Source organism: Glycine soja, chromosome 1 (genome assembly GCF_004193775.1).
Source record: "Glycine soja cultivar W05 chromosome 1, ASM419377v2, whole genome shotgun sequence".
In the NCBI taxonomy this organism is placed as follows: domain Eukaryota; kingdom Viridiplantae; phylum Streptophyta; class Magnoliopsida; order Fabales; family Fabaceae; genus Glycine; species Glycine soja.
The window spans coordinates 48846994-48983934 of record NC_041002.1 but is presented as its reverse complement, the minus strand read 5'-3'; the positions used below and the strand labels follow the sequence as shown (position 1 = coordinate 48983934).

At 34.2% G+C, this 136941-nt stretch overlaps 6 protein-coding genes and 1 long non-coding RNA gene across 8 annotated transcripts; 3 read left to right on the top strand and 4 right to left on the bottom strand.

The window, feature by feature from the left end:
* The first annotated feature begins 589 nt into the window (after nucleotides 1-589).
* On the top strand, nucleotides 590-1498 carry LOC114391248. The gene has a single exon (XM_028352344.1). The coding sequence runs from the start codon at nucleotides 590-592 to the stop codon at nucleotides 1496-1498; it is 909 nt and encodes a 302-aa protein (XP_028208145.1).
* A 27512-nt stretch (nucleotides 1499-29010) lies between these two features.
* On the bottom strand, nucleotides 29011-30176 carry LOC114418117 (ethylene-responsive transcription factor TINY-like). The gene has a single exon (XM_028383303.1). It carries the CDS (start codon nucleotides 29900-29902, stop codon nucleotides 29201-29203), a length of 702 nt encoding a protein of 233 aa, XP_028239104.1. The 5' UTR covers nucleotides 29903-30176; the 3' UTR covers nucleotides 29011-29200.
* Nucleotides 30177-52321: 22145 nt separating this feature from the next.
* LOC114405485 lies at nucleotides 52322-54547 on the bottom strand. Its single transcript, XR_003665244.1, has 2 exons — nucleotides 54228-54547; nucleotides 52322-52831 (listed from the first exon to the last, which is right to left on the bottom strand). It is a non-coding gene; the product is annotated as an uncharacterized LOC114405485 (long non-coding RNA).
* Nucleotides 54548-64838: 10291 nt separating this feature from the next.
* On the bottom strand, nucleotides 64839-68192 carry LOC114418106 (probable glycosyltransferase At3g07620). Of its 2 annotated transcripts, XM_028383283.1 has the most exons (5): nucleotides 68118-68192; nucleotides 67293-67984; nucleotides 67073-67203; nucleotides 66380-66713; nucleotides 64839-65842 (listed from the first exon to the last, which is right to left on the bottom strand). In XM_028383283.1, the coding sequence occupies exons 2-5, from the start codon at nucleotides 67947-67949 to the stop codon at nucleotides 65174-65176; spliced, it is 1791 nt and encodes a 596-aa protein (XP_028239084.1). In that variant the 5' UTR covers nucleotides 67950-67984; nucleotides 68118-68192; the 3' UTR covers nucleotides 64839-65173. The 2 variants fall into 2 exon arrangements, with proteins under 2 accessions (XP_028239084.1, XP_028239093.1); XM_028383292.1 differs by lacking the exon at nucleotides 68118-68192 and having other exon boundaries at nucleotides 67293-68111.
* An 863-nt stretch (nucleotides 68193-69055) lies between these two features.
* Nucleotides 69056-72611, top strand: LOC114418098 (CRS2-associated factor 1, chloroplastic-like). The gene is made up of 5 exons (XM_028383270.1): nucleotides 69056-69868; nucleotides 70746-70873; nucleotides 71023-71248; nucleotides 71339-71466; nucleotides 71585-72611. Exons 1-5 carry the CDS (start codon nucleotides 69088-69090, stop codon nucleotides 72437-72439), a joined length of 2118 nt encoding a protein of 705 aa, XP_028239071.1. The 5' UTR covers nucleotides 69056-69087; the 3' UTR covers nucleotides 72440-72611.
* Nucleotides 72612-73780: 1169 nt separating this feature from the next.
* Nucleotides 73781-77874, bottom strand: LOC114405472 (histone-lysine N-methyltransferase, H3 lysine-9 specific SUVH4-like). Its single transcript, XM_028367990.1, has 8 exons — nucleotides 77801-77874; nucleotides 77194-77237; nucleotides 77001-77089; nucleotides 76522-76684; nucleotides 75857-75962; nucleotides 75579-75761; nucleotides 74795-75031; nucleotides 73781-74215 (listed from the first exon to the last, which is right to left on the bottom strand). The coding sequence occupies exons 1-8, from the start codon at nucleotides 77858-77860 to the stop codon at nucleotides 74102-74104; spliced, it is 996 nt and encodes a 331-aa protein (XP_028223791.1). The 5' UTR covers nucleotides 77861-77874; the 3' UTR covers nucleotides 73781-74101.
* Nucleotides 77875-99480: 21606 nt separating this feature from the next.
* LOC114418089 (eEF1A lysine and N-terminal methyltransferase-like) lies at nucleotides 99481-102920 on the top strand. Its single transcript, XM_028383258.1, has 2 exons — nucleotides 99481-101231; nucleotides 102060-102920. The coding sequence occupies exon 1, from the start codon at nucleotides 99592-99594 to the stop codon at nucleotides 101002-101004; it is 1413 nt and encodes a 470-aa protein (XP_028239059.1). The 5' UTR covers nucleotides 99481-99591; the 3' UTR covers nucleotides 101005-101231; nucleotides 102060-102920.
* The last annotated feature ends 34021 nt before the right edge of the window (nucleotides 102921-136941 follow it).

Sequence of the window (136941 nt, the reverse complement as noted above, 5' to 3'; positions counted from 1 at the left end):
TTGCCCGTGCCACCCATCATGAGCAACAATTTTTTATGCACACTACATTTTTGTCATCAAGTTTAGCAGAGTCACAAAGCTATCAAAAGCAAATAATGGCTACTTATATCCTTGCTTAAAACTGTTAAGATATATGTGAATATATTTAGTTTGTTAAGCATATAATTTGTTTCCTAAATATATGCTTACCTAAATAACAATAACAACATATATTCACATATATCTTAGTTTCTGAGTTTCTTGTATTATTATTAGTTTCCTAATTTCCTGAGATTACGCCTTGTACATTGTATATATTCCAAGTCAGTGAATGAAATCGTTGATGAAAATATTCTTTTATGGTATCAGAGCCTGGTTGAGGGAATAAGGAAAAATCGTCCCTCACTGGGGACCGAAGGTCCCCGGTGAGCCCTTTTGCTCGCTGCCTCTCTCTCTCTTAAATCCCTTCCCTTCCCTTCATATCTCTCTCTCTCTCTCAAATCCCTTTCTTTCTCTTCCCTTCCCTTCATCTCTTTCTCTCTCTCTCTCAAATCCTTTCCCTTCCCTTACCTTCCCTTCATCTCTCTTATTTCTTCTTCTTCTCACCGCCATGACGGACAAAAAGAATTCTTTCCATCCGACTCTTACGGTTTCTAATATACGGAACCATATCTCCATCACTCTTGAAATGGAGAATGTCCAATACTCTACATGGGCGGAGCTTTTTAAAATTACCGCACATTCTCATAAGGTCCTTCATCACATTATTCCTCTTGCCAACGGCAAAGAGAATGTACTTGTGACTGAGGATGAAAAGGAATTATGGTCGACTCTTGATGCTACGGTTCTTTCCTGGCTTTATGCAACCATCTCCAATGACTTGTTGCATACAATTATTGAACCCAATGCCACGACCATGGATGCTTGGAATAGGTTGAGAGATATTTTCCAAGACAACAAACATTCCCGTGTGGTAACTCTTGAGGACGAATTCTCCAATACTAAGATGGAGATTTTTCCAAATGCTTCGGCATATTGTCAACGTCTCAAGTCCCTTGTTGATCAGTTGAAAAATGTTGGAGTACCGGTGTCGGAGAGCCGCCTCGTCATTCAACTTGTTTCGGGTCTCACAAGTGGATATCAAGGTGTAGGGACGTTAATTCGACAGAGTGATCCTCTACCTCCGTTTTATCAGGCTCGGTCGATGCTCACACTTGAGAAAGTCGGATTGGCAAAGGAGGTTGCCACGGGTTCGGAGTCGGCAATGGTGGTTGCCTCACAATCCGTTTATGACTCAAATTCCTCACATTCGGACCAGCAGCACCGTGGGAAGCTGTTTCGATTTTGCAAGAATTCTGAAAAAAAAAAATCCGGTGGCGGTGGTCGTGGGTCTGACGGTGGAAAATCTGGCCGTTGTTTGATGAATTTAGGGACAGTCTCAGTGTCTGTCGTCCTCCTGCTTCGACTGTGGGGGTGTTTTAAGATATATGTGAATATATTTAGTTTGTTAAGCATATAATTATTTTCCTAAATATATGCTTACCTAAATTACAATAAAAATATATTCACATATATCTTAGTTTCCGAATTTCCTGTATTATTATTAGTTTCCTAGTTTCCTGAGATTACGCCTTGTACATTGTATATATTCCAAATCAGTGAATGAAATCGTTGAGGAAAATATTCTTTTAAAAACTTAAGTAGAACATTTCATCCAATTTTAACACACTCAGTTAGCCAAAACAAGTCAAACAAAGTGTCATTCACTCATTAGGAAAATCTAAATGGGGTAAAGAGTAAAGATGCACAAAACTTCAACCACATGGCAAACACTTAATAATTGATGAGCCCAAATTGAACAGCCCAACCTTAAAATTTGAAAGCGCACACTCAACCTTTTTCTCACTGATAATAATTTTTTTTCTCCAAAACTCTTAAAATGCCTCCTTAAATTTTAGAGTAAATAGTATATCTAGTGACACTATCATCCAATTATATTGATTTATGATATTGCATATAAGTCAAACTCTAAATTTAGTAAGCAAAGTCCACAACAGGGATGACAATAGGATGGGTCGAGGGCGAGTTTGTCTATTTCCACCCTTGTCCTTGCAAAAGGCGGGATGGGTTTGTGTTCAGATTTACCAAAGGCGCGGGTGAAAAAATGGAATCCAACCCCATTCCCATTAGATTTTATCGGGTTTGGAAAACTCGTGGGGTACCTATCTCACATTTAAAAAAATATATTTATTCATAGATTAAGTTGTTAATTACATTTTAATTCAATCAAATATATATATATATATATATATATATATATATATATATATATATATATATAATTTAATAAATAATAAATAATGTAAACATATTTAAGAATTAAATTATATTTTTTGTTAAATATAATTTTAAATTTTATTATAATTAGTATTATAATTATAATATGATTTATTAACTATTAAAATAATTATTCTATATTTTAATAATTATAAAAATAAAATATAAAATAATTAAATAATTAATTATTACATATAATATATAATAATATAATTATATATAAATATATAACTATATTATTAATAATTATAAAATTATATGTAGCATGGGTGGGTACGAGAATGAGGAGTGACATACTCGATCTCGTTCTTGCTTTCCTAATTCAGGAAAAATCGAAACTCGACTTTGGTCAAAGTGAATTTTCCCCATCAAACTTGGGATGGGATCGGACAAGTACCTAGGAGTTCTGTTTTTATTGCCTTGCCTAGCCCAAAAGAGTTCAAACCTAATATGGAGAAATTCTAAGCAGTGCTCTTCTAATTCTGGTATCATTCTACTCTAAAATCCTGATCTGCACTCTCACCAACTCTCCTAAATCCCATTGCACAATGGATCCGTGATGAACAGACAATAATGGTTGTGATTGCTGGTATGTGATGGGTGTGGTTGCAAAATGGTAGTTTTGGGGAAAAAATAATAAAGGAGGTATACTTAACAAACATTGGAGGTACATTTAACAATTTCTCAGTTTCAATTGCGTTATTTAAAAGCTATTGGGCCTACTGACCCTTAAGTAGCTATTGAGATTTTGTTCCTTTGTGGACCAAATACAATTACTGTACACCTAGCACAACAATAATGTAATTTCAATTTTGTCATTTTCTAAAGTTGATACAGATTGATCAATTCTAAGTGGCCCAAATAATTTAAAAAATATATATATTTTATGAATTAATTTAAAATTAATAAACCATACAAGAATTAAACCTGACTTATTTTTAAAGCTGAGCCTGACTTATTGCTTACAGAAAATAAAAGTAAGAAGGATAGGCTTCAAATCCTTTGTAAGTTGCTGAACGTTTAAAAACTCCCATTTGTTGTGTAAAACTAGTATATCCCTGTGCCAAATTAAATTTCATGGCACTTGTCATGCCGACGTATAAAGTTGTAAACTAAATTAATAGCAATAATTCATGATTTTAATGATGATGCATTAATTTTATACTGATATCTAATCACCAATCAAAATTAATTTAATTTTTAAGATAATTTTATAAAAATTAATAAATTTATCATAAATAATAATTTATAATTTGATGATAATGTAAATTTATTTTAGGATAACCTTTTATCTCATAATTCATTATTCAATTTTAATTTGGATGAGTGAAATGGAATTATTTTATCTCACTAAAAGTCTCACACCACGTGGTCAAGTTGTTGCTGCTTATATGAGAATATTTGAGAGACCTTAGGTCCTACATCAAGAAAATCAAGGCATTCAATCCATTCTAAACTCCAATAAAAATACAATCAATATCATTGTATGAAATACACTTTCATTTCAGAATATTACTCTTAACAAAATGTTTACTAGAGTGAAAATGTCTTTTACGGGCATTCTACCTTTTTGCTTAAGCATTGCAGAGTGCAGACACAACAGAAGCTCTGCCGAAATCAAAGAGTTCAGACAAAGCCAATTATTACTTGGGTCTAGTTAACAACTAGTAATGATGTGTATTTTGACTTTTATTGAGATTAATTTTCCATGATCAAGGGTTAATTGATCAATGTACTTATAAATATTGAGGAAATCTTTCAGTGTAATCGAATACTGGCACACATAATGAGTGCTTCAAGAGGGGAATCTAAAATGAATATAAGAAGAAGAAAATAACTATTTTATAAATATGAGGCAATGGCATGCACAACGTGGTCTTTCTTCGAATTTTTGTCCAAATTCAATAAAGAAACAAAGAAAAAAGATAAGCACTCGCGCACGTGGTGTATACAGAGATAGATAACCCAAAAAGGTTGAGAAAGAAAAGGGAAAATTGACCCTTTACTCTTCCTCTACCGACACCGCCCCATTATTTGCTGCCACCTGTTTCCAAATCTTCTTTGCTAGTAATAGATTTGCTAATGAGTGTCTTAAGATACTACTTGTTCATGAATTAAACAAAAAAAGATACTCATTCCCTTCCATATTGTATCACATTTCAAAATATATGACGTTTTATAAAATTAATAGTACATCAAATACGTTTCAAAAAAGATACTTAATGTTTTCTTTAAAAATTAATAAATTAATTATATTTTCCAATAATTACTTCATAACCTTAAATGTCATATAATTTGGAATGGAGAAAGTATATGATATGATAAAAGGTATACCATTTTAACATATTACTGTATTTCTTCGCTTCATTGGAGGCACAAAGGCCACAAATTGAAATACTTAATATAAAAGATAATAACACAGTTATCACTTAAATTTTCAAAATATAGGTGACTTTCAATTCAACATGAGAATGACATGAAGGAATAGTTTCCATCGTTTCAAGAATCTGTCGAGAATTTTTCAATAATGAAAACTCCTGTAACAATATGATGATAGTTCTGAATTTTGTGTAGCTGCTACTCCTGGTACAAAGGCTACGATGGCTGCTAACACTCCACAACAAACATGACATTGAGAGGCCACCGGTATCAGTACGTTTTGCTCTTTTGTCGACCTAACTGAATTATTTATTATAAGGTGGCTAATTTGGCATCTGATTATAATCATCAATTTCTTGCTATACCAGATTAAGTTTCTTTTTTCCCTTTTTTCACAAAATCTTTGGATACGTTATGAGCCAAGTAAATGATATATGTGGAGTAAAGGAGTTTGATTTCAAATTGCACTTCTCCATCATTCCATTCTTCTCTTCCGTCTCCATTGATTTTTCTTCTTCTTAATTTTGAATAAATGGTAAACTATTCACCGTCATCTAATTTTAAATTATTATGTATGATAAATTTATGATTTTTATAATATATAATTATTTTAAAAGTCTTCATAACAAAAATCAGCTTTTATTGTTTGATAATACAAAAACTTACTTATAATACTTGCTCGTTAAACTGGCTTTTTTACCAGCCCTTTCCCTTGAAATCTTGATAAAACGTCACAAGGTTTAGCTCTAGGTTGGGACCAGAGACAGCTAGGAAAAAATTAGATAAATAATTTTTAAATCATGGTAATAACTATTTGATGCATTAAAACAAATAGTTTATTAATAATAAAAGCTTATTATTTTTTTGTTATTAATTTATGCACCGCTATTTTTTTATAAGTTGCTTATTAATTATTAATGTTTTTGTTTATATATATCATGAGAGAACTTATATATATTTACAGGAATCAATTATTGTTTTTTGTTATTAAATTATGCAGTACTATTTTTTTAAAAAAAAAATTAGTAAAATTATGTATGAGTTGTCTTTCTTTCCTATTTATTTATAAGGTACAAAGGTTAGACGTCATCTGGGGTCAAGATACACATGAGGATGGGCTCTATCAAGTGATTTAATCTCGGGCTATGTTAGGCCTAGTTTTTTCTGCTAAATTGTTTTGAAAAAAAGAAGATAATTAAGAAAGTGATATGAGGGTTTGCGCACTTAGCTTGAAGTAGTTAGTGGTGGCATGGGCTTATTAATAATGTGGTGCTTTGGGGAAGGGAGAGAAGACCACCAATAACGTGTCAAGTTGATGTAATTGAAATTGTTTTAAAGTGGTCTCTTATACCATCATTGTCAAGCTCAAATTGGAAAAACATTACAATATGACTACGACCAAATCAAGAATATGAAAACAATAGAGGTGCATAACAAGACGAAACATTAAAGATCCCACAACCCGTATAACGAAAAGAAAACGAAGATGATAAGGAACCAAGCATGAAGCAACCATCTATTTCAAAATCCGAATTGACAATTCAGAAAAAAAAAGTACTATTCAGGGGATGGAAACTTAGCTTTTTAAGCCATAATTTCCTCTTATTTTCTGATGTATGTGTGCAGAAAAGGTTTTGGACTTTGGTTTCGTCCATGTCGTATCGATCTTTCATTCTCTCTATAAGGATAGGAATTGAATTGCTTAATAATATCATAAACGCGTTATCTTAGATGATGTCGACTTTAGAAAACGATAAGGTTCCTTAGGTGACACCCACTTTCCAATTAATTCCCACCTACGACGCACCATTTTTTGTCGTCGCCTATCAATCTTCAGAAGATCGATTTGGTCTAATTTGCCGTTCTTACAGTTTGTTCTCATTCGTTCAATTATTCTTAGGCTCCCTATCACTTTGGGCTATTCGGCCTTTTGTATTCCATGAACCATATGATTAAGCCTATAATACACTACCCCACTCTGTTGAGTCTCATCTTTTTCTTTGCTTCATTGTTTCAATCATTTTACATGTTGTGTGTGCTTGAATAAAAGTCATACATTGTTAGCTTAAAAGCAAGGATATTGGCGAATCTATGAAAAAAAAAAAGTTTGCCTATTATGCAAATGTCATATTTATGGTAGGAAAATAATAAATGTCCCCTCCATTTTAAGTAGATTAAGCAAGAAGGAAAAAAAATAGAAGAAAAAAGTCATAAATATGATAAGTAATGTGATGAAAAAAGAAAGAGATACGAAGAAAATAATGTAAAATGAAATGAAAGAGAAAATAGATATGTTTATAAAAGTATTTTCAACACAATAATTCAAATTGAGTTTTTTTTTATTGTTTATATTTGGTCCCTTCTTAGCAGATTTAAGATTACTCACTGGTTTTTACTTCAATGGTAGAAGTACTCAACTTAAATTCTTAATAAGAATTCTTATTTTAACTTAAAAATTATCTTTTTAATAATTAACCGACCTTAGTTGCAGTTTCTCATATAAGCAACTTACAAGAACTTTATAAAAATGTATTTTCTCAAATAGTTTTTTTCAGTTGCTTAACTTTAAGAACCAACACAAACAAAATCTTGTGTAAGAGGTGTAGACTGTTCCAACAATACGGTGCTAACTACTTTTTTCTTTAATTGAAATCCTCAAGTTTTGGAAGAGAGTGGGAATAGATACATCTATAATTTATTTTGACATGCAAAGTTAGTGTGTAGCAAGAGTGAAAGATTATAAAGAACCACAACAATGTTGTGACAACATAGAGTGAATCATGGTTTAAACTTGGTTAAGAAAGGTGTATATATGTAGTCTCTAATCGCATCTTAAACAAAATATTATTTCTGAGAAAAAAAAATAACGAACAAAATATACTTTTCTTTAGGAATGTCTTCTCCCTTGTGTTCAATTCAATAAACGCTTATAAAGGAGTTGAAGATTATGGAAGTTGAAAAAATAATGAATTAACAATCAAATAACATGTCAAAGAGAATGATCATTAACTTATCAAGTCAGCATTTAGATAAAACATTTTCAATATATTTGACAAATTCAATGATTGAAAGAGAAGTTTCATTAAGTTAACTTGAAAAATTAGGTAGTCAATAGAACATTGAAAGCTAGTCATGTTATTATTTATAAATTAATTAAGAAAAAGGCATATATCATTGAGAAGTTATCTTAATGACTGCATGTTATAAGATTACAAATTTTTTGGAAACTAGTTTCCACCCTTTTAAAAAGAAACTATAGAAGTATTTTTTTTAATGTTTCAAAAAAAATTTAAAGTAATTTTAAGGATAGACTGATACTAATTGGTTTCAAAGTTTTCCATACCCGCACTTAAGTACAAAACTAGTTTGTCGGCTAGTAAAAACTTATAAGTCAAAAACTCAAAGGTTATTTAATATTTTCATTTTATATATGGTTAAATATGGTATAACCTTTGTTTGAGTAAGTGGAGAAATGTGAGGAGAAACGACAAATGGGGAGAAAGAACAGTACCCGTAGCATGCGTAGGAGTAAGAAAACAAAAGAGGTGTCAAGCAGAGTATATATATATATATATATATATATATATATATATATATATATATATATATATATATATATATATATATATTAATAATAGGTACAGTTCGTAGAATTAGTGCGAGATAGGTACAGATAGTGAACTGTTATGCTGTAATGAAGAAGAAGTGTTGATCGTTGACCACCGGAAAAGCAGAAAATCAACGTCGTAACTACGCTACTAAGATTTTATTAATATATACTATCAATTAATATAATGCATTGTATATAGTCTTAAATATACTAATAATTTATTTTCTATTATATAAATATTATATAATAAATGTAATGTAAGCACACCTATCTTTTCTTTCTGTTTGTTTGTGTATCACATTTTTTAAGTGTATAAAGCACATAATGCCTGTGTACTTCTTGAAGGACTCTGTTAAAACAAAATCATGAAGAACTCTGGAAAAGAAATTGATTATTATTTTATTATTTCAAATAAAACATGCATTAGATGGTAATATGTCATTCTAGAGTAACTTAATTTATTTTAATACATTAAATCCTAAAGAATGTATTTAAAACAATAATCTAAGAATGCATTATTTTACACATTAACTTTGATGTTGACGAAAAGATTTTGTATTGAAAATTATTGTGAAAATGTATTGATTTTTTATTTGTCAATTTAATATATACCACTTATAATATACTGTGTTAATATTGTCCATAACTTTATTAGCATTTTGTTTTCTCTTTATATAGAAGTGAGGGAAGAAGAAAGAGATGGTGGTCGAGTATGTGTTCATGGCCGACCTATTAAGCAAATGAGGGTGAGAGCACGTGCTGTGACGCTTACAATGCCGACAGCCACTGTTTGATTGGTCATAGTCACCATTGCCATAGCCTCATCTCATCACCTTTCTGCTCAACTATATATTTCTATTTAATTTTAATTATTATTCACACATCACGCAAACCTACAAATTCAGAAACTATATTTTTATTTATTTAATTTTAATTTCGACTGTAACACATAAACCTACACGGTTCCACCGCCGACGCCGTGGTCTTTCCCTCACGAGGTTAAAACCCCAATGTCAATGACACGTGGTCTTGCATTGCTTCGCATGCACATGTTTCTCTCTCTCTCTCCGTTTATCTTAATTACTCTATTTTTCTTCTCTCTCTCTCTTTTTTTTCTTTCGAAAGAAGTAGGGTACCATTCGCGTCGGATTTCCTTTTGATCATTCAATCCAACACAAAATCTTTTGTATTTTGTGTTTGAGGCTAGAGAACTTTGTATCCTTTGGATCAACCCCATTTAACATATACTTAGTTTTTTTGTATTTTGTATTTGAAGTTTGAGGACTGTACATCTTTAATTTGGATCTTACTTTGATCCAACCATCCTCTAGATCCTAGTTTCTGATCATCCCACATAATGTGTATTATAAGCACGCTATAAGATTGATATGGAAATATATAATCACATGCTGAAATACTCGGAATATGAAGTAAAATTTTGACAAAAGACCCTCATTTGATCCTAGCTAGAATTGACAGATTAAACATTCACTTGAACGTTTTGGACTACATCATCATTATGATGGAGGAAACCTATGCCGGAACAGGTAGCTAGACAAGTTTGGAGACAAATAAATGTTTCGTCTTAAAGAAATATTTCTAATATTCATTTAATGAGTAATGAATGAATATATGATGTTTTGTCGAAGAAAAGGGAGGTGGGCGGTGTGTTGAGCAGCAGAACATAGACGAACGTACATGCATGGTGGCGGTGTTAGTGTGGTTGTGTTTTTTTATGTTGTTTTGTCTGTTTTTGGTTGCCTTGTTTCACAAATTTGCCATTCTTCCGACCCAAAAGAAAAAAAGGTTAATTTCCTTTTCTATCTAACTTTTTGGTGTATCTAATGAACGTTGAAGACGCGTGGGGTGGGATCATAATCTGATAATCATATGCAATATATACAGTCTTGGCTTCTTGTAAAACTTTGCTACGAATAATTTGAAGTTTGTAAACACGTACAATAAACTTAATAAAAACATTAAATGTTTATATATATGGAATGGTATCTTTAAACCAATGTCGAAAGGTGGAATTGGAGCTAAGGTTTTAATAAGAATTTTAAGAGTAATTATATACGAACAGTCGAAAGTTATCAATATGATTTAAAATGATTTATTTCTTTCTATAAAATCATTATATATATATATATATATATATATATATATATATATTCTCTATTTTCTCTCTCAAGATGTCATATAATATGGATGTGTCTAAACATCTTTATCCAATTATTTAATATAGAAGGATGCATATGATTACAAAGGATTTTTATTATTATAAAAAAGTTTTGTGATATTCAATCAAAAATTTTAAATAATATAAATAATTCTTATGATATTTAATTAGGACTATTAGATTTTTTTAAGGAAGATAACAACTGGTATTCAATGAAGATTTTTTATAACTTATAAAAACTCTCTTGATATTAAAAATATATAAATTTTGAAAAATTATTTTTAGGATAGATCTTAATGGATTTCATGTAACTTTTAAGTAAGATGTATAAGTACAATACCCATTCAACAATCTCAAGTACCTAAACCCTTGAGATTTTTGGATAATCAACACTCTCTCAAACAAAATTACTCACACCTATAAAGGATAATACACACAAATATTATATCGTAGAAAAAATAATAATAAATTCAAAAATTTAACGTGATTCGACAATTCTGCCTACGTTTCATAAGTATTTTTCTATCACAAAAATGATTACAAGAATATAATTCATCCTAAATAGTATATTACTCTACAAATCCGAATACTTTACTCAATGGTTACAAAAAATGATAACACTCTCACACAAAAACACTTTTCTGTCAACAAAGTGATTTTATTTCACAATCTCTCTTCTCACACACTCTCTCTTCATGTGTTTCTTCTCCACTAATTTTCTTTTCCATTTATAGGGAAGATTGCCACTAATTATAATAAATAAAATCTCGTAGAAGTTAAAACAAAAACAATTTCCAATGCATCTATTCCAATAAATTTCATTTAGTAAAATATAATCTTTCACTTTACATTTAAGTCATTTAAGCCTTAATAATAAAAATTCAATTCTTACTATGTATTAAACCTTAATAATAAAAATTCAATTCTCACTATATATTAATTATATATTAAGTATATCTTATTTTTTAACTTGCAACTTTACATGATTATCCTAACCCTTCTCATTCTTTAATTTTTTTCAGTCAGTTATCTTAATGAATTTTAATTCTTTCTCCCATCATACATAATTTATTCTCTTGTCGTTGAAGGCAATACAAATATTTATGTACAATGCTTCATAGCTTTGCTTGTTAAAAATTCTTGTTAAGATGAATTTCGAATTGCACCGGTCAACTCCTGAAGATAGTAACACATGACATCCATGTTTTGAATTAGTTATTCTTGAAGCTTATTTTGTTACATTCAATCAACTATAAGAACTGTAATAGGCTAAAAATATTTTTGGTTCCTTATATTCTTACTAAAATTTATTTCAGTTCTTTATTTTTAAAAGATTTATTTTGGTTCTAAAAATATTTGCCCTCCTGAAACAGTGACAATTTATTTATTTATTTTAAGACATAATTTTTAATTATTTTTTGATTGATTTAAAATATGAGACTTATTCTATTAAATTTATCAAACTTGATAAGTTCACGTGAAAAGTGAATCCAAGAAAACATTAAAATTAGATTTTTAAATTTTTTGATGGCTCATGAAATTTACTTTCTCCATGTTTGCGACTTTTTATTTTAAGCATTAGTTGAGTTCTGTTTAAGAAAATGAGTATGGTATAGCAAGAGTGTTAGTAATGTATTCTTTCTAACATATATTTTATTACTGATTAAATTTTAATGAAAAACAGTTATAAAATTAGAAGGGAAATTCATCAAATGGAAAGTGAAACTTACACAAAATTGCAATTTAAAAAAAAAAAAATCATTTAGGACATACAACTGTGCTTCTAGGCCCTATATGTAAGGTCAAATGAGGTCTTGTACTTTCATATTTATGAATTTGATTTTCAAACTTTAAAAAATACATGGTTTTTCCTTTTTATTTTTGAAACAGTGTAAACACTAACTATGCATTATAACCACGAGGGAAAGTTACCGAATGTACATCAGCCTTGAGATACAAGGCTATAAAATCAGGAACAAAGCCAAAATTAAATTCTATCAGGCCCCTATAGATGAAGACCAAACTTAGATAATTTATCCGCTTCTTGATTTGCCTTGCGGAAATTGTGTTAATTTCCAGTACAAACAGACCTCCCTGTTGAGAAAAATAATTTTTCCTTCTAATTTAGTCTCTCTTAACCTTAAAAACATGATGGATTCTAAGAGACGAGGAGCTAATAAATTTGCATATTTTGAAAGTGTGTGAATCAAATTCATCTGACGTAAAAGTATATGCACCTTGACCATATTTGATCAAAAGTATAATAACTAAAAGTACATTCTTTTTCTTTTATTTATTTATTTTAGAACGTGTTTTAAAAATCTTTATAAAAAAAGAATGTGTGTTAAAATGATTAATATATTCAAAAGAATGATTAAACAGTAGCTTTTCTAGCTCATAATATAAAGCTGTCAATGAACACAATTAGAGGTACACCTTATTCCTATGTTTTATCTAAGATTCTTGTTAACTAGGTTTTTGAAGTCTCCCACTTGCATATATATGATCACCACCCTCTTGTCGCACGAATTCTTGAGAGATGGCAGAGGATCACCCTATCACCTGAACCAACTGTACGCTATTTCTTATATCTTGAGTTAGTGCTAAATAATTATATTAACGGAAAAATTATACAAAATTATGTTTTTATATCAAAATTAGATTCTCGATGAAGAAGCTAAATACGGACGTTTATATAATCAAAATTCTACTATCATGCATATGTTGACGGGAAGATGTGAGAGTGGAGCATGAAGGGTACGAAAGCATTATTCTAACTTGTCATCTTCCCTATAATATGAAATAAAACGTCAAAAAACATATCAAAAGTTACAGAAAGTAAAGAAAAGTAAATATAAACTGTCATTTAAAACCAAATCTTTTTTAGACTCTTCTTGACTTTAAATCTCATTAATGCAGAATAACTAAATAAGACCCACTTTACTCTTTGGCCCACTTACATAAAAGGACAAAACACGGTGCAACATCTAACTCTCTGTTGCCAAAATTGATATGGAAATGTAATCATACTGCTTTGTTGTAAACCATGAGATAAACCACTGTTTGTTCATCGTTTTTCATGGGAAATATGAAATATCTACTAGGTTGTCATCATAACTGTCCCCAGTAGGATTGGTAAAATTCTTTTTGTATCTGTTTCACACTTTCACTTTTCACCCCGTCCGAACTTAATTATATTTAAAATTCAATGTATAAGTATTAATTATGAATTTATTTTTATTCATCATTTTTTACGAAGTGAAAAATACCGAGTGTCAATTTTTTAAAAGTATCATTTAAAGTTCTTATTTTAGTTCATTTTACATTCTAATTTCACATGCTGAGAAAATTTAACCTTCTTGTTAAGTCCTTAAAATTATGCTTCCAATCAGGAGCTTCTCGATGAACTTTTCAATTTGACTTCTTTTTATCAAATTAGTTGGTGATTATATATCAAATTAGATGGTTTTGGAAATTATTTAATAAAGAAGGATAACCTTGACTTTTGGTATTGGTTACAATTATAATTGACGTAGAAAAGTGATTTTTTAATATTAATTTTAGTTATAACATAGGTAGAAAATGGATTTTTAAATCAATTATAACTAAAATTGATATCAAAATTATTTATCTTTAATAAATAATTTTCAAAATCACTTAATTTGATATATAATCTTACAAAATTATCTAGTTTAGTAAAAAAAAAAGTCTTTCAATTCCCATGCATGTTCTCTGTCTTGCATTAAGCATCAGCCAGATTGCGCTGACTTTGAACTCTTTTACATAGCCACTCAAATGCAGCACTCAAGAGTATATATAACGGGTAAAAATTATTTTGGCAGCTATCTTCCTCCTCGAAGTTTCCTTCACCAAGTAATAATATAAGAGAGTGGTCCCCCCCCTCCCTTAATTTTAATCTCGGTCAATCCCAGTATGTAGCAACTTGTTGACAATTCAATATGCTCAAATGATTGAAAACATAAAGTAAAAATAATTCATTTGCTTTTGGTTACTTTTGTGCATGAATAGTTCTTAGATAAAGTACGCGTAGTATGTTAAATATTCTTCTACTGTTTTCAATCAATATTAGAATTTACTTCAATAATTCACATAATGAAAGTTGATATTAAATTATCATTTTTGGTGTTAATTATCAAGATGAAAGTTCAATTTTAATTAAAATAGTAATAATAATTATTAAAACACTTACACCATGTTTGGTTCAAATGAAAAGAGAGGAGAAAAGAGATTTAGTTATATGAGGGGACTGTGGGGAAGCAATTTTACTTGGCCTTGTATCTTATATTATGTGTTGGAGAGTTATGGCGAGAATGGTTAGTCTTTGGCTACCTTTCTATATGTAACTCATTTGCCTCTATGTAACCGGTGTGTGAGCAGGATGTGCAAAAATTAGTTCAATAAAAAAATTAATCTGAATAGATTAGATTTAAATTATTTTAATCGGTTTGATTTTATATATAAATAATCAAATTGATTTAGAATCTGATTCAAAATCGAATTGATTATAAAAAATTAATTTAAAATTGAACTGATTTGAACCAGTTTGATTAACTAAATTAGTTTTGTAGAAAAATTCGATTAATCAAATTGGTTTTATGAAACAGTGCACTTATTTTTTTTGAATTAGTTTGAAAAAAAATAATTCAATTTAGGTTTTGTTATAATTTAATTTAATCTGAACCAATTTTTTTACACACCCCTATGTGTGGGTACTTTTGTACTTGCATTTTTTCTTTATTAATATACATTCCTTTGTTTGGCCCAGAAAAAAAATAGAAGAAAAATAAAATGAAACTGTTGTTGGTCTGACTGAAGCAAAGGGGAGGAAATAGAAAATAATAGAGGATGTATTAGGTGAAGTGTGTTGCTAGTACTCTTCATCAAATAAGTACATAAAAGAGTATATAATTATAGTGTTGGAAGAATTTATTTATCACACTTAAATGCGGTGAGTCTATTGCTGAAATTCTATTTGTCAAAAGTATTCTTTATATATTTATTAGACTCATATCCAAGACTAATGAGTCTTGTAGATAAAAAAAAATAGATAATAAAAAAGACTATTAATGACGATCAACCTAATTTTTTTTATAGAACCCTAAATCAATTATCGACAAAGTTAATAATATTTCATAGATTATGATTAAAAAAATCAAAGGACTTTTATGTATTTTTTAGAATTTCCCTTAAACATGTATTATACATAGTTTGGACGAATCTGTGTGGCTGTACTGAAGAAAAAAATTAAGAGTAGTAAGTAACATATTAATTTTTTTCTGTGAAAAAAAAAAACTAATACATTACGTCCGGAAAGCACTCATGGAGTTTGGAGGATAAAACTGGGTAGGATAACGTAAAGCACCAAATTTTCTTCTTGAGGCTTCAAATCAGAAACATTTTCAAATAGCCATAATAGAATTTCCCAAGTAAAAAGAAAAATAAATAAAATGGCAGCCAACTTCATCTATTATTTTTCTAACAGCTTATTATTATTATTACAAAAACAGCTGAAGTTGTGAAATTTCAACTGTCCCAGACATGTTAACATATCTATTTTAGCTTAATTTCGAAAGAAATAGTTAATTATTTTAAAAAAGTTCATCACTTAAACCTAAAAAATTCAGAACAAAATGAAAGAATGATGCAATTTAACGTTGAGCTTGGTTTACAATTTTGTTGGTAAGTTAATGATGTCATCATCATTTTACTTACATTTACATGTTCTGTCGTGGTCTTTCCAAATTAATTAAAAATGCACTTTGACTCTGCCCAGCACTTAAGTGACAGGAGTTATTTTCATGTTGTTATCCTCATTCATTCAGATGATAAAAATGTGACTATTCTTTTGGAAAAATGTAAATTATATTAAACCCAAAATGATACAATAATAAACGGGACATATCCCGTAGTTAAAGAAAATCAAAAACCTCCCTAATATAAGAAGACCTATATCAAGATGTTAAAATAAATGCAACAGGTGCGTTTGTCTATACATAAGAAACTTAATCTTGCTAATAACCTCTATTACAGAAAATTGATAATCTTCAAAAATCAGTTTGTTCCTAGACAGCCAGATGCAGTAGGCTGTAATTGCTATAGTCAGACAACGTAATTTTCCTTGCACACCTGATGTGGATCTACCCCTAATTATAGAGTCAGTAATGCGCTGTAAAAAAGTGAAACGCCCGCGGAAAGGAGTCAAATCACGAATGTGAACCAAAACTTGGAGAGATTTCCTGCAAGAAAAGAACAAATGAGCATTTGACTCAGCCTCATTTGAACATAAAGGGCAGAGGGAACCCTTGTTCAAAAAAGCAACTTTGTCAAGAGTAAACAGTCGATTCCTTTTAGGAAGCCACAGAATGAAAGACATCTTAGGGGAGATTGTTGGGTTCCATATAACAGAACACCAACTAACAGAAAATTGATAATCTTGCTAATAACCTCTATTACAGAAAATTGATAATCTTCAAAAATCAGCTTGTTCCTAGACAGTCAGATGCAGTAGACTGTAATTGCTATAGTTAGACAACGTAATTTTCCTTGAACACCTGATGTGAATCTGCCCCTAATTAAAGAGTCAGTAATGCGCTGTAAAGAAGTGAAACGCCCGCGGAAAGGAGCCAAATCACGAATGTGAGCCCAAACTTGGAGAGATTTTTTGCAAGAAAAGAACAAATGAGCATTTGACTCAGCCTCATTTGAACATAAAGGGCAGAGGGAACCCTTGTTCAAAAAAGCAACTTTGTCAAGAGTAAGCAATCGATTCCTTTTAGGAAGCCACAGAATGAAAGACATCTTAGGGGGGATTGCTGGGTTCCATATAACAGAACACCAACTAACAGTAGGCTTGACACCTCTAATGTATTCATAGACTTTGCCAACAAGCAATTGTTCATTGGTGCTCAAAGATTGAATCCTCTTTTTGGCCTCTTCCGTACTTAGCTCTTTGGAGATAATAAAGTCCCTTATTTGAATGATTTTCTTTATCAAAACTGAATCTGATGAAGAAGTATTGTAATTCCACACATTGCTCCCTCTGAAATAGTAATGGTGAACCCACCGAACCCATAGAGAATCTTTCTTACAATGAAAGTCCCATAGGATACGGGAAAGAAGCGCAAGGTTCCAGTCCTTGAGATTAAAAAGGCCTAAACCCCCTTCTTTTTTCGGAGAACAAACTACTGACCAAGCAACCAAGGACTTGTTTTTGCCAATATCCGCTTTGCCCCACAGAAAATTACGGCACAAAGCGTTGATCCGGTCCAAAACAGATTGCGGCAAAGGAAAAATCCCCATCTAGAAATTCACAATTCCTTGAACAACTGCTTTGATCAACTCTAACTTGCCTGCATAAGATAAAGACTTCTTGCTCCATCCCTGAATCAGGCCAGTTTTCTTGGAAAGCAAGGGAGCATAATGACATACATTTAATTTAGATGATAAAAGTGGAACACCCAAGTATCTAAAAGGAAAGTCACCCAAGCTAAATCCTGTAAGCTGCTAAATATGAGAAAGCTCATGAGGCCTAATACCGGCTGAGTATATGACAAATTTATAGAACTAATGAAAAGTCCTGAAACCCTACAGAAGTGCTGAAGCTTGGCAAACATAGTTGACACAGAAAGGATATCTCTTCTAGATAGAAGCATAATATCATCTGCAAAAGCCAAATGAGATAGCTGAATATCTACACAGTTAAGATGAAATTTAAAATTGACATCATTCTTGAGGCTGCTCATATCTTTAAAAAAATACTCCAAACAGAACACAGACAGATAAAGGGAGAGAAGATAAAATATGACTATTATTATTATTAAGACAAAGGTGTTGCACATCTTTTTAAGCTTACGGATTCCCTGCAAGTGGTTGATTTTAGGTCAGGCAGACGTTAGAGACCGTAAAAGTTTGTCTCTAATTACTGTTTCTTGAAAAATTACAGATAAGTTAAAAAAAACTCGACCAGTTGTTTTTTTTTTCTTTTTTCACCTCTATGCCCCTTTACACATACAACCATCAGTCATAAAATAGTGTTTTAATTAAGAGAAGAGGAATATTCAGAATAAAAAGTTTTACATAATTAACTCAAATAATTTATCATATATATATATATATATAATAAATTTATTAATTTTTAAAATAACTCAAATAATATTTTGTAATTGAATAATATTATCTTTCCCAGATTATCAACATTAAATTCTTCTAATAAATAAATAAAATTTAATTACAAAAATAAACAAAATACGGTGATTTTTTACAGTGCACGTTCGCACCATTTTCTCACGCACGTCGGCCGACACCAACCCATCTTCTTCAATCTCCATCACCCACCTTCACAATCTTTGTTTCTTCTATTTCTTGTGCATTTGATGTTATAATGTTAAATTCTCAGAGTAACCAGCCAAACCAACTGAAAACGAAAATTAAATTTCTTACTTCTTAGCCTCCTTGAATTCACGGTTTGTTAAAGTAAACAAGAAGGGGTAGTGTAATTATTTTTATTGGGTTAATCTTTCTTTAAATCAAGCATAAGAAATTGAAATAACTTTGGTCTACGTGAGGGGAGCATGGTTGAACGAAGCCAAAGATACAAAGTCGCAAAGTGGCAACTCCAATGACAGAAGCGCCGGCGTGAGTGAGAAAAGGGTGCGAACATGCACTGTACGTAAAAAAACACGTATTTTGTTTACTTTCTTTAATTAAAGCATTATTTTATGATGTGACATATGATTGGCTGTCTAAAAGAGTTTTAGACTGATAGTTTATGAAAATTTAGTGTTTACAGAACTTTTCCCCCTTTTTGGATGGAGGGGGTCGTAGTTTACATATATACCACCTTGTATGATAAAAGTCAAACAATTTTTCTCTCAGTATATAAGGTGTACAAAGTTCAAAGCAAAAAAGAACATAAATGATTTTTTTTAATTAATGAATTTTTATTATTGATATCATAAATCTTTTTATTAAAAGTTCATTTTTTGCTCTTAACCTATACACATAAATCGTAGGATAAAAAAAAAGAATGTGAATATAGTATGTTGTAAGGTTATGAGACTTTGATTATTTTAACGCACTTGGATCACTTTAATCAATTAGATCAATCTAATGGTAAGATTGACCTGGTTACACAAAGACTTAAGTTTAATTTTTATTATCATAATTGTAAAAAAAAGAAAAAATTATGAGACAATAGTGTTTTCGTCTTGAATTTCTAACTTGTAGTTGATGTAAAAATTGTCCATAACTTATACTATAATTAGATAAAAGAAAAAAAAAAGTAGAGGATAAGAAGGATATATATTAACCCAATGATGTAAAATATTTTTCTTTATACTTTCTCTTGAATTCTATTATTTTTCTTTCTTTTTAACCAAACATATTCCGTGTTTTAGAGAACAGAACCTAGAAGAAAAGACACAAAGAATGATATATTTTTATTCAATTTATTGAAAATAAAAAGAAAAAACAAAAAATTAAGAATAGAAATGAAAAATACATTTTTTTTCTTCTTATCTGCCTTGTATAATTTTTTTTTACTAATTCCTGATGATTCATTGTGCAGGGTCATTAATTTTTGAAGACTTTCCTAGCCCACCTTTTTTCTTAATTTTATTTATTTTAAAATAAACAGAAGTGATTAACTAAAATTAATTTTAAACGACTTAGTGTAATTTAAATATACTTTGAATTAATTTAATTAAACATTTTATATTATAATATGTGTTCCAGGAAGAAGAATTCATTTCTTTGTTTGATCATTCTCAAACACACGGATTTTATGATTTGTCCGTGTCTCAAGTCCCCCGCGCACAATCACAAGGATTTTCTGCTTTGTGAACTACGATTTGCTACTCGACTTTCTAGTTCCAAATACATTCAGACAAAATACAATCATATCCTAACACAGACACCAACACAATCACTATTGTCGTGTTTTGGAGAAATCAAATAAACATAAAAGTTTAGAATTAGCATAGAAGAGAAAATAGAAAAAAAAATATTTTTTCTATGTTTTCTTTTCCCTCCATGTTTCTTTAAATATACAAGAGAGAACGTATTTACCACAACTTTTGCCAAATGATATAAGAATTTTCATCATCTTATGACGAGTAAAAAACAAATGATCATGACAAACAAGTCATAGGTGTGACGGATTTTATCTTCAATTTTTTTAAGTAAGACCTGTTCAAGTTTTATAAATACAAAAAAAGTGATTAAAAGAAAAGATCTTATTAAAAATTATTAGTCGAATTTTTTGATACAAATTAATTATCAGCAAAATTGATTCATACTTTAAACCAATGTCCAAAAAAAAACATAATTACCTTAAGAAGAAAATGTTGTAATTTTCATTAAATTTAATTAATAGATCATAAATCTAATTATAGCTGTATATGTTTGATATAAAATATATCTTTCTCTCTCTAACACAATCTTATTGTGTTACAAAATAACATGATTGAAAGAATACAAAATTCATAATTATAATTGGTATATATGGAAACAGGTATTTCTGAGTTTGTGCCCGGAAGCTTTCTTTTCTTAAATACTTCATGGTTTTGTGATTGAAGCTGGAGTACTGCTGCAAACAAAGGTTAGTTCTTCTCCTTTAAGCTATTGACTCCTGTATATAGGAGTGTTTTGCTAACATGCATTTACCTCCAATTAATGACACCTAATTATGTTTTTTTTCTTCTCTAAAAATAAAGTTTTAGAACAAAAAGACACATCTAATAGTACTAGTAGGTGTCAATGAAATGTTAAAACTATTGGCAGAAACATATGTGGAGAATTATTGCACAAATTTTAATTTCTCCTGATACCACTTTCTTTGTTTGGTGGTACTTGCAAAATGATTTATCTATGCTGATTATGCCAAAAAGGAATTGAGTCAAGCGGAAAAATTAATCTTTAATATAATGACAAACTAAGATTTGAATTTTTTTTTGGAGAAATACTTATATTTAATATCTAATAATGCATTAAAGAAGATTATCTATGGAAAAAAATACCTAAAATAATTATAAAAAAACTGTTGGGGATGAAATCTATTAAGAGAAGTGTTCAAATTAAGAAAAGCAAATAAAATTGAACAACTCATCAATTGGTCTCGACGCATTACGCAAGCCAATAGCTTTCTGTCCCCATCTGATTAGTATCCATCAACTTCCTGCATAAAAGACACCCATTCATTAATTACTCTTGCATTATTATATTACAAATTATTGCCTATTGGAGCCCAACTAGCCTTATTTGTAGAAAAAAGGCTTCAATTTTATACCGTTATTAAATTAAACTACCATAGAAACAAACAGAGAAAGGTCTTGCACAATTACAGGGCATTCAAGCAAGGTTATTATGTAATAATTACCTGTTACCAATTGCAATAATGATATGCATGCAACTTATTAGTTTATATTATTTTTATGTTTTTTTTCTTGTCAATTGTCATATCACATAGTTTATACTATCATTTTTTACACTTTAAAAATAAAGTACGAATAAAGTGCAAGTTGGAAATATTAAGATGCAGGTTTTAATATAAATTTAACGAATGAAAATAAGAATAAAAATCCTAAATTGTTGATAAAATTATTTTTATTTCAAAAATACTTTGCAGTGCAAATCCAAACATGTACAAAATTATTCTCCCATTTATCACTTTGACGCATGGCAGCTCAGAAGGATTGAAAACTACAATTTTCTCAAATTATTGTTTAAAATTCACTATGGTCCTTAATCCTTTGAAATTGACTAGTTATGCTGGTAGCGGACGAGACAAGAGCTTTGAATGAGCCCCATTTTAAGAGCTGGAAACCAGATACATATATATTATGGACCACGTTGAAACAGAGATGAAACAGGGACTTTTTTCTTGTTAACACTTGCTTTCAAGCAAAGGAAGCAGCTGAAAAAATTAAAGGCCGTTGGGGAACGAGAATCTATCAATGGTCTTGCATTAATTTGATTCTTTCATTTTTGTGGTTACCTATTTAATTAATTTCAACTAATACAATGCCCCATTTATTTTGACAAATAAATCAAACTCCTATGTGTCAGCTAGTAAGAACATTTATCATGCTATTATTACTACATTTCAATATATATACTATGAAGAGAATAAACCTTAGTATTATTCATTGATTAAAATTAGAACCTTGAGGCTTTATTCATTACCTTGAGGCTTAAATGAAATGATATATATAGATAAAGATATGGCCAACCTTGTTTATACATAAAATAATATTTTGTCAAGTAGAAACCAGGCCACAAGAGAATCTTCAGATTCATACAATTATCATCTGACACTGAAAAACAATAGAAATTTCCATCAAAATCCAGAATTATCACTTAGCACTGTTGTCTCATTGTCTTATTGTGATATGATGTCCCAAAATCGGATTCGCTCGTTGGGGTACAAGACTTGTCCTATGGGAATAAGATTGCATACCCTTCTTAACAGACAACATTTTTTGTGAGACATGGTTCCCGGCCCTCTCTAGGGACTCCCCATTGCCATCAAATCACCCCCAACCACCTTTTAGGGGTTCACTAGAGCTGCAAAATGCAGACCATGTGTGTTTTTTTAGAGACGGAAAAAGTATCTTGGAAATAATTTTGTTCGAGCACTGTAGAATTACTTGTGAACGACAAAACTCTTATTTTGAGTATTGAAAACAATTCATAATCAAGACTTCAACTTTAAATCATTGATTAAGCTGAAGCAAAGTTGTCAGTTGATCTATGCACTCTTTTATTGTAGACCATTTGTGTGTGTCTCTCTATAATATAAAATTGGCAAAAGTAGTTCAACATTGAAATATCTTTAGTGTTTTCGTGTCCTATTGTGTATTCGTGACACTTCTTTTTTTTACTTGTCTAAGATTTCTAGAGATCAGATATGGTGTTGCAGACTAGTAGTGCCAAATATTTACCACTCCTAGTATATATAGTACTTATTTAGGCAAAGGCATTATAAGCTTCATGCTTAATTATTATAATTAGAATCTAATACTATAAAAATAAAAAATTATCCAGTGATAATGTAAAGGGGGGAAATATTTATTTTGTTTTTTCTTTTCATTGGAGTTTGGAAGCAAACACTTTCATCAGATTCTATGCTGAGATACGATTTATCAGCTAACTTTAAGTTAAAAATTAGTAAGGACGACTAATATGTTAATACTTTGAGCCAGTCTGTTCTGTGTTGCATCAAATAATGATTCATGGTTGTTTTGTTGGTAATTGAAGCAAACCACTGACTTGGCCATTTGAAGCACTTGCAACGATATGCAGAGGCATGTGACCATGGAATTCAAGTGACTCACTCCTTAACCTTATTCACAGTGACTAGTCTTTTCCTTCTGAAATAAATTAAACATTGGTCTTAAATGTAAATCATCACATGATTTGGAACTAATGCTAAACAATGATTTGGTGAGCTATTGAATGTACGTAGGATAGGTGTCAATAGATTTGATGGTATTTTGTACTTTGTCTTGATCTAAGATTAGAGAATTTCATGGTACTAATCACGTCATCAGAATCCCTCTCCCAAAAACAAACGTGAAGCTGCAACAATTAAAAAGGACCTGATCTTTAATTATATGGGAAAACTGTGATACCCTTTCACATCTCATGTGCTAAACACTAGGTCAACTCATAAGATGATGCTAGTTTCATAATAATTTTCCTTAATCATGTTATAAATGCGAAATAAATATTAATTAATTTTATTGATGATTAATTTGTTAAAAAACTTAGCAGCTAACCTTTAATAAAGTCTTCCTTATTTCACAATAGGCTAAGCATGGTATCAATCATAAACAGAAAATATTTTGAGATATTTTATTGAGAAAAAAAAATGATTTTCTAGTATGGCACGCAAACCAGTCGTAGTCTTAACTATGTTGTAATTCCCAAATAATTCCGTTATTAATTAGAGTCAACTTTCGGATCAAAGGGCACGTGTGAAACGAAAAAGAATAGCATCATATCAATAAAATACTATGTGCTTATTATAAATCTAATTGGGTCAAAATGCATCAACGATTAGTGTTTGATAGTGCAACAACAGAGTTCCGAACACCTTACAAAAAAAAAAAAGGTAGCACAAGATGTACCTATAACTCCTATGTTTACACGTACGGATGCGCATGAATGGCCCTTAAACCAAAGTTTCATAATGTTTTGATTGGACGGTTAATTATTCTTAGATAAGCTAAGAAAAGCCATGAGGAAGATAAAATAATCACGAAAAGAATATCCATCCACAAGCTTGTTACATACTACAACTAATTTTCTTGATAAGTGGTCCATTAAGTAATATTTCATTCAAATAAAACTCTTTTGTTTAGTTTAATCAAACAAGATCTTCTCCCATTGCCAACCCCATAAGAAAAGAAACTCAAATCTTGTACTAGCTAGAAGCCAAGGATGGTATGCAAAGCAATGGGTCCTTTTTGCTTCACATCTTACAGCTATGTAATGGGGTCATGAAGTTAGACTTATTCAATACTAACCGATACTAGATATTTAGAAATTAGAATTGAGTTCCTTTGTTGGTGGGGAAAGCAATCGCGCGAAGTTCAAAACAGGTGTAAGAAATGGTTTAAGGCTACAGCTCAATTATTGAAACAAAAGTCACTATTTGTAATTGAGTCCACCTACCATTGGTTTTCCTCCCAATAATGTCGTGTTAGAGGTGAGAGCACGAACAAAATTTATATAACCCACTAAGACACACCTTTTGGCAGGTATGTTTAATAATTTGTCCAAATATGAAATTCAATCAGAATTTTCATAAAATTTTATAATTAGACAACTTTTTCTCTTTAGTTATTTCGATTTTATCTTATTTCACATTTCTCTCTTGCATGTATGAATTGTTTGCATATATTTATTGTATGAACATAATTTCTCTCTCTTTTTTATTTTTTTATAAAGGTGTACAATTAATGTGCACCTTTAAAATTGAAGTTTCAAAAATAAACACCTAAGACTGAATACTTTTCATCAATTCATAGTTTGAACTTCCAGGGGTTACCAAAACATGCCATACTCAAAATATTCATTGCCACAAAGATTCTACCACACAACATATTACAATTATATTTAATGTGGTGAATGGTAGATGAAAATTGATCAAGGTATCACCAAAAAAAGTAAAACTGCTATTTACTTTTTTGCAGTATGATTGCGTGGATTTTTTTTTTTTTTTTTACAATTCAGAGAAACACAAGTTTTTTTAGGGTAAGAAAGACAAGTTATTTATGTTAAAATTTGAACATTTTTATTATTATGCACTAGAGTATTCCCCAGCTGGTCCATAGTTAGACTAATCACTTGAGATTACCCAAATGAATTTTGTCATTATTAATAAAGTGTTTTTATTTACATGATAAAAAAAAACATAAGATTTCCGTCACTGTGTTGAAGATCCCAAATATTATCTGACATGTATTGAGCTTTATTGGCATAACAATTGAACATATGATCATCGTGTTCTTAACCATCCACAAGTAACATGCACATGCTTGTCTAACACTAAACCAATTTCTTACAGCCTAGCTAATTAACTTTGCACAATAAATTAGACTGGTGTGAACACAGAATTTTCAGCATTTAGCATTTTTTGTATATATTGAAATCACTTGCTCCACATCGTGGGGTTGAAGAAAACTAGGAGGAGATTCTTCTATTAGTTTGGGCTGTCTAAGCTTTACCGTTACTTGTTTACTAGTAGTATTTTCTTTTCTCTCGTTGATAACACTGCTTGATAATATTTGCAATCAAAAGTACTTCTGCAGTGGCAATTATGAAAAGCTGCAACTCTTATATATGGTGTTTCAATTCTATCTTCTGTGCTTTAGGTTGGGATACTTATCATTCCTAACCATAAATTCAGACCCTATAACAATGACTATCTAAAATAAATTTAGATTCGCGACCCAAGGTGACCTATATGTCCATTGGGGGTCTACAGTTACATATATGATGTGTATGGGTCTGTTTATATGCCTCTTAGATAACCAACCTAAATTTTCAGTGGCCACCAGAGGTCATAAAATTTCTGGGTATCTTATAATGAGAAAAAGAAGTTGCATTTGTATAATAAATGTGCATTTTTTTTCCAGAAAGAGATATAGAAAGAGAAGAGAAAGAGATTAATAGGTGAAGTAATAAAAAAAAGAAAAGAAAAATAAATAAATAATAGTAATATATTTTCTATCATTTTTTAACATATTATTGACTAAAATTTGTGAAAAGTCAAAAAAAAATTATGCAGGTTTGGCTTATAATAATAAATTTTACTTATTATTTCATTGTTTTCTATAAAATTTGAAAATAGAAGTGTGTTAGTACTCTTATAAAAATATTAGAACATATTTTTTTATGACAAATAAGATCTAATTGAATCATGTGTAATGGTTATAATTTATCTAATAATTTTTTAACACAGATTTACTAGGTGGTTCGAGATCATCATGATCTCTATTAATATATATGTACATGGTTGATTGATATTATATTTTTTATAAATTGAAAATTTTAAAATGTGTTACTAAATTGATTAATATGTGATGATTCTGGACATTTTAATAATTTATCTTTTAATAAGTTTTTAAATTTTTTTATTATTAATTAAAATTAATTAAAAATTTTAATATTTATGTGAGTTTTTAAATTTAACAAGCATCTCACATAATTACATAGTTTTTTAAAAAAAATCTAATGAATAGTACAATGTATTAAAAAAATGTGTTAAAAATAGATTACTAGCACACCTCAATCTCTACGAATTATATCTTTTCAAGAAACATTATAGTTACACTGACCTTTGAACAGACATTACTCTGGCTCATTGAGAGCCATACAGGTAACGAAGAAAAAAAAAGAAAAATGAAAACAAAAACGAAAGAAAATAAAGAGTGGTGATCCACCAATGAGATATACGTACTACACCTTTTGATTGCAGCTATCAGTGTTCTATTATCATTCAAGGTTAAATTTGTGAGTGTTTGACCATATTGTAAAGTCTAGACAGCATAAGCATACATACACACGCGTCACAACAACGGCATAAAAATAAACTGTCACTAGAAAGAGCCATTAGAACCCCACAAGGCCACTAAGGTCAGGTGTATATATTAATGAAGTAGAAAAGGGGAAAAAAGTACCAGTTTTTACTTTTTCCTAAAGATTTTTTGGCATGATTTGTTTTGTGAGAGTAGATATAAAATTAATAAAGTATGATACCATTTCTTAATGTATAACAAAAAAAAAATGGAATATACGTTAGGCCTAATAGTTCCACATAATAATAATGCAACATTTTTAATCAAATAGCGATACCTATATTAATTAAATTCCTGGCACCGTCTCTCTCTCCTCTATATGCGATGTATATATGTATCTTTCTTGCAAACTATCACATTAAATATGAGATAGCCTAACATGGGATGGAATAAAAAGTTAACTAATTTTCTCACCAATTTTTTTTTTTTTTAAATTCCGGACTTTACCAAAATTTGTAGAACATGCTAAGCTTGCACTATGTATTTGAATATAAGAATGTTAGTCCTGTATTGTATTATTTTCACACCTCCATCTTATAGATATTTCCTTAATATAAAAAACTAAAAAGACAGGAAAAATCACTTTCTCTCTTCTAGCTTTTACATTTTTTATAGAAAGAAAATGTAAGAAATAATGATTAGGAGTAACATTTGAATTTTGAGTTCCTCCAAATGCAATAAGGAAAATGAAAACATGAACTTTCGTGTTTGCGTGTATAGAAGACTATATCACTTATTGCTAATGCTAGCTGTATGTACCATGAGTCGAATTTCTATTCGAAGCTTCATCCCCCTTTGACAGTATAATATAAAATCAAAGGGTGCACAGTGCATTAAATCATTAGTTGTTTCATTCAATAATATTACGATGTAGGACTTGTAATTTTCCTACCGTCAAGACGGTCTTTTCTCTTCTTAAAACAGAGAAACCAAAAACAATAAAAAGAGGAAGAATGAGCTGTAAAAAATAGAAATAAAACTCCAATGGAGAATCTTCCTTTAGCCTTTATTCTTGTCCTCTAAAAGCAGAACTATATAATGTAAGCTTAGAACCACTTTCTACACGTATCTTTCACTTCATTTGCATCATCATCATCATAAAACAACCACACCAGTTCCGCTACTAGCATTGTATGTAGCTCATTACAAACGACGAGGATGACAAACAAAAAATACAAAAAGAAAGAGAGAGAAAGAAGAGCAAGCAAATTAAGTAATCACAAATTACAAACAAACACAACGTAGTTCCACTTGAGAAACAAGAAAAATTATATATATTATGACCCTTGTAAAGAAAAGTTGGAAAAGGGCCCATATGGAAAGGTTAAGTAATAAATACTATGCAATTCAGAAAAAAAAAAGGAGAAAATATATATTAAAAAAAATACTGATTGCAGAAAATTGAGTCGATAATGAGAGACTAATTTCTCAATGTATTGATGTTCATTCAAGAGATTGATATCGGCAAATAAATGTTATTTCATATATACGGACATGAAAATCCAATCCCTAATCGCATACTTAAGAACAGAAACATGATTATCTGTCTCACGCAAAAAAAAAAAAAAAGAACCAAAATATAACCATACTGCAATGAGTAGCATTGGCTTAACTTCAAGGCCACAGGGAAAGAACCATGCTCTCTGACTCTTGCATCGAAACCATGTTGTTCATGTCGCTAATGAAGTACCCACCATCATAAATGCTGTGGTACCACGGGTGAGAATAGGGCCACCCGTCGTCCATGTCCAGGAACACAAACTCGGAACTCCGGTCGGGCGAGTCGAAACTCGTTCCGAGCGGCGGCAGCTCCACGATCTCGCCGAGGTCATCCTCCGGCGTGGCGGCCGGCGACGGAGGGGTCCGCGGCGGCGCCTCCATGGACGCCGCCTTGGCTGCCGCGGCCTGCACGTCGCGGGGCGAGTTGGAGGCCGGCCGGGGCAGGGAGGCGGCGAGTTCGGGGAAGTTAAGGATGGCGGATGAGCCTTTTATCGTCAGCGCCGCCACGTCGTGGGCACGCGCCGCCATCTCGGCGGTGGCGAAGGTGCCGAGCCAGATTCGGTTCTTCTTTCGCGGCTCGCGGATTTCCGACACCCATTTGCCCCACGTGCGCATTCGGACACCTCTATACACAGAATGCTTGTTGCTGTTGTTTCTACTATTGTTGTTGTCTCTCGCTCGCTTTTTAGAGCTTGATGATGACGGTGATGGCGACGGAGATAACGACGATGAGGAAGAGGGTGAAGGGGTGTTGGTGTTGGTGTTTCGTGTTGAGTCTGATAATTCTGAGCTTGCTGCTACTGCAGGCTCGACCATGGTTTAAGGAATAGAAAGTTCTTGTTGGTTTGATGTGTGAAGGTGAAAATGTATGTATGTCCCTATGACAGTGACAGAGAATGATGAAAATGAGGTGAAGATGGTGTGAGGGGGAAGAGGGGTTTTAGTAGAGAGGGAGAGAGGAAGGGACGAAAATGAGAAAATAAAGCGTGGGGGTTATCTTAAGGACCCCCCAGAGTCCCACACGAATGGCTCTGCTTTCAAAACCGCATCATGGGGGGGTTAGTGTACACTGTAGATCCATATATATGGTACTTGCATAAATACGGCTACTACTATACTACAATCTTTTTTATTTTATGGAAGGCGAAGGATGGAGGAAGGTGACAAGGGTCATGAATAGGTCACCAACAGCCTGGCACAGGTTTTGAGTCCTCTCTCTCGAGATTTTTCATGGGAGCATGGAATGGGCTAATAATTATATTAATATATAATTTGTCTATTCTTATTTCTACACTCTCCTTATACTGTTTATATCTTGGCAGAAAAGAGGGAATAACAAAAGAATGGAAATAATAAAAAGAAAAAAATGCTTAAGTCAAACCCAATTTGTTATTTGACACGCAGAGAAAGAGAAAAAGAAATATAGATATAAGATTTATTACACAAAAGAATGAAAAAGAGAAATTAAAGATGTTAAAGAGGTGTTAAAAAAAGAAGTTATTTATTAATCTTGTAAAAAGTTTTACACAGAAATTTGGTTGCAACTCATCAGATAAGATAAGTTTGTGAACTTTTAAAATAATTAATTATCTTAAAGTAATTCAAATAACGATTTATAATTGGATAACATTTGCAAAACTGTTTTATATTGATAATGTATAGACATTAAGCTATAATGAAATATTTGTGTATCAGTACTCTTATAAAAATAACAGGTGGTGTGATAAAAAGATAACTAAAATGAATTACCGAAGTATATTAGGATTGAATAATTGAAACTTAGCTAAATAGAATATAATTTAGCTAGTTCGGACACGATTCTAAAATTTGAATGTTTGAATCAAGCAATTTGCTCGTCAAGACGAAAAATCTACCTCTTGATCTTATGTGGGTTCTCAAGTTACAAAATAAAGTACTTGATTAGAGGTAAATCTAACAAGAATTCAAATAAACAACAAAAACAAAATATAAATTTGAAAAATAACAAAATCCGCAAGAATAAAAATTGAAAAATAATTTCATTGATTGATTTTTTTTATTGAAGGTCTCTAGGGATGCTTAGGGATACTGGTCACCCGCAAATTCGAATTGACCCAAATTAATCCGAACAGTTGGGTTGGGTCATGGGTTTAGATTTATAGATCCGATCAAAATCAAACCAAAAAAACCGATTAAAATTTTTAGAATTGTTTGTTTTGACTTTAAATACGACTAATATTGAGACTTAAGTGTTGGAACTGTAAGTGTTGAAACTATTAGTATTAGAACCACCAGTGTTAAAACTTTTAAAGTATTACTTTTAGGTACATTATTATTTGTTTCACTTTCTTTTCATATTTATTTTATTCTGTCATGTCTATAATATTAATAGATCATATTTTTGTTTATTTGTTTCAGCAAATCATGTTGCAACAAAACTTATTGTAAAAATTAATTTGTAAGAAATAATTATGATTTAGAGTATTATAGTAAATTTTATTGAAAAATATTTTATTTTAATTTATATTAGTCTATTTTAGAATATTATGTTAATGGTATTAAATGAATCAATTTTACTATTTTCAAATATTTAATAATAATATTGTGTTAATTGTATTGGATATTTAGATGAATCATGATATAAAATAATAATTCTAAGAAAAAAAGATCAAATTTAAATGGGTAATCCATTAACCTAAATCGAATTAAACCGTTCATAAATAAGTTAAGTTGGATTGAATTTAAAAAGAAAATTATAAAAACTGAACCTAACCAAACCAATTAATTTTGATTGGATTGAATCCTAAATTTGATTAAAATCGATCCAACCGATTCGCAAACACCTCTTAAGGTCTCTACAAACGGAACCAAATCTTGTTTCTATCAAGTTTGGCCACTATTAACTTATCTTGAAGTGTTTTGGCAACTTTATACTTATTTCGGCTAAGTCAAGAGATCAACACATATCCCACGTTCCTATTTTTTAGAAATTGCTCTTAGATCATGGGCTAGCTCTTCACATTTTATCTGCTCTTATACCTCATTTTGTGGCGCTAGCTTCAATTCCAATCACGTTTGCGACATTTAATCAATTTTTTTTGGTTAATTTTCAAACTAATTGACTAAATTATGTATCTAATGTTCATATCTAATCATTTATCCGAAATAATAACCAACTTCTTTCGGCTATGATCCCATTCTTATTTATTCGGCTAAATATTTTGAATCGCAACAAATGCCTTGCTAATACCCTTTGTTTTAGAAAATGTGTTACTGCATTCCTCTAGCTAGGTTAAATATAAATATTGATTAATTGTTCTTTAATGTTTGGCCTATCGCCTTTGTGGTGGCGCATGATTTGGGCACTAGGGATACTGTTATTGTCCCATCCTCTATTTTTTCTTTTTCTTTTGGCTATGGCAGGATCAAAACACTATGAACATGACTCATCTGCCCTCCATGGATTGTACTTCGTTCGACACAATACACACATGATTATATGCGAAAACGTTCGTATGAAGTCTCTTTTTATGTCCCCACTTCCAAAGAAAGGAAGAAAATATTTTGTATTATTAGTGTCGCGGTAAAATTAGAATAAAGCACATAATTTTGATAGAGGTAATTTTGATTAAATTATGAAATTAACATAATATGATAAACTATGTCGGTGACACTACTATTCATTATTCAGGCTTTGTAGCAAAAGGGGGGAAATTTTAAGAACTGCTGTCTTGTATAAAACACACGGAGTTTTAATGTATTATTTCTCTGGTTTAGGGTTCATTATGTTTTTGTTGTCGATCGCAGAGATAGAACCCGTAAGCAGTTAAAGAACAAGCTTCATAACTTGAAATTATTAAAGTTTGGAGTTTTGTTGATTTATTCATATATTCCCCTTTTGTACATTTTGGTCATGGTTTGGGGCTCGATTAACAATTTTTCTTCGATAAAAAAAATATGATATTTTTTAGTAAAAGAAAAGATGATAGTACAGGCGCAATATTTACAAATATTTTCAATCCACTCATTCACTTGTAGCATTATTATTATTTTACATCTAATTACTAATAGTATCATATATTAATTCAAAATTGTGAGTATTAATTTTACTTCGACTTGATTTAGATGAAAAAAATAACTGGGTTTTTTTTGTTAGTTTATACAAAGAGGAGCAAGATGAATTTGGAAATGTAATTATATGCTCTGGCTCTAGTCTTGCGCCCAGTCATAAAAGAAAAGTGGTAGCAACACATTATTAATTTAGTTGTGTTATGAAAATTATACTGAACTGGTCAGTCGGACCTAACAACTGGTGAACTAATCACCTAACCAGTTCAAATAAACTACAAAATGGTCCTAAAGAAAACCAATCAAAAAAATTGAAAATCAGACAAAAAAGTTTGTAGCAAGTCAATGAGAAAAATTTGTAATGCAACGTCATTTTGATTTCTTTTAAGAAAATGAAAATCAAATTAAGTTATTTTTCATTTTTTATTGTAAATATAAACTTTTTAGTACTAATAAATGTTTATGTGTATTGTTGAAACATCAACTTACTTAGTTTAGTATATTTTATATTTGAATATTTGTATGTAATTTAAATATTAAGAACCTATAAAATTATATTTTATTTTTGTGTTAAATTATGGCATTATGCTACTTTAATATTATTTTATGAATTTTTTAAATACTATCATTATTTTATTAATACCTGTTCAATTCCATTCAATCATTAAATCTTGAGCTAGTACATTAATCGATTCAATGACTGGTCATGATTTTAAAAATATTGCTCTTTAAATATACTTTTTGTTATTGGAAATTTTTTTATTGAAACTTATAAAATTTTATAGGTTTTTTTTTTATTTAACAAGATTTACTCATAATTTTATGGTTTTAAATAAAATTTAATTAATAATATAGAATGTATCTAAAAGAGCATGCTAAAAAATTGTGTTACTGGTACTCCTTTTCAAGAAATTACATAGACACACATGTATACATGTATGAATAGTTAAAATTTTAATTATCCTCACATCCTTTTTTCTATGATTATTGGAAAATGATTTACTTCTTAAGTTTCTTTTTTAATATACATGTATATATTATTTTAATTATAATGTACTTGATGTATAATTTATTTCACAAATAGATAAGTAAATTAAATTAGAAAAAAAAACTAGAGTTCTTTATTTATTTTCCCAACTCTAACAAAAAAGACGGTCTTATTTTAAATTTTTTATTCTCCCTTTTACATTTGATCTTGAAACCATTACATTCTTGATGAGGGTGGGGGCTGAGAGATAGAAATCCGCCTCTCACCTATCCCGTAAACACGCCTATAATTCAAAGGTAAAAGCACAACTAATTATAAGCAGAAACTATAACTACGAAATTAAATTTCATGGCTAGAAACTTGATTTGAATAATTGAGAACTATGAAAACTAAATAAAAGTTATTAATTAACATTAAGATGATTAAAACTGCACAAAAGTTAAAGTATGGGAACTAAGCGTAATTATAAGCAGAAAGTATAATTTTGTAAAAGAAAAATATGTTTTTGTCTATTAAAATTAAGTTTATTTCACTAAAAGTTATTTAATAAATATATATATATATATATATATATATATATATATAATTTCATAATAAACTTATTTGTAAGATAAAGTTTTTAAACATAAATTATTTTACTACAATATTATTTTTAAAAATATTCTATAAAATAAAAAATTTTAAAATAAAAGTATTCTATAAAATAAAAAATATTCCAAAAACAATTTTGACTTCTAAATACTCAGAATATATAATTTTCTTAAAATAAAGTTGGACAGAGATATTTATACTTGTATGTGTGAATATTAATGGCCCCAGCAATAATAGTCCTCTCAGAAATTTAATTTTATAGTAGCTAAAATCCAAAATAATTTATTTATTGGTTACGAGAGAGGACACATACTATCATTATTTTTTTTTTAAATCAATAAACTACAAGTCTCCTCAACAAGAGAAACGTTTCCTTTATACTCAGAGAGAGAGAGAGAATGAGAGACGTGTACTATTTTAGGTACACATAATTTTGTATTGCAGCATAGAAAATGGAATGGGTAAAAAAAATAATTTAAGAGCGAGTGAATATTTTCTTAGCCAACTTGCATGCATCTCAACTAATTTACCGTTTCACAAAATAAAAAACTAACTTACCGTTATTGAATTTTATGGTGCTCCCAATCCTACCGAAGAGCCAGTTAATATCATGTTAAGAAGCAGAATTCAACTTAAGAAAAATACTACTTTTTTTATAAGATAAAACATTCATCACATTGTGAGATTTACAAAGAAGTTTTTAACAGTATAACCTTACGTTAATTCCCTAAAAAAAGTAATTAATATAATTGGGATTCGAATATGTTAGGCAAACTTTTCCCACTTAAGTAGAGTTTTTAGGTAAGATATCCTAAAGGATTAAAAGAGTGTAATATCTTTTGATTGATTTTATCTTATGTTAATTCATATTGTGCAATAGAGAAAAAAAAAATCTCAAGTTTAGCATGAATATTAAATGTCTTATCTAGATATCTGAGGTTGTTTTTGTTAGAACTTGATGTTCTTGCGCACACACGATCAAAAAGGTAACTTGAGGAACGATAAAAGTGAGAGAGGTTCAGAGAGAAGCAAAACTTAACAAAATAAGGAGAATGAAAGAATTTGAAAAATTAAATTGAAAGAACAATAAAACAGTATTTATACAAGAGGGATAAAGACTGAATTGTATTTTGCATTTTGGTCCCTCACTAACAACTAGATTACATCATTATTAACTAATCAACTAACTTCCTATATTAGAAAGGCTTAACAAACAAAGTCAGAATTATTATCATTTCTAACACTTCCCCATAATTCTGACTCTCATTCAATCATGATCATCATCTTGTTTCTCAAGTCTTCAAATTTGTTCTTCTTCAAAGGTTTGGTCAGTAAGTTTGCAAGATTATCTTCTGACTTGCAGTATAGCAGTTTTTCCTTCCCTTTGCTCACCTTGTCCCGAATAAAATGGTACCTTGTTTCTATGTGTTTACTTCCACCATGATCAATTGGATTTTTAGCAAGGCTGATTGCAGATTTGTTGTCCACCAATATGTTTATAGCTTCAGTCTTCTGGATCTTCATTTCTTTCAACAATTTTCTTAGTCATAAGCCTTGACACGAGCACATTGATGTTGCTATGTATTTAGCTTCACAAGTTGATATGGCAACCGGATCTTGCTTCTTTGAACTCCATGACACCAGTGCATCTCCAAGTAGGAAAATATATCCAACAGTGCTCTTTCTATCATCATTATCTCTTTTCCAGTCTGAGTCAGTATAGCCAACCAGTTCCATGTTTGAACTCGTGATGGTATTTGGCAGTAGAATACCATAGTTAATTGTGCCTCTAATATACCTTAGAATTCTCTTTGTTGCATCATGTGAGGAGTTTTTGGAGCTTGCATAAACCTACTGATCAATCCAACACTGAATGCCAAATCAGGTCTTGTATTGCACAAGTACCTTAATGAACCCATAATCTGTCTGTACTAAGTTTCATCAACAGGTTCTCCTTCATCTCTCAAACTCAATGCCAATCCTGTTTCAGCTGGGGTGGTTGCTGCATTACAGTTAGTCATTCGAAACTTTTTCAACAGGTCTGTAGCATATTTGCTTTGATGCATCACAATGCTTCAATTTCCTTGAACTCAATTCCAAGGAAGTATGAGAGAGATCCTAAGTCAGTCATTTCAAACTGATTCTTTAGTAGTAGCTTAATCTTGTCAATCTTTATCTTATTGTTTCATGTGATGAGTAAATCATCAACATAGAGGCACAATATTACTAAGTTTGACTCATTTTCTCCTTTTACATATACTCCATGTTCAGATATGCACTTGCTAAAGCCAATCTGAATTAGGACACTGTCAATCTTCTTGTTCCAAGCTCTTGGAGCTTGCTTTAGGCCGTATAATGCTTTCTTCAGTTTGTATACCTTTCCTTCATGTCCAACAACTTCAAATCCAGGTGGTTGCTTGACAAACACTTCTTCTTCAAGAGAACCATTCAGAAATGCGGATTTTACATCAAGCTGATACATTGACCAACCTTTCATGCTTGCTATTGCAACTACAAGTCTCACTGTTTCAATCCTTGCCACAGGGGCAAAGATCTCACCATAGTCTACACCTTCTTTCTGTAGGAATCCTTTTGCCACCAATCTGGCTTTGTGTTTAACTACTTCACCAGCAGGATTTCTCTTCACTTTAAAAACTCATTTTACAGCAATAGGTCTTTTAAGTTTAGGTAACTTCATTAGCTACCAGGTATGATTTGTCTCAATTGATTTCAGCTCCTCTTTCATAGCATTGACCCACTTGTCATTCTTCAAGGCTTCTTCGAAACTCACAGGTTCAACATCTGCATATAGGGAAAAGTGTACAATATCACCTTCATCTGTGATTTGGCTATCTTTCATGACTTCATAATCTTTCAACATTTGTGAGGGTTGCAAAACCCTTTGAGACCTCCTGGTTCCTCCTTCAGTGTTCCTTGTAGGCAGTTCATCAGTAGTGTCACTCAATTCTTCTAGAATGATTGAATCTACCATAACCTTGGTTGTATTGTTTATAGGGTCCTCCTTCCACTCATATTCCTTTAGTTCATCAAATATCACATCTCTACTCACAGAGACCTGCTTTGACCTTGGATTAAGTAGCTTGTAACCTCTAGTTGCATGATAGCCTATAAGGATCATTTGTTCACCTTTGTCATCTAGTTTCTGCCTCAGTTGCTCAGGGACATGCTTATAACAAAGTGAACCAAAAAGTCTGAGTTGATTCACTTTTGGTTTAGTACCAGTCCAGGCTTCTTCATGTGTCACTCCTTTCAGTCTCTTGGTAGGGCATTTGTTGAGTATATAGACTGTTGTTGCAGCTGCTTTACTCCATAGGAAGTGAGGTAGCTTCTTAGTCTTCAACATGCTTCTCACCATATTCAGGATAGTCCTGTTTCTTCTTTCAGCAGCACCATTGTGTTGTGGTGTATAAGGTGGAGTGAACTCATGAGTGATACCTGCCTCATCACAAAACTCAGCAAATTCCTTGGAGGTGTATTCACCATCTCATGGTCACTACATTTTTCTACCGAGGCTTTATATTTTTTGAAAATTCTAAGCACCTCATTTTTCTTCTTGATTATATAAATCCAAGTCATTCTAGTCAAGTCATCTATGAATGTTACAAAGTATATGTTTCCTCCTAGGGATTCAACTTGAAGAGGACCACAGACATCTAAATAGATCACCTCCAATTTCTGTATTGACTTTACTGGTACAAATTTCTGAAGTGCATTCCTTGGTTGCTTGCACTCCAGGCATTCTCTGCAATTTTCTGTCATCTGTCTCAGCTGAGGTATTCCTTGAGCCATTCTGTGCAATTAACTCAAATCCTTGAAATTCAAGTGTCCAAATCTGTAGTGCCACAACCATTCCTCTCTATATGTCTCACCCTGCAAGCAATTGTGTTTCATGACTTGAATACCAACCTTAAAAGTTCTATTCCTGTTCAATGGAGCTTTGATGATCAACCTTCTATCCTTATCATAGATCTTCATTTCTTTGTCCTCCATCACCATTCTGTATTTCTTTTCAAGTAGTTGGCTAAGACTCAGAAGATTGCATCTCATGTTTGGAACACAGAGCACATCCTCAATGTATGACACTGTACCATCCCTTCTTTTAATCACAACCTTGCCATGACCTTCAACTCTTATAGTGCTGTCATTTGCAAATCTGACCTTGTGATTTACTGACTCATCAAGGCTAACAAACCAGTCCTTATGACCAGTCATATGTGTTGAACATCCTGTGTCCAAGTATCATTGATCTTCTGCATCAGCTCCAGTCTTTGTAGTGACCATCAACAACACTGGTTCAGTGTTAGAAACAACTCCTGTGGCAAATTGTGCTTCATCATTAGCATTTTTCTCCTTATACCAGCATTCTTCTGCATAATGACCTCTTTTTTCCATAATTGAAGCATTCAACATTTCTTTTATCCCACTTCTTTTTGCCTTCTCTTCCACGAGTACCAGAACCACCACTTCTTTTGCTGCAGCTATCTCCACTTCTTTGATCAGGTTGAGGTTTGCCTTTATCTTTGGAGTAACCTCCTTTACCTCTCGTGTTCTGGAATCTCCCTCTTCCTTTCTTGCCTCTATGATTATCAGAACCACCATTTCTTGACTAATGGTGTGCTTGCAGGGCTTGTTCTATAGCTTTATCATTTGCTCTTTCTTGCAATCTTTCTTGCAATCTTTGTTCATGTGCCTCAAGTGATCCTTGTAATTCATCAAAAAATAATGATTCCAAGTCCTTTGATTCCTCAATTGCAACCACAATGTGATCAAATCTTGGATTCAAGGTCCTCAGAACTTTCTCAACTAACGTCATATTAGTAATTGTATCACCACAACTAGTGATTGAATTTGCAAGAACCTGCAATCTTCCAAAGTAATCTCCAATGCTCTTAGTCTCTTCCATCTGCAGCAATTCAAATTGCCTTCAAAGAGTCTGAAGTCTCATGTTCTTGATCTTATCAGCTCCTGCATAAGCCTTGTTCAGAATGTCCCATGCTTCCTTTGCGGATTTAGAATTTGCGATTTTCTCAAAGTGAGAATCATCGACACATTGATGTAAGATCACCAAGGCTTTGCAGTCTTTCTTCTTTAGATCCTTGAATTCAATCTTCTGTGAATCTGAGGCTCCTTCTTTTGGAATTTCTATTCCATTCTCAATCACATCGGTCAAATCTTGAAATCCAAGCAAGGCTTTCATTTGCACACTCCATCTGTTGAAGTTCTTGCCGGTTAGAATTGGAAGATTTGAGGGAAAATGACCATTGGAAGCCATGATTGGAGAATTGGTCCCTTTTTCGAACCTAGCTCTGAAATACCACTGTTAGAACTTGTTGTTCTTGCGCACACACACACGATCAAAGAGGTAACTTAAGGAAGGATAAAAGTGAGAGAGGTTCAGAGAGAAGCAAACCTTAACAGAATAAGGAGAATGAAAGAATCTGAAAAATTAAATTGAAAGAACAATGAAACAGTATTTATACAAGAGGGACAAGGACTGAATTGTATTTTGCATTTTGGTCCCTCACTAACAACTTGATTACATCATTATTAACTAACCAACTAACTTCCTATATTAGAAAGGCTTAACAAACAAAGTCAAAATTATTATCATTTCTAACAGTTTTTAGGTCGAGTGCAAAAGGGTCTAACAAGAAAATACATCAATACAAAATAAATAAATAAATGAGATTGTTAAATTAGAATGTCAAGCATTGAAACTTCATTTGTTTCTTAAGGACATCAAAAGAGCAAGCATCGGATAACATGATATGATACGCATTAAAAATAGGATAATAGGATACTATGATGAAACCAAGCTAGCGAACTAATATAGCATAAAGAAAATTAATTAAATCTAAAAATCTATTGCTTCTGATTTTCAAGTTTTGTGATATAAAATATGGTTGATGGGAATGGATAAAGGTTCGAACTTTGAGTCCCTCTATGGATCTCCTCTTATAATTTTATCCAATCCAATAGAAGTATATTTCCTCAGCATGAAATCCATTTAACTTAACTTCTGTGTTCTAATTCCTTAGCTTTATCTCCGTCAAGATTAAATTAAACATTAAGTTCATAAATACAGACTTAAAATTTAGTGTAAAAAAAATCACATGACTTTTTAAATGATTATGCACAACCCCAACAAGACTATTGTACGTCGGTTAAAAAGACTCTTCTACATCGATTATTAACTGTTATCGTAGGCAACGTCGTAGGAAGTCTTTATTTTCGACAACAATTCCATAAAAAACTCTTAGAAAAATGTACTCTTCTAAGACAATTATTAGCTACAAACCATCTTAAAAGGGTATCTTTCCAAGATGGTCCTTAGTTAAAAACCGTCTTAGAAGGGTACACTTTCTAAAACGGTTTTTTAGAGAATCATCTTAAAATATTTTTTATGAAACAAAAAAAAAGTTAAAAATTTGAAGATTCTAAGACGATTTTCCCTAAAATCGTCTTAGAAAATAAACATTCTAAGACGATTTTTCAGAAAACCGTCTTAGAATGTCTTTTCTTTTAAAAAAAATATTATTTTAAAAAATTAAAGATTCTAAGACAATTTTGACCTAAAAACCATCTTAGAATGCCTTTTTTCTAAAAAAAATAATTTTTTTATTGTTAAACATAAGCATATATTATGTCAAAAAAGCTTTTTTTATATGGATAATTAAAGGAAATAGAAAATAACTTAAAATGTTTTCCAGACATATTTTTTTCCTTTTGCTTTCTCTTAGTTGTCCTCTTGAAGTGTTTCTTGATTCTTGTGGATTAAGAATATAAAAATAATTTAAAGACTAATTAAATATAAGATTAATGCTATATATTTATTGAAATTAAAAATATAAAGCAACCAATTACGACTTAAAGTTGGTTGCTTAGTGTTGTCAAGGGGTAGGGCAAAAGTGTTCAATAACAAGCAAGAGCTAAACTCAGATTAGAGAATCATGTCAAATTACCATTTCTAATGGAAATCCAATTACACCAAGGGGTATCTTCATACTCCCAACACTATGAATTACTCCTGAAAAAAGCATGTAATAGTCCATAAATAAATTTGCACTGTCATCCCACCGTGTCAAACATGATTTAAATAATTACACATAGATATGTACATGTTATGCTACAAAATTAGATATATTAAAGAAAGTTAAGGTCGCGATACGCACAATTGCCTCATGGTTGTAAGCATTCTTGCAAAATGCAGGGGCACGTGTCAACATGAGTTTCTAGGGATCACTAACTTTGTCAACATGCAATAAGAAGTCAGATACACCATAATGTTTAACCTGGACCTCATGATGTGCTAAATTCAATTTTGGGTGCACAATAAAGCTTGTTGATGAAGGGAGAAATTGACCTCAGTCCTCTTAAATAACATACTTGTGCCAATTTTAAGAGAAGAATTTCATTATTGTGAATCAAGCAAATTTTAAAGAAATAAAAACAATTTTGAACCGAAAGCAATCCATTAAATCCTAAAACTGATTTAAAGCATTCTGGTTACATGACTTACATCCCAGTATCTGATGATGCTAATTTAAATGACATGATATCAATGCAGATAAAAAAATGAAAACATGATAACAATTAAAAGAATAAATCTAAATGAATGGAAAACTTAAGTCTAAGATTAGAAAAAGAGAGGATATCAATTAAAAGGAAACATTTACTTTATATTATATTAAATTGAATTTCATTAGCTAGATAGTGTGCATGTGAGACCATAAATATGAACAAAAATGCCACCACAAACATTTACTATTTATGCTTTTACCCTTGGAATATAAGAAACATTTACTTTATATTATATTAATAGGTAAAATATACTATTTATGCAACTATAAATCACCACAAACATCTTATACGAGTGTTAGTCAAGTATTGAAGTGTGTAGGCCAAACTCATCAGCAGGGATCGAAAGGATGCTGATAAAAATAAGTTAGTAAGTACTTACCTGATCCACTTGAATATAGTTCCAAGCCTTTGGGTAAAGATTGATCTACTTAATCCTTGAGGTACAGAATTGTTCAAGGCAATTGCCTCTTCTAGAGTCTAAGTAGAAAATTACGAAGTTCAATCATAAAAAAATTGGACCAAACAATTCTTCTTTAACTACATGAACATCTGGAGAAATCTCAACAATTGTTGGTTGTACAAAATTTCCTCCTGACTCTAATATAGATCCACCTGTTAGGATATTCCCTCCCTAATAATCAGAGTATAAAGTAAATTATCTCTACACAGAATACAAGCATCCAATCCATTGTATATGTATGAGCAAAAGCTTGCATATCTTACTGAGCAAAATTACAAATATGAAATGGAAGGTTACATCCCCTAAATATATAACATAACTAGAAAAGAGTGAAATGAAACATACCTGAGATTTTATGACTGAAATACTCTGGGAAATTTTGTTCGAACCACTAATCATTAACTTATATTGAATACACATTACACTGACTAATGTTATTAACTTATTATCACTAACTTAGTACAATAATCTCTCTTGTTCTACGTAGCATTCCGGTGGCCATATAATATGACCAGAGAATCAATTTTTTCTCAATCTAATAGTTCACATTCTATGGCAAATTTCACTGGTAAAAGAACAACTTAATACACCAAAAGCAATAAATAAAAAAATGAAGCACTGATTTTAAAGCGTGAACCTATGACATATTCTATATTGAGCTTTGACCATATCAGTCAAAACATAAGGTAGGGGATGAAAGAAGTAGGCAAGGTATCACTTTCTCATAGCACGAGACCAGGTAGAGTCAAATTTCATATGACTACATGTGCTTCTCGTTCCAATGTCTCCTAATGATTCTGACTTTGCATTTACATCACCTATTGTCGTGCTTAATAAGGCTTTGTATTATAAGGTCCAGAAAAACATTCTAAATTATTCAGCTTTGTTTATGTCTTAAAATTATTCCTTTTTTCCAAAGAAACGCTTTGTTTGTGTCTTAAAATGATTCCTTTGCCCAAAGAAACATTGTATGTGTGCCTGATTAGTAGATACTACAAATATTCTCTACAAGACATATAATCATGCTCAAGTCAAATAAAATATTGTAATCAACAATATTATCCCTTTAAGTAAATTGTATATATGAAATTTAAATTTAGAATTTTAAATTAAACTAAAATAATTCTATATTAGTTGATTTACACTTTTGATATTCTTTTCTTTTAATTCTAAAGTACATATCCATTATATTATGTAATTTGATCAACAAGGAAATGGCCTAGTGATCTCATTTAAAAATTATCTAATGTGCTCAAATTATGAAGGCAACACTTATTTTTCATTGTTTAGTGGAAAGAATTATACAGTCAATCACAATCAAGGAATATCTAAAGACAACTTAAGAAAAAAAGCATAAAAAGGATAGCATTGTTGTTGGAGTTCACTGTGGCATTTCTTGTGTGTTACATTTGTATAGTTTTTCTGACAAATTTTTATTTTTCCTTTTTATTTATTCTACTAATTAACAAGAAATTCCATATCAGGTTACCAAATAATAAAAATAAAAATAATTAAAAGTCCCCCTACAGGTGGCAAGATGCTCACCATGGAATGAAGGAAGTCCTGGAGGCCATGGCCGTTTAAGCCTAAGGGGGAATGGAGATAGATACATAGGAGATGTAGTTAATGGCTCAATTTCCCATAGAGACACTCTAGGTTGCCTTTCTCCAACAGTGGATTCATCCCAGCGAACTAGCAATCCAAGCCAAATCCATGTTTTAATTTTTAAAATCCTTTATGAATAGAGAGAAACTGTATATGGCAACATATTAGAAAGGAAGCCCCAAGTGCATACTATCATTTGACAACACCGAAGAAGGCATTACAGTTTGTGGTCGATTAGCACGGTGGGTGCCAAGTAGTAGTTGGTTCTTTTCATTCCTATAAAAGAAAATTCACTTGAGTCACACAAGATAGCACGGTGGGTGCCAAGTAGTTGTTGGTTATTTTAAGCAATTTGATCCCCATACCCCTCCTCTTTGGCATGATGACAAACCTTCTCCCAATAAACTGTAACCAACTTCTTCATAGAAACATCCCCAAACCAAATGAAATTACGAATCCATTTATTAACCTCTTTCAACAAAGATCTAGGCCAAAGATACATATAAAAGTTGTAAAAAATCATGCCAAAAATAACAGGCTGCACAACCTGGATCCTTCCTATGATGGACAATATTTTTCCCTTCCAATTGACCAATTTCTATTTATCCAATCAACAATATGGTGTAAATGAGACCTCTTAGGTGCTTCTTTGAAGATATGCATCCCAAGATACTGGAAAGGAATATATCCTTCTTGAAAGGCCAAGATGTCCTTGATTTTGAGTAATCTTTTAAGAGGAAGATGAGAAGCATAAAAATGACATTTGTTGATGTTTAAAAGTTGACCAAAGGCTTCACTATACTAGTGTAAGAGATGCTTAATGGTCAATAAATTCCTAAAGGTACCTTTGCAAAAATCATGAGATCATCAATATAAAAATAATGAGAAGGGATGTTGGTACCATGTGATCTAGGGAGGGAATGTATGTCATCTGAAGATATGAAACTGGTGATGCTTTTGTTGAGGGCTTCTTTCGCCAAACAAGCGAGAAGCGACGAGAGTGGATCACCTTAGCGGACTCCCCGACTACAAGAAAAGAAACTCATTTCCTTTTCATTAACCAAAAAGGTTAACTTAGCATAGTGGAGAATAATACCCATCCAGTTGCAAAACTGATCCTTAAAGCCAAATCTACAAAGAACCAACAAAAGAAAATCCAATCAATTATGTCATATGATTTTTTAACATCTAGCTTTAGAACCAATTGGCCATCGAAGACCTTGTTGTCCAGCATGTTAATAACCTCATATGTAATACTAATGCTACCATATATGCTCTTATTCTTGACAAAGGCATGTTGCTCAATAGAGATAAACTTAAGCACAATAGTGGCGAGCCTGTTAGCCAAGATTTTAGTGATTATCTTGAAACTAAAGTTGACCAAAGTAATAGGGTGATACTCCTCAATGTTAGAAGATTATGGAGTCTTGGGGATCAGGACCACTAAATATGGATTAAAGTTCTGTGGCAGCCAAGACTCACGAAAGAAATAGTTGACCAAGTTGAAGCCATCTTGTTGGACTAGATCCCAAAAATAATGATAAAAAGAGCCTCCAAACCCATCCGAGCTAGGAGTGCCTTTAGCCTTCATAAAGAAGATTTCCCCTTTCACCTCATCCATGGAAGGGAATTTGGAGAGATACTAATTATCTTAGGAGGATACCACGTGAAGGATGATAGATTGCACAAGAGTATTGCTACTACAACAGTTTAGGGAAGCATAAAGCCCTTCAAAGAACTGAAGCACATGACTCTTAATGTTAGCTTGCTTATGAAGAATGTGATCACCTTGATGAAGAATGGTCATTTGTTTGGAAGTTTTCTGGATCTTTGTAACCTTGTGAAAGAAAGTTGTGTATCTATCTCCATCCATGTACAATCAAGCCTCAATTTTTGTTTCCAAAAGTCATATTGGTAGTGCAACATTTGTTGGAGCTCTATTATTGCCTTAGTTTTGTTCCCCTAATGCCATTTGGATAGCTCGAAGAAGTAGTTTCCTTCTAGAAGGATTCAAATTTACCACGAGCTTTGGCTACCATTGCATAAATATTACCAAAAACAAATTTCTTCCAAGTTTTGAGCTCCTTTTTTAGGGTCTTAAGCTTTTCCTTGACACTGTAAGGGACAACCCTAAACCGGTATGCTTCAGGCATCCTTGACTATTCTAGAGTAGTTTGGTTGTCTCAACCACATCATAAAACTTTAAGGAAGATGGGAAGGAGGTAAGACCTTTATTAAGGGTCATCATTAGAAGAAAATGATTAGAGAAACATCTAGTGAGGGTGTACTAAGCTAGACTTTGGTTTGTTTTCCTTTTTTCTATTTGGATTTGTTTGTGTTTGATTTAGATACCATAGACATGAGTGAGGGATCCTGATCAATCTCTAAATGACTAGATTCTTCATGTTCACTAAGTTCACTCACCCAAAATTTCGAAATGATTCTGAAGTCATTGCCAACTACTTGGATAGAAATGTCTAAGAGTCTTGATGAAGATGGTGACTCAGGAACCACCTTGATCACAAGGCTCTGTGCGCTATTAACCATTGCACTAAGGAATTGCTGCCAACAGGTTTTATTTCCAATGGAAGGGTTGCAATGCCAACACTGCCAACAACGATGTTCACCTATTGCAGAGAGGGTGGTCCCTTTTCACTTGGAGCTCCATCAGGGTCAGGGATACCTAGCTTATCTTGTAAATTTTTTGGTACTTGTGTTTTCTTTTTCTTCAAAATATGTTTCAAGATGAAATGGATAAAGTTAATTAGTACTTTCAGTAAAGTTGTAATGTATATTTTTTTTGGTAAGTGAAAGAGAAAAGTTGTAATGTATATATAATTTCTTCAATCGAAAAACAAAAACAGAAAAATAAATGTTCATAGAAACTCTCGTTAAAATTTAGTCGTAGTAAAAAAAATGCTAATTTTTAAATCCTTATTATCTATATTTAAGTGAATTTTCAATGACTGCATATACCAAAATACATAAATACATAATTACTGAGCGTATGGATCAATTAGTATAGAATTATTTCAACTTAATGTTTACTACTACATAAAAGGCCATTAACATCGATTCTAGATGACATTCAACATCGGTTTTGAATTGACTACCATTATCTACAGCGATTCTTCCCAAAACTGATGTACATGTGGTTAAAATTATGCAATATCTAAAGCACTTTCTACATCAGTTCTGACAAAATTGATTTTGAAAGTTAAATACAACATCGATTTTAGGAAAGTAGATGTTGAAATGTGCTATACAACATCGGTTTTGACAGAATCGGTGTTGTTTTTGCAAATTTTTTCTTATATTTTTTTGTTTGTTAAATGAAACCAAACCTGCAAATTAAAACTAAAACCATTCTAAGTAGTATTAATGGTATTCACATATATTCAAATTATTATCAAATAAATACTATTAAATAAAGAAACACTTAAAGTGCAAACATAAATATACTAACTCTTAATATCAACAAGTTCGATTTTGATGAATGCAAAATATCATCTTGGTTTCCTAATTTTGGTACATTCTATATTTTATAACTATTTATGTAGTTTTGTTGATTTTGGGTGAATCTGATTTTTGAATCCTTATATCTTGGTTTGCAGATGTTGGTAAGTTTTTTATAATCCAAATTCGCTCTCAGGTTACTAGAATTTTAAGTATATAATTTAAATAAGTTTTAAGTAATCTAAATATGATGTTGATAATCTAACTTTGTTTAATTGGATAATCTAAATCAGTGGTACGAGGAACAATTGTTCCAAGACTACCATTTGCATGTGACCATTATCAAGATGGGACGAGGAACAATTGTTCTAGTACTAATTTTGTCAGCAATCAACTCTCAACTTTAATATTTTAATATTAGCAAGATCTCAACTCTAATATTTAGAACCAGACAATATAGTAGCCATGAATTATAGCAGCTCTCAACTCTAATAATAGCATGATCCCATTTTAGTTTCTTTAACCCAAATGAAGTTAACCCAAGAGTCAACATTAAGAATCCTCATCTCGTAGTTTATTTATCCTCATATTGGACTCGAACCACCACAAGTATGCACTGACTAGGTTCTAATTTCAAGACCACAATGATAAACAAACCCACAAATACAACTTGTGCTAGCAGTGATTCCACTAGCCTAATATCACAGGTGTTCCAAATATAATACCAATGCAAAATAAACATACAACAAGTTGATACGAGAAGCAGAACAATATACAAGCATGTATATTGTTGTTCCATATGTTTCTTATACAAAAATTAAGTGTTGTCAATCCTTATTTCAACCAATATAAGTATGCTAAGAATAACACTACTAAGCATGAAAAACAAAATAAATGTTTAAGAGAAAGAATGAAGACTAATGGAAAATTGGAGACCTTAGTAGGATTGTTGTCAATAAACTCTTATCGCTCCTTTTCCAAACTTCTTTATTTTAATGTTCTCCAGATTTATTGGAACTTGCACAAGACATACAAGAAAGTCGGGAAAATATTCCAAACAAAATATAAGGGGGATAAGAACTAATTACACATATCATTTCCATTCTAGATCCTAGCTAACATTTGCATACATAAGATTTTATGGTTCCTAAATCAAGCTGAAAAAAGGAACATCTTTGGTGAATTTAGACTAATCAAAGATTTCTAGGAAAAATGAACACTCACCCAAGAGCCATAGACTTCAGTAGTGTAAAAAAAGGTTAGACCTCCATCCATATTGGTATTGAACGCATCTTTAGCAACCTTCTCATTCCTATCTACAATTACCACAAAGCCATAATGAATACATTCATAATCTCATATTGTCCATTTAAAAAACTATTTCAATTCACTCAACTCTAAACACTATATACATCATATGAGGAAAGGCCACTTCATGTTGTCTTAAATATGCAACTTTCATATATTATAGCATTTAATGACACCTTAAATAGAAATTAAAACGACAACTTTAAAACAAGGAACAAATAACATTCCAATAGAAACACAAACAAATAGAAGCTTTGCAATAAAATTAGCTTCCAAGATTCATTCAAGAAATTCCTACTATGACTACCATGGATATATACATTAATCAATAAAATAATAACATTAAATAAGATAATATAAATTATAAAAAAATTATACTTAAAAAATATTTTTTTTATATTTAAGACCAAATAAAATTCAATGTACATTTTTTTCTTTTCTTTTCTCTATGCTCCATTGACCATCAACACTGATTGGTGAGTAATGTAACAAGGAAGGAAAATGTAAAGTAATGTTGTATATAACTGATACGAGTGGGTATTCCACCTCTTTTGCCTTTGCAACCAACCGGTAATAAAGTGTCAATATACCATAACATTAACATTGTTTCTTTCTTTTCCAGGAATGAGTATTACAACTGATCATGTTATGTAGACCATGGACTCTGTAGAGGGTGAGGCAACATGATGTAAAACAATACCTTTAATCAAGTCATTTCTATTACACACACACACACACACACACACACACACACACACACACACATATATATATAATAGAATTTTACAATAACTTAACATGATTTAACTAAGCATATAATTAATCAAGTTTTACATTTTAAGATTAAAAAAAGGCTAAAATAAGTGGATGATATTATATATGTTGCAAAAATTTATAGAAAATGATAGGATGGTATTATCAATCTCTAAATCAAAGAACTGTGACAAAGGTATTTTCTGAACTAAAATGCACTTGTTTCAGTTTCATTAATTATATAGGAGATGATATGCTTTAACTATGTTGAATTCTTTTCATATCAATTCTTATTTTCACATTCATATTTCTCCAATTTTTCTTTTGGTACTTATTGTTGTGTGTCACCAAAACCTTAATGTTGCAAACACTTGTTATGATCACTAATATGTTTTTAAGTAAAAGAGCTTCCAAAAATACATGCCAACTATGCTATAGATAAACGTGATGAAGACAAGGCAAAATAAATAAAACAAGTTTATGATAAAGACAAGTCAAAGGATGAAGCTTTTAGAGATCAAAATATCTCATATTAAACCTGATTAACATACAAAACAAGTTCCTCCACCTTCATGGTTATGGATGTAAACACATTTAGAGATGAGTCTAAGGGGCTATTGAACCCCAAAGCTCTGGACTTGTAATTAAGTAAAATTAGAAGATCATGGTAGAGAGAAAACCAATGACACTCTCCCACCCCTACCCACCCAAGAAAAATAAAACAAAACTATCTCATCAGTCTTTTATAAATTTGTTAACAAATACAAGTGTGGTAGCTTTAGAAAACTATAATTTGGACATTTCATCCTAGAAATTATGCATGAGAATAAGGTTTAAACTTTGTTTTATGTATCAAACTATCCTCTAATCCATGCCCAATATCATCCCTTTCCTCCTTTTTTGCAATTGCTCATAAGCAAGAAACAGTTTAATTAAAAAATAAACATGCTTGACTATCTCTACAAATTAACTAAATTCACCTTAGCATTGGTATGCAAAAAGTGGTTTTTCCCAACAAAATGAACAACTACTTTGCATTGAGGACAAAGAATGTCCAAGTGTCTTTCCTTTGATTTCCTTAGTCACTTTGAGAAGCAACCATTGCTATAATGCCACATAGCAATTCAAGCAAAAGTCAATGAACTGAAACAGAACTACAATACTAAGAAAAGGAGGAGAAAAAGCTATCAATACCAAAAGTTATTATGTCATGGAGAAACAGTAACAACATCATGCCGTAAGTTTAAGCAAATGCTACACTTTGCATGATCGACATCTACACATATCTAATAATTTATAATAAACCCCAAATATTTATCTTGGCTAATAAGGAGCATAATATACTCAATTACTTAAAATTTATTAAGTTGTCAAGACTTCACCTCTTGTTTTCCACTGTAGCTGGACATAGATCAGGATTCCTTACTATTTTGCACCAACTATGTTTGTCTTTAGAAGTAGTTGATATCTATGAAGATATTACTTTTTCATCTGAACTTATCTTCACATATGAATATCTCTCGTGTGATGGAATTGCAAGAAGGAAATAGTTTGACCAAAATAAGAGCCTTCAGGGAGTTTCAAACTTTATACTAAAATTATACCCTCAATTATTTATATCTAGGAGTCAATTTGGCATCCCCTTAAACTTGGGATGCTAATCTCATAAGTGTTTTTCATACAAATTTTCAAAGAAAGTTTATCCATGTATTTTAATTTTAATTTTTTAAGGGAACACCACACGAATACCAATAGTTAAAACAATAATGCCTGTAAAAATCATTCAAATTATATTCTTGTTAACTCATTGGCAAGTGTACTAATTCGTCCAAGTAGTAAAGTAAAAACGGAAGTTCGAGTGTTGAGTCCACAGGAAATTTGACTATACTCAGAGTTATGTATATCCAATTTTTAAGCAAAAAATGAATAGATTCAACTTTTTGTGACATGTGACATTAAAAGTAAATTGACATAAAATTAAACTAATTAGCTAGCATGTGCAAGGGTGAGAAAAACAAATGCTCGGAGTGATGAAGTGACGGTTGATGTCGAATGACAGATATGTTGGGGCTTAGCCTACCGAAACTACTCTTGATGTAACGTTAATAATTTTTTTCTATTCAATATTATTCCAATTATCACCTACATCTACTCGTATACTCTAGCCATGATTCCTCACATGAAAGAGCCTAATTTACCTAATTCCTCTCCTAATCCCTTAAGAGATAAACTAGCTAAATTGAATTATAAACAAAGATGCATAAAACAGGCTAAATAATACTATTCTATCCCTAGAGATAAATTATTTAGATGCTCTTTTTCAGTTCTTAAGAGATAAACACTTTCCAATGCCTAAACCTTAAAACATAGCATGAATATGAATGATCAAGCCACAAGCATGAAAATAAACACAGAAAAGAGACAATGAAACTGAAATAACATTAAATAGATAGTAAGAATCATTACATCAAGAGTGTTTAGTTGCTAAACTCCCAACAATGGGTGGTTTAGGCTCTCATTGTCATGAAAGACTTAAAATTACAAAAATGGTGAAGGTGGTGGAAGAGAAGGGAAGAAAAATGGAGATGAAGGGAAGGAATGACTCCTAATGGGTGATTCTCCTCTCCTTGGACATGCCTTAGCCTTTCTTCAGTGTGGGTAAGACTGAATGTCTGATTCCCTCATTTTTCCTCACTTAAGATGCAACTCAGTTGTGTTTTTTCACGACCTCGCGCTAAGTGCAACTATGTGCTAAGTGAGGAGTAAGTGGCTACGCGCGCTAAGCGCGCCTTCACGTGACATCTGGTGTCCTTAGGTGACTTCTTCGCGCTAAGCGAGGGTTTCCCGTTGTGTGACCGTGTCGCGCTGTGTGAGTGTGGCGCCCTGACCGAGAGTCTTTAGGGCTTCAACTCTCTTCATGCATTCTTTTGTGTTTCTACAAAAAAATACACCACCAAAATAATATAATTTACCAGTTTAAGCACCTACTGGACAAAAACTCATAGAATGTCAAAATCATAATGATTCACACAAAAAGAAGTAATAAAAACGAGAAAATCTGATAATTTCTATGTGACTTAATTACAAAATATATTTATGCATAACAATTAACAATTCTCAAGAACCCCTTTGAAATGTCAATTGTATCACTATCCTCTACACTCCCTACCACCCACTTCAACCTAACATACACATATATCCAAATCCTTTTTCTATCCAAACCTACAAATTTTTAGTCATCATGAAGACAACAACACCTTTTAAATTAGGGTCATTATTATCATTACTATCGTACATCCAATTTTAAATGTCATCCACAACTACCAATTGTTACAGCTCATGTATGACTAATTAATCAGTGGAAGTATTCGGAAACCTAGCATGAAATGAAAGCTTTATCATTCAAAAAAATGTGAACTTGGCTGTTAAACTATAAGAAAAAACTTTTACTCCCTACCATCTGATTAAGTTTAGAATTCAAAGAAATAAAGTGAAATTCAATAAAGGAGAAAGGAGGGGAAGAAATGGAAACATGCAAAGCCCCAAGTTTGAAAATTTATTTGGTATCTGCAAAATGCACGTGCGATTGTGGATACGCAGAAAGAAAATTAAGCTGAAAAGTGATTATTACCAAGCTTGGCCCAGATTTCATCTGAGGGGTTGGTTGAAGATGAAGCAGAGCATTCTCCTTTTTCATAGACTTAACTATCATTACGAGCTGAAAAATTAAAAAATATTGCTAGAATTGCTCTTGTGCCTTTATCGGCTCTGGGACACATGATTCACCAAAACAATACCCATAACAAGGCATATTGCTTCCTTAAACTTGGCAATCTCACCCATGTTCATTTCTTAAGGTCAAGTCTCTTCTCAACATTATTCTATTGCAAAATTGAATCATTTCTCATCATCTCAAAATGTACGAAGCCTTAAAAAATTTCTAAGCAAGTTTTATGACTTTTGGTTATTATTATTTTTCTATTATTGCAAAAATTTTCAACTTTATCAAACTTCGAGACTTAAAATTAACAAGTATTACTAATAAGGTATCTATATAGAGAAATGCTGAGAAGAGACTTGAGAAAGGTATCTATAGCATAGTTCTTGAAATATTAAAATAGCATCATTAACGGGAAATGTAACTTAGGAACAATGAACTGAATAAAACATGTTGAAAGCTAAAAGTGAAGAGAGAGATACTTGGCGGAGAATGTGAATAGCAACGAGACCCTTGCAGGGACGTGACACACCATAAAATGGTGAACCCTAGTAACAAACAAAATTCAATTGTCCGCATCAAGGATAATTGCTTCCAAGCGTGACTTCCTTACCTTGTGTCTTTCGAAGGCAGAATCAGTGAGGAAGAGTGGTCAAAGAGAGGAAGGGAGGGCGCAGGTGCAAGCGAGCAAGACTTCGCAGCTAGGGTTCGCACTGCGGACTTCACACTGAGAGGATAAGAAGTGAGGCGAAGGGTTTGGGCGACACTAACAAAGGCGACGTTGTTGGGGGTGGTCGTGGAGTAGCTTCTGCCAGAGCAAGAGAGACAGTGAGAGCCAAGAACGTTTGGGTCGAAGAACTCGAGCGAGAACAAATAAAAAATTTAACATCAGGTACATCATAGGTTTTACTAAAATTGTCGCAAACACTCAACTATCCACATTGATTTTCACTTAAAACTAATGTTAATAAAAAAATTTAATATCAATTTTCCTCAAACTGATGTTAATTAAGTACAATTATTTATATAATTGCTGCTGCATATTTGTTAATATTGATTTTCACATAAATCGATGTTAATCAGATGTTAATTGTATTTTTTTAAGTAATGGTCCAATTTCGAAGGAAGAAATTGATGGGGTTGTAAAAAAAAGTGATGGTAATAATTAAGAGCCACCCAACTATTTTAATTTTAATTATTAAGGCCTTTTTGGATTTAATGAAGGAAAAACACTATTTTAAATGTCTATTGTATGATGAAGGAAATTTTACTTAAAAGCCAAGGTACCGAAAAGCTTATTAACTTACCTGTGACATTGATTAAGAAAATATATTGCCTTCGTAAAATTGGAGATTTTTGACATTTTTTTTAATAGGTTGCTTGTTTAAAATAATAATTAAGGTCTTGACAGCGAAGTTGGGGTGGGATGGACTCTTTAATTGTATGTAATCAATATGATTTCATTGCTAAAAGACATATTTTTAAGGCATTATTGTGATTAACGAGGTCATTGGTTCTTAAAAAAGGTCTAGAAAAGAATGCTAATTGAACTTAAAAGTGAATTTCGAAAAATTAAAGCATGTGATTTTTCGATTGGAACTTTCTAAATTATATGTTTGAAATATTTGGATTTAATGACAACTAGAGATCATAAATAAAGGTGTACATTTTTAATGGGAAATTATCAGTATTGGTACGTGGAAGGAAATTTTTAGACTATGAAGGTTGTTTGACGAATTTTGAAATTGTGTCAAAGTTAAAAATCATTTTTTTTTATAAGTAGTGTTATATATTAGGGTTAATGTGCAAGAAGCTTATTGCATTTGTAAAAGATATTTAAAATGTTAAAGTTGGATCGATACCTTTTAAAATACCTTGGTCTCCCAATCACTCAATCTAAGGAATGCCGCAATGTGGCATCTATTAATGGACATGATTGTTTGAAGGTTATTTTTGTGGAAAAACATATATTTTTATTTCAATGTTATTCATGCATCTCTTAATTTTTCAAAATGTCAGTGAAAGTGCAAAAAGTATTACTCAACTTCAACACAGTTTCCTCTAGAATAGGTCTAGGGATAGGAAAAAGATAGCTTGATCAGTTAAACAGGATGTTTTAAGCCTAAATGTAATGAGGGGATGTGGGTTAATAATCTTGCTCTCTTCAACTTAAGCTTATTTGGAAAATGGCGGCAGAGTTTAATGGAAGAAAAAAATGGAAACTTTACCAAAAAAATTCTGTTTTGTTTGTTATCATTAAAATAAAGGGTTTTATTATTTTGGTCCTTAACACTTGATGGTGTCTTCTGCTTTGGAAATTTTTGAGTTGGAGAAAAGGTTTTTGAGAATATGTGAAAAAGCTTGGACCCTTCTAAGGTAGTGGATTTTCTCCTTGAAGATGTTCTTGATGAACAAAATATCTACTAAGAGGAATTTATCACATAGAAATGTGTTACTTTGTAATAATGATCTAATATATGTTTTATGTGGAGAAAGTGATGAATATAATTGGCACTACATGTAATCATGTATTACAAACCTATTTGACATCCATCCATTCTCTCTATCTGTCTTTCTATCAACTCATCAATATTTTTCTCTCTTTCTCTCTCAAAATGTCAAATAACATTGGTTTTCTATACATTTTTATCCTGACACTGCTCAATTGGTCGAGAGATAACATTCCTATTCCTTGATTTTTATTCCAACTTTTCTTTCAATTTTGTTTATATGGCATAAGAATCTTTTGACAAGAAAGCATGGGTCAATGATTTTAATAGCGATGGAGTGATCCATATGGGAATTAAAATGAGATTGTTTTCCCAAACAAGAAGTGCGAATCGATCTTAATTTTGGACCGGATATAAAAATGACTTTATGGAGATGGTTTTTGGCCAAATCTAGGAAGAATCCTTGGTTGCTAGCTGAATGGTGTGGCAATCCCTATTTCACGTGTTTCAAAATCTGGTGGACATTAACCAATGGTTTGTTTTGTTCGTACATGAAATGTTGTATTGGTGGCTTCATTATTGGAGTATTGAAGGTTCAATTATGATAAGGCTATTTTATGCCGCTATGATGCATTTTGATTTACTGTACAAAGAGTCTCTGCTAGTATAGCTTGCTATTCAAATCTTTTGTTAGCTGCAATACTCATTGTTCATTCTACGTGGAATATTGTAATACTTTGCTGTAGGTATTTGAAAAATAAAAATGCACACACCTCCATTCATGCGTCTCATTGTTCCCTTTGTATCTTTTGTACCTTTGCTACTCTTATTTACGATGTAATTCTTTTTTCTTAAATTGATTAAACATAATTAATTAATGTACTGAAATTAAGATTGTTAAATATTATTTAAGTTTGATCTTTGTCAGAAATTATTTTTTGTCAGACTTTATTTATTTTTTGGTCGAATTCCGAAATAATTAAAGTTTTTTTCTTTTAATGAACTAAAGGATTAAAGAGAGAAAAATATTAACCCGTGATCTCTTGTTTTCAAGCTGCTTCTAATGTATGATCGATGCATCTATTGGTCACTTAGTTTTTCGTTCTTCTTCCTTTCACATTAAAGACAAATGAAAAGCTGGGAAACTTGCTATATTAGCTAGCAGAAATCAATTAGCTTGTTTATTTCAGGGACTAGTTGGAATACTTTGTTTTCAATTCTTTTCTTTTTATCTAACATTATTATTGCTTTGTATATAAATTTTAAAGTATATATATATATATATGTTCCTTAGTTTAAGAGATCCTGGGTTCAGTGTCTAATTGAGTAAACTTGAAAGATGGAATACCTACGTACGACAGTACTTTTTTTTTTTTTTTTTTGTTGGAATACCTACTACTCTTAATTATAAGAATAACTGTATTTTAAAACAGTTGTTGCATATATCAATATTCGATATACAATATTTTATATGATTTTTATATATATATACTTTAATGTCTATATTTTAATATAAGATATTTATATTTTCATGATAGTACTATATGAATTTTATATGATGCATCTTAATTAGTTGCATTATATCGTATAATATTTAAATTAATATTGTATCATACACTGTCATGTAAATATGTAATACCTACTTCATCTAAAAAGTTTCGACTTGATTCAATAGTGTCCTATTTTATTTACATTTTACAGTCTCCCATTTATGACTCTAGCTAGACTCGGGCCGTAAGGGTCAAGATTCAAGAAATGTGGGCATGCAAGAATTGCAGTTGTTATGTATCACTGATATCTCTTGTATCTTTCATGATACAATCCTATTTAAGTTCCGTAAAATCACTGTAAGAAGTAATTTAACGCAACTACAAATCTAGATACCAGGACCAATATTTTTTATTAAGCTGAATTAACTCCATAGTGATCAACACAATAAATTAAGTAGAGTTTAATAAGTTGAAATGTTTAATTAAATTTGTTTATTACTAGTATAAAGTGAATTTATCACGACAACGCATGCCACAAAATCTCATAAATTTGATGAGTGGAGTCATATGTTTTTTAAATGATTGGAATGCTTACATTTCGTCTTATAAGTAAATTACAACGCAAGTATCCTTGTACGGAGATTTTAAATAAAGGTAAAGTTTCAATAAATATAAATTAAAATATATTATGAAGGATATAGGTATAGTCAATTTGAATTGAATTTAAAAATTTATTAAAAATATATTAAAATATTAGTTTTTAAGGCAGAAAAAATATTTAAATATTTAAAATCATAAAAATATGAATATTTTATTCAACAGAAATTGAAGTTAAAAAGAAATAAATTAAAAAAAAGGCAAGCGAGAGAAAACAAGAAGATTAAGGCAGTGTAATATATAAGAATAAAGAACTACTCTATAAAGTATATGCACTTGATAATTGATATAACTATACCTATTTTACTAATTAAGCTCATATAAGAAATTGAAATATAAATAAGGAATTTACAATAAAATAATTATGTAAATGTGAAAAGTGTATAAGTATATTTATTTAAAATAATAATTTGATAATTTTGTAAAAAAATTAGGAGCATTAAACATGAAAAATTAAAGTACAAGAAGAGATACAAGATTTTAAATTAATGATAATAAAACTTCTCTTGAGCCGATGAAAATCCATGACTAAGAGTGAGATTATTTTTTAACTTAGTAGGGTGTTAGTAGGTTGAGAAACAGCCATGAATTCTAACTCAAGACAAAAGAAAATTATGTATTTGATAAAAATATAATTATTTCACAATTAAAATGATTATAATATTAATTGAGTTTAATGATTGTATACTGATAATATAAAATACTTTTATATTATTAATTAGTTATACATTATTGTTGATATAACTTTAAAAAAATTAATATAAAAATTAATAAACTTGTTCTATATAATAATTTTTTTTGAAAGATGATATAAAATTATTTTATGCCTTCCGTACATAATCTAGTTTCTCATTACAAAAGGTGGATATTGATTAAAAAAAAAGGTTTCCTCAATTTGAAAAACTATTATTATATCGTCATCATTATTATTAATAACAATAATAATGATTAGGAATGGATGCACGGGTGGCAAGCAGGGCCTTGGCCCCCTTCCTTAGGCCCCTGTATGTAAATATGAGGAAAAAAAGAAAAAAAAATTAAATTGAAAAGACATTAATAAAAAATAAGTTTTTAAGTTAACATTTACTTAAAATTTTTCCAACAGTAGATCATATCTTTAATTTTATCCATAAAATTAATAATTAATGTTTTTAAGACTTATTATTTATTATAAGTAAAATATTTAAATAATCACGTAAAAAAAATTTAACCCTCCTTAAACACACTCTTGGATCCGTCCCTAATAATAATAATAATAATAATAATAATAATAATTTTTATTGTTACTTAAATAAAAATAATATCTATTATTAAATTGGCATTTATAAAGTGTTGGGGTTGAAAATATATCTTCTTTAGGTAATGAGGCTGGTCTTGCACCTATTTGTGTCCATATATAAAGCTTTCAGTATTAGACACACATAGTCGAAGGAAAATAAAATACTAGAAGTCCAAATATATTTTGTGACAAAAAAGTCCAAATATATAAGTAAATGTTTAAAACATATCATGTTGATTATTTACATGTTCATTATGTGTCTCTAATCTCCCTTTTATTTTTATTTTTTTAAAATTGAAATTAGATATTTGAGAGTTTATAGCGTCTCATACATTTTTTAACCGCCTAAGTTAGAACCCCTTTTATGTCTTTTTCATTCATTTTAAGTTATATATGTCTTATGTGCTCTTTTTAAACAATTATTGAAAAGAGAAGATCGATCAATTGGTAGAGAAAAGGTTCAACACAAATGCACAATATCCTCCACCTATTTTTTTCCTCCTGGGCCTACAATGGAAGGTGCAATATATGCATGGATTCTGAAAATTATAGGCCTTTGAGAGCTTTAATCGGAGATAGCTACAGTACATTAGAGGACCCAAACTATTTAATCTAATAAATGAGTGGAGCCATTGTTATTGGCTTTCCTTTTCCTCTTAATTTGTTTTTGGATGCATGCAATCGTCATTCACATGTAACTCCTGCACCATCATACATAGGGCCTCCGTAGAAGTACTAGTGATGCCATTTCTTCCAAGGTATTAATTGTTTCAATTTGCTTTAAACAAATCAAATTGGACAAATAAGGAAACTTTATTACCGGAAATTGAAGTTGTCTTATCTTTCTGAGTTTGGCTTTTCTATCTTTGTTTCTTTTAATTCAAAACTTTCTCTAAGGTGGTCAATTACATAGTACTAGTGGGTTCTTAATCATGTATGGTAGGAGATTTTGGATAATTTACATAATGTTGTCCTAGGTTTAAATTTTGTTATCGCCATACGCCAAAAAATAAAAAAGAAGTTACATAGGTACTTGAACCATCTTCTGCCAAAACTCACTTTGGTCTCTCTCAAGTCTTTTATGGGTTGATGAAGCTCTCTAATATGTCTGAACTTCAATAACTGCATATATATGAATTGGTGAATCGAATTGAATATTACACATAAATAAATGTAAACGGAGCTGTTCCTTTCTTTTGCATTAAATACCGTAATGTTGATTTTCTTTGAACGCCTTAGATCTTGAGGTTTGGCGCGTCACATCATCATTCACGTTCTATATATATATATATATATATATATACACACACACACACACAACCAAGTTACCATCCTATATTTTCATTCATAAATCTAATTCATTTAATTATAAAAATAAAATTAACATATCGGTGAATTTAAATCAACCCAAAATATTTATTGCATAAATCATAGGATAATATAAAAAATATAATCAACAACACAATTTTTTATTTTTTAATGAAATATTACAATGTCTTGAGAACATTGGTTATTATTTACCTTTTGTACATAGCCAATAATACAAGTTGCTAATGGACTTAGGTCATGCAAGAATTTTGGTCAGTTGGTCTATGTGATGTATAATTCTATTATAATTAAACTGTGCTAAAATTAATCGTTTGTCTTGTTCTTGAAATGCAGGGAGCGACCTTTTAGAAAATTTTAGAAATTAAAAACAGTAATAATACAAGTTATTTGCAACAACGACAATAATACAAGTTCATGAACATTAAGTTTATGCAAATAATTATAAAAATTAAAATAAATAAATAATACAACTAATCTATATAGTACGTTTCATTTTTTTATAGAAAAAATGGAACAATTTAATCGTGTTACAACTTACAAGTAGATGTAATTATTGCCAACCCTTTCTCATCTTAGTTTCTTTTAAACTTGAAAATTTTTCATGTTGAATATATGCGGTTTGTCAATTTGCTGCTTATAAAGTTATGCATAGTAAAAATTGATACACCAATCCTGTAGATAACTTAATAATGAATGGTTTTAATTAATCATATGGAGTTTGAATTTTATCAATTATTTTAGAAATTAAATTGAATTAATTTGTTGGCTTAAGAATTATATATAGGTACGAATTATTTTTCAATTATTATTATTTTTATCTTATAAATAAATTTATTTATTTACATTAATTTATAATTTTAAATTATTTTGATTATATAAAATATTCTATATATAATATTAAAAATATAAATTTAATCACTACTAATTCGATGACAATTTAAATATTACAATTGAACCAATAAACCGCAAACTAGTATTTTCATTGATAAACCGATCAGTTATTTATATTTTATTTGCTCTTTACATCAATTCCACCACTTTATTAGATTTTATAATAAATTTATAATATATGAATATGTCAAAAATGAACATATCACTGATAAAATATAAAATAAATTAAATGATAGCTAGAGCTTGGATAATTTACATGAAGTTTTAGGTTTTTTTGAGAGCATGAAGTTTTAGGTTTAAATGTCATTGTTTCTATTAGTATACAAAAGATTATTTTTTCTCTGTAATAAAAAAATTAAGAAGGGAAAAAGCTGCTTAATTGAAAATTTTGAATGCCATAAATTTCGGAAAGAGTAATAATATTTGTAAATCACATTGTTATATAAAATACCTTATTTTATTAGATGAGAAAGTTATTTAAGTCTATATAATATTTGAAAGAAAAACCACAAGTAAAAGTTGAATTAATCCCAGTCAGTCTTATAATTTTTTTAACATTAACCTGTGTACTTACACTCACAAGTCACAATAGATAATCTTTTTATTATTATTATTATTATTATTGGTATAATATAGAGTTGCTTTCTATTTTTGTCCACCTGTGAAATTGTAATTCTTCATTTGTATACTATAGAATTGTAATTTTATCACAACAAATGAGTGGCCGAAAACTACTAGCAGTAAATGTCAATAGGGCACTTGATGGAATTAGTCTAGTTGTCAGTTACGATTCCTCAGTACGTTTGTACACTCTACGGTACTACATGCCCCATACATAGTTTTCTCCGCAAAAGTGATTAGCTTTTCAATTATTTTAAGAGAAAATAGTTTATATATTTATACTATATACTACTAGTATAAAACAGTCTCATATTTAATTATAAATATAATATATAATAAATTTGATGATTATTATAATAATTTTAAAACAATTATATCAATAATAGGTTTTAATTGATTGACAATGTAATACTTATGATGTAAATGTTGTTTTTTTTTATTAAAGATATTTATAACATTTTAATGAATTTATATTCTAAAAATCAACATAAAGAAAAAATCTTTCGTAGCTGAACCAAGGCTTTGTAATTATTTTCACAATTAACACCGGCTTCATTGTTTGCACGGGTCACAAAGGTTCTGTTGGACTTTCTGCAAGTTAAGGTAAAGAGTGCTAATGGCCCGACCCGGTGATGTAGATGCAGTAACAGTTAACTATGATACTTACAACACAGTTACACGAGATTTCGCGATCACAATATGTATCTATTCAATTCCAATGTGGCTTCATTTATTTCATTGTTAATCAAAATAAGGATTATGTGGTAGATGTAGTAGCCTATGCCTCAAAACAAAAGAAAGAGAATGTCCTTTCATTGGTTTCCAATAAGGTCTAATAGATGACTGAGTTTCTTAAATTCCTTAAATATGCGTATCAAACAAATTTTATTGAGAGATAAAACTTATTTCAGTGCTTTAGAAGAAAAAAATATGGTATTATTTTATCAATTTTATAATACACAAAGCTTAAATTGAAAATATTATATATCTTTTAATCAAGCTTCTAAATCAAACAATAATACATAAATTGAGTTTGAATCATAGGGATTCATTTATATTGAATATCTGTGAAGAAGTTTGTCCTGTATAATAATTTTAGTTCGTTAGAGCATAATGGCTTCCCATAAAGAATATTTATGAGTATGTCAAAAGAAAAAAAAAATCATGTAAATATTTTTTCTAAAATTTTACAATATGTTCTTAATAAAAAGATACTTAATGTTGAAAAAAGCACACGTGTGACCTTATGCACAACACATGGGTAGCACTAACATCGAGTGCAAAGATTTAGTTAACAGAAGAGAAAACTAAATACTTTTTTTTTTTGTAAAGAAAAACTAAATACTACACCATGCATTGATAATTCCGCTTCATCTGATTTGAACAATTAACTTAAAACATAACAATTCATTTACATGTCACATGTGACAATACTCAATTGATGCATAGTTATTTGTTTGTAGTGTATTTAATGCTGGAGGTGAAAAGGTTATTACTCTTTCAAGAAAAGGATCAACATCAGCAGAAATTTGTATTTTATTATTAAAAATTACAAATTCAGTGGTTTTGTTTAGTTCAGTCTAGTTTGATTTGCGTTTAAATGGGCTAAACCTAGCTAACTCACTCATTAAATAGACTGTTTTTTTTAATCTAATTTGCGTTTTGCCTGCAAGCTAATGGACTGGTCTGTAGACTTAATAATACAAAATATAAAATTTGAAAAGTGTACAAAAAAAAAGAAATAATTGAAAAACCTGAAGAAAATATAAGGAGCTTGATAAAAACTGAAAAAAATCAAACATCAAATAAAATATAATAAAACATACAAGGATTAATGAAATAATAATATCTAAAAAAAAATCATCTACATCACTCAAACATCAAATAAAGAATAAAAAACTTAATATCTGCAACTTTTTACATCAAGAAATTATAAATATTCAAATACTACAAAAGATGTCAACATATACTAATCAAATACTCCTAACCAGACATCAAATAGTTTTATCTAAGTAAATAAAACAATCAATAATATTTAATAAAGGTAATTAGTTTGTGGGATGACCCATTAACTAGCGAATCTAACAATGTGCTTGGTATATATACACTTACCTCCATCTACAAGCACTTAGTTTACTATTGTAAAAAGCTGCAAAAATTATAGATCTCGTATCTGCAAGCAGTTATTTCTCTTACATAATAGTTTGCCCTTTGCAACACCAATTTAAGGCTGCAAAAAATGTGCTGCCAACTTTTTAGACTATGTGTTGAAGCCGTGTCCATAAAACTTTCTGTGCATCTACTTGTACCTCTAAAGTACTAGTACCCATAGTGCAGCATTGTTAACATTATGCAAAAAATATAATGATGTCATGCTTAACAAAGAAACTTCTAATAAAGACAAGTAACTTGTAATCTAGGGCAATCCTGTAGAGAAATGATTGAACATTTCAATGCATAGAGACCTCTAGAATTGGACATTTCATTAAATAAGAAATGAGTGCTCGTTTGGAAAATTTGTTTCATCATGCATTCTAGAAACATGGACAAGAAAGGTAAACCTCAAATGGCTTCGGAAGAATTTTATTTATACAACAGCCCAAAAGACCATTTACAGTAACCAAAAATGATATTAGCCCAAGAGATTAAAGAGAGGGTAAAGTTCAACCGGGCAATCGTAGTGCAGCTTGGATTTATAAGCCTTCCAACATATTAAAAGCTTGAGAAATAACTTTTTACTATCAAAGTTGCTTAGTCTATCATTTTGGTAGTATTTCACGCTGACATATACTAACTTTCTTCCCACCCTAACAACACTATCTTGTTCACATCAATGATATCATCACCTGGGTCTAATCTGAGAAAGCCTATTCTTCCATATTGCGTGAAGAATCATATGAAACAAGTCATACTTAACAGGAACTTTGTGCCACAGGAAGTGCTGCTGAACCTTCTTTACTCCCAAATGCAGTGCCAGGTACTTCTCTTCTGGGATTGAGAGAAGTATGTCTCTGAGACTTGGGACATCCCTTTCACGAACAAACAGGGAAAATGCCTCCCACTTCAATACCTCAAATAAAGGAGGCACATAATTATCTGATATGATAACTGGCACACACCCAGAAAAAATGGCCTCAATTATTCTTGGGGTGTGAACCTCATAGCCTCTAGCACATATGCAATACTTGCTGCTATTCATATATTCCATATACATCTTTTTACCTTCCAAATCACGTGGCATTGGACCAAATATTTTCATGTCAGGTTCTTTATTCGCCCAGTGTTTTAGCAGGATAGGACGGAGATAACCATGCATGCTTCCTGCAAAAAAGGCCAGAGCAGACCTTTCTGAGGGAGGTTTCCCTGCACATTCTTTGAGTGGATCCATCACAGAGTGTATATATGTGACAGGTAGAGTAGTGTCCTTCCCTATTTGGAAGCCTTTAGCAACATTAGAATTGCAAAGAGACCTAATACAACCTTTCATTGGTTGCCTTGTGATTCGGGAGGCCTGCAATTGTATACATCACACTATGTTAATATTGCATAAAATTTAAGCTGCACCATAGATCCAGGTTCAGCAAGTTGAAGTAATATTAGCATGGGGACTGTATCCCTTTTCACTAGATACATAAGCACTATGTGGAAAATTTTCAAAAGGAAAAAAATTAGATTAGGATTTCAATCAAATTCTTTTGTGTAAAACAAGTTATAGGACTTCTAGCAGGAAAAAATTATTCCGTGACTTAGCATAACAAGTATTTAACAACTATGAGCAATGGCATAACTTAGCCACATCATTCTAGAAACAAGGTCCTCTGATAAAAAATGAATTCTACACTCGTCAAGTTGTGTGAGTGAGCCACCTTGTGATCAATTCAACTATATGTAGCTGATGTATGATCTGATCAAATTTCTGAATTGATATATGGTTGTTTGCTTAAAAGCATTTTCTAAAAGGATGCCAATCTTAAAAGAGAATTTTACCAGTACTATCCTGTAAAAATGTTACATAAATACTAATAGAAGTTATTCATTGGAAGCACACCCAATCATGACAAGCAACAAGAAAATGATCTGCTCCATCAGTTCTGTTCCAGAAACGATATCTTCCTGCAATTAGCTCCACATATTTCTCAAGGTGTTGCTCCATTTGCTTTGGGTTAGAAAGAGTAACCCTTAGCATTTGTGAACTGAATGGTAGGTAAAACAAATGAGCTTTTCGGGGATCCTTCACAATGAACCTTTTATTTCCTTCCATCAATTTCATAAACCACCCCTCTGAGGCATAAATTCCTCTCATCTTTGGTTGATGGAATATTGGTTTTGCTCCTTCTCTATAGATAAAAACTTTGAGCTTGCGCTCCATCAGTTCATAACTCCTGAAGAACAGATGTATAGATGTGTTTCAGTTGTCTACTAAAAGAAGACCTATGCATGAACACAGGTTAAGACAGAAATAATAGGGGAGAGGTGGGGGGTTCAGGCCAATAAATGGGATGATCTCCATATTATTGATGGTACAGGGGAAGTCCAGTTGACAATGTGCATATATAAACTTGTAGCATTAAATGACAATTGGATTCTTGAAATTGATTTTAAAAATTCCAAATTTAATCAAATCATAGTAGCACACTAACCGAAAAATACAGGACAACTTGCAACTGAAATATGAGAAAGAACAATAATACTCTATATCTTAATGCTATACATCTAACATATTGAAGAATTTCCAGGATACCTTGAAAACTTGGAAACATCCCGGAAAATAGGAGCGTAAAGTCCAGAAGAATTTGATATGGCATGGGCATTTTCAATCTCTAGTTTTGCAGATAAGAGTTCCCTGTCCCGTCGAGAAGACCACCTTGGCCTCTGTCATCAATACATAATACATGAAAAATTAGGACTCCATAAAGATTCCACAGTGGCTCAAATTGGAACCAAAAAGCTGAAATCCATACCATAGAAGCAGAACTATTAAAGCTCTGAAGCATCAAAGAGTTCATCTGTGTTATTGAAGTTGGCCACACCAACTTACTCCTCGTTGATGAAGTACCCATCTTAGGTTTACTTTTCGACATGGACAAAGGAGATTTCAACACTTGTGGTTTCTCATTTTGAGATTCCATTTCCACACTTTGTATTCTACTCTCATTTGAAGGTTTTTTTACAGCAAGCAACATATCAGATGCGCTCAAAACAGCATACTTGGGTCTTTTCTGAGTGAAACTGTAAATTGCATCCTTATGATTTCCCACTTTAAAACCCTTATTATTGGGAATGTGTCCCTCTCTTGAATTTCTGCCCCCATCAGATTCCAATTCATGGTCCAAATCAGCTTCTTTCTCAGAATCATATTCCTTTGAATGAGAGACAAAAGTAGCATTAAGCATAACATTGGTTGCTGATGTGGATCTAAACACACCCTTCTTTTCTGAAGTTCCAGAAATGGAAACTTCAATTGGCAAAGCCACTGAGCTCCCACCAGCATCCAACACAGAATAATAAGTTGTCCAACAACATTGGAAAACAACTATCACTGCAACGAACATGCCAACAACTGATAGCCTTCTAATTGCAACATGGCGCAACTTCATGGCTACAACAGATATACCCATTTCATATAAAACTCAACCGGTTAACTTCCCCCAAACTGAAAGAATAAACAGTACCATATTTAGATGAAAATCTTCAGTACGAGCAACAAAGACTTCAACTTTGCAAACAGAACCAAACACCCTTTAACCGTAAAACACAGAAAAAGGAAGATCAAGGAACATTATTACCTTAAAACCGTGCAATTTCAACAGTTTCTCAGTTGGCTGTAGAGTGTAGTAGTGTTGCTCAAAAGCAACAGAAAATGGTATATCCTTGTTAGTGCATATAATTACGTTGATGCCACTGTCCGAAAATGAAAAAACGACGTCGCTGTTGCCATTGCCTAAAATATTGGAAAACTTTTATTTTTAGAACAAAGTTTAATTTTAAAAAAAGGGAACAAAATTTAGACAATGTTCCTTAAACCTTTTAGGATTATTTTCTGGTCTAAATTTGAGTTTTTTGTTCTTTTAGTTTTCAACGGGCTAAAAAGTCCAAAAAAAAAAACACTACATAACAATTAACATAGAGTCACAGTTCACACAAAATAAAAAATAAACAATTGGCTTAAAAAAAGCAAGACAATTGCCCAAACATCAAAAACTCCCCCTCCATTCTACTCCCAAGGTTGGTCAGTGCTGACCAATGCATCAGCACATTAATTTGCCTCATGCAAATTTGAATTTTACTTGTTTAACTATGATAAGAACTCAAGTGTTTGAAAGAAAAAAAAAAGACTTAATTGTATTTTTATTTATCTTATCATTGTTGAAATTTGAATTAATTTTTTATACAAAGTATTAAATGATTTTAATTCTGTAATTTTATTTTATTCGTTAATTTGATATATCCATTAAAAATGTTGATCAGACAATGCAGGAATGCATGAGTGCTATATTTGTATTTCTATTCAATTAAATACTAAATATCAAAATGATAGATAAAACAAAAGTACATAATTAAAATGATAGAAATCAAGCTTAACAAAAAAACGAAACTTGAATTTCAACTATAGTAAGAAAAATAAATGTGAAATTAAGTCGAGAAAAAACAAACAAATCTTTTGTATTTTCTGAAATGATATATATTTCCGAAAATGCCCTTCGTGATTGAGTTTTATGAAGGGTTTATGGCAGAGCAAAACCGAGACAAGAACAAATGGATGTGCTTCTGAAGGTGGCAATCCAATTACCCATATTTTCTCCACCCGTTTGCCCGAACCCGACTCGCGATCGTTGTTCCACGGAGCTCCGTTTCTCGCGCTGGAACAACGCCAACGCCGAGAAGTTCAACCGGCGCCGCCGAACTATCCAGGAAATCGAAGACGAAATCTGCCGCACTCGCCGCTTCACGGCCGCCGACAACATCACCAACACCGCTTTCGCCGCCGATTCCGCCGCAGCCGCCGAAACGTTCAAATCCCTCGGAACTCCCTCCGCCCCGTCACAACCTTCAATTCCGGGGAAGAAATCGAAGTACTCCAAGCCGCCGCCGAAGCCGAAACCCTTACTCGATTCGCACCCCGTGGTTTCGCGAGCCGCGAGCCTCGAATTTCGGCCGGGACCGGAGAACGTCAGAATCGGCGACGACGGAGTTTCCTACGTCGTCGACGGCGCGCCGTTCGAGTTTAGGTTCAGTTACACTGAGACTCCGAATGCGAAGCCGGTGAAATTGCGCGAGCCGCCATTCGCGCCGTTCGGACCGGCCTCCTTGCCGCGGCCATGGACGGGGCGGAACCCGGTGCCCCCGAGCAAGACGACGGTGAAGGACTTCCACGCGCTGGCTCTGCCGCCGCCGGATGAGGAAGAGGTTCAACCGGTTCGGTTGGCCGGTCCGGTTTGGGAGTCGAGAGATGAGGTATTGGGAGAACCGTTGACTAAGGACGAAATCAATCGCTTGATTAAAGCCACAGAGAAATCTTCGCGCCAGCTTAACATTGGTATTTTCTGTTTTTTTTTCTTCTTTTAATTTTATAATTCTAGAGAGTATTGAGTATATTATAATTAAAAAATTCTGATATTATATTTTCATATTATTTTTGTGTTTTTACTTTTTTGATAATTTGGATAATGTGATTGTTATAGGGCTGTTGTATGTGTATCCTTATGATATGAAGGGCTTATATTTTTCATTAGTATTTTGTAGTTTATATTGCTTTGTTTAGAGAAATGTAAGAGTCTAATAAGGATATTACTTAGAAGAGGTTCTTTAATTGTACTTTAGGTCCTGTTTGGATAAGTAGAATTCAGCTTCTCTTAAAAGTTTCGTAAGTACTTATAAGAAGAGAACTTCTATGAGAGTTAAGTGTATAAGTTTAAATAATGAATTGAGTTTATTTCTCTCATAAGCTGAATTCAGCTTTTTTGAAAATTTAAATGAGAGAACTTCTATAAGTTAAGTGTATAAGTTGATTTTATTGTACGAGAGAAGTTCAATTCATTTTATTTCTTATTCTCTTCTTCTATAATAAGTGCTTATAGAAAAATTTATTCAAACAAGGATTTAGTATTATTCTCTAAGTATTTCACTTGGGTAAAATATACAATATTGACATTTAAAGTTGACCTTGAATATTGAGGTAAGTAAAACTCTTAACTTTCGTAACAGATCAACACTAAAAACACTTAAAAAATTGTACCTAGGATTCATCCTTTTGTGAAACCTTGTTTGTGAGATTATTTTAACATTGAATCAGAATTGGTAAAATACTGGATGTTGGATGAGAATGTCCGAGTGGGGTGATCATTCGTATGAATATGCACTTATTGGGAATGGAAAGTTTAGTTTTGTCTATGCACTCAAATTTTTTGTTTTAGGCAGGGATGGTTTGACACATAACATGTTGGAAAATATACATACTTATTGGATGCGGCGTAGTGCGTGCAAGATAAAGTGCAGAGGAGTGTGTACTGTGGATATGGATAATGTGTGCCAGCAGTTAGAGGTTTGTTTCTTCTGCTTCTAAAGTCTGATCATTTGGTCCATGCTCTTACCAGTTTAACACGAGTATAAACGTGTTTCTTTATGCTTTGAGAAGGTTTGGAAATAAAGAACTCATTTTGTGTCTTATGTCATGTTGCCTGGTTTTGCCAGGAAAGGACTGGAGGAAAAATCATTTACAGACAGGCTGGCACAGTGTACCTTTTCCGGGGCAAAAACTACAACTATGAAACTCGTCCACGATTTCCTTTCATGCGGTGGAAACCGGTGTCTCCAGTATATCCTAGGCTAATTAAACGAGTTCCAGAAGGTCTAACACTTGAAAAAGCAACTGAAATGCGTCAAAAGGGAAGGGACTTAATGCCCATATGCAAGCTAGGTAGATTGTTTTGAACATTCATTATAACAAGAAATGAAATTTTTTGTTCTTTCTTCAAACTGACACGCGCATGTCTTTTTGTTGTATCAGGAAAAAATGGTGTTTACTGGGACCTTGTGACTAATATCAGAGAGGCATTTGAAGAGTGTGAGCTTGTGCGAATAAATTGCCAGGAACTAAATACAAGTGACTATCGAAGGATTGGAGCAAAACTAAAGGTATAACCTAGTTCACCTAAACTTTGCTTTCAATATTGAACTTAATAAGGATTGACTTATGTAACTTGAATTTTGTTAATTATGTTATAAGTAACATTTTTTCTTCCAAATACTTTAGGATCTTGTGCCATGCGCACTGCTTTCATTTGAAAATGACCACATACTTATGTGGAGGGGACAAAATTGGAGGCCCTCTTTACCAGATCCCAGAGATGATGACAAGGAAGCCAATAAAATTAATGTTGACAATGGAAATTCCAATAAACTGCCTTCAGATGCCCAAGAATTGTCAGCATTGTGTCTACAGAATAATCCAGTAGAGAATCTAAGCAATGAACCTCTTGACATAAGCATTTTATCTAATTCAGATGATGTGAGTTTGTACAAGGCTGTGTCTTGTCCCACAGAAAATAGCAACCAACTGGTGTCTGTGGTTACTGATGCTGCTTCACTTTCTATGAAATCCTGTGAAGCTGAAACTACAGAAGATGCCATGGTCGCTTCTTGCGAGCCACAAATGTTGCCTGGAACTAATAACAATTCTGTGAGTAACATAGTAGATCCTTATTCTGACAAGTTTCCAGGAGCAGCAGATGTTAGTGAGACCTCAAGATCTGCACTCTGCACGGAAGGAATTTTATCACTGTTGGAGCAAGCTGTTGAGAAAGGCAGTGCACTAGTTTTAGACGATGAATTTTTGGATGATGACCTCCTTTATCAAACCACAGTGGCTTTTGCTAAATCAACTCCACCCGAGCCTGTTTATAAGCTACCTAAACAGGTTGTCATTGTAAAAAGTGAGAGGCAAGAAGGTTTAACGCTGGAGACAGAAGAAATTACCAGTGTTACAAGGATAGGTGAAAAAATGAATAAGAGTTCTAAAATTAGAAGAAAAGAATATGGTAGGGGATCTCTGAATGTATTAGTACCACATAGAACGATAAACGTAGATAAACTTGCAATTCTGAAATGAAACCAGTTGGCAGTATCAAAATTAGGTTGTTAGCAATGATATTATTTGTTACTTGTGTAGGGAATAGTATCACTATTATCGATGTAAAAAAAAAAACATTACTTCTGTTATCTCTGTCCATTGTATTTCCTTCGTTACTTTGTTTATTCATAATTCCTATATATTATCTTGATATGGTTACCTCTGTACCGTCCTTAAATTGTCGTCTTATTTGATAATTCTCATGTCAAGAAAGGGATTAAATATACATTAACCATTTTTAAGGTGAGACGAGAAAGTGTTGTGCCACAGCCCACAAGCGCAGTGAATATCAATCATGCTGATACACATAACACTTTGTTATTGCTGATTAGGGATTATAATACTTGTTTTCATTCTTGTGTTTGAAAAAAAGTACCTATATCTGCTTTTATATATATATATATATGATTAGCAACTTTAGTATTCATTTTTATATTTTTTTTTATTGGGTACTTATACCTACGATTGAATCCGTTACCTGCACTTAAGTATGGTAGTCAACAAATTAATTGTCCAATCTAATATACTTTTTAAAAACTACGTTTTTTTAAAAAAGAAATACTGGTGTAACTACGCAAATTTCTTGATATAAACGCTAAATTTATGTATGTTTACTGCTTATGGAAAATGTTTTCGGTAGGTTGTGGTCATCCTTATTGGGGATGGAAATTTTCAGCATCATTCTTATAGGAGTATCTTGTGTGTCATTCAGAATTGCTTATCTCAGTTCCTTGATATACTACATTTCTCACGTGGTTAGGGAAGTCAACATGCATGGTTGCAAACTGGTTTGAAGGCACGTATATACCATAGAATTACATGTAGATTTATATTTTGTTTCAGATCCTCCTATGTAGTGCATTCCCCTTCTTATGTGGTACGATTTTGCAGGTTTTGTCTTCCCCCTAGTTCTTAGCGTAGCGGCCTTTACTTTTAGTGCATCGAAATAAAAACTTACTACTAGAAGAAAATAAATAAAAAATGTGTTATCGCACTCTTTTAAAGTATTCTTTATTATTGTTCAAAAGTTTATTAAAAATTATAAAATTTTATAGGTTATTTCATTTTTTATTTAATGAATTACACTTATAATTTTATAGTTTTCAATAAATTTTAAAAATGTGTTTGAAGAGAAATTATTATATAATCTTGTGCCATCACATTTTTATTAATATTTTTTAATTTATAAGAAAAATAAATAAACCTCAAATACATGTTACGTGAAAATTAGCCAAAATCTCATATTAGATATTCATGATATAAAACCAAACGCATTGATGTCTTCATATAAATTAGTAATAATTATACAAAAACAATAAATAGGCAAGAAAATCAATGTATTAAATGAGGGGTAATAAGGGCCATGATATAAAACCAAACATAGTAGCCATGCCAAATAACATTCAACCCTTCTTATACAGCAATTGACTCAATTTCCTTGAAGTCTTTCATGAGGTTCATCGATCAATCATAAAAAGAAAAGGAAAAATTGTTCATCTTATTAGACATTCAAGCAAACCCAAGATCCATATTTAATCAACTCATACACGCTTTCAAATTTTGGGTCATCATTTTTAAACACAATTTTGTGTAATAACTCCACTCTAAAATCAGACAAATGTGCATTGCTGTGTTACCGAACTAGTATAAACGCTTGCGACAAGTAGCTTCACCGCAGTAACATGGCAATTGCTTGATTTTTCCATCGGCATCAACAACACTATCAAGTCGGTAACCATAGTCATAAGTAAGTTCCTGTTGAAACAATAACACGTTTTATCATTCCAAGAAAGATGGCCCATATGTAGAAAGTAATCATCTAAGAGGCATGTACCTAGCAATATTGTATATCATAGCATAACACCAATCTTTAAAAGGTGGCATAGGTTAATAATTTGAGCATTAATATTAAGAGTAAAAAGGAGAGAAAGTGAATTAGGCGAAGAAATGTTCTTAAATCTCAAGTGGATAATATGATTCTATTCACAACTAGTAAAAAAAGGGGATTGAAAATCCAATTTAGTGAGCACATTAACTGTTTATCTAAGGACAACATATGATGCATAGCCAATTCGCACTAGTGAATTTTTTCACAAAGTTTAAATCTCAAAAGAGATGTTCTTGATTCTCATAGAGATGAAGAAATGATTCAATTCACAACAAGATACAAATGGTCAATATATATGTATATCAACATATTATAAAGATGAGATCATATCAACACCAAATAACTTAGTAGCTAGGTAATTATTGACAATAATAATAAGCGGAGAAGATGATTGGATATTTGATTAACAAAATTGTTAATAATAGTACTTTAAGTAAGATTCTTACCTGTTTAGGACGAATGTTTCTTCCTGCAAATAGTACGAGTCGAGCTTGTTTGACCCCATAATGAGAGTTCAGAACACATTGAACAAATAGGTTAGGATCACAACTATGGTTGATGAACCTAGCCACATTACCAAAAGAACTACAATCTATACAGAACTCTGGCTCATTTTTGGTTGTCTCATCATCCTTTTGTCCAAGGAAAATTTTTGCAGGCAATGGTTCGTCAGGCAATCGTTTCTGAGAAAAAAGATCAATGCAAAATATCTTAATATCACTCTTTCAAGTAATGTAATAAATATATACTTAGAAGTATGACTAAGTGACCATAGCCAAACAAGCATATTGCAAAGAATTGAAGGATACACTATGGTTATTAATTTAATTCCTTTTGTTATAGTGTACTGGACTAACTAGGTATCAGAAGCATGGATAATTCTAAATAATAGTTGTAAATTCGTTGTATTTGTGTCAAACAAATGTATCTATATATGTTGATATTGCACAAATACTTCCAATCATTCTGGTTGAATTTTGTAATTTTTCTTTTATTTTTTTAACCTTTTACCAATACAATTTTGAATATCATGATATAAATAGATAAAACTTAGTATTTTATTACGTTTATAATGTCTTATAAAGTAATACAATTTATACAAATAAAAAAACTCATTTATGATATTAATAACTACTTAATATCAAACATTCAAGCTAAAAAGTCATATCATTCAAAAAACTTTTAAATTAAAATTGAGTTCAATTAAATGAATAACATTAATATTCTTACCTTTCGTCCACCTATCTCTTTTATAGTTTCCCAGCAGTCAATTTCAATAATGTAGTCATTGTGTGAAGCATTCTCCAAGTCTTCAGTTCTCTTTAGTACTCCAACAACTTCACAAACTAAAGCTCCAATAGGAATGAAATTTCTAGTTCTAACAGCCCATCCTTTGTTAGACGTACGATAAACCTAGGCAAAAGAAATACAATTATGAATTTGTCATGTATCCACACATTAGTGATAGCTAAAATTTAAAAAATAAAATAAAAAAATGGATAAATGACCTCAAGCTGGTACTGCAAACCCTTCTGAGATACTCTACTGCCACAATCAGGTCCACATCCACATCTTGGACCACATTCAAACACAATATCTCTAGCTCCGACCAATCTAAAGGTAGCCAACAAGGAATGTTAATTACATGACTTATTGAAGATATCTAAAAAAGTCTACTTAGGTTTTGGGTATTAATGTTTTCTGAAATTGGACGTGCATGTCTTTTTAGTAGTTTAAATACTTATAATGCCTCAAATATTTATATACCAAACTCTGCATTATATACAATAAGCTTCAAAGATTATAATTAATAAAATTGTAACTTCTACGATTATCAATGCACCGATGTTCTTTATAAAGGTATAGGCTTACGACATTAACTAGTGGAACAAAAAGTCAAGCTAGGAAATCATATGACTTGATAAAAACTATAGCCCTAAATGAAATGCAAGAAGGAAAAGGAACAAATTGTGCAGATTGTTCGACCATTTCAAATATTCAAATTGAAGGTAACGGATATATAAGTAAACTAAATTAATATATATAGGTCATATTATTATCTAGATTTATAGTATTTACTCAAGGTAGCTAGGTCTCCAACTTTTGGTGTCTTCAATGACAATAAACTTATATATTAAATAGAAGAAAATAAAACTCAAAACTAAATTATCACCTGCTACAGTTCCCACGACGAACATATGGATACATGTTGTTTAGTCTAAAACAACAAGTCTTGTTAATTCTACAACTATTTCCTTTGCATTGACAGCCATAATCATCACTAGATGGAACTTTCACGTTTTTTGCAACTTGGATAGATGTGATATATGTAAAGTCTGAAATTTTAAAACAATGTTAATGCTAACTCCAAGTTAGTGATTTGATATAAAAAAAAATCTTAAATAAAGCATCAGAAGAAGTAAAAATACCAAGTAAACAATACACATGATATTGAACCATAGAAAATTTGTTAAAAAAATGGAGCTAGATTATGCCAAAATATAGTTTTATAGAGTCAAGCAATAATTCATATAGTTACGTACTTTGAATTCTAAAGTGAAAATTTCTAAAAAAAATAAAATTGCGCTGACTTTGAAATTTTGTTATTATATCTTCTAACAGAATTTGCTACCTTAAACTTATTGAACTTACCGATAGGTGTGATAGGAGAATCATCGATCTCATTTGTAACTGGAATGGGTATGGCTTCTAGACCATAGCTGAGGTCCCTACAAATCAAACTAAGAAAACCATATCCTATTTAGCTCAATTACAAATTCGATGCATATTTAAAGAGCTTACACACTACAACTCTTTAAGAGGGTATACAAATACGTATACGTACAAAGGATGAATAGAAGGTGCTCTGGATATTTGTCCTTCAGCAACCTAACATAAGAAGTGAAGTCAAATGTTAGAACTTAGAATGCCACATATCATCATTGGAGTAAAAATGCAATACAAGTGCAAACTATGCTGGAAAAAGAAAAAACTCATGAAAGTGATTATAGAAATAAAAAAGAAAAGAGTACAAACAACACCGTATGAATTTCATAAGCAAAAAAACAACTTAAATGTGAAACAGTGATGCAATTTTTAAGAACGAAACCTAAATTCTTGACTAATTGTATGGTTAAAGGAAAACATATATCATTCTGCACAAGGTATAAATAACAAGAAGCCCATATCTAAATGTCACTATTTGCTAAATAAACAAGAAACATCATGCTAGTATGGGGAGGGGATTTGACTTTGTCATGAAAAAAGAAAGAAATTAAGAAAAATCTTAATTCATGCCAACATGCACATAAATGTTTGAAACACATGCATTATGTGATAAAATTTGACACTTCAATTATAAAGAGTGATAAAACCATGTTTGAGATCCAATTTTGACCTGTAGGAAAATAAAATAACAATCAAATAATCATAAATCTTACGAGCTTATTTACATTTATTGCTACTCGTCGAAGCTTCTTTATAAGATTATCACATCCCTTCAATTCAGACATGCTTTTCTCAACATTAATCTGCAAGATAATGAAAATTTGATAGAATGTACAAGAAAAAAAATTATGTGTGGAATATTCATTATTATAACTTAAGAGTACATTCAAAAACACCAATAATGGGCATTCATATGTTCATTATTTTACACATCGAACAACAAATACCATTTCAATTACTACAAAGAACTATCACTTCCATAGTCGTGAAAAGATCGAAAATATCAAGTTCAAGTATCTCAATCATGAGTAGAAGTATGAGAAATGTTTTTGGCTGGACCTTGAAATGTGTTCACCGGCCAAAAGACTCATTTTTATTGTATTTTGAAAAAAAAATGACAATATATCTGTTGCTTTCTCAATTATACGCCTAAGTGATAATAAGAAGATGGAAATGACATACCAAAAAAAGAAGAGAACTATATTTTATTTTTTTCTATAGTTCACGAACTAATTGAAAACAAAAAACACAAATGATTATATAAATAATGTGGAATGAGAAATCAAGGAGAAAATAATAAATAAAATGTGTAGTGTATTAGTTTTAATACCTCGTCGGATTGAAGTCTATAGATATTTGTGTCTCTCAGCAACTTTTTAATCTTTAAAATACCTTCAAAATCTTGCTTATCAAACACAAGTGAATTGTCGCTCGAATTGATTGAATGAGAGCATGTATTCTTGAGTTTGGTTCTCTCTCCAATATTATGGTCCTCATCTGTACCACTCTTTATTCTCTTATTGTCATCATTTCCCCAGTAGTTCTTAGGCTGATTTCTCAAACGTGAACTAACTCTTTGAGAGACCATACCATCAACGTTGTCACTTGTGGCGCCTTCGCTTGTAATAGCATTGTCTTCACAATTATTAATTATCACCATTCTTTTTTACAATACAAGACGGCAAAATCAACACCTGTTTTTAGAATTGAAAACAAAAAAAATATAAAAAAAAGGAAAGTGTAACAAACATGAAGATTTATTTAAGAATAATAATTTTAAACCATGTTATTAAAGCAAATGGAAGCTCGTCCAAAGAGAAATACATGAAAATCTCATAAGAGTCAACCTCAGCTCATGTGACTCGGATAAGTTACATAACAACAATTGATGATAACTCTGACCACTTTTGACCAAAGGAAAACTCTCTCACACACATAAATATGTAAGAGATTATATTGTTAAATACAGTATTCTTTTTATAAAATTAATTATTATTTTTTGTACAAATTAAAAATGTTGTAAGGTAACGTCAAAGTAAAAATCTTTAACGTCAAAAAAGTATTTACAGAAACACACACGACATCATTTTTATAACTTTTGTCCTGAAATATTATTATAATACATTTGTCTTTCCTCTTATTTAAAACACACTAAAATTTAGAATTAATATAATTTTTTATTATCATAATATGTGATGTGAATTATCTTTTACCTTTGTTGATAATAAATTTCAAGAAGAAATCTGACTGATATTTTTTTAACTTAAATTTAAAATTTTATTTAAAGGGATCAAACCATTACTCTGGAATCAATGAATTATTGGGATATGTTTATTACCTGACATATGTTTATGTTAGTAATTATATTTGATCTCTTTCCTCATTTAAAACACATTTAATATATTTCATTTTCTCTTTCCTAATGCATACATTTTTCTTCCTTAAAAAATGAATTCAAATCCATTTGAATGCATTTTTTTTTTATTGAGAGAGGAAGGTAATTTAGTCTTTAAATTTTTTTATCTATTCAATAGAAATGAAAATTCTAGTAAGCTATATTTAAAAATAAAAAAGATTAAAGAACGAAAGTTTTCAGTAAACAGATATCATACGATTTTAAAATTAATGAATGATTTATACAACTGCTTATGGAAAAATGCATACTTTATATATGCAACCATTTTATATTTATATCATTCCCAAACACATAAAAAAATCATATAAAAAAGATAGTGAAAACTTATACAATAATATCAATAAAAGTTGGGTAATTAAGGGGAAAAGAGAAGAAAAAAGCTTCTTTTTTTTTTCAACATTAGACTTTTCTAGCATAAAAACACACACACCGAGACAGCACAATTTTTTATTTTAAGAATTAGAAGATAAAAAATTGAGTGTCTAAATTTTTCAAAGGACTTCGAGACTTGAGATTGAATCTCAATCCCGCTGGGGGCCAAAAAAAACAGACTAAAGAAATTAACAACTTGATCTAAATCTAAATTCTCCTATAAACCAACATCGAACTAGAAGACACATCAAAGAGACAAATGATCCATAAGCGCAATCAAATAACAAATAATAGATGTAGTTCAATTTTGAAGGGAAATGAAAACCAACCAAGTAACAGTGAGAGAGACTCCAGATATGTGTAAAGAGAAGTGCCGTTACAACATGAAGACGTACCCGGATCCCTATCTATTGTGATCTTTTTATAGTGCAATAAATCTAATTAAATTAATTTAGAATTTTCAAAATATCCCTCAAAATATTTATATCAACAATAATGTATTTAACTATTTATAATATTTATTACAGACTATATCAATTAATATTTATTACACTAGAACCGAAAATTAAATGTGAAAGTCAGACTTTTATTAATTACTTTTACTTTCATATTTGAATATAACCCCACAGTTTCAGTTTCATCTCTCTCAAGTATTGTCCTCTCTTCTAAATAGTCTGTAAATTATAAAGTAAAACAATTATATAAGTAATTCTTAAAGTATTAAAAATCATACTAAGCATTCTTTTTTCAAGTATTAAAAAATCTTTCAAATTGATCTCTAAGAATTAGTAGAATGTAACTTAATGATTAAATTCATAGATACTCAATGCTTGAGTGATTACTTGTATAATATTATTAATTACTTTAAGAAGTTTATATATAATAGGATTGGGAATGAGATTAATCAAATGAATCAATCAAGTTAAATCTAGATAGTTTAATTCCACTTAATAAGATTTTATTCAGCTTATTGCTTAAATTAAGTTCAATATGAATAATTTTTTGTTAGTTGAAAGTCAATTTAATTAACACTCACTAATAATTAGGTTAAGCTCTCGTTAACTTGATTGATTGATTTTATTCAATTTTTTAATATTTATTATCAAAAAATTAATACAAATAAGAATTTGTGCCTGACAAGTGCATTGAAGAATTTGAAAAAGAAAGAGATAAAAAGTTAATTTGCTTGTTTAAAAAAGTTAATTTTTATTTAAAAATGAAAGCATTTATTACTTTTTGTTTCTCATAGGTGTATTAAATAATTTGAAAAGGAAAGAAATTAAAAAAATATATTGTATTTAAAATCCGAAGCATTTATTAATAAATGCCTTTTATTAAATACTATCCTCGGATATTAAAAATCGAGAGTAAACTATGTTTATTATTTATAGTTTCTACTAAAATATTGTATTTAAAAATAGAAGTATTTATTAACTATCTTTTTGACCAACTAATTAATTAAGAAGTTGAAGAAATAAGGTGAGTTGAATGATTAAGGGAGAAAAGAATGAGGGAAAGATCATAGGTTTGATTCTTCCTGCTAACCAAATTAGCATTGTAACAAATATAAAAAAGGTTAATGTATTAAAAATAAAAACATTAAAATATTTTTAAAAAAATATTAGGTTGCTGCTCAAAAATCACATACTCACCTCCCAAATTACAAGTCATGTTGGTGTTAATTAGTTGGCAAGTGTACGAATCCGTTCAAATAATATCTTAAAACGATAAAATCGAATGTCGAGTCCACAGGAACTTTGACTCTACTCAAAGTTTACGTGTGTGTGTGTGTATATATATATATATATATATATATATATATATATATATATTCAATTTTTAAGCAATTAATGAATTGAATCAAATATTTACAACATGTGACATTAAATGTAAATCTGACATAAAATTAAACTATAAAACTAACATGTGTAAGGGCGAAAAAAACAAACACTTGAAACAATGAAGTAATGATCGATGCAAAATTACACGTATGCTAAAGGCTCACCTTATCAAAACTACTCTTTATGTAACGCTTATGATTTTTTCTCTATTCAATATTATTTCAATTATCACCTAGATCTACTTGCTTACTCTAGTCATGATTTGTCACATGAAAGAGCCTAACCTACCTAATTTCTCCCCTAATTCCTTAAGAGATGAAATGGACAAATTGCATTATCAACAAAGATGCATAAAATAGGCTAAATAATAAAATTCCATCCTTAGAGATAGATTATTCAAATGTTTTTTTCCAGATCTTAGAAGATAAATATTTCTCAATGCCTAAACCCTATAACATTACATGAACATGGGTGATCAAGACACAAACATGATAATAAGCACAAAAAAAGATACAATAATATTGAAATACCATTAAATAAATAGTTAGAATCATTACATCAAGAATGTTTGGTTGCTAAACTCCCAACAATTGGTGGTTTAGTTTCTCATTGTCATGAAAAGCTTACAAATACAATAAGGGGTGAAGATAGTGGAAGAAAATGGAGAGGAAAGGAAACAAACAACTCCAAATGAGTGGTCTCTCTCCAATGGATATGCCCTAGCCTTTGGTGCTCTATGGAAAATGAATGATAAAATATGTTCCCTCCTTTTCTTCTTTTAAAATGTAGCACAATCATGTTTTTCTACATTAACTATACATTGAGCGAGGTTGTGCGGCTCAAAAAGTCCAGCTGGATAACTGATCACGTGCTAAGCGTGCACCATGCACTAAGTGCACATGCACGTGACAACTGGACTTCCCATGTGACTTTTGGCGCAAAGCGGGGGGAGAGGGGGAGCGTTGAGCGAGGGTGGCATGCTAAGTGTGACTTTTTAGTTCTTCAACTCTCTTCCATGTCTTATGTTATGTCTCTACAAAAAAAAAGTATACCACCAAACACTATTAATTTACTAGTTTTAGTACCTATTATATAAAAACTCAGAAGATGTTAAAATCCTAATGTTTAACACACAAAAAATTAATAAAAAAGGGAAAAATAAGATAATTGTTGTGTGATTTAATTGCACAATTTACGTATACATAACAATTATCAAACTCCCCCAATAAAGCTTTTCTTCTCCTCAAGCAAAAGTAAACTAAACTACACTAAGTTAGGTCAATGACAATGTTTAGAATGTAATCAGCCCCAATAATTGAGACAACTACATATCTTTCAAACAACTTCAATTTCTAACTCTCAAGTTCACATTTGTCATACATAGTTTTCATGATAGAAGCATGCGAAGAATGCACTTGGAGATAAAATAGGTTAGCAAGTATGACAAACATCAAAGAAGATCAACCATGCTTCACTTCTCATGAGGATAGTGTTTCTTTCAAGCACACAAGTGTTATGGTTATGTGTATTTAAATCAAAACAACTGAAATTAGCATTCCCAACTTTGCACATTATCTCATTCAATGCAATCACACACATACAATATGGATCACTAAGGACTTTATTAAGCTTGTAACGTGGACGGATTAACGAAGAAATCATGGTTTTTCTCGGATTCAAACACTTAGGTTCTAGGAAAGCCTTCACACATTCCCTATTTACCTGAAAAACCACTTTCTCACAATCACCAACCTTATTTTATTGCCAAATTAAGGAAAAATTTGTCTTGATCCATAACAGTGCTCTCCTATAACCTAAGATAGGGTACAAAACAACGACATTTACATTCAACTCAAGGCTCAATGACAAATTCATTCACATTTAGGCTCAAAAGGATGCAAGGGATTCATTCATTCACTAACAACATGGTAGCTATTTGGCTTAGTGGCTAAAATTAAAAATAAACAACAGGGCCTTAATCATATCCACATCATGTATGCATTCAAGCAATCCAAGAATCATGCAAAAATCAAAGAATTAAAATCATTTGTTCTCTAGCAATCAAGGTTCACACAACTCACCCGGTAATATGAAACATTTAGTTTTTCATCAACAATTTCATGTCATGCAAGCTAACCGCTTCAGTCATGCGCATTTAATTCACACTTCATCACTCAAAACAATGCGTTCTCACTCAAAAATCAGAAATTTCAAAACAAAATTCACCAGTACGTAATTAATCCTAATCATGCAGTCGATTCAACCAAACATGTCTCCAAAAAGAGTAATTCAACCAAAACAAACATAAAATGTCTATCATGCAAGGATGTTGTTTTGCGATAGTCTACACTACTGTGAAATTTATCAGCAAGTGTATTGAGTCACAAGTAATATAAAACGGTAAGAACCGAGTATCGAATCACAGGGAGCTTGTTTCATTCAGAAAAGCGTTCATTCAATAAGTAGACATTTGTATAAAACCAGGAAATAGAAATAAGCAAAGATATTTTCTGTAATCCTAAAGTTAACTACAAAATTAACTACCTAAATGTGAGAGATAAACAGATGCTTAAAACGTTGGGTCCTTCAATTAAGTAACTTGATGCAATTAGGTATTTTTTTTCTCTATTTAAGGTTGTTTATGTGTTCTATGCTGAGGGCAACTACCCCAAACCACAATTCCTCACATGAATGAGCTAATTCTATTTAAACCTCGTTCTTCGATCCCTCGTCGAACTTATCCTAAACAAATTGCATTAAGATTACAACATATTAGAAACTAAATCCCTACACTTTGTGTCCAGACATACAGTTCTCTACTCTACCCTATCAAGTTCTAAGGATTTAAAACACTTTCCAATGCTAAAAATCCTAACTTTACACACACATGGGTGATTAGTCTACAAACATGTAAGAATTAAATGCAGATAGAAGCAATGAACACATAAAAACAACTTTAAATAGTTAGTAAAGAGTTTTACATCAAGGCTCAGCGGAAATTCCCAACAAGAGCTTTAGCCTTCCATGGCAAGTTATCACCTTTCAGCTACAATAGGGGGTTTTGGAAGCAAAATTCAGATTACACAGTGGTAGAGATGTCTCTTCCACCTCTAGAAACCTAGAAATCACTCTAAAACCTAGAATCCTCTTGAAAGATGAGGTTTTTGGTGCTCCCTTGCCCTGTTTTCCTCTGCTGCATCTTTCACGTATATCTCTATTGCTTTCTTCCCGAAAGCTCTCCCCTTTTTTCGCTAACTTAAGCTTTTAAGGGCTTTCTGTCCTCGAAGGCTCGCTTAGCGCCATTTTCGCGCTAAGCGAGAGTTAGTGAATTTTGGCTTAGTGAGTTAGGCGCGCTTAGCGCCAAAAGAGACAAATGACTCGCTGGGCGAGCTAATGGTGCGTGCATGCTTGGCAGATTCTCTTCCAGATTCTCCTAACTCGTTAAGCGAGCTGAGTGTCTCGCTTAGCGGATGTTGCTCCCTAAGCGCATATGCCTTGCTTAGCGAGACACCAGTTGCTGCAACCTTCTTCTTCTTCTTCATCTTTTCACCTGAAACTGAAGTTGAACCACATTAATTCACAATGAAGGGAATATCTACTGAATAAAAACTAAACTAAACATAAAAATATGTACAAACCTACAAAAAGAACCATAGGGAAAAGACATAATTTTATAAAGCTTTTTAATACAAAAGTTAGTTGTAAATGACGACTAACAACTCCCTCAAATTTATAGTTTTGCTTGTCCTCAAGCAAAGAAAGAACAGTTCACTTGTCCTCAAGTGATAAGATCACAGTGGTTATTCAAAATTGTGTTTGTTCCAAAGAATTCAATCACATGAACACAAGTGGCAAGCAATGCTTTCAACCAATAGCTTATCATAGAGATATGCAGAATTTCAAAGATAGGAACATGATTATTAAGCAACACAAGTGAAATAAGCTAGCAAGCAAGACAAATATCAAGGAAGGTTCATCAAGCCAATGCCTTACGGTCACTGTTTCACTCAAGCACAAGTGTTTAGGCAATTTCTCAATCAACAAGCAACACAAGTCCCAACTTTTGAATTTCATCTCATGACATACAATTACAAACACACAACTTGAATCCGAAGGACTTTCTAGGCTTGTAATGAGGCTGGGCTGCAAACAATTCATGGTTTTTCTAGGATGCTAAAGCTTAAGTTCTAGGAGAGCATTCATCTTTAGATCAACTCTTTTCCTTTTTATTCCAGCTTCTATTACTTGACTTTTACATTTAAGGCACTTAGCTTCAAATAATAGCCCGCACAACTTTTTATTCTTGAAATTTCTTCTTCTTCTTCTTCTTTTTAATATTTTATTTTAGCAGCTTTTATTTACTGCTTCTTGACAAATTTCTGTGTGGCTGTTATTTATCTTACCACTCTTATCATCACCCAACAATCTCCCCCAAATTTGGGACAAATTTGCTTTGAACCATAATGCTCTCCTACAACCTAAGGAAAGGTAGATGGAGATTATAACTTTACAGGCTCAAGGTTCAGCTCAATCAATAATAATAAAAAAAAAGCTCAATATGGGTGCAAGGGATTCATCATTCATGAACAAGGTAAGCTTTTTGGCTAAGTGGCTATTTCAATCAATCATGACCTTCATCATTTCCAAAATTCATGCATTCATTCAGTATTCAGAGATTCATGCAAAAATCGATACCCAATTCTAGTCGTTCTCTCACCAGGTTGTGGCTAATGATTACCTTCACAATTTACCTGTCAAACCAACTAATATTTTCCGTCATGTCCCTAATTCATGTTCTTTCTCTTCTAATTACCACATACTTATTCAAAGCAAGTGATCTAAGCATTGCAATTCACTCAATCCATGCAATCGATCAATTCAAATCATACACAAACACAAAATTTTCAAATCAAAGCAAATCACTGCATAATCAATCAAAACTGTAAACTGTTCAACAAGCTTTAAAATTTGCTAACTAAATAAACTGAAATATAAAATTGAAATTAAAAGCATAAATTGAGCATAAAAATGTATCAAGAACAAGAAAAATAAATAAAGATCCTGTCATGGCTCCTCCTATGTTGGTGCAGGCTCATCCTAAGGTAAGGAGGGAGCATCCAGGTGCTCTGTGCTACTGCCATGTCAGTTGCATAATCTGTGTCTGCAGCACCATCCTCCTCATCAGAGACCTCCACAAGTGGTGTAGTGATCGGTGAAGTCCGTGGAGTGGCCTCTGGTGTGACATGTGGAGTAACCTCCGACTCAGGTTGAGGCTCTTGGGCTGTAGAAGCCTCACCTCCCCCCAAAGGAGAAGGTTGGACTCCTGGCCAGGGCACCTGGGCTGTAAACTCCTTCATATTGATGATGGGCCGATGTTGAGCCAGATTATGAATGCTCTGCATCACCAGGCATAAGCCATGGTGGAGGCTTTACAGCATCGGCATTGTGAGATCTGAATTCTGAGTGGAGGTGCTAATGGTGGAGCTAAAGTAGAGGGAGCTGGAGTAGAGGAGGAAGGAGTAGGAGTAGGGGGAGCAGAAGAAGAAGGAGCTGGTGTGTCAAGTCACCTAGCCCTAGCCTTGCGGGTCCCTAGAAAAGTGATCGTGGGATCATCCAGATTCCAGCAATTCTTCTTAATATATGCCAAATTAATGGCAGGGCTAAAAGACTCGAAAGTCAACGAATCTTAGACAACTCTCTTGGCGATGCAAAGAGTCGTGATAAACGCCAGAAATCCGAGCCTGGAGGAGTTGGACTGAGCCATTTGGGAGATCTGTCCAGAAATGAATGAGCCCACGTCCATGTCCATCTTCGTGACCAGTCCATAGACTAACCTCGCCCGGTCCATATTCAAATCCGACGTGTGAGAGGTGGGGGCGAGGTTGGAGTATGAAAGCACACTCCAAGTCTGGGCCAAAGTAATGAGATCCTTCCTCAGGAGCTTCTAGGGGGCTCCTTCAGCTTTTAACACAAAACTGCACCCTGGAATACAGAGCTTGGAGGCAAGCTCCTGAGGGTCTATGCGCGTCCGACAGAACCTAGAATATTCAGTAAGGTGCTCCCTTGGCTCAAGGATTGGTGGTGACTCCAAGAATGTGTTAAGTGAATCCCCATCAAATCCCCGACCTAAGCAGCACAACTCGCTAAGCACGACATGCTGGCTTAGCGAGTTCATACGAACAAATAAACAAAATCTGGAAATTTAAACACTCGTTAAGCCGAAATACAGTGGCTTAGCGAGTTCAAACAGACATTCATATATTCAAACAAAAATGATGAACATGCTTAGCGGGACAAGGCCGGTTTAGCGAGTTCATCAGGAAACCCAGAAATTCATCAAAAATTGATGAACTCGCTTAGCGAGCACTTCGAAAATTCCAAAAAAAGTTGGGGCTTTTCAGCCCCCTACCACAGGCCCCTATTAGGCCTCAAAACCTAATCAAATCACATCAAAATGACATACATTGTGTGCGAAAATAAACCCCTAATAGCATGCTATCTAACAACTAACCAAACAACAGCAGAATCAACACAAAATTGAAACTTTAAAAGCAACTAACATGGCTTCTACCCTAAGGTTCAAAACAAAAATTAAAAAGTAAAGTAAGAAGTAAAGTTACTTACTTGAATTGTTGAGGAATGAGGCAAAGGAAGCAAAATAAGTAGAGGAAGAAATGTGAGCACAGTGCAGGGAGTGCGAGAATGCAGATGATGAAGAGTGATAAAAAGTTTGCACAAGAGAAACTGCCCAAGGCAGTTAAGCCTTATTTTTTGCAGTTTCGACTGCCTCGCTTAGCGCAGGTCACTTGCTAAGCGAGCACTCAATGACGTTTGAGTTTTCAGAATTCAAATTCACGCGCTTAGCGGATAGACTCGCTCAGCCTAATTCAAAAATTAGAAAACCCGAGAAGGATTTGGGCTTAGCACAAAGGTTATGCCCTTAGCAAGATCTGCAGCTCTGATTGGTCTGCAACTTTCGCTCAGCGGGCCATGTGCCAACTTAGCAAATTAAATGCTTCCTGATGCAGAAGTGGGGCTCACTTAGCAAGGGTCTCACTTAGAGCAATTCCAAACACGAGAGGGATTTGGGCTTAGCGGGCTGACCCGCTAGGCCCAATTCACTTGAAGGTCCAAACATAGAGGAAATTGCGCTTAGCATGCTGGGGCACTTAGCGAGATGACTCACTTAGCCCAATTCCAAAAGATGAAATTCCAGAGAGGTTTTTGGGCTTAGCACACAGGGCTCGCTTAGCGAGGCCCCATCAGCCAATGAGTAGGGGTTGATGCGCTTAGCGCGAGAGGTGACTCGCTTAGCGCGTGCACAATGATTCGCTTAACGCACAGGGCGCACTGAGCGAGTGGATGAGTGAAAAGTTTTCTAAGTTAACTCTCATCCACAACTTCAAAGAAGCTTAATCAACCCTAAATCAAAATGCAAAACATGCTGATAATTCAAGCAATCACAAACAAGTTGATCCTAACTATATGCAGTGATGAAAGAAAATTAAAAAGAGCTGGGTTGCCTCCCAGTAAGCGCTCGTTTAACGTCATTAGCTTGACGCATAGTACCTCATATGTCGGGAGCAGGCTTGGCTCTGGCCATCAGAACCATCTCATTCTTTAATTCATTTACCTTTGAACAAACATTTTGGTCTAGTAAGTGCTTCTCTTCATTAAACAGGTTAAAGCTGATCTTTTGATCATCTATGCCGATTTCCAACTTTCTCTTTCCCATGTCTACCACACAACTGGTGGTTAGCATGAAGGGACGTCCCAAGATCAATGGAATTTCAATGTCCTCTTCAGTATCCATGACCACAAAATCTGCAAGGAAAGTAAAATGTTTCACTCTAACTAGAACATGTTCAATCACACCATAGGGCCTGGTAATAGATCTATTTGCAAACTATAGTGTCATTCTAGTTGTCATAATCTCCAACTCTCTAATTCTCCTGCACATGGAGACAGACATCAAGTTTATACTGGCCCTCAAATCAATGAGAGCTTTACCAACAGACACTGAACCAATAGAGCAGGGGTTCCTGACACTCCCTGGATCCTTTTGCTTTGGTGGAAGGATTCTTTGAATCACAGCACTGCAGTTTCCCTCCACAACAATATTATCACTATGAATGTACTTGTTCTTCTTGGTTAACAGATCCTTCAGAAACTTTGAATAGAGTGGCATCTGCTGTGAGGCTTCTCCAAAGGGAATGGTTATCTCCAATTTCTTGAAGACATCAAGGAACCAAGCTAAGTGTCGCTCCTTGTCTTTCTTTGATGGCACCAAAGGGTATGGCACCTCTTTCCCTGAGCATGGAACAACCTCTTTCTTCTTCTTTCGTGCAAGCTCACTCTTTGTCTTCTTGTTCTACTCATTTTCTCTATTTTTCTCATTTTTTTCTTTTTGTTTTCTTTTTCTTTTTCTTTTTGTTTTTCTTCTCCATTTATTTCTTTCTCACCATCATGTAGAAGCATACTTAATATGAAGTTTTGATGATGCCACAAGATAAGCGCTTCTCAAGTTTAATCCAAGTCAGGAACTCAGAAATTCAAGAAAAATGATGAATCTAGTCTCTAGAGTCTTAGAAAGAGTTTCTAAATTGATGATGCATAAGTTATGGCCAAAAGATTTTTTTCAAAAGTTTTAAAGAAATCATGAAAGTGGTATTTACTCTCTGGTAATCGATTACTAGAGCTTGTAATCGATTACCAGTGGCCAAAATGCTTTCTAAAATGTTATTAAAATGTTTTTAAATATTTTTGAAAGCTTGTAATCGATTACACAAGGCTTGTAATTGATTACCAAAAGTTTTGAACGTTTTAAAAAAGCCTTTAGAAAATTGAATTTAAATTTCAAAGTTTGTAATCGATTACATAGTGTATGTAATCGATTATCAGAGTTAAAATTCAAATTTCAAATGTGAAGAGTCACAACTCTTCAGAAAACAACTGTGTAATCGATTACACCATTTTGGTAATCGATTACCAGTGGGGAATTTTTGAAAATAACTCCCAATAGTCACATCTTTTCAAATGATTTTGAATGGTCATCAAAGGCCTATATATAAGTGACTTGGGACACGAATTTCCTCAGAGTTTTTACTGAACAAGAAAAAGTCTTATCCTCTCAAAAATCAAATTGTCTTATTCTCAAAAAAAATCCTTGGCTAAAACACTTGCAAATTCAATAAGGAATCATTGAGTGATCTTCATTGTATTATCTTTCTCTTAAAGGAGAGAATTCTTCTTCCTCCTCTTCTTATTCAAAGAGAACTGGTTAAGGGACCGAGGGTCTCTTGTTGTAAAGTTATCTGAACACAAAAGAAGGGTTGTCCTTATGTGGTTCAGACATTGTAAAAGGAATTTTACACGATAGTGGAAATCTCAAGCGGGTTGCTTGGGGACTGGACGTAGGCACAGGGCGTAGCCGAATCAGTATAAACTGAGTTTGCACTTTCTCTTCCTTTAAACTTCTTTTAGTTATTGTTATTTGTCTTTTGCATGAAAGAAGTTTATTTTGAATTGTCTTTTTAGTAATTCATAATAAGAGCACATTGAAATTTTTAAAAAGGAGAGTTAAACTTTTAATTGAGGAAATAGTCTTTGATATCTTAATTCAACCCCTCTTCTTAAGATATTTAAGGCCACTTGTCTAACACATCATTTATTTTGTTCTCCATCAACTGATCCTCTTCTTCCTCTCCTTCCTCAATCACTAGCTCTTGCTTGTTACTAATCCTTCCCTCATCCTCAACTAGGTTTGCTTTTTTGCTCTGGGTCATGATAACTTTGCATTCTTCCTTTGGATTCTTCTCAGTGTTTGCTCCAAAATTGCTAGAAGAATTCTCTGCTATCTACTTAGCCAGCTGCCCCACTTGAATCTCCAGGTGCTCTTATGATTTGACATTGTAACCTACATAAATTGAGCCAAAGTCTCCTCCAGCTTGGTGGTTCTGTCATAAAGGCTAGGCCCTTGGTTCTGAGGCCTATTGGATGGTCCACCTTGGTCCTTCTTGAATTGATTTCCCAGATGTGACCTCAATTGCCCTTGATTCTGATTATAATTTAAACCTTGTTGAAAACCTGCAAATCCACCTGCATGAAATCCTAGTCTGGGCTGATTTCCTATGTAATTTACCTCTTGGGTTGTGTCATCTAAGGGAATACATCATCCAGACTCATGAGCTCTTCTGCATATGCTGCAACCTCCAACCTACAAAACAGCTGAATGTGAAGGTTGATTAACCTTCAATTGATTAGGCAACTTACTCAATGTCTCAATGTTTCTATCAGTGTCTCAAGCTACTTAGATAGCAACTTGTTTTGTGCCAGTAATGCATCTTGAGAGGAAAGCTCCAATAGGCTTCTTTTTGTGGGAATGTGAGTGCGATCATGCAAGATGGCATGATCACTTGCAGCCATATTCTCAATAAGCTCCATGGCTTCTTCCGGGGTCTTTAATTTGATCTCCCCCCAGTAGAAGAGTCCAACAACTGCTTGGACTGCGGCCTTAACCCATCATTAAAAATATTTAGCTGAATTGATTTTGAAAATTTATGAGTTGTGTCTTCCTCAGCAAACTACAGAATCTTTATAATGTTTCGCTTAAAGACTCATCCAAAAACTAATGAAATGAAGAGATGGCTGCTTTTCCTTCAGCTGTCTTGGACTCAGGGAAATATTTCTTCAAAAATTTCTCAACTACTTCATCCCAAGTCTTCAAGCTATTTCCTTTAAATGAATGTAACCACCTCTTGGCTTCCCCAAATAATGAAAAAAAGAACAAACTCAACCTCACAGCATCCTCAGGCACACCAGCAATCTTGACTGTATTACATATCTCAATGTAAGTGGCCAACTGTGCATACGGGTCTTCATTCGGCAAGCCATGAAATAGATTCCCTTGAATTAATTGTACCAAAGAATGATGGTATGTAATATTGGGTGCTTAAACTTCCGGCCGTGCACTACTTGTGAAAAACTGTGGCACGGATGAGCTAGAGTAATCCTCAAGAGTAACCCTCCTAGGTTGATCTCCAGCCATGATATCAACTTCGGATGCACTTACTTCAGGTTCCCTTGGTTCTGGAAAAATAGAAGACAACTCAGATGATTGAGGTTCCTCTGGAATTGGTTGTGTTGTCCTGTCCTGCAATATTTTTCTTCTTCTCTCTGCGTTGTTCCTCCTACAAGTGGCTTCTATTTCCAAATCTAGTGGAACTTAATCACTTGCAGAAGGGTTACCTCGCATACAAAACACTAACAAGAGTAGCAGTTAACCAAATCAAGAGAAAAATAAATTTACTAACTATTCACACAAAAATTAATCAAAGAATAAAGAATGATGCCTACAAATTGAACTAAACTTCCCAAATGGAAAGAAACTCCCTGACAACGGCGCCGAAAACTTGTTCCACGACAGTCTGCACTACTACCAAATTTATCAGCAAGTGTACTGAGTCACAAGTTATATAAAACGGTAAGAACCGAGTATCGAATCACAGGGAGTTTGTTTCATTCAGAAAAGTGTTCATTCAATAAGTTGAAATTTGTATAAAACTAGGAAATAGAAATAAGCAAAGATATTTTCTGTAATCCTAAAGTTAACTACAAAATTAACTACCTAAATGTGAGAGATAAACAAATGATTAAAATGTTGGGTCCTTCTACTAAGTAACTTGATGTAATTAGGTATTTTTCTCTATTTAAGGTTGTTTCTATGTTCTATGTTGAGGGCAATTATCCCAAACCACGATTCCTTACATGAATGGGCTAATTCTATTTAAACCTCGTTCTCGGATCCCTTGTCGAACTTAGCCTAAACAAATTGCATTAAGATTACAACATATTGGAAACTAAATCCCTGCACTCCGTGTCCAAACATACAGTTCTCTAGCCTGCCTTATCAAGTTCTAAGGATTTAAAACATTTTACAATGCTAAAAATCCTAACTTTACACACACATGGGTGATCAATGCACAATCATGTAAGAATTAAATGCAGATAGAAGCAATGAACATATAAAAATAACTTTAAATAGATAGTAAAGAGTTTTACATCAAGGCTCAGCAAAAATTCCCAACAAGAGCTTTAGCCTTCCATGACAAGTTATCACCTTTCAGCTACAATAGGGGTTTTGGAAGCAAAATTCATATTACACATTGGTGGGGATGTCTCCTCAACCTCAAGGAACCTAGAAATCACTCTAAAACCTAGAATCCTCTTGAAAGTTGAGGTTTTTGGTGCTCCCTTTCCCTATTTTCCTCTACTGCATCTCTCACATATATCTCTATTGCTTTCTTCCCAAAAGTTCTCCATTTTTTCGCCAACTTTAGCTTTTAAGGGCATTTTGTCCTTGAAGGCTCGCTTAGCGCCATTTTTGCGCTAAGCGAGAGTTAGTGAATTTTGGCTTAGCGAGACAGACGCGCTTAGCGCCAGAAAAGACAAATGACTCGCTGGGCAAGTTGATGGCACGCTGGGCGCGTGCATGCTTGGCAGATTCTCTTCCAGATTCTCCTAACTTGCTAAACGAGCTGAGTGCCTTGCTTAGCGGATGTTGCTTGCTAAGCGCATATGCCTCGCTTAGTGAGACACCTGTTGTTGTAACCTTCTTCTTCTTCATCTTTTCAGCTGAAACTGAAGTTGAACCACATTAATTCACAATAAAGGGAATATCTACTGAATAAAAACTAAACTAAACATAAAAATATGTACAAACCTACAAAAAGAACCATAAATTAGGGAAAATACAATTTTATAAAGCTTTTCAATACATAAGTTAGTCGTAAATGACGACTAACAAATGTAAATTAAAACTACTAAATAATTGAAATTAAAACTAGTCATAAATGCAGAAAAATAAAGATAAGTCTTGATTAAAGATTGCCTTAATCCCAAGTAGACCAAGGGTCCCAAGCTCCCTAAGCAGTTGTGACATCTGCAATATAATCATCATCATCACTGGCCTCTGCAACATCATCATCACCAGCTCTAGAGGCCTCACCCCCCTAACGGAGGAAGGCTAGTCCCTAGACCAAGCTACATGCTCCAAGAAAGCCTATGGTAATATGACTGGCTGATGAAGGGAGAGTTGATGAAGACTCTGCATGAGAAGATATTGGCCCTATTGAAGACTCTACATCATAGAAATGAGATGCTCGGGAGGAGTAGAGAGAAGGGAAGGTAGAGTAGAGACCAGACGAGGAATTGCTAGTGGAGGAATGACTAGCGGAGCATTTAGAGCGGCCAGAGCCCTAGCCCTCCATGGCCTTGGAAAAATAATGGAAAGATCTATTGGATTCCATCAGCTCTTCCTGATATAGGCTAGGTTGATAACGGGGCTCAGCGACTCAAAAGTTAGGATGTCTGAGATGACTCTTTTGGTGTCATAGAAGGAATTGATCAAAGCAGGGAAGCCTAACCTAGAAGAGTTGGACTGGGCAATATGAGTGATTTAGGAGGAGATCATGCGGCCCAGGTCCATGTGCATCTTCATAACAAGCTCATAAATTAGTCGGGTGCGGTCCATGTTCAGATATGAGGTGTGGGAGGTGGGAGCCAAGTTGAAGTAGGACAAGACAGTCCATGTCTGAGTGAGAGTGGTCAAGTCCTTCCACAAAATCTTCCATGGAGTCCCTTCAGCATTCAGTATAAACTGGCCACCTGGCATGCAGAGCTTCTCCGTAATGGTCCGATGGTCAAGGTAGGTGTGTAGAAATTGGGAAAAAGTGGTCAGGTGCTCCCTCTCTGGAATGATGATCGGCCACTCCAGGAAGGCGTCCCTCAGACTTTGCACTACTTTGGGGAGCCGTCCTTGGGACCGTACATGTTAGCATAAAACTCCTTCACCAGTGTGACATCAATATGCTTCTCTGGCAATCTGGTGAGTCATCAATGCCATTACCTCCGTTCCAACTCCTCAAGAAATTCATCGTACTGAGTATAAGTGAGCTCCACGTTCTTTTCCGGAAGAATGTTTCGAAGATGAATGTTGTCCTGATAGTGGCGCTAAGCGACCTCAGAGACAAATTTGGTGGAGTCCCATGTGGGTTCCTCCCTTTGTGGCCGACTGGTACAAGCTCTGCGCTTCTTAGAGGCCATCAGAAAAAAAAGACAAAAGTAAGACTGGTAAGACAAGGATAAATAATAAATTGTAGGGGTAGAAAGAAAAAAAAAGGAACAAAAACTGTCTGGCCGCTAAGCTGCCATCTGGGCGCTTAGCGCCACTCTAGCAAAAAAGAGGTTGGGCTTAGTGCGAGGTTGCGTGCTTAGCTTAAATAACGCAAAAGAATAGACATATAGTGTTTTGGGCTTAGTGCGACCTACTCATTAAGCCTCGTACAAAATGGAACATCAACAAAATAACTTGGGCTTAGCATGAGAAGACGTGCTTAGCCCAATTGCGAGACATAGAAGGTTTTCGGCTTAGCATGAGGTTGTGTGCTAAGCCCAATTGTGAGACAACAAGGATTTGGGCTTAGCATGAGGATGCATGCTAAACCCAGACAAAACATAAGAACAGGTCCAAGGGAGTGGCAGCTTAGCCCGAGAGTGCGTAGAGTGCGCTAAGCCTGTACATAAGCATACAAAAGGACACCTGGGCTTAGCGCGTAGTTGGCCAAGTTATTCAAAACTTGCTAAGCGCGAGACACCGGCTTGGCGAGTTCATCAGAAATTTTTTCAAAAACTTAAAAACCCAGAACGCATGAACTCGTTAAGCGCACACTATCGACTTAGCGAGTTCATCGCAAATTGTCAGAAATGCATACAAAACCCATAAACTCATGGACTTGCTAAGTCATAGGGTACAGGCTTAGCGAGTTCATAAAATAAAAGAAAGTCCAAAACATGGATAACATGAACAACAACCAACCAAAATACTAACAAGCAGACGACAACCACACAAACAAGCAAGGAATGGAATAAAATGCATAATGCACAACTCAAAGACAGAAAATGAAAACAAAATGCGCAATGCACAACTCAAAGACAGAAAATGCAAACAAAATGCATAATGCACGAAATGCCTGAAAATAAAAAAGGAGGGTTGAAGGTTTACTGGAAGTGGGAGTTAAGGAAGATAGGAGCAGAGAGGGGAAGTGGAGGAAGATAGAGTGTTGAGGGAAGGAGAAGTGAGATAGAGAGTAAGAGAGGAAAAATAGTGTAAAGGGAAAAATGAGGGGGGTAGGGTGAAGTAAAACAAAGTAGTTTTCGAAATTGCCTATAGTTATGGCCCTTGCACTTAGTGCGCTTAGCAGGAGGCCTAACAACTATAGGTGCATTTATGATCCCTACACTTAGCGGGCATGACTCGCTTAGCGCACCAAGGATGACGTTCGTTGGTCTTACCCCTCAAATTTTATTTTGAACTCAACTTTTTTTAACAAAATTTGCACTTAGCGGCACTGGTTTGGCTTGTGAGATTTGCGGGTGAAATTTGACCACCAATTTTCGCACAACAGGTAATTGCGCACTTAGTGAATTATTTATACAACTCCTTATGAAAAAATGCATACTTTATGCAACCATTTTATATTTATATCATTTCCAAACACATCAAAAAAATCATATAAAAAACATAGTGAAAACTCATACAATAATACGAATAAAAGTTGTGTAATTAAGGGGAAAAGAGAAGAAAAAAGGTTTTTTTTTTTTCAATATTAGACTTTTCTACCATAAAAATACACACACACACACACACACCGAGATAGCACAATTTTTTTATTTTAAGAATTATAAGATGGAAATTTGAGTGTCTAAATTTTTTAAAGGACTTTGAGACTTAAGATTGAATCTCAATCCTGTTGGGGGCCAAAAAACCAGACTAAAGAAATTAACAACTTGATCTAAATCTAAATTCTCTTATAAACCAACATCGAACTGCACTAGAAGACACATCAAAGTAGAGCTGTCAAAACGGGCTAGCCCAGCTCGGCCCACTTTTGTGTGGGCTAACAAAATGTCAGCCCGGCCCGGCCCATCACGGATTGGTGGGTTATGCGGGCTGACCCACTTTTCTGTCTTTTTTTTGTAAAAAAAAATAAATTTATTCCAAACAACTTAAAATAAAATCCAACATAAAAACCAAACTAAATTAAATCCAAACATTCAATATTAAAGTGATTGAAGTCTTCAAAATAAACATTCAACATTAAGATAATTGAAATTTAAATATCATCAAAAATAAACTTCTAAACTATTGAAATTAAACATTAGAGTCATGAACTATGAAATCCATAACAACTTCCTCTTCTTTTTCAACATCACCATTAATTTCATTTACAAAGACAAAAAATAAATAAATAATATCATTAATAAGTCAAATAAATAAAACAACACACATTATTGTTATGATTATTTTAAGAACAATTATTGTTATGCTTTTACTCATTACTTCATATTGATTATGTGAGTGAGAAATTATATAAATGTGAAATTTACTCACATTATTGTTATGATTATTTTAAGAACAATTATTATGATTATATGCTATAAAACTATACTCATATATTTGATGATTTCAAAGTTAAGTTAATTATTTTATATTTTACTTTTTTTACTTATTTAAATATTAATAAATATAAAATATACAAGTTATAAGAAAATATATGATAAGTTACTTTAATAAATAATAATATTTGATATATTGTATTTTATGATGATAACCCCATAAAAAGATTGATCATCAATATATTTAATTTTAAAAGATATTCATAATACTTACAAATTTCATTTATAATGAATTATTTATGATAAATTATAAAATAATAAAAAAATTATTTTATAAATATTTTATAATGCAAAATTTTAATGAATTTAAATTTAAATAATTATAAATTTATATTTACTATTTTCTTTTTAATTTATACACATAAGGAGCAAATCATGTAAATTTTCAATAGGCTTAAACATGTTTGAAGATAATACCTGCTTAATTAAAAATATAATTAATTTTTTTACTCAATTTTAATGTAATCATATTTGATATGATACTAAATATTTAGAAAAAGATAAATTTATGATATATATATATATATATATATATATATATATATATATATATATATTGAATAATATTAAATACCAATAAAATATTAAGAAATTATATTTTAAAGAAATTAGGAAAGGTGCAGGCTTTGCATAGTTGCCTTGAGGACCGCCGTTAACAAACAATTGCTAATTCAATTGGGATTTGCTTTGGGTTTGGTCTATTGTTGAATGTGAATTGCCATTTGGGGGTTGCTAGCTACAAAATAAAAATTTAATTTCTTAATAATTATAAATTTATAATAATAATAAAATAAAATAATATATTATTTAAATTTGGTGGGTTGATGGGCTGACCCACCAACCCACGGGTTGAGCCCACCTAACTCACGGGCTAAGTGGTGTCAACCATTAAGCAAAAGTTTGCTTCTTCTTTTGTTTCTTCATCAGATGATGTGTCATTCAAGTTTTCCCCAGTCTTCTTGTCCTTTGTTCTATCTAGGTTTGGACACTCGGATTTAAAATGTTGTGGTTTCTTGCCTTCATAGCTGATAATGATGTTTTTCTTCTTTGTCTCTTTTATGTGTCTCTGGATAACTTTTTGGATGAATCTTTTCAGTTTGATGTATTTCTTTTTCTCCACATCTCTAAACCTATTAAATTTTAAGGACTAAAAATTAAATTTTTTAAAAGTTTGAAAATTAAAAACTATAAATTTCAAAAAAGTTTAATTACTAAAAAGTTTTAATTAACCCTTCATATTTATAGGTGTGATTGTTCTGCAGTCACCAAGCATAAAAAAGTCGCAACTTCAGTTGCCACAAAGTTAAGTTAACCGTACAAACAGGTCGGGCAAAATACAACACCTTATTCAAGAGCAGCAAAACAAAGTGTGATGGCCCTGGATGCATCAACCTTCGAAACCATAACCCCTTCACGCTTCATCGCCTTCACAGTACCTCATCCAACATGTTCCGATTCCACTCTCCGAGTCGCCGTGCTCGACTCGCCGCTCCAACCCACTGACTCACCCCGAGTCGGCGCCATGTTGGTCCCCGAAGGCCGTGAAACCGATTGGATCTTCTCCACCGAATCGGGCCATCTCCAACTCCTCTTCAGCTCCCCTGGAATTTCACGTTTGATTCTCATAGGAACCCTCTTCAAAGAAGGTACTTTAACTCTTCTTCAATCACGTGCTTATCACCGTTCCTTGGAGTGTTCATTGCAGCATCAGGGTTTTGAGGTTTGGTCAAAGCCTCTTCTTTTGGCTTTGTCTCCTAAATCTTTGTTCAAAAGGGGCATTCCTGAGATACCCCTTTTGAGTTATGAGGATAGTTTGGTTTCTAGTGTGGTGGTTCATGAATGTGTTGGGTGTCATGTTGGTGAAATGTTGGTTGAGGATGTTGAAATTGAAAATGAGAGTGATCATGGGAGGGAGTTTAGGAGGAGGTTGAGGTTTAAGAGAATGCCTAATTTGATTCAAACTGAAATTTGTATTATTCCTGAGAGAGATTGTGATGGTGTGTGCATTGGTGGTGATGTGGGGTTTGTGCCTGATCTTAAGGTTTTGGTGCACCCTTACTTGGGGCCTATGGTGGCTGGTCTTGTGTTGAATAGTGAATATGTGGAGGGGCGGATTCGGATGGGGTTTAGGCCGAAGGCTTTGTGCCTTGGGGTTGGAGGTGGGGCTTTGATGACCTTTTTGAGAAATCAATTGGGTTTTGAGGTCATGGGTGTGGATAGTGATAGGGAGGTTTTGAGGGTGGCAAGGAAGTATTTTGGATTGGAAGAATGTGAGTTTGTCCGTGTTGTTGTTGGGGATGCCTTTGAATCGATGAACAAGCTTGTGTGTCGTGGAAAATTGAATGGTCGGAGGAGTTCTTTTGATGATTGTGAGGTTAATGGTTTTGGTGGTCACTTAGTGGTGGAGGATGAGGTCAACTGTAAATTTGACGTCGTTATGGTTGATTTAGATTCGAGCGACGTGAGGAACGGTGTAAGATCTCCGCCGTTGGAATTCATTAGAAAGGATGTTCTTCTTGCTGCTAAATTAGTTCTTTGTGAGTTTGGGATTCTTGCCATTAATGTCATTCCTCCTAGCAGGTCCTTCTACGACAACTTGGTGAGTCATTTTCAGGAAGTTTTTCATGAGCTGTACAAGATAGATGTAGGGAATGGTGAAAATTTTGTTCTTATTGCCACAGCTTCACCTCTGGTGTTTTCAGTTGAGGATTGTGGTAATTCTTTTCTTATGCGACTGAAATCAGTTATTCCGGAAGCATTCATAAATTCCATAACAAAGATATAATGTTTCATTTCTTGAGACAAGTGTAGTGATTTTGAAAGATCGTTTGCTTCCAAATAGATGATGTGTCGGTAATTTTGATACTATGATCCAAAGTGGAGTGTTTCTTTCATGCATGGTGCATCTTTGCCCGTGAAGAGAGTCATCTTTAAGACTACTGAGCAAACACTGAAATCACATTCATATCAGCGGCTTTGCATCTTGCTCTGGATCCAATTGCTTTCAGTAAGGTAAATATCCCGTTTCTTAATTATTGCTCTCAACTTGTTAATGTTAAATGTGAAATTGAGGAAGCCTAGTAGCAGGTTGTTCATATCTTTGGGTACTAAGGAGCTTTCAGTTCCTACCAAGTATGAAAGGATAATATCTGTGAATAACAATTTGCAGACTTTGAAATAGTTAGTTAATAATAATTGATAGTTTTAAAGGTTGCACTTACTATCTTATCTGATTCGAATGCCTTAATCTGAAATACACTAATTTTTTTTCTTATATTAGTTGTGATTAAAAACAAGGGGAAATGCTTCCCCATGCATCTTATTTATTGGTCATATATATATTTTTTTGTTCACAAGAGTACACAATTCCATAGTAGCTGCATGCTGATTTGTAAAATTACTGCATGGACAAATAGCATATCTAAGGTGCTCAAAGGGAAACCAAGGTAAACTGGACAATGGATTTGGTATCAGAATTTTGAATAAAATAGAATGGTGTAAATAGTCACGTCAATCTTTAGCAAGATTGAAGAAAAAACTCAAGTGAACTTAGAACTTGTTCCACAGTATACCTAACATTTAACAGATTGTGACTGTTGAGTGTTGGGCATCTGTTTTCTACCATCTTTTACTGCAACTTTACTTACCATGAAAGCCAATAATGTTTATGTTGTGAGACATTATTTTATCAAACATATTATATTGTTATTTGAAAAAAAAAATTGAAAAGCCAAAATCTTTATTTGTTGCTGTCATAAAGTCTAGTACAACAATTCACAATCTTGGTAAGGACTGCAATGATTAAGTAGTAATATATTTCCCCATTTCTCTGTATTACAGCTTATGCCATGTCACTCTTTGTTGGTATTGAGGAGCACATCATCAATGGAGAAGCAAGCATCTGAGGGTTTCCACTGAAGATTTCCAAAATGGTTTCAAGAGTAGTAAAGTTCATGACATGCTTTCTTCTTCTTCTTCTTTTATGCTTTTGGGAAAAGTGAATTATTGTAGTAAAGTTCAAGTAGCTTTTCAACTGGCCAATATCATGTGCTGCCAAAAGCTTTATATATATATATATATATATATATATATATATATATATATATATATATAATAGAAGTATTTCAATTACATTAATTTTATAGTTGGATGGAAGTAACTTCAATTTTTTATATCGATTGGTAAATCAACATAATGCTATTTTCCTCAATATTTTACTGTCTAAAAGAATTGTTTAGCTCTAATCCAACATTGTATAGAGCAGAACTTACTCTTTGTTTATAGGGAGGAATGAATAGGCGCACCTGGTAAGGTGGCTCCAGCGTCCACAATACAAAATTGTTGCCAGACACATATTCAGAAGAATCATGAATTAAATAACGAGCTAGGGATGTTAATGCTGGATCAGAAGTGTCATATTTTCTCAAGGGTACTGTTTTCATGGCCACATCATTCAACCAATGTTTTTGCATTAGATTTGCAGTGATTTCAGATTTGAAAAGTAGAGGTGATATGGAATTCACTCTGATTTTGTGTGTCCCCATTTCTAATGCCATGATCTGTCAAATAACATTAGTGTCAGAAAATAAATGATATCAATATTGGCGCCTCTATTTAATCATTGTGAACAATGAATGGGTTAGTGAACTCTAGCAAACATGTAATTTTGTGAATATCAGATGAGAATATGAAATTAGAGCACAGAGAGCCATAAGCCAATCTAGATAGGAAATTTGATAATCCTAGATGAAAAGCCAATAGAAAAAATAGACATTCGTAGCGAAAATTTTCATATGTGGTGAAGCTTTTTTTTTTTTTTACTTTCTTTTTGTACTTTTATCTAAAAAGTAGCATGTGACGTTGAAAAGACTAAACAATGGAATAACAGATCGAAAAACAATACAACTTTTTCATATGCAGTCCATTTGTCAAGGCTCCTTCAAGGCAAATTCAGCATAATAAGACTAAGACTCATGGGATAAGTTATTGATTGTTCGCTACTATTTTAGGTCATTTTATCTTTCAAGTTTTTAAACTCGGTTCAAATATACAAAGGTTGTCATTTTGGTCTTTAAAATATATTTAAATTTAATTTTTTTCTTATGTAATTTAATCTCATAGTGATGTAAACTGTCATGTTAGTTTTTTTATTAAAAAAAATATTTACATCAGTTTAAATCCTCAATTTTGTAAATGTATCAAATTAATGATTAAATTAGAAATCCACACGCTGGTCTTAGTCCAACAAATATGGATCACTCAATTTGTCATATTTTAAAGCTAAAGTGATGGCATAAGGAACAAGTTTAGCCTTAAACAATTGAAATTGTTTCTGAATTCTAATTGGATATCTCAAAACAAGAAGTCAAGCACATTATTTCTTAATTTAATGCGTTCAAACTGAACATTCCAATTCAACGAGTCAACAACGACTACAGAGTCCACAAACGTCGCGTTATTAAGAAATCCAAAGTAGGAAAAAAAATAGAGACACAAACATACAATTCATTATTCAAAAAAGAAATACAGTGGCATGATATTTGAACCAAAAAGGTGTTTTCCAAGTATAATTTTTTGCTTAATAGCGTTGTGTAACCTGACATATTATTATTAGTGTTATGTTTGTGTCATTATTCTTTTAGTTTTAAGAAAAAAATTGTACAATTTTTTTAATACTTTTTAATTATTTTTATTATGTTTAATTTTATATTGCATAATTTCACAATGGAACACGATAAAATAGAACAGTAGACTTTATCTATTTCTAACTTACAACAGTTTCTAAAATTTCAAAACTTCAACTAAAATTAAAACTCAAGACTCAAAACTGAAATTGGGTTTAGTTTTTAATAATTTCAAAACTGAAAATAGAAAATCACCCGAACAAGGCCTTAGTAAGCTACACTAAAATTCTAGACAAAAAATTAAATAAAGTTTTTTTGATGTAGTTATTTTATTTTAGGTACATAATAGTAATTCAATCAATTTAATAATTTCAAAACTGAAAATAGAAAATCACCCGAACAAGGCCTTAGTAAGCTACACTAAAATTCTAGACAAAAAATTAAATAAAGTTTTTTTGATGTAGTTATTTTATTTTAGGTACATAATAGTAATTCAATCATTTTTTTTTTTTTAAAAATTATCTCTCGTGTGTCTTCTCTCACTTCTTTGTTCCCTTTTGGTTCTTAAACAAAAAATATCCCACCTAATTTGTGGAACATTAAAACTCTCCCTAAGCAAAGCATCATCCTCCCAACAATGTCATTGGCATGCCTTCCTTCTTGACAACAATAACACAAACTCACAACATGCTCTTGGCTCTATTTACATTAACGACACTGGCAACTCAAGAAAGCTTGACTCCTCTCTGCATCGATGTGCCACTTGTGATGTCTTGCCTCCTTTCATGTATTTGAGCGTGCCATTTCAATGAAGATGCCACTAGATATATCTGGTGTGACCGTGGGATAATGATTGAGAATATATGAATGAAGGAGCAAAGACGTGTTTGTAGACATAGATACCACTAATTGCACTTTTCTGGATTGTCGGTTTAGGTTTGTGAAGGATAATGTTAGAGATTCATGTAAATAATGTTGCTTCTAAATTGAACGTTTTCCCCTTTCTTTAAAGGTTGCTTCTTTTTGAATTTTGGATTTTCTTATTGTACTGTCTAGGGTCCATAAGTGATGTGGCGAGTGACACGACATTGAGTAGTCCTCGTTAGCCTTGGACCTTGAGCATGGATGTTTTCCGAATAGCCAACCCTAGCATCATACGGTTAGGTAGTTGGGTCGTTATGATTCCGATACGTGAGTATCTGGCTGTCAAGGTAGTTACTCTATTATGAAGTTGTTGCAATGCAATTAAACCTGACTAATAAGGTTGTTACACTGTTGAAACAACCTCTCAGGTAACAATCCAGGGTTTAAACCCATCACTATAACTAACCAGGTTCTATATTCCCTTGGACATATCCTTTTACTCTTATATTGCTCACTTGAAAACTTACTTGAGTGTCGAAGTCTCTTTTGTAGGTACCCCCATCCCCATTCCTCTAGTGAAAGACGCCAGCGAATTCACTGTTGGATCAAGTGGCCTCGGAATAATTAAGAAGGGGGGGTTGAATTAATTATTAATGAACCTTTACTGATTAAAAAACTAATCCTTCTTAGGCTTTTACTATGTTGTTAAGAAAGTAAAGAACAGAAATATAAACTTAACCAAAAGTAAAAGCGGTAATTAAAGTGCACAACATAAATTAAAGAGTGTAGGGAAGAAAAAGACAAACACAAGAGTTTTATACTGGTTCGGCAACAACCCATGCCTACATCCAGTCCCCAAGCGACCTGCGGTCCTTGAGATTTCTTTTCAACCTTGTAAAGTCCTTTACAAGCAAAGATCCACAAGGGATGCACCCTCCCTTGTTCTCTTTGAACAACCTAGTGGATGCACCTTCCACTAGAACTGATGCACAAGAGATGTATCCTTTCTTGTTCTCAGTCACAACAACCCAAGTAGATGTACCCTCTAGTTGTACCACATAGGATGTACCCTCCAATATGTTAAGACAAAGTTCTCAGGCGGTTAGTCCTTCGAAACTTTGTGAAGGGGGAAACAAAAGAATTCTCAGGCGGTTAGTCCTTTGAAATCTTTTGTTTATGGGAAAGGGAAGAATCAAAATAATTCTCAGACTGTGTTGTTTTGAATTCTTTGACAAGGGAGAAGGGAGACACAAAAGAATTCTAGAGGTTAGTCCTTTGTTCTTTTGGAAAAGGGAGAAGAGAGACACAAAAAGAATTCAGGTGGTTAGTCCTTGGCGAATTCTTTTTGGCAAAGGGAGAAGGGAATGAAAAAGATGAATAACACAAGTTTTGTTTTCAAGGTTTGGAAAAACCAGAAAACTTTTGAAAGCTTTTGATAAAGAAAGAAGAAGAAGAAATTCAAGAAGATGTTCAAAGAGACTCAAAGGTGGTAAGAGATTGTAATTAATGTATTCAGTGTCTTGTAAAATGCAAGTTAAGGTCTTGCTTTTATAGACTCGTCATATCTGGCCAAGAAAACCATTAGAAGAGTTATAACCTTTAGAAAAGCTTGAAAACCTTTGGAAGAGTTACATCTTTTGATTTTTATTCAAAACATATCACTGGTAATCGATTACCAAATCATTGTAATCGATTACACAAAGCATTTTTGTGAAAGGATGTGACTCTTCACATTTGAATTTGAATTTCAACGTTCAAACACACTGGTAATCGATTACCAATATATTGTAATCGATTAGACCATTTTGAAATTGATTGGAACGTTGTAAATTCAGTTGAAAGCTTTTTGAAAACGAAACTTGCCACTGGTAATCGATCAGAGAGTAAAAACTCTTTGGTAAAAGCTTTTGTGAAAACTTCATGTGCTACTCAATGTTTTGAAAAACGTTTTTGTACTTATCTTGATTGAGCCTTTTCTTGATTCTTGAATCTTGAGTCTTGAATATTCTTGATTCTTGATTCTTGAAAACTTGAAACTTGAAACTTCTCATGAATCTTTCTCTTGATTCTTGAATTGTTCTTGACTCAATCTTGAAATCATTCTCATGGGCTTTTTTTCATCATCTTTGTTATCATCAAAACACCTTGAATCAATCTTGATTCATCATCATGAAGCAATGAAGCTTGCTTCTACATTCACCACCACAAAGATCATCGGAGTCACACCGACGGTGGCCAACTCTAATGTCAAACTGACTCCAAATTTTGGCAAGTACATTTGGCGCCCACCGTGGGGCCACGGTAAAACTCCATTTGTGGCCACCTGCACATATGGTCAACACACGATCTAGACTCAAGAGAGAGACACCCTTGAAAAATTTAAACCTTACTTTGACGGCCACCATGATGAACAACGATCCACTCCAACAACTCCAAGCTAGCATCACAGAAATAGAAAGATGCCATGAGGAAGAACTTAGAAAACTAAAGGCCGACCACGACGAATTGGAGGCTCACGTTAGACATCCCCAAGGAGACGAGCAATCCGCTCTCATAACTAATGAGCATACCTAGGGAGAGATGATGCAATCTTCCCTAGGAAGGGACCAATCACTAGAGCCATGAGCAAGAGGCTCCAAGAGGATTGGGCTAGAGCTGCTGAAGAAGGCCCTAGGGTTCTCATGAACCTCAGGGTAGATTTTTGAACCCATGGGCCAAGGTTGGGTCCACTTATCTTTGTACATATTAGATTAGGATTTTATTATTTTTGGGCCTTGTATTTAGGGCTCCATAATGTAGGTAGGGTATCCTAAAAATGTAGGATTTTTCAGCCCTTGTATTTTAGGGCACAAAGACTAGTTTTTGTATTAGGGTAGTTTTGTAATTTCACATGCATTAAGTGAATATTTAATGTGTGTGTTGGGAAATAAATTTAATTGAATTTGGAGAAGTCCAATCCAATTAAATTTTAGAGGAGGAGGTGAGCATTTGCTTGCTACACCCCATTGCCACATCATATAGTCACACTTTATGCATGTCCTTCATACTTTACATGACTCATGACACCTAAGCACACTTAGTGGAGAATCTTGGACTTGACTTTGGATTAGTGGGTTGAACCATAACTAAAATTCACTAATCATAATTAGTGAAATTTTGACTCCATAAATTCAATTTCAAATTCAAGAGAAATTTGAATAGAAATTCAAATTTCCCTCTAATTTTGTGTGACACTTAGGCTATAAATAGAGGTCATGTATGCGCATTTTTTCAACTTTGATCATTTGAGAATTACACTTCGAAGTTCAGACTTCATTTAAGGCACAAATTTCGTGCTTCTTCTCTCCCTCTCCCTCCACTCATCTTCTTCTACCTTCAAGCTCTTATCCATGGCTTCCTATGGTGGTGAGCTTCTTCTTGACTCATCTTCTCCTTGAAGTGGCATCTCCAATCATCTTCCTTCTCCATTCCACTGCCATTCATCTTCATTGATGAATGTCATAACATGGAGCTACATCAAGTCACAGCCCCGACATACCAGCAATACCATGGATGACAACAACACCTCTCACCCACATTGACATGAAGGGCTATAAAATCGATGACATCTTTTCATTGACTGAATCATGGAGGTTGACCTACCTCTAGGTTGGAAATTGCTTAGCCTAGAGCATTATGATGGGACCACCAACCTAGATGAGCACATAGATGTGTTCTTCATGCAGGCCAACATCTACACTATGACTGTCATAACCTACCCTTCGGCGGGAGGGCGAAGGCCAAATAGATGGGCCAAAGCATTAGTCTCCAAGGGAGAAAACAAGCAAAGTCGACACCAACATTAACTCGAGGAAAACGTTAGAAAAAACAAAAAAAAAAGGTTTGTGAATATTGAAGAGAAGGGTTCAGGAGTTCTTTACACATGGGGCAGGTATTAGCACCCCACGTGCTCGTCACAAGGGACGACAACATTTAATCGAGTGTGCATAACGTGACTTCAAAATTATTTACTTTTCCCTTTTTATATTTTTTATTTTTTTTTGGGTCGACAAGGGTTTTGCCCTTGCTCCTACGTATCCTCAGGTGCAATGAGGAATTCAAACCTATGTAGTTCTTTAAGTCTAAATGTTTGTGTGTTGAATTGATTTTTATGTTTATGAAAGATTCATTTTAATTGTGAACAAAAAGTCATTTAAGATGTTGGACCTTGAAATGATGTTTTTAAACTTTGAAAAACAGAGAGAATCATTAAGACATTAGACCTTGAAATGATCTTTTAAGTTTGAAAAGTGGAGAGAAGTTCAAATTTCCCTCCAATTTTGTGTGACACTTAGGCTATAAATAGAGTCCATGTATGTGCATTTTTCAACTTTGATCATTTGAGAATTACACTTGAAAGTTCAGACCTCATTTGAGACACAAAATTTCGTGCTCCTTCTCTCCCTCTCCTTCCACTCATCTTCTCCTACCTTCAAGCTCTTATCCATAGCTTCCTATGGTGGTGAGCTTCTTCTTGACTCATCTTCTTCTTGAAGTGGCATCTCCAATCATCTTCCTTCTCCATTCCGCTGTCATTCATCTTCAAGAAGCAAAGGACTCCATTGATGAAGAAGATCCAAGGCCTACAAGCTCCACATGGAGCTACATCATGTGGTATCAAGAGCATCTTCATCTAAGTGATGTTCTTTTGCTTCCTCTATCTTTTTGTTCGGTCAATTCACTTTAATTACTTGTTCTTCATCTTATTCTCCATGTATATCCTCCATTGTCTTGTGGTTTGGTGCTGTTTAGAGTAGATTCAAAAAAATAATCCAATTAAATCTTAGATCTACACTTGTTCTTGCATTTATATGGTTCAAATTTTGTAGATCTACTCTTGAATCTTGTTTTTGTGTTGATTTTACATTCTATCATGTGAATGTATGAATACATGATTTTGATGATGTCAAAGAATAATCAAACAAGGTTGTTTTCAATATTACTTCAACAAACATTCAAAGGTTAAGCATTGCTTCAAGATTAAGACAATGTTGCTTCAACAAGCAAGCATTGCTTCAAGATTCATTCAAGATCAGCTTTTGCTTCAAAACACACTGTTTCCAACATATCATGTCTCTGGTAATCGATTACCAGAAGACAAGTTTGCAAATCAGCTTCTTAAAAGGGTTTGAAATTTGAATTTTGAATGTGTAATTGATTACCACATGATTTGCAAATCAGCTTCTTGGTGCTGAGTTGTGGCTGGATTTGTGAATTAAAATAAGTCTTAAGCTCTCTTAAATTGTGTTATTCAAGACATTTGAGCATAAGCAAACATAAATTGTAATTATCCAAGCCTTAAGCAACATAAACACTACTCTTGATTTCTAGGTTGAAATCACTGGTGCTGGTAGCTTGAACATATGAACTTGTAAAAATTACTGTGAATTGGTCACTTCGAATTTTGAGCTGAAAGTTTTACTGAATTTTCTAGACATCTGGACCAAAATTATAAAAAAATAACCAAGTGATTTGGATAAAAGGAAAACATACGAAAAATCACACAAGTTGGCAAGAAAATCAGTGTCCAGGAAAAAAAAAGTGAAAGGGAAGTGTGCTTGTTGTTTTGGCTCGAAATATGTTCTATAATTGGTGCCTATTTTATACCAATCTTAGTTCTGAAATTTCAATTGAAAATTAGTGTGAAAACAAGTGTCAAAACTAGAGGTTTCTTGAGTCTTATTTTTTTTTACTCTACTCTAGAGCCTCTCTAGGTTTCTCTTTGAGTCCTAGCTTGCTTTTATGTGCTTTTCATTGCTTTAATTGTTGAATAATCCCTAAAAATTTGTCTTGTTAAAACTCTATTGGTTTAGCTTTCATTTCATTTTTTTGGTCTTTGGTTATTGCTTGTCTCTTTGTTTCCTTGTTTGTGAGTTGCTATATAGGGAATTGGAAAGGAGGATTAGAGTCATCCCTTGAAGAATTTGAGTCAAGAAGCAAAGGGCCAACCACCTTAAGAGCTATTGGACTAAGAAGCACTCTAAATTGAGTGAATCAACAAAGGGAGAATATACCCCAAAATTGAGGACCGTTTTGTAATTTTGTAATTGGAAATTTACTTACCTTCATTACTTTCAAGTTTTTGTAACAAAAAAGGCCTTTCATTGGAAATGTGTTGGGAGCCTCCAATAGGTTACCAAACTTCCATTTGTGTGTAATAATTTTAGGCAATTTTCCCTTAGGATAGTGAGTGTTTTGTTGGGAACCTTAAATGTGGTCATCCAAATGTTGGATCAAGTGGCCTCAGAATAATTAAGAAGGGGCGGGTTGAATTAATTATTATTGAACCTTTACTAATTAAAAATCTACCCTTCTTAGGCTTTTACTATGTTGTTAAGAAAGTAAAGAATAGAAATAAAAACTTAACCAAAAGTAAAAGCGATAATTAAAGTGCACAACACAAAATAAAGAGTGTAGGGAAGAAGAAGACAAACACAAGAGTTTTATAATGGTTCGACAACAACCCGTGCCTACATCCAGTCCCCAAGCGACCTGCGGTCCTTGAGATTTCTTTTCAACCTTGTAAAAGTCTTTACAAGAAAAAGATCCACTAGGGATGTACCCTACCTTGTTCTCTTTGAACAACCTAGTGGATGTACCCTCCACTAGAACTGATCCACAAGAGATGTACTCTCTCTTGTTCTCAGCCACAACAACCCAAGTAGATGTACCCTCTACTTGTACCACAAAGGATGTACCCTCCAATGTGTTAAGACAAAGTTCTCAGACGGTTAGTCCTTCGAAACTTTGTGAAGGGGGAAACAAAAGAATTCTCAGGTGGTTAGTCCTTTGAACTCTTTTGTTTATGGGAAAGGGAAAAATCAAAAGAATTCTCAGACTGTGTCGTTTTGAATTCTTTGACAAGGGAGACACAAAAGAATTCAGGCGGTTAGTCCTTCGTTCTTTTGGAAAAGGGAGAAGAGAGACACAAAAAGAATTCAGGCGGTTAGTCCTTGGCGAATTCTTTTTGGCAAAGGGAGAAGAGAATGAAAAAGATGAATAACACACTTTTGTTTTCAAGGTTTGGAAAACCAGAAAGCTTTTGGCAAAGGAAGAAGAAGAAGAAGAAGTTCAAAGAGATTCAAAGGTTGTAAAAGAGTATGTGGAAAGTTTTTTGTAAAGGGTGTCAAAGATTGTAATTAATATCTCAAAATGCAAGTCAAGGTCCTTCTTTTATAGACTCTTCAAGTCTGGTCAAGAAAACCATTAGAAGAGTTATAACCTTTTAAAAAAACTGAAAACCATTGGAAGAGTTACATCTTTTGATTTTTGTTCAAAACTTGTCACTGGTAATCGATTACCAAATCCTTGTAATCGATTACACAAAGCATTTTTGTGAAAGGATGTGACTCTTCACAATTGAATTTGAATTTCAATGTTCAAACACACTGGTAATCGATTACCAATATCTTGTAATCGATTACACCATTTTGAAATTAATTGGAATGTTCTAAATTCAGTTGAAAGCTTTTGAAAACAAGCTTTGCCACTGGTAATCGATTACCGAAATCTGGTAATCGATTACCAGAGAATAAAAACTTTGGTAACTTAGAAAATTTTGTGAAAACTTCTTTTGAAAAACAAAATTGTGCTATGTTTGTGTTTTGAAAAATCTTTTCAATACTTCCCTTGTGAAGTCTTCTTGATTTCTTCTCTTGGAACTTGAACTCATCTTTTCTTGAATCTTAAAATCAAACTTCTCTTGATTCTTGAATTGTTTGACTCAATCTTGAAATCATTAACTTCTCTTGATTCTTGAATTGTTGACTCATTCTTGAAATTATTCTTTTGGGCTTTTTGTCATCATCTCTTGTTATCATCAAAACATCTTGAATCAACTTGATTCATCATCATGAAGCTTGCTTCTACAATCTTCCCATTTTTGATGATGACAACCCTGAAATCAAGAAACACATACACATACTTTTTCCTAGTCGATCACTCACTTAATTCTCCATATTCTCCCCCTTTGTTTTTGAGTTTATGCTTCACTTGAAATTAAATTAATTACTTACGTGAGTTCTTGATTTAATCCCTATTTCTTTCCCCCTTTGGCATCGACAAAAAGCCAAAGTGCACAACAAATTTAAAACATACATACATGACCAATCATTCACAAGACAGTCATTGAAAAAAAATCTAAACCAATCATGAAGCAAGACACATGAATAGATCAAATATATAAAAACCACATAGTCATATAACATAATTCATAATTGTTCAATCATACTATGCAAATAAAAGAAATACTAAATTGTTCAAATGTCATAATAATATAGCCAAATACACGGCTAGAAATCAAAGTACTAATAATGTTAAACATAATAGAAAACTATGATGATGGTGGCAGTGGTGGTGGTAGATCAAAGCTTGTATGAATGTAAGAAACATCTTCTTCGACCTTGGTGATCCATGACTCCATCTCATTGAATCGCATGTCCACTTGTAACTCCAAAGTATCAAACCTTTCACCAACAAAGGTTTAAAGACCATCGAACCTGTCCAAAATCTTTTGAAGAAGAGAGGAATCTTCTCCACCATGTAAATTTCCTTCTTCATCAATGGGTTGAGCACCCTTTCTCAACCAAGAGCCATCATGCTCTTTACGGTAACCAAAGGATGCAATCACAACAGCGCCTATTAGAAAGGATCTCTTGATTGGAACATAAGGTTCAGAATCAAGAGGAATGTTGAAGTGTTGAAGGAAGAGAGTGACTAGGTGTGGATATGGCAATGGAGCATTTAATCGCAATGCCTTATGCATGCGATATCGGACTAAGTGTGCCCAATCAATTTGTCGGCCTTTATGAAAAGCCCACATAACAATAAGATCTTCTTCAAAAACCTGTGCAAGGTTTGAAGATCTTGGAAGCAAGATACGCACAATGAGATAATGAAGGATGCGGCTCTCAAAAGCCAATGAACCGGCAAGAAGCCTTCCGGTCATATCCGCTTGGTTGGTGCAAACCAACCGGCAGGCATCATGCAAAGAGAAATCATATTTCCAATCATCAATCAGTGTACCTTCAAATGGTACACCTTCACTGGATAATTGGGTCAAGTCATAGAATAGGGATTGGTCAATGACCATTTTAATCCCATAAACTTCAGAAATTAAAGTGCCTTCTTGGATTTCTAGGTTTGAATAGAAGGCTTTAACTAAATCACAGTAAACAGGAAATTTTAAAGACATGAAAGGAATAAGATTGGAGTTTTCAAATGCCTGAATGCATTCAAAACTCTCATTTGAAAAGAAATCCATATCAATGAATTTTGGATCAATAATGGAATGAGAAGAGAAAAGATTTGTGTATCGTATTCGTTGTTCTTCAGATGAGAACAATGAGGAAGAGGAAATGGAGGAAGGAATATGTGTTTCTTGAGTCTCGGAATGTCGTTGGCTTCGACTAGAAGAACCCTTTCGCTTCTTTGATGGTTTTGCCATTTGAAGGGATTATTTGAAATTTCAATCTGTTCAAATGAAAGAGAATGAAAAAAGATGAAGTTTGGGCTTTGTGGGGAGTGATTTGGGCAAGAAATGTGTGAGATATGGCAGAAGGGAGAATTGGGAACAAGGGTTTTTGAAAAAGTGAGAAGTTGCAGATTTCTAATTTTGAATTTTTAATATATTGGGGCAGGGACGCGTTGTAATCAATTACAGAATTTGGTAATCAATTACACCTTACTTAACTGCCTGTAATCGATTACACTAATGTGGTAATCGATTACCAGAGAGCATTTTAGTCAAAACTAAATGCTGATTGAATTTTAAGGGAAAAGGGATTTGAATGAATATCAAAATACTTTCTTAAAGAAAATATATATTAAAAAAAACTTTATGAATGAATCTTAATCAAGTAATTCACATATCATATTCAAAATCATGCATAATCATTTAAAGGAAACATATATATATATATATATATATATATATATATATATATATATATATATTCAATTATATCACAATAATCAACTCAAGTATTGAAGAATAAAGATCATAAATATTATCAAAATATTTAAAGGAGACTTCATGCTTTGAGAAAGAAAATTAACTCAATCAAGAACATATAAACACATACTCATAATTTCAATCAAACAAGTCAAACAAAAATTAAAAAAAAATGTTAGTCATCATAAATTAATTGAAAGGAAAATTTCAATAAACTTTCAAAAGAGAAAGGTTTTGATATTACCTTTTTCATGATTAAAGGTATCTAGATCTTCAAAGATGAAAGTCATACTTTTTGCTTTTTGCTTAATCTTCTTGAGAAATGTTCTCATCACTCTCATAATCCTTGGTTTGAAGGTTGATCTCTTTTTCTGAACCATCGGATGAATCATTGTCATCCCATGCAATGTAGGCCTTCTTGGTCCTTCTTTCATCATACCTTTTCTTATCACTTTTCTCAGGCCATTCTTCATTTGAAGGACAATTAGCTTTGATGTGACCAAGTTGGTTGCATTTGTAGCATCTAAGAACTTGAGAGTCTTCTTATGATCTTCTTCCATTGTTAAAGTTCTGACGCCTCTCGATTCTTCTTTTCTTGACAAATTTTTGAAACTTCTTCACAAAGAGTGAGAAGTCTTCTTCATCATCTGAATCTTCTTCTTCATTTTCTTCTTCACAGAGAACTTTGAGTCCTATGAAAGCATAAAGACAGAGGACTTTGAGTCCTATGAAAGATAGAGGTGAGGACGTGAGTCCTATGAAAGATAAAAGCGAGGACTTTGAGTCCTGTGAAAGATAAAGGCGAGGACTTTGAGTCTTGTGAAAGATAAAAGCGAGGACTTTGAGTCCTATGAGAGATAAAAGCGAGGACTCTGAGTCCCGTGAAAGATAAAAGTGAGGACTTTGAGTCCTATGAAAGATAAAAGTGAGGACTTTGAGTCCCATGAAATCATAAAGCAAAGGACGTTGAGTCCTATGAAACAAGCCAATAGGTACTAGTACCAAAGGGCTCAACCTTATGAGAAAGCAAGAGGTTGACTCTTTGAGAGGGCCTCTCATCCTAAACTCAAAAAGATAGGGAAGTAGATTAGGGAAATCTATGCACTTATAGCCTAATATGAACATGATTTTTGGGATGCAGATGCATGCAACCTTCATCTTGAAATGTAGTAAATGTAGGCTTTGTATCTAGTAATGCAAAAGGTTTTGAATCATGAAAATTGTGTAATGCTCATGACATTCTTTCCTATTTTTGTGATTTTGATTTTGATTTTATTGATTTTTGGTTCTTTTCCCTTTTTTATGGAAAACAAAGATTGACTATCTCTTTCTGAAAGACGTGATAACTCATGAGACCTCATCCTATCTTTATGCAAATCTCTTTGGGGACTCCCTCAGAGTGTATGTTTTGTTTGATTTAGTCACTTGACAATTTTAGAGTGACGACAATGGAGCCGTTTGACATTTAATCAATCAACCGAAATATTGATCCTAGGGTTTTCTCCTTTCTTTTTAAAAACTTTGATTATTCTACACAGCAAGAAAACATAAGGCTTTGGGATCGATCATGCGCCCCATTGAAGGATGGCAATGGATTTTCACACTTTGGTATATGACCAAGTGAAACTTTCCCAATTTAAGATCATAGAGTGATGCCAAGGGTCTATCGATACCACTGAAACTTGATGACATGGGCTGATCCCAAAAGAATTTATACAACAAAGGTCACCCTTGGATTCAAAAGGAATCCTAAGGAGTCTGCATGAGCGACTAACATCAAATGTACCCTACTATCACAATTGTCTTTAGGCATTTTCCACGAGCTCCTAGTCGAATGAGTTTTCTTCTCAAGTGTGCATGTGCAAAACCTCGAGGATTCTTTTTTTATATATTTTTTTCAACAATCACAAGCATGCGTGGGTTCCATTCCAGAATCCAAACTTGAAAGCAGAATTAGTCATTCCTTGATCCACATGGGCTTTATTGGGCTTGTAAGGTGGTCAGGGGTAAAAGGGCTACGAAAGAAAGGATTAGAGAGGCTCAAAGAGTGTTTAAGGGTTACATTGAGAAAAAACCTTGAGAGCGTTGCATGTACCTTTTGGGTTGGGCTCTACTCCTTTTGTCTTATTCATTAATCCTTATTGCATTTTGTGCCTTGTAAAATCTAGAGATCTTTTGTCTCTTTTTGCTCATCTTTGGCTGATTTTATTTTCTTTTTTCTTTCATTATTGCCCAACTTCATGCATGTGTTGTTTGCATTGCTCTTCCCGTCAGTTTAGCGGTGGTTCCTACTCAGGGTTCCTATTTTGTTTTTGTTGTTTTTTGTGTTGTTTTTAGAAAACAAATAGGCTTTGGCTCAGAGGGGGTAGCAACTAGCAAGGGATAAATTAGTGTTTGGGATGTTGAAACACGACCATGTGTCATTTCAAATCTTGACTAGATACTTTTGCAATTTGGATTTTGGGACAAAACCCCTGATAAACACACTCCTGATTCTTTCTTTCTTTTTTTTTTTTTTTAATTTTTCACTACCCTAATTTTTACCTAGGCCGCCCTTTTGGGTTTTCGACCTACCGGGTGAGAACTTCTTATCTGCCCTTAGGTTCGCTTGAGGCTCATGCATGGTGCCTCTCATTTCCACAGTGTAGGGCTCTGAGGTATCTATTCTTGTCTTTTGTCATGACCTTGTAGCAAGGAAAAAAGAAAGAAACTGTGCAGGTTCTCGAAAATGAATTTTCAAGGATGAGAAATATTTGAAGGATTTTCAATTAATAGATTAAGTCAAATGACTCTTGTTCTTGACAACTCAATTTTCTCTCAATAAGAAAACTTTTAAGAATGATAAAATAAGGTCACATGAATGTCTGTACTTGTTATTTTTTATTTGAAACATAGTCAATCAAACATTTTTTTACTTTACTCGTCATTTACGGCACCCCCGCCAAACGTGTAGAACGAGCAATTTCTGATTGAACAGACTTGGAGATCAATTCAGGAGCACAAGTCACTTGAGCAAACAAACCAATGACATACATTCACATTCTAGTGAATGTTAAATAAATAAAGATGTAATTGTGAGAGAGTGAGAGACAAGGACATCAAATTTATCCATATTATTAGCATTGTGACTGTTGTTTGCAGTAATGGCATAAACTTGAAAATCCTAATGAGTCATTGGATACATCTAACAACAACCTTCAAATTGCATCAAGCATCATACATAGTATTGCTTGATGATAGCAGAACTCACGAGCGATTCTCCTCCTCGAATCTCAACCAGCCTGCATCAATCAAACTTTGCATCTTATGCTTCAAGGTCATACAATGCACAATGGAATGCCCCGAAACTCCCCCATGAAAAGCACATGTCATGTTGGGGTTTTATCCTCGGGAAAATGGAGGTTGAGGAACCTATGCTGGGATTATGGCTACCATTACATTATTGACTAGATATGGGAGTAAGTTAGCATACAACACCGAAATTGGGGTGAATTCTACATGCTTCTTTTCTGAAAAATTCCTTCCCTGGTTAGTGCTTTGGTTCGTGTTAAGGGTGGTGTTTGGTATCGGATGTGCGGCAGGCGGGTTTTGTGGCTGATTTAGGGGTGGCCTTTGTGGATGATTATGTGTTCTTGGCTTAATGAGAAGGGCTGATATTGGTTGAGTATTGATATTGTTGAGCTGGTGAGAAATTTGGCCATGTAGGAAGGGCAGTCATAGCATGGGTTTCTCCCTCCTTCTTATTCTCTCCATCTTCCCCAGGCTTCCTATTCATCAAAGCAGGATAATCAAATTTGCCTCTCCTGAGACCTACTTTGATCCTTTCACCAGGGAACACTAAATCGACAAAGCTTGAAGGCATGTAACCCACCATCTTCTCATAGTAGAACATCGATAACATGTCTACTATCATTGTTATCATCTCCCTCTCCATCATTGGGGGCACTACTTGAGCTGCCAGATCCCTCCACCTTTGGGCGTATTCTTTGAAAGATTTGTGCTCCTTCTTACACATGTTCTATAGTTGTATTCTATTCGGAGCCATATCAGAATTATATTGATATTGCCTAATGAAGGAAAACATTAGGTCCTTCCAAGAACGGACTTGGGAAGGTTCCAGATTAGTATACCAGGTGACGGCTGCCCCAGTAAGACTTTCCTAGAAGAAATGCATCAACAATTTTTCATTTTTTGAGTATGCCCCCATTTTCCTGTTGTACATCTTCAGGTGATTCTTGGGGCAAGTAGTCCCCTTGTATTTGTCAAAGTCTGACACCTTGAAATTGGGAGGAATGATGACATCGGGCACTAGGAATAGTTTCGCCATGTCGGCAAAGGCATAATTTCCACCTCCTTCAATGACCCTTAGCATTTCCTCTATATGATCCAATTTCTCCCTTTCCACTATAGCAGGAGGGACTCTTCCCACCGCAAAATGAAAGGGTTGTGGTTGTGGGCAATACTGAGGGCCCCCCAAAGTGTTTGGCAAGGGTACACCACCAAATGCTTGCCCTTAAGTTGCATATCCAGGGTAAGGCTCGAAATCGTCCAGAGCGTGGTCTCAGGGTACCTCATGCATCTCCCCCATGGGTTGAGTGACATGTGCATGCCCAGACTGAGGTTGTTGGCTCTCAAGGGGTATGGGACTAGAGTGGTCGACGTTCTCTTCGAACACATGTATAGCATTGGGTGGTGCATAGTTGGGAGGCAGGCCGTATGGTGGGAAGGAATGCTCGTTTTGAACTTGCACAAAATGGGGGTTGCCCGTACTTCCAAACTCTTTGCCCCCCTGACCTACCATATCCAAGGCTAGATTATTTACTTGATTGAATCCGGATGGGTGTGTCATACCCTAATTTCGTCCGGGGACCTTTGCTTGATGACATGCGACTTTTATTTGGTCCTTGTGAGGTGCTTGGCACCTATCATTAGGCAATTTGTGAAATTCCGGGACATGCCGGAAAACAAAAGAAATTATTGATGCACAATCTGTAAGGTTCTGTGACACACCGGAAATCAAATGGAAGCATCGTTGCACAATTAGTGAGGTTCCGTAACATTCCGTAAGTCAAAAAGGGGATGATTATGTAATCCGCAAGGTTCCGTAACATTACGGAAAGAAAACAAGTATCGTTACAAAATTCGTAAGTTTCCGTAACTTTACGAAAAAAGAATCACCAAAAAAAAGGCAGGGGGTGTACTTAGTAAAAATGGGGGTGCAAATAGCAACCAGGCCCACTTGGGCCCTCCAGAAGATTCCTCCAGAAGGCTGTTGCTTCTGGAGGAAGCAACCCTGCTCGCCTGGGCGAGCTGGGTGGCAAGCTTCTCCCCCAATTTTCTATAAATAGGGGGAGAAGTGAAGTGAAAAAGGGTCCAGCCCCTTAGGCACTTCTCTCTTTTTCGAATTTGCTTGGAAAAATTGTTTCCGTGAAGAAAATCCAAGCCGAGGCGCTTCCGAAACGTTTCCGTGAGGAATTTCGCGAAGGTTTCGACCGTTCTTCGACGTTCTTCATTCGTTCTTCATCGTTCTTCGATCTTCAACGGGTAAGTTCCTCGAACCAAGCTTTTCGATTCATTCTATGTACCCGTGGTGGTCCACATTGTGTTTCGTGTATTTTTATTCTCGTTTCATTTACTTTTTACACCCCCTTTTGACGTGCTTAAGCCATTTTATTTAAGTCATTTCTCGCTTAACCTAAAAATAAAATAAATTTCCACCGATCGTTTGAATTGTATTATCCGTTAACTTCGGTTAAAATGAATTCCGACCGTTCGGTCGTGCCGTAACCACGTTGGAAATCAAAAAGAGGTAAAATAATAATATAATAATAAAAAATATACCTTTAAGTAAAATAAAGCGAAAAATCAATTGGACGTTTTCTCTTTGGCATTTCTCATTCTTAATTGAATTGACTAATAACTAAAGTGAAACTAAGGCTAAAATCAACTCGCCTAGTCAAGCTCGTCCATAAAAATAGGTTTTTGAAGTTTGTCATTTCAATTTCTTACTAAGTAAAATGGATCATCTTCAAGGTCCAACGCCTTAAAATGATCACCTTTTAAGTAAAAAAGAATCACTTGATAAAAAAAAACTACGTAGGTATGATTTCCTCATCATTGAGGAATACGTAGGAGCAAAGGGAAACACCCTTGTCGACCACAAAAAGAGAAAAAAATATAAAAAGGGTATAAAGGATATAAAGACATAAAAAGGGAACATAAAAATCAAGGTCATGTTTGCACATTCGATTAAAGGCTGCCGTCCCTTGGGACGGACGTGTGGGGTGCTAATACCTTCCCCGTGCGTAAATACAACTCCTGAACCTTTCACTTAAAAGTTCGTAGATCACGTCTTTTCCAGTTTTTCCGACCTTTTCCTCAAATAAACGTTGGTGGAAACTCCGCGCGTATTCCTTTCGTGGAACACGCATCCCGCGAGTCACGCGTCGCCCTCTCGCTGAAGGGTAGGTTGCGACAGTTGGCGACTCCACTGGGGACCTTTTTTTAGAGAGTTAGGCCATTTAATCTTGTGCAATGTTTTATCATGACTTTCTCCTTTGTTGGTTTCCCTTTATTTGTCTTATGTTCTTGTGTATATAAACTATTTGTTGCTTTTAGTGTGTTTTAGAATGTATGCATGAGGTAAATATTTATTCATTTGATGCACACAAACACTAACACTCTTTGCACACACTGTGAGTTGAAAAAGGGCCCTATACCCGGGTTCATGGGAACATAAGGAGTGGAGGTGAATCTGTGATCATGCTAGGTCTCCGACTTGCTTGATTACAGTGAACCCTCATCTAGAGCTTTTCTCTTTGAAAACTTATTGTTGCTAGTAGTCCCTACTGCTGCAATATGTTCTTCAAAGGGGATGATACCTCTAGAGACCATCAAGAGAGATATGACCACCTTGGGGGTTATCACTAAAAGCCTAGTTAGCTCTCTCCCTTATAGGTCCCTTAAATAGGGGCACAGAGCAAACACGCTGCGTGCCATCTTTCACACTGCCATGCATAAGTATCATATACCCTTTTGCTTATATTTTGTGAATATTGTCATACTATGTTGCGCCTTTCACATATGCATCGCACATGGGTTCTGTCTTGATCCCCTCTGTAAACAAACCAACGAAGGGTCCGTGTCACTGTTTTAAATACATACATTGGGGCACTTTGCTACCCCTAGACGTTGTATCTAAGAAGGAGACAGTTTCTCGGGCTCCCGTATTCGTAAATTGCATCTGTGTCATATGCATTTCTTCATGCATTCGTCCATTCCACCCATGATAGATGTCGGAGTTTTGATTCGCACTAGATTTTATTTCACTTTAGTAAAACATGGGATCAAGTCGAAAGCCTTCGCTTAAAAAGAGGTTCTATCAAGTCAAGAGCTTAGAGGTCACTAGTTTACGAGAGTTGGGGCAATTAATGGATCAACTTCAACGGCAAGCCTTCCGCAAAGCCTATGGTAAGATTTGGGACCTAGCTAGGGTAGAAGTCTCCATGGAACCGATTGCATCCCTTTCCCAGTATTATGACCAGCCCCTAAGGTGCTTCACATTTGAGGACTTCCAGCTAGTGCTGACTGTGAAAGAGTTTGAAGAAATCCTGGGATGCCCACTGGGAGGAAGGAAGCCATATCTTTTCTCTGGGTTCTATCCCTCCACGACAAGAGTTGCCAAGGTAGTGAAAATCTCAGCACAAGAGTTGGACCGTGTAAAGCAAAACAGGAATGGGGTAGTCGGAGTACCAAGGAAGTGTTTGGAGGAAAGGGCAAAGGCCTTGGCAAATCAAGGCGAATGGGCTTTCTTTTATTGACATCTTGGCGCTTTTGATCTTTGGAGTTGTCCTCTTTCCGAATATGGAAGGGTTAGTGGACCTAGCAGCGATTGACGCTTTCCTCGCCTTTCATCATGGCAAGGAAAGCCCGGTTGTCGCCATTTTGGCCATGTATGACACGTTCGACCGGGGATGTGAAAAGAGCAGCGCAAGAATTGTTTGTTGTGCACTGGCTCTCTATGTGTGGCTGGTTTCACACCTTTTTTCTCCAAGAAGGTAGGCCCGTCTATCCGCTACAAGGTCACCGCTCGTGCGTCGAAAAAGGAAAGGCGAATTGGGACCAACTCTTGGCTAGCATGGAGGGGCGTCTGTTAATTGGTTCCCTCGCTAGAAGGAAGGAAGAATCAGGATTCTATCTTCATGCAAAGGATGTCCAAATGTTCCCTTGATGGGAACAAGGGGTTGTATTAATTATAATCCCGTCCTCGCCAAAAGACAGCTTGGCTACCCCATGAGAGGAGTGCCATCAGACGAAAGCATCACGCCTTTCATCGCACGGGGTTTCAGGGACCACAACGCGAGGGTACTCCAAGGAGTTCGCAAGGCATGGGATGCGGCGTGAAGAAAGGACAGAGAGCTTAGGGGAAGCAGTAATGGGATCATCGACGGCTATCATAAGTGGCTAAGAGTCCGGACACAAGGATTGGATTGGCTCCCAAATCTAAATACTGTGAGAGACAATTAGGTTAAAGCTTCGGAAGAAAGTGATGAGGTACAAGCCCTAAAGGCAAAGCTTGAAAGAGCCCGGGTAGTCAAAGAGAAGTTCAAGTCCATAGCCATCAAAGTCTGAAGAGAGTATGATGAACTAAGGGACGTCAATATGGCCACCGATGAAGCCTTGGAATGAGAAACCAAGAAGGCCCGAAAGGAAGAACACGACCAAAACAAGTTTTGAGGGGCTTTATAGGGCAGCAATAGTGAGCTCAAACTCCGAAGAGGTGAAAGGAATCATCACGGGTCAAAGGCATGATCTGGAAGGACGAGCTAAAGGCTTGCCTTAGGTCGAAAAGAAATTTGTCCCAACAGTTAAAGTGAGACTGAAGGGAATATGTGGTCCATCATCGATGAGTGCAAAGAGAAGCTAAATCTAGCGGCGACTCACGAGCAAAGGCTAGAGGATGAGTACACCAAGATATCAGCAGAAAGGGAAGCAAGGGAAAGGGTAATTGATTCATTGCACCAAGAGGCAACAATGAGGATGGACCGATTTGCTCTTACTTTGAACAGGAGTCAAGAACTTCCCCGATTGCTAGCCAAAGCCAAAGCAATGGCGGACACCTACTCCGCCCCCAAGGAGATCCACGGACTTCTCAGCTATTGTCAGCATATGATAGACTTAATGGACCATATGATTAGAAACCGCTAGGAAGTTTGTATTGTCGCTCAGATCTTGACTAGTTATAACTTTTTGAATAAAATGAGTTTATCCCACGTTTTTACTCCAAAAATCAGTGCGAATCAAGTCACTCCCGCATTTTATCTCTAGCATGCATTGTATGTTGGTCTCGTCCTTTGTCACGGGAAGCCGGAAGGTCCATATCACCTTCTTAATTGTACACATGGGGCACTGCGCCCCCAAATGCGCAAGTAAGAAGAGATAATTTTTCGGGCTCTCGTGTCCGTAAAATGCGTTCATATCATGCATCACATAAGCATCTCTTCATAACATCATAATGAACATATCGTTCCTGCATTTGTCCGTTATCATATTCCAGCCTCACATTTTGCATGAGTCATGGCATCATCATATGCGTTCAACAAACTTTTTGATCTGCAAAATTGCATACCATTTGTTTTCATGTTTTCTCATCCTTGCGTTTTCCTCTACAAAACAAAAACAAAAAAAGGGGAAGCGTGAAACTTCACACTACATTCTTAGTTGCATGTGTTAGGCACCATGAGCCAACCATGTTGGGATCATAAACCTATTTCTAAAAAAAAAAACACAACAACAAAACAAAATAATTGAACATGGTACCTAATGCATGGTTAACTAGGAAATGGTGTTTCTTCGGGCATCTCAATTTCATAATTACATTTTCCATGCATAGCTTAAAGTATGCCCGAGTCATTCATCCCTATGAGATGTTGTTGAAGTATTGGCGATCAAAATTGCCATTCCTTGGATTATAGGGTTGAACCAAGCTCATGCTTTTACAAAAAGGTTCATCAAGTCAAGTTAAAATATGGAAGTAACCGTCTTGCAAAATTGGGGCAAAAGATGAATCGAGTCACATCACTGCTTCGTCTACTGCCAAACATATTTAGGATTGTTGATGTCCTTGTTACTTCCAGTTTCACCTTGACCAAGATGTCATGAACCATGTTGAAAAATCTAAATTGATTCAACCCCATGTCCTGCGTAAAAATTCGCAATACTTCATCTGTGTATCATTCACATACATCCATGCTTTTCATTGGTTGCATTGCTCATTGCATTCTTTCCTTGAAAAAGAAAATAAAAATAAAAAAATAAAAAAAAATAAAATAAAAATGAACTTAATCATTGTTATAAAAAAGAAAAAAACATGCTTTAAGGTGCCCTTACCGAACCCGTGCTAGAGCTTGAGTAATGGGTAAAGCGGAGGAGGTACAAGAAAGATGAAGGCCGACATGGAGGCCATGAAAGAGCAAATGGCCACAATGATGGAGGCCATGATGAGCATGAAGAAGATAATGGAAGCCAATGCGGTTGCAATTGCCGCTACCAGGGTTGTTGCTAAGGTGAACCTGATGTCCCCATCCGGCATCAACCAAATGAATCATCCAACCTCAGATATGGTAGGCAAAGATTTGGGAAGTATGGGCGGCCCCCATGATGTGCAAATTCAAAACGAGCACGCCTTCCCGCCATATGGCTTGCCTCTCAATTGTACGCCACCCAATGTGGCGTACACTCCCAATAAGAATGTCAATAACTCCACTCCTATTGAGAGCCAACAATCCCAAACTGATCATGCACATGTCTCTAAAACCGTGGGGGAGGCACATGAAATTCCCCACCACAATCTACCCGACTTCGAGCCTTGCCTCGGATATGCCACTGAAGGGCAAGCAGTTGGTGGTATACCCATGCCAAACACTTTGGAGGGCCCTCAGTATCACCCACAACTACACCTCTTGCATTCCACGACAAGTAAAAACCCTCATGCTATGGCAGAAATGGGAAAGCTGGATCATCTAAAGGAAAGGCTCAGGGCCATTGAAGAAGGTGAAGATTATGCCTTTGCTAACCTAGAAGAGTTGTTCCTAATACCCAAACATGGTCATTCCCAAGTTCGAGGTGCCAGACTTTGACAAGTACAAGGGGACTACTTGCTCCAAGAACCATCTAAAGATGTATTGTTGGAAGATGGGGGCATACGCAAAAGATGAGAAACTACTGATACATTTTTCCTGAGAAAGTCTTACTAGGACAGCTGTCGCCTGGTATACTAACTTAGGAACCTTCCTGAGTCCATTCTTGGAAGGACCTAATGGTTACCTTCGTTAGGCAGTGTCAGTACAATTCTGATGTGACTCCGAATAGGATGCAACTACAGAACATGTGCAAAAAGGGGGCACGAATCTTTCAAAGAATACGCCCAAAGATGGAGAGACTTGGCAACTCAAGTAGCACCCCCAATAACAGAGAAAGAGATTATCACAATGATAGTAGACACGTGACCGGTGTTCTACTATGAAAAATGGTGGGTTACACACCTTCAAGTTTTATAGATTTGGTCTTCGCCAGCAAAAGGATCGAAGTGGGTCTGAAAAGAGGCAAATTTAATCATCCTGCTTGGACGAATGAGAAGACTGGGGCAAATGAAGAGGGTGATAAAGAGGGAGAAACCCATGTTGTGACTGCCATTCCTGTACGGCCAAGTTTCCCACCAACCTAACAATGTCATTACTCAACCCTTCTCCTTACCTACCGCCCATTTATCCACAAAGGTCATCCCTAAATCAACCACAAAGTCTGTCTACCGCACTTCCAATGACGAACACCACCTTTAGCACAAACCAAAAACACAAACCAAGAAGTGAATTTTGCCGCGAGAAAGCCTGTAGAATTCACCCCAATTCCAGTGTCCTATACTGACTTGCTCCCATATCTACTTGATAATTCAATGGTAGCCATAACCCCAGCCAAGGTTCATCAACCTCCATTTCTCCGAGAATACGACTCGAACGCAACGTGTGCTTGTCACGGAGAAGCCCCGGGGCGTTCCATGGAGCATTGTAGGGCTCTGAAGCGTAAGGTGCAAGGTCTAATTGATGCGGGCTGGCTGAAATTTGAGGAGAATTGCGTATAAATCTTGACATTGACAAGAGATGCCACACATGGGGCAATTTTGAAAGTTGTTGTTAGATGTCTCTAATGACTCATCAGGATTTTCAAGTTTGTACCATTATTGTAAACCACAGTTACAATGTTAAATGAAATGGATGAAGTTGATATCTTTGTTCTCTCATCCTCTCACGAACACATCTTTGCTTATTCAACTTCCACTGGAATGTGAGTGTAAGCCATTGGTCTGTTTGCTCAAGCAACTTGCGCTCCTGAGTGTTGACTTCCAAGACCGTTCAATCAGAGATTACTCATCTTGCACGTTGGTGGGGGTGTCGTAAAACGACGAGTAAAGTAAAAAAAAAAAAAAAGGAAGAGGGGGCATTTGATTGACTGTGTTTTCAAAAATATAGACGTTCATGTGACCTCATTTTATCATTCCGGAAAGTTTGTCTTCTTAGAGAAGCGAGTTGTCAAGAATAGGATGTTGGACAAATGGCCTCAGTTATCTTAAGAAAGGGGGGGTTGAATTAAGATGCAAAGACTATTCCCCAATTGAACTATCACCCTTTCTTTTTGGATTAACAATGCACCCTTAACATGAATTACTCAAAAGACAATTCAAAATAAACTTCTTTAAAGCAAAAGATAAATAGCAATAAAAGAAGTTTAAAGGAAGAGAGGAATGAAAACTTGATTTATACTGGTTCGGCCACTTCCCGTGCCTACGTCCAGTCCTCAAGCAACCCACTTGAGATTTTCCACTCTCTTTGTAAAACTCCTGTTACAAAGTCTGAACCACACAGGGACAACCCTTCCCTTATGTTCAAGAATCCTCTACAACAAGAGACCCACGGTCTCTTAATCCCTTTTCAGAAATAAGAAGGAGAGAAGAAGAGATCTCTCTTAAAAGAGATAGATTGTACAATGAAGATCAATCAAAAATTCCTTATTGAATATGCAAGTGGTTGACCAAGGAATCTTTTTGAGAGGATAAGACATTTCAGTTCAGAAAAACTCTTGATCTTTCGAGAGGATAAAACTGTTTGGGCAATGAAAACTCTCTTTAAAACATTTGAATGGCCGTTCATAAAACATTTGAATAGATATGTCTATTGGAAATTATTTTCTGAAAATCCCCTCTGGTAATCAATTACAAGACTTATGTAATCGATTACAGGTTTTAAAAATTTGAATTAAAACATTTTCAACTACTGGTAATCGATTACCAGAGAGCAAATCTCAATTTGAAATGATAGAATTCTTTGGTCAAACCTTTTGTTTGTTTCAATTTGGAAACTTCTTCCTAAAGATTCTAAGAGATCAAACTTGATCATATATCTTGATTTTCTTGGATTCTTGTCTTGAATAAAACTTAGAAGCACTTGATCCTTTAGCATCATCAAGACATCAAAACATCTTGCTTCTACATAGGAGTCATTTGACTTAATCCATCAACTGAAAGATCCTTCAACTATTTCTCGTCCTTGGAAAATTCTTTTTGCAAGAATCAACTGCTTCTTTCATTCTTCCTCACTACGAGGTCGTGAAAACAAGACAACAATTGGTACCTCTAAGCCCTACACTGGGGCAACGAAAGGCACCATGCAAAAACCTCAAGCGAACCTAGGGGCAGATTAGAAGTTCTCACCCAATAGGTTCCCTCCTACAAGGTCATGACGAAAGACAACGATTGGTACCTCAAAGCCTTACACTGGGGCAATGAGGGTCACCGTGCATGAGCCTCAAGTGAACATAGGGGCCGATCAAAAGTTCTCACCCATCGATGTTTTTAACAAAAAAGGGGGGACAAACCCTAGGATTTCAATGGATTGATCAAACATCAAACGACTCCATTGTCGTCACTCCAAAATGGTCAAGTGACTAAATCAAACAGAACACACACTCTGAGGGAGTTCCCGGAGAGATTTGCAAAAAGATAGGATGAGGTTGCATGAATTATCACCTCTTTCAAAAGGACAGTCAATCTGTGTTTTCCAAAAAAATTAAATCAAAATCAAAATCACAAAATAGGGAAAGAATGTCATGAACGTTGTACAACTTTCCATTACATTGCATTGTTTCATATGAAGTCTGCATTTACCGCATTTCGAGACAAAGGTTGCATGCATCTGCATCCCTAAAAATCATGTTAACTGCATAGATTTCCTACATCTAATATCCAGTCGTGTGGATTTGGGATGACCGACCCTCTCGATGAGTCGATCTCTTACTTTCTCATAAGGGTAAACCCTTGGGTACTAGTACCCTCACCTTCAGAGGACTACACGTCCTCGCCTTGAGAGGACTACACGTCCTCACCATCAGAGGGCTGCACGCCCTCACCTCTAGAGGACTACATGTCCTCGCCTTGAGAGGGCTACACGCCCTCACCTTGGGTACTAGTTACCCTCACCGTCAGAGGGCTGCACGCCCTCACCTTGAAAGGACTACACGTCCTCGCCAACAGAGGGTTGCACGCCCTCACCTTGAGAGAACTACACGTCCTCGCCAACAGAGGGCTACACGCCCTCACCTTTAGAGGACTACACGTCCTCGCCAACAGAGGGCTGCACGCCCTCACCTTGAAAGGACTACACGTCCTCGCCAACAAAGGGCTGCACGCCCTCACCTTGAGAGGACTACACCTCCTCGCCATCAGAAGGCTGCACGCCCTCACCTCCAGAGAACTGCACGTCCTCATCCTCAGAGGACTGCACGCCCTCACCTTTAGAGGGCTACGCGTCCTCATTTTCAGTGTGCTCCACATCCACACCTTAAGAGAATTTAAGGTCCTCTGCCCTTAAATGCTTAACCGAGACTTGCACTCCCGGTTAAGGGGCCAGTAGTTTCCTTTTAACGATTCCTGGGCCACCCCCTGATATTGGAGGAGGGCCAACTGTGCGAGCACAACCAGAGAGGGAGGCTATCACACAGCTACTATGCATACTAGGGCAAGATTTAACCCGTGCCGTTGCAAAGAGACGAGTGCGGATCATGCGCACCAACATGACCACTCTTACATAGATATAAATGACGTTGCTGCTTAACAACATTCTGCCCAGCGACCGCAATGCCGATCTCCCCCTGCGGAAGTATCAGTTGGTCTGTGCCGTCCCGACATAGGTAGGTATGCATTATTTCCAACTAATTTCTAATGTCATCTACTATTTGCAGGGATCGCACCCACAGGACACCCAGTGGACCCGGAAAAGTCCAACAGGGCCCTGGGGTTTCCAGCTCTGGTTACGGGCCTCTATCAGTCCTACAGGGTGCCCGTACCCCCCCAGCAAGGTCATGCCATCCCGACATAGGTAAGTATGCATATGGTCCAAACTGATTTCTGATGTCATCTATTGTTTGCAGGGATCGCGCCCGCAGGACACCCGGTGGACCCAAAGAAGTCCGACAGGGTCCTGGGGTTTCCAGCTCTGATTACGGGCCTCTGTCAGTTCTACGGAGTGCCCGTCGCCCCAACAAGGTCATTAGGCCCCGCATTAACCGGGCTTTCATCAAGAAGTACTGCGCCCCCAGACGGACGCAGGGCGAGACACCACAGTAGCATTGGGATGGCCGGTAGCGGGCAATAGACGCACCGCCACCACCTCTAGAGTTCACCTCTGCTCATCCACAAAAAGGTTTGAGTATTGCCTACACCACATGGCCGACCAATAGGCGACCAAGTCCAAAGCCAAAGGTAAGCAAAGTACTAGGTCAGTGGCCGACAAGTCATAAGGCGTCCAGCTCAAGACGTTAAAGAAGCGCTACTAGGAGGCAACCTAGTACCTTTTGAATCTATGCTTGTTATTTGATCACTTTTTATAGTAGGACGCACCTAGTTGCTCATGATCCTGGGAATTTAAATAAAACAAGTGCAAGCTCGGAAGGTAGTCATACCTCACAAAATATATATATATATATATATATATGTATGTATGTTTAGGTAGAAAGATACCTTAGATATGCATATATGTAAACAAGAAAAACACTTCACAAAATATATATATATATGTATGTTTAGGTAGAGAGATACCTTAGATATGCGTGTATGTAGAAAAAAAATACCTCACAAAACATATATATGTATGTTTAGGTGGCAAGATACCTTGGATATGCATGTATATAGCAAAAATACCTCACAAAAATATACACATGTTTAGGTAGCAAAATACCTCATGAAAAAATGAAAAAAAAAACAAATAAACAAGGAAAAGAAATAAACACATGATAAAAAGGAAAAGAGAAAAAAGAAAAATAAGTTGTCTAGCTGAAAAACAAACATGCTTTTGAAAAGTGATGACTTCCAACTTTTCTTTGAAAAATTTACTGATCATGACTAGTTCTTGAAAAAATGTGTGTACACCTGAAGGGTGAATGCTGTGAAGATTTTCCCGGACGCCCAAAATGGACTCGGATGAATGCACAAATTGATAAAAGAGCATATTTTGGAAACATTGGGTTGACTAAAAATAGAGGAAATGAATCCTGAGCCCTAGCATCACATGACCATAAAAATTTGACACTTGAGTGTCCACATAGGTGCATGCATGACCAGTTTTGCATAAAGTTTCCAAATCATCATTTTTGCATTTGTGTCATGGAAATAATGTGGGGCATCCCTTTTATCCTTGAACCAAACCAAACCCTGACATGTATCATGTCTAGCCATTCTACAAGCCTTGAGCCAAAATCCTGACTCACCATAAACCTCGACTCAGGGTGAGAATGTCAATCCTTACCCTCGGAAGCAAAAAAAAAAGGAAAAGAAGGAAATTCCCAATCAAAAGTGGGAGAAAGCAAAAAGAAAAGAAAGGAAATTCCCAGTCAAAAGTGGGAGAAAGCAAAAAGAAAAGAAAGGAAATTCCCAATCAAAGAATGGGAGAAAGCAGAAAGAAAAGGAAAGAAAGCTCCTGATCAAGGATCGAAAGAAAACAGAAGAAATGTGCAGAAAGGTCTTTGGACCAGACAATATCTGAACATATACAGAATTGTCACCAAATGAACAAAAAGAAGGAAAGGAAACCACAACCTAAAGTGGTCTTCTCCTTTTGATTACCAACCAAAATCTTGTGTGCTAGCGACTTTTTCGCCCCGCACTAAACAAAAACAGAAAAGGAAAAAGCCAAAAAAATCAAAAGCCGAAAAACCCACCAAAAGAACTCATTCCCAAGGGAAGTCCTATTGATCCATGATCACGCATGTAATTTTTGATTTGATAGGAAATAATTTGAAAAGTCAAGTCATGACATATCTATGGTTCGGAATTAGGATGAAACACTTACCTGTGCGAGATTGATACACTTTGAGTGATTTGCTTCTATTTTTGTCGAACCCGGTGTTTCCTCTAAATGGTCATTTAGAAACGAAATGCTAAACATCCAAAATCTCATTTGTGGTTATGAGAAAATTTCATCAGCAGATTCTCCTTCCCCGGTAGACACATTGTTTTTTGTCCGAAAAGCATATGTTGATTTGATTAGTTGGAAGTTTTATCTCTTTACTAAAGCACGTTCGCATTTTAGCGAAGAAAACATCGAGACTATTTCTAGTCTCACAAGTTATCAAGAACTACGTAGGTCTGAGTTCCTCATTGGAGGATACGTAGGAGCAAGAGCCTCGCTTTTGTCGACCACACCGCTTTTTGTTACCATGACCCAAGAGCTGGTAGCCCGCAGAGACACCTTACGGTTATCCGCACCTCGTCGTTCAGTGACCCCAAGTGTGATTGATGAGCAGAGGCCAATGTGGTCATCTGCGCCCTTTCCGGAGATGTCAACATCTTCCGGTGGAGACTTTTTCAAGTCTCACAAGTTATCTAGAACTACGTAGGTCTGAGTTCCTCATTGGAGGATACGTAGGAGCAAGAGCCTTGCTTTTGTCGGCCGCCCCACAATCTCTGTCATACTGACCCTGAGGTCATGTGACATGCGGAGACACCTTACGGTTATCCGCACCCTTTCGTCATCCAGAGGCGGCGGGCCCGATGACATGCGGAGACACCTTACGGTTATCCGCACCCTTTTGTCATCCAGAGGCGGCGGGCCCGATGACATGCGAAGACACCTTACGGTTATCCGCACCCTTTTGTCATCTAGAGGCGGCGGGCCCGATGACATGCGGAGACACCTTACGGTTATCCACACCCTTTAGTCATCCAGAGGCGGCGGGCCCGATGACATGCAGAGACAAATTATGGTCATTCTGCACCCTTTTGTCATCCAGAGGCGGCAGGCCCGATGACATGCGGAGACACCTTACGGTTATCCGCACCCTTTTGTCATCCAGAGGCGGCGGGCCCGATGACATGCGAAGACACCTTACGGTTATCCGCACCCTTTTGTCATCTAGAGGCGGCGGGCCCGATGACATGCAGAGACAAATTATGGTCATTCTGCACCCTTTTGTCATCCAGAGGCGGCGGGCCCGATGACATGCGGAGACACCATACGGTTATCCGCACCCTTTTGTCATTTAGAGGCGGCGGGCCCGATGACATGCAGAGACAAATTATGGTCATTCTGCACCCTTTTGTCATCCAGAGGCGGCGGACCCGATGACATGCGGAGACACCTTACGGTTATCCGCACCCTTTTGTCATTTAGAGGCGGCGGGCCCGATGACATGCAGAGACAAATTATGGTCATTCTGAACCCCTTTGTCATCCAGAGGCGGCGGGCCTGATGACATGCAGAGACAAATTATAGTCATTCTGCACCCTTTTGTCATCCAGAGGCAGCGGGCCCGATGACACGCAGAGACAAATTATGGTCATTCTGCACCCTTCGTCAATCGCGGCCGACAAGCCCGTTGACACGCGGAGATTTACATCATCTTCCACACTTACAAGATCTGTCATACTGACTGTTGAGTTACGCTGACGGGCGGAAATACCCGAGTCGTTATCCGTATAAACATTCTTTTGCTATCTGTAAGACAGAACGCTTGATAGCAGGCAGAGACTGACATCGTCTTCTGCACCTTTTGTTCCCCCGGGAACAACGAGTCATTTGCATGCGAAAATTTCATGGTCACCCGCGACTCTCGTCAACCGAGAGGAACGAAATTAGTGTCTTATCTTTACTTTCCTTTTATCTCCAATAAAAGACAAGTAAAGAGGGGCAACTGTCATACCCTAATTTCGTCCGGGGACCTTTGCTTGATTACATGCGACTTTTATTTGGTCCTTGTGAGGTGCTTGGCACCCATCATTAGGCAATTTGTGAAATTCCGGGACATGCCGAAAAACAAAAGAAAATATTGATGCACAATCCGTAAGGTTCCGTGACACACCGGAAATCAAATGGAAGCATCGTTGCATAATTAGTGAGGTTCCGTAACATTCCGTAAGTCAAAAAGGGGATGATTATGTAATCCGCAAGGTTCCGTAACATTACAGAAAGAAAACAAGTATCGTTACGAAATTCGTAAGTTTCCGTAACTTTACGAAAAAAGAATTACCAAAAAAAAGGCAGGGGGTGTACTTAGTAAAAATGGGGGCGCAAATAGCAACCAGGCCCACTTGGGCCCTCCAGAAGATTCCTCCAGAAGGCTGTTGCTTCTGGAGGAAGCAACCCTGCTCGCCTGGGCGAGCTGGGTGGCAAGCTTCTCCCCCAATTTTCTATAAATAGGGGGAGAAGTGAAGTGAAAAAGGGTCCAGCCCCTTAGGCACTTCTCTCTCTTTCGAATTTGCTTGGAAAAATTGTTTCCGTGAAGAAAATCCAAGCCGAGGCGCTTCCGAAACGTTTCCGTAACGTTTCCGTGAGGAATTTCGCGAAGGTTTCGACCGTTCTTCGACGTTCTTCATTCGTTTTTCATCGTTCTTCGATCTTCAACGGGTAAGTACCTCGAACCAAGCTTTTCGATTCATTCTATGTACCCGTGGTGGTCCACATTGTGTTTCGTGTATTTTTATTCTCGTTTCATTTACTTTTTACACCCCCTTTTGATGTGCTTAAGCCATTTTATTTAAGTCATTTCTCGCTTAACCTAAAAATAAAATAAATTTCCACCGATCGTTTGAATTGTATTATCCGTTAACTTCGGTTAAAATGAATTCCGACCGTTCGGTCGTGCCGTAACCACGTTGGAAATCAAAAAGAGGCAAAATAATAATATAATAATAAAAAATATACCTTTTAGTAAAATAAAGCGAAAAATCAATTGGACGTTTTCTCTTTGGCATTTCTCATTCTTAATTGAATTGACTAATAACTAAAGTGAAACTAAGGCTAAAATCAACTCGCCTAGTCAAGCTCGTCCATAAAAATAGGTTTTTGAAGTTTGTCATTTTAATTTCTTACTAAGTAAAATGGATCATCTTCAAGGTCCAACACCTTAAAATGATCACCTTTTAAGTAAAAAAGAATCACTTGATAAAAAAGAACTACGTAGGTTTGATTTCCTCATCATTGAGGAATACGTAGGAGCAAAGGGAAACACCCTTGTCGACCACAAAAAGAGAAAAAATATAAAAAGGGTATAAAGGATATAAAGACATAAAAAGGGAACATAAAAATCAAGGTCATGTTTGCACATTCGATTAAAGGCTGTCGTCCCTTGGGACGGACGTGTGGGGTGCTAATACCTTCCCCGTGCGTAAATACAACTCCCGAACCTTTCACTTAAAAGTTCGTAGATCACGTATTTTCCGGTTTTTCCGACGTTTTCCTCAAATATACGTTGGTGGCGACTCCGCGCGTATTCCTTTCGTGGAACACGCATCCCGCGAGTCACGCGTCGCCCTCCCGCCGAAGGGTAGGTTGCGACAGGGTGAGTTAGGTCCACCTCAGTGGAGGTACTTGTGGAAATAACTGTAGTCATGCTGACCTCCATCATTTTTTTCATACTCATCATGGCTTCCATCATTGTGGCCATTTTCTCTTTCATGGCCTGCATGTCGGCCTTTATCTGTTCCTGTACCTCTTTTATTTCACTCATTACTCTAGCTCTGGCATGCGTTCGGTTAGGGCGCCATAAAGTGTATTCTTTCTTTTTTATTACAATGATTACAATTTTGATTTCGAGGAAAGAATGCAATGAGCAATGCCACCAATGTGAAAAGAAAAATAAGCACGGATGTATGTGAATGAATGTATTGCAAATTTTACACAGGACATAGGGATGAATCAATTTAGATTTTCATTAAAACAATATGGTTCATCACATATTGTCAAAGTGAAACTGGAAATAAAACATGGACGTCAACAGTCCTTAATTTAGCTCAATCATGTGTTAGCAGTAGACAAAGAAGTGATGTAACTTGATCCATCTTCTGCCCCAACTTTTGCAAGCTGGTTACTTCCATACTTGACCTTGACTTGATGAACCTTTCCTTAAAAAGCATGTGCTTGGTTCAACCCCATAATCCAAGGAATAGAAATTTTGATTGTCAATACTTCGACAACATATCATAGAGATGAATGACTAGGACATACTTATGCTATGCATGGAAAATGTAATTATGAGATTGAGATGCCCAAAGAACCATCATTTCCGAGTTAACCATGCATTAGGTACCATGTTCACATTATTTTCAATCATTTTTTAAGAGAAATGAGTGTATAATCCCAACATGGTTGGTTTATAGCCATCATCATGGTACCCAACACATGTAACTAAGAATGTGGTGTAGACTTTCATGCTTCATTCTACTTTCTTTTGTTCTTTTTTTTTTGTTTTGTTTTGTTTTTTGTGAGGAAAATGCAAGGATCATGCATGAGTGAACATAACATGCAAACAATGAAAATAGAATGTATGCAATTGGTAGAACAAAAGCATGCTAAATGAAGATGCATGAATATGATAAATGATAAATGCAGGAATGATATGTCCCTGCATGATGTGATCAAGGAACAAGCCAAAGTGAGTTTTCTATGTTCCCCCCTAATTCAGGAACCTAATGGAAAGGATCCAAAAGTCCACTTCTAGTGATAATTCCCAAGGGTGGTTTCATGTAACTTTACTGGCTTCTAGAGATATCATCCTCTTAGGTAATACATTGTGGCGATAAGGACTAACAACAATAATGCATCACTAAAAGAGGAAAACTCTAGATGAGGCTTCACTGTTATCAAGCGAGTCAAAGACCCAGCATGACCACAGATCGACCTCCACTCCCTATGGCTCACAT

Bases quoted from the DNA above. Each gene is read 5' to 3' on its own strand.
- LOC114391248 (XM_028352344.1), top strand. From the start codon at position 590: ATGACGGACAAAAAGAATTCTTTCCATCCGACTCTTACGGTTTCTAAT.
- LOC114418117 (XM_028383303.1), bottom strand. From the start codon at position 29,902: ATGGTCGAGCCTGCAGTAGCAGCAAGCTCAGAATTATCAGACTCAACA.
- LOC114418106 (XM_028383283.1), bottom strand. From the start codon at position 67,949: ATGGGTATATCTGTTGTAGCCATGAAGTTGCGCCATGTTGCAATTAGA. The intron at 66,714-67,072 runs GTATCCTGGAAA...TCTGTTCTTCAG, and splicing joins GATGTTTCCAAGTTTTCAAG to GAGTTATGAACTGATGGAGC. The intron at 65,843-66,379 runs GTGTGCTTCCAA...ATACAATTGCAG, and splicing joins TTGTTGCTTGTCATGATTGG to GCCTCCCGAATCACAAGGCA.
- LOC114418098 (XM_028383270.1), top strand. From the start codon at position 69,088: ATGGATGTGCTTCTGAAGGTGGCAATCCAATTACCCATATTTTCTCCA. The intron at 69,869-70,745 runs GTATTTTCTGTT...TTTTTGTTTTAG, and splicing joins TTCGCGCCAGCTTAACATTG to GCAGGGATGGTTTGACACAT. The intron at 71,467-71,584 runs GTATAACCTAGT...CAAATACTTTAG, and splicing joins GGATTGGAGCAAAACTAAAG to GATCTTGTGCCATGCGCACT.
- LOC114405472 (XM_028367990.1), bottom strand. From the start codon at position 77,860: ATGTCTGAATTGAAGGGATGTGATAATCTTATAAAGAAGCTTCGACGA. The intron at 75,963-76,521 runs GTGATAATTTAG...GGCTACCTTTAG, and splicing joins CGTCGTGGGAACTGTAGCAG to ATTGGTCGGAGCTAGAGATA. The intron at 74,216-74,794 runs GTAAGAATCTTA...TTGTTTCAACAG, and splicing joins GAAACATTCGTCCTAAACAG to GAACTTACTTATGACTATGG.
- LOC114418089 (XM_028383258.1), top strand. From the start codon at position 99,592: ATGGCCCTGGATGCATCAACCTTCGAAACCATAACCCCTTCACGCTTC.